Below are 144,179 nucleotides of genomic sequence, written 5' to 3' on the forward strand. Positions count from 1 at the left end.
GGCTAATGTGCTGGACTAGCTATCAAGGCCTCCTGTGGCATGTGAGGTGGGACCCAGGATGCATAGGCTTTTGTCTTTGTTATCCACAGCAGTGCAACAGATTACCCCAAGATTTACCTGCCACAAACAACAAGCACTTATTACTACATATAATTTTTGAGGGTCAGGAATCCAGGGACAACTGGGTGGTTCTGGCTCACAACCTGTCCTGAGGTTACAGTCAAGATGCTGGCTGAGGCTTGACTAGGGCTGACAAATCTGCTTCCAGGAGGGCTCATTCAATAGCTGTTGGCTAGAGGCCTAGGTTCTTTGCCACTTAGACCTCTATATCAGTGTGTTTGAGTGTCCTCACAACATGGCAGCTGAGTAAGTGATCAAGAAAGAGCACAGCAAGGGGCGCCTGGGTGGCTTGGGTCATGATCTGACAGTTCGTGAGATCTAGGCCCAGATCAGGCTCTGCACTGATACTGTGGAACCTGCTTGGGATTCTCTCTCTCCCTCTCTTCTCTACCCTGCTCTCTCTTGCTCGCTCTCTCTCTCTCTCAAAAGAAATAAAATAAACTATAAAAAAAAGAAAAGAGCAGAGCGGAAAAGTCATAATATCCTCTATGACCTAGTCTCAGAAGTCACACACATCATTTCCACAGTATCTTGTTGGTTCACACAGGTCTGCCCTATTCCATGTGGGAGGGAAATACACAAAAGCATGAATTTCAGGAGGTCAGTATCATCAGGGGCCCTTCTAGAACTCTGGCTCCTAGAGCTTTACAACTGCACTTCTGTCTGGTTCCTAGCACCCCACCAGTCTTTGCTGCTGGTTCCTTGGCTGGCATCTTAGTTCTTCTGCTTGGTAGACCCCAAACTAAACAGTGATCACTTGTGACTTTAGATGCTTTTATATTGTTTGAAACATTCACAGTAAGAATATATATAACTTAAAATGTTTTCAAAATGAGATACTGACTTGATCAAGTTGCCCAAATAATTTTCCGGATCTTTCCATTGTTTGTTTATTGTTATTATGCAACTTAAGACTATAATTTTCTGAATTTCTTACCAACTAAAAAAAAGATTTGTGATACATATTCCATTTTTCATACTCCTTAAATGTCTCCATTTTAATTGAGTGTGATTAATTAATCACTTGGTGATTACAACTACAGTTATCTTTGCATGAATGTACTTTAAGAATATGGTTACTATTTCTAAGTCTCACCAACTTATAAAGGGGTCATATTTTTTAAAATTTATTTATTTATTTTTGAGAGAGAGACAGAGAGTTAGAGGGGAAGGGGCAGAGAGAGAGGGAGAGAGAGAATACCAAGCACGCTCCACACTGTCAGCATGGAGCCAAATGTGTGGCTCACACTCACAAACCAAGAGATCACGACCTGAGCCAAAACCAAGAGTCAGATGCTTAACCTACTGAGCCACCCGGGCGCCCCTAAAGAGGTCATATTAAATACTTAAGAGTATTCTGTTGGCTACAAGCATTAGAAGACCCAATGAAAGTGGCTTAGGCAATAAGGTGATTTTATTTTCTCACAGCTCATGAAGTTCTACATCTGTTCTAGATCTGTGTGATTCAGCAGCTCTGTGATGCTGTCAAGGATTCAAGTTCTTTCCATATTCTGCTCTGTCACCCTTAGTAGGGTGACAACTCCCTCTCACAGTTGCAAAATGGGCTATGTCTACATCACATCCTCACAGCTACATCCAAAGCAGGGAAAGAATCTCTGCACCTTGTGCTTTGCATATTTAACAACAAGGAAAGCTTTCCCACAGGTGATCCAGAAACTTTCCTTTGTTCCTTGTTGGGCAAAACTGTATCCTATGCCCATTTTGTTTCATCAGCAAGAGGGGTGGAATTACTTTGATGGACTCAGACTAACCGAAATCCACCCCTCGCCCTGGGGCTGAGGAGGGACCGAGCCTCCCCTGAAGGTGGTCACACAATACCTGAGCCAATCATGGAAGGTGTTGGCTATAAGATAGACCATCAAAAGCTCTGAGTCGATGGTTTGAGTCCCCATCTGTATATTGCCAGACATCAGCCTCCTCCTTCCCAACCCCTTAGTGTCACTCACATATTTCTGAGAGATCCCCGGATGCTGCTCAGGAATGCTCAAAAAGAAGCAATGACAAGATCACCTTCCCACAAAAGAACTGTTCTTGGGCTTTCCTGCTCTCCACAGGGCTCACAACCAACCTCCACAGTGAAATGAAATAGCTGAGGAAGTTTCCTGTTCACCTTAGTCTAAAGTGTGCTTACTGAATCTTCTTTTCCTATCCCAGAATTGCCTTCTTCCCAGGTTGACTGAGAGAAAATCCACTTCCTTCTAGGGAAATCTCACCTGCACCCATCTACATGGCATGGAGTGAAGTCTGGGTCCTGTGGCCCTCATAACATAATCACATCAGGAAATAATCGTTTAATATTAGTAAAGTCAGGGTTATTCAGCCTGGAATAACATCACGTGCAGGACGTCAAAAGCACAGCCAGTATTGACGAGGGAGCACAAGGCAGGCTGAAGGCAAAGTATGCGCATGCTCACACACACACACCGCCCCAGGTGGGACATGTATGATATTCCTTGGACACTCCCAGCTACCCCAAAAAATGGGAAAGGACAAAAAAATGCTTAATCTGGTCAGAGTCTTCACCAGTTTACAAGAAAAAGGCAATCCCATCAATAGCCTAAAGTCCAGGAACCCCCTACTGTCTTAATGTCAATGCTTTGAAAGCAGTAAAAACAATAGCTTGACAATAGCTAGTCCTCCAGTAATCTGTGAGTCTTTAGCATATGATAAACCCTTTAGGAACTCCCTCTTGACTTTATCTCCCCAACTCTATAAACCAGTCACCTCCCACACTTACAGTGCAACTCTTCCTGCCTGAGGGTCCTGTCCCCTTGCTTTAATATAATCACCTTTTTGCACAAAAGACATCGTCAAGAATTCTTTCTTGGCCATTGGCTCCAAAGCCCCCCACCATCACCCCCAAACCCATCAGTATGACTTATGCCAAGCCAAACTCAGGTCATTTTCAAAGTCTGTTCACAAGCACAACATGACGTTCAGGCCTACACATCTTTCTGTCATTTTGTGACTCTAGTTTCAATGTGAGCAACTGTTTAAGTAAGAGCATACATATAAGAACAAGCATTAATAGAAGGTACATGATGGCAAACTTTTTCCAGTAAAAGGTTAGATGGTAAATATTTTAGTTTTTTTTTTTTTACATTTATTTACTTTTGAGAGACAGAGCACGAGTAGGGGAGGGGTAGAGAGAGAAGGAGGCTCTGAGAATCCAGGCTCCGAGCTGTCAGCACAGAGTCTGACATGGGGTTCAAACTCACAAACCATGAGATCATGACCTGAGCCGAAGTCAGAGGCTGAACTGACTGGGCCGCCCAGGCGCCCCTAAATATTTTAGTTTTGAGACCATACAGTCTCTGTCACAACTACCTATTCTTATAGTAGGAAGGCAGCTGTAGACAATATGCAAATTAAAGAGCATGACTCTGTTCCAATAAAACTTTATTTATAAGACAGGCAGCAGGCCAGATTTACACCATATGCCATAGTTGGCCAACCCCTGATATAAGGCATTAGGCAGTTTTGTTGTTTTTTTTTTTAAGATTTTATTTTTAAGTAATCTCTACTCCCAATGTGGGGCTCAAATTCATGACCCCGAGATCAAGAGTCACACACTCTACTAACTGAACCAGCCAGGTACACCAAGACATAGGGCAGTTTAAATCCAAGTAGAGACAATTTTTCCCAACAAAAAAGTAAAGAGGTCTAGACATCTTTACTTTGCTAAAATATACACATAATTTACATTAATAATATTTCAATATTTACTGTCAGGAAAATCTTGAGTTCACAGTTTACCCCCCAAAATGGGTAGATACTTAAGATTTTTTTACAGAAGTCCCAAATCCAGATTTAAGCTTTTGCCTCTTAGGAGACAGACACCGTTTTACATTTTAAGTGACAATCTTCCCAGCTTCTGAAAATAAATCATCAAGTTTGGGAAAAAGTTAGGTTTCATGTTTCAGCCAAGACACCACATTGCATCAGTACTGCTCACCATTGGAGAGCAAACTACACTCTAGAGTAATGGGCCCATTCAAAGTCCTATGCCAACCTCCACCCAACATCTGCTTCTACCATATACATTGTAGAATACAGAAGCGTGACAAGGCCCAAGAATGATGCAGGAAGAGATAAAGTTGCATCCCTTCCAATCTGCAGCCATTTGCTGTCCATAATCATCTTCTTCCACTTAGGATACTACAAACACGTATTTTATCAGAGAATTGAGTTCCAAACTGAAGAGATTTCTAAACTGCTTATTTTACTACATGAGTTTACTCCAAAGGCACAGATGTTCTTCTCACTACCTCCCTGGAGAAAACAGTAACTCATCCTCTGCCACCAGTGCAGTGCTAGCAGGAGGATTAAGTCCAGGAAATTTTAATCTCCTTTAAAATAATGCTCATTGATTGTACATAGTAAGCACTTACTGTCCTGATCCACTCTTGTGTGTACTTACTGAAATTTATTTACTCTCTCCCATCATCAATCATGGAATCCCTGCTCAGAAAGGCACTTAGGCAGTATCAGCAAGCTCACTGTTCAAAAGCTTGGAAAAGCCTTGACTTTACTTGGGGCCAGGACTTCGGCAGGTATGTTCTCCCAGATGTGGAGCAGGTGCCAAACATCCCAAAACATGTAGACAAGATAAAAACTAGCAATCAGTAGCAACTGATTGAGACTAAATGCCAAGAAGATGGGTGAGTGGGTGAATGGTTTTCCTTTTAATCATTGAACTATGTATATATATATATATATATATATATATATATATATATATATATTGAATTTAACAACTGCCTCATATTGTTGTAAGAATAAGGCAAGTAACAGCTTTCAGCCTCAATCTAGGTACAGACATACACCTTCTGAAACGTGCTGTTTCACTATTTTATCATAAGGGCATGTCAAGCAGCCACAGGGGAGATAAGGTAAGTTGTGACAAACAGAGACCTGGCTCACTTGATACCAAACTATCAGTGTGTGAATCTAGCCTTCTTCAGCTTTCAAGAACATTGACATCAGATTCTTTCCTATCTGTCTTGACCTGCAGCCTCTCTCATATGATTCTTTTTTTGTTCCAACTTCTTCAATACAGGCATCCTAAACAGTTTTTTCAATCCTCCATGGTCAGGTGTTGAACAAAGTGATTTCTCACACTTTCGCCTCTCCCATTTCTTACTCCCTGTTTCCTGTTTCCTGATATGGGTGGTAAGGAACCCACTAGTTGGGTGGCATGGCAACCCAAGATAGAAACACATCTTCCCGCCCCTCTTTTTCCTGAACACGTCTGATTTAAGTACATTCAACAATGGCCCAGGCAAAGACTTGAGCCTACCCGACTCCCTCTAATCATGACCCCAGGGCAGTGTTCTCAAATGTTAGTGTACACCAAAATCATCTGAAGCCTGTGTTAAAACTCAGATTGATGGGCCCCACCCCCAGAGTTTCTAATTTTGCATTTCTAACCAGTTCCCAGGTGATGCTGACACCACTGGTCTGGGCACCACATTTTGAGAACCTAGGGAATTTCGCTGGGGCATTAGACCATCCTATGGACTAATAGAATCACCTAGGAACTTTGTGAAGCAAATCCTGTGAAGACAACCCAGCACGTCTGCGTCTACCTCAGGCAGAGAAGCGGGATTCACCAGCTACCAGACCCAGGGTTTGGAAGCAGGGTAAGGTGAGTCAGATAAGGCCAGGCCTGGGAATGTAAGTAGATCCGAAAGCTCAAAAACTATGGGAGGTAATGAGGCTTGTGATCACAGCCCAAAGCTGGAACCAGATGACCTGTGTTTGAATTCCTGCCCAGCCCTCATAGTTTGACCATGGACAAGGCCCCTCATGTCATTAAAATACAGTTCCTTCCTCTAGTTGGTCATCCTAGCTAGAACCTCAGGGAGTTGAAGTAATCCATGCAAACCATGCAAAGTAGTGTCTGGAGGATTCCAAATAGGTTGGCTGTAAATGCCCAGTAAATTCCTAGCATGGGAATAAGGCCAAGACTTATGCCTGATCAGACTAAAAGGTGGATCTACAAAGATCTGGCTACAAAAGGTTCATCCACACCAAGAAAAAGAAGATGAAGTAAAAATAACATACAGAGGTAAAAGTAAGTCTGTGGTACAGATTTTCTGCCCAGATGTTGGGAAAATAAGTAAAGTTATGCACCATAAGATGGCCAACAGTACTAACATAAGCTCTAGTTCCTAGCTTAGAGAATAATCCCCCATGCTTGTGCTCAGGACTCAGATCTCTGGAGAAGGATCTCCTCTGAACCCACCAGTGTAAAATAAAACTTCGATCCACCAAGATCTCCAAGTGCCGCTTGGTTTTTCTGCCAGAGATCCAGCCTGGTTCCATGGCACAGCTAAGAACAAAGTAACTCTAAGTGGTGTGGACATTTACTAGGTGGTTGGCATTTAGGAGATCAAGCTTCCAAACAGTCGGGGGAGACTGGAGCTCAGGGCAAGGCATCCAGTTATTGGAAATCGAGGTAAAAGAATCCAGACAGTGCTTGGGTGGCTCAGTCTGTCAAGCATCTGACTCTTGATCTCAGCTCAGGTCTTGGTCTCAGGGTCATGAGTTCAAGCCCTGAGGTGGGCTCCACCATGGGCATGAAGCCTACTTTAAAAAAAAATTTTTTTTGAAAAAAAAAAAAAAAGAATCCAGTTGTGCTGCCAACATCAGAGGGTGAGCAGATGATTATGCAAAGTTAGGGAGCTGTTAAGGGAGGCGTGGGCCCAGGTTCTGGAGCAAGGCTAAGCATACAGCTAAAGATGAAGCATACAGATACAAGCAAAGGAATACAGCTATTGATAGGGAAAAATCTGTTATAAGATGGCCAACAGGACTGATAGGGGAATTCTAGTCCCTGCCTGAAGACTCCCCTTCTGGGTTCTTCTTCCCACCCTGCTTGCCCCTGGCACCAAATTACCACAAATGAGGAATGTGGAAGTAGCAGACTATAAATTGTCTCCTCTGTTGATGCTCTGGGCTCAGACCTCTGGAGAATGATCTCCTCTGAGCCTACAGGTGTAAAATAAACCTCCTGCCTTCCAAGATCTCCGAGTGCTACTTCGTTCTTCTGCCAGATGATCCAGACCAGTTTCCGTAACACTATAAGGGTTAAAGAGAGGAAGGATAGAGAGCAAACAGAGTAGGGGATCTCTAGCCTTCTACCCACTTTGGGCTCCAAACAACACCTATGCATAGCAAGCAATCTGAAATAGTCTACAAGGCCCAAATCCCCTCCCCTTAGGAGCAGAGTTGAGATCTGCCCTCTGGTACCTCTTTTCTTGTCTGACCAACCAGCCTTTGGATTCTACCTGCCCTACATCTCTAGTACCTGCCTTAGCTGATAACCCTGAAACTGACCTCTCACCTGTCTAGACCTGAAGCCTGCTCCTTCTTTGCTGGAATGACAGTCCCTTGCCATTTGACCTGGCCTGTCACCTTGCCATGCACACTGAAAAGATCAAACTATGCTGAAGCTTGTATCCCACACACCTTGCTATGACAGGCATTCATTGATAATTAGTCCAACTCTACACCACGTTTTTTCAAAATAAGCAATGCCCTAGTAATACTCAGAAACATGATTTTCCTCATAGTTTTCATGTTGCCCAAACAAGGATGTCTTTGCTTTGTTGGCCAATTCCAATTGTTTAGCAATGGCTGCCTGGGGTGTGTGCATATTTTTAATTATTTAGTTAATTTTCTTTTTATTGTTTTTTAAAATAATTTCTTAATCAGATAAACATGCATGTTTACAGTTAATTGTCAAATAATCCTACAAGGTTTATTTTCTTATCTCCCTCAGCCCCATATCCCCCTTTCATGAAGTAATTACTTTCACATCCTTTCACCAATTAAATCAAATTGGTCCCTAAGTCTTTAAATAACAGTTTTGCAATCCACTGCTTGGTTGGTTGTTTCGTGAAGGCTTACATGTTATGTATTCACCCCAAACTCTAAAATTTTAAGATTTTATTCTTTTCCTTTTCTCCCTCTCACTGTACTCATGCACTTTCTCATATTTCATCTTCCCAATGTAATTATAATTTTGTAATTTTAGATAGACCAATATTTGCAGTTTATAGAATTATTACTATATTAATACTATTCACATGTAATAGCTATAATTCTTTTTCCTCTTCTGTGCAGCTTTTTATTTTCCCTGTAATTAATAATTAGCTTATTGTCTTCATTTACTTCATTTTCTATATACTTATCACTAATTTAATACCTATCTTTGTCTAAATCCCTTCTCAAGACTTTCAACACACAGGAGAGTCTATTAATTTCATTTTCCTGAAGAAGTGTGTCTGGAGCTTTCTGATCTGTTCCATACCTCTATGCCTGGTACACTCACTGCCTTCCTGGTGTCTCCCTTCACTGTCCTTCTGGGAATTCCTTTTGCTCCCAGCTTCCTGTGTCTCCTATGTAGCTCTTTTTTAGCTTACACCTTTATTTTCATGGAACATATCTACCAGTCACTTCCTTTAAAAAGATCTGTGGGAAGGAAGTAGTTTTGAGAATTAGTATGTCTGGAGGTTCCCCCCGACACACACACACACACACACACACACACACACATCTGACTGATACTTTGAATAGGTATCAAATCCTAGGTTGGCAATAATTTGAAAGCATATTGCTATGTTTTCTACATCCTAATTTTGCTTTTGAGAAGTCTAAAGTCACTGATCCCAATACCTTACATGACCTACTTTTTATCTTTCTAAAAGCTTGTAGGATTTTCTTTGTCCTCAATATTCTGAAATCTCATAACAAGGAGACCTCAGTGTGAGTCCATTTTTATCCATTTTGAGGGTTCTTAATGAATGCTTTCAGTCTGGAAGATTATACTCTTCCCGAGCAATTTTTCTTGAATCATTTGGTTGATGAATTTCTCCTCTCTTTCTTCTCTGTTTCCTTCTTCAGGAACTTTTGTTATTCAGATGTTGGACTTCTCAAACTGTCCTTAAAAATTATTTTTATTAATATCTCATCCTCTATTTTTCATCTCCTTCTATTTTTGCTTTATTTCAGGGAGATTTACTCAACCTTTTCTTCAATCTTTCTAGTGAGTTTTTTATTTTTGCTATATTTTTAAATTCTAAGAGTCTATTTTTTTATCCACTAAATGTTCCTTTTTAAATAGTATTCTTTCAACCCATGGGGGAGGGGAAGGAAAAAAAAAAAGAGGTTAGAGTGGGAGAGAGCCAAAGCATAAGAGACTGTTAAAAACTGAGAACAAACTGAGGGTTGATGGGGGGTGGGAGGGAGGGGAGGGTGGGTGATGGGTACTGAGGAGGGCACCTTTTGGGATGAGCACTGGGTGTTGTATGGAAACCAATTTGACAATAAATTTCATGAAAAAAAAAATAAAAAATAAATAAAACTGAAAAAAAATAAATAAAAATAAAATAAAAAATAAAAAATAAATAAATAGTATTCTTTCTTATTTCATGGGTAAATAGTATTCTTTTCCTATTTCATGTGGGCCGTATCTTCTCTCATCTCCCCACATTAATAATAGGCCTTAATTTTTTTAATTTTCTTCTCCTGTTCAGTCTCTGTTTCTTCCAAGTTGCTTTGTTTCTGTTTGAACCTCTCTCTCATATGTTAGGGGCCTTCCTCAGATGTTTTGTCATCTTTGGTTTTCTGCTCATATCTAAGTGGGGACTGAAAAGCTGATAGTAATACAGGCTTACCCCCAAATATGATATGTTTATCCTTTTTCCTCCTGGGGTCACTTTTCACATTTTACTGGCCACAGGGGAGGAAATGTCCTCCATGTCTCCAGAGGTGCTCTCAATTCAGCCACTCCAACACTGGGCCCTGGAGGTCCTAGGGGTTAGCTGGCCATGTTGGACCTATTCCCATCATCTCAGAGGGGCGCTGGATAGTTGTAGGGCATAGCTTGGTTGATCATGGTGGCATATTTGGTGAAGGGGCTGACAGCGGGCAGAATTATAGCAAGGCCCCCAATGGTGAAGGGTGAGACCCACACCGGCTCCTTGGTCCAGGCATCCTTGAGGTACACGACAAGTCTCCTGGCCATCCTGGGTCATGGCAATGGCAGTGGCAAGGATATAATGTTGATCCTAAAGAAAGATCAGCATTATTTCTGTATCTCATTAATCACTTTCAATCATAATTACCAAGAAGGAGTCTGTTAGTGTCACACTGAACAGTGGGTTGGTTACCATTAAAGGCAGGAAAGAAGAAATAAATAAATGAGCAAAGTCCACAGCAGGTTAGATACAGAAAAACAATCATCAAAAGAGTTCTCCTCCAAGGTTTATGGAATTACTGAATTTCTTTCCACTGGAAAAAAAATTTTTTTTTAATTTTACAGAGACAGAGAGAAAGCACATAAGCAGAGGAGGGGGAGAGAAAGAATCTTAAGCCCCAGTGTAGAGTCAAAGGCAGGACTCCATCTCACCACTATGAGATCATGACTTGAGCCAAAATAAAGAGTCAGACGATCAACAGTCTGAGCCATCCAAGCAACTCTCTGTGGTAGGGTCCCTTCTCTAAGGGAAAACAAAAAACAAAAACTCAAGGCAATCTGGCTTGAGTGACAACACCCCTCATGACCTTGTAACATGAGACCACTTAATCAGACTGCATATTTGTGTGTTACCATATATGAGAGACAAAGAAATAGAAAATGTATAAAAAACTATGTCACGTGGTGTTCAGGGCTCAGTTCTTCGAGTACGAACCCAACTGAACAGTGCTGGAACAAATAAAGTTGCTTCCTGGAAAGAAAAGCCTCAGTGTCATGACTCTCTGTGAGAGAATCCTGCTACACCTCCACTGAAATTTTTAAAGAATGAAGCAGATAAGCTGCCTTTCCAAATGACTTAAGGATGTAATTAACCAACACTCTTACCTGGGGTTTGAATCAGATATTCTTCACAAGACTGACTCACTGTACTATGTAGAGATGCTTGCAATTGCCCCAACCACACACCTTTCTGGGAGGAAAGAAAGTTCACATCCCTGGAAAAGAGCAGTCCTGTGTGCCCCTATTCTCCAACACACGTGAATGGACCATAAATGGACCTAACTCAAACTGGGCCACTCTGAATTTCTCTTGCAGGACCCTGGAAATAGGACACTGAGAAACAGTTAAATGGTGAGGATTCCCTGAACTGAAAGGTTAAAGAGGGTCAATGCCAGAGTTTATACCATGGCCAAAGTGGGGGGAAAAAATCCATAAGACAGAAAGACAATGTCAATATGTAGAAAGCAGCAGAAGAAAACGGATTTAGACATAGTCCCACCAGACTGAAGAAATGGTTTTGGAAACTGATTTTCCAGATGATTTGGTATTTGTCCTTTACCTCCCCTGTGTCCTTTCAGTAAATTCACTTTGTACTTGAGCTAGTGTGTATGAGCTTCTGTTCTTTGCCATTGAGGGATTAAAAGTTTATCAAGTGTTATAGGTCTGGATCCATGAAGAAAAAGATGGCACATCAAACATGGTAACACAGGAAAGTCTAATAAATGGATTATTTACAAAGAGGGGCAGAATGTAAGGAAACCAGCCTTAGGTTTAGCAACAGCAGGGAGCTGTTACTTCCCTGTAGCTGAAAGGGCAAGAGGAGGAAGCATCCACCTTAGTCTGTAGAGAGGAAGAACTTTCTGACAGGAGCTGTGTCATAGGTAGATGGACACAGCCAATCCACAGCAACCTAGCAGGAAGGGAATCAAGAGAATAAATACCCTGACCTTATTCCTTTCCTGCCTTCCAGTATACCATAGATGTCTCCTACTGTCAAACCCACTAGAAGACAGAGGTCAAGGGAGCCACCAACATAATCAATGGGTGTAGAAGGATGGAGAGTAGACCTGGAGGAAAAATGGAAAATATCTAGCACACCAAGTAACTTCTGTCTACATTTTCTGGGACAAGCTAGCTCTCCTCTCTTGACCCCTGGGTAACTTGTTAGCCTCACTGCTAACCAAGGGTAAAGGAGCACAACAGAAATTTAGACATGTCCGAGTCAAATTCAGCTTCCTCACAGATGAGTACATTCAATTACAAAGTAGCACCAATCTTTCAGTCATAGACAAGACATGTTAGTCATGGATTTCCTTCAGAATTTAGAAATAGAAGTTCTAGGTTGTCCATTTATGAGCACACATGAATACAAATATATGGGTAGCCCATTTCATTTTCCTGCAGAATTTCCAAGGCAAAGATCTATGCCTTCTACTTCCCTTTTGGCTCCCCAGAGCATCTTATCATCTTATGCAGTAATTCTCAATCTATAGGGATAAAGCATAAAGTAATCAATGAATAAACACACACACACACACACACACACACACACACACACACACACACCCTCTTTAGATGTCAGAGACAACATAGATTAGAAGCTTTCTGTTGGACAAGCTTGAAAAAGTAAAACTCTAAAATTCTAACTTAAGGATATTATATTTCCTTCAAATTTACTATTACTCCTAATGAGAACACATCCAAATAATCTTAAGTTATGATAGAAACTTGGCACAAGAAGGTCAGAAGTTCTAGAACCACCCATGTGGCTCCAAAGTGCCCTCATCTCCACAGCAGACCCTGGCAGAACCCTCTCAGGACAGGCATTAGAGGTGCCAGTGAGCCTCGATTGCATATCACCCCTGCTGTCTGGTTTTTGATGAGCAGATAAGATTGGTGATGAGCCTTTCATCTTTAGGTCATAGAAGCCCTGCATCAGAGTCATAGTTATAAACTGCTCTTTCTGGAGATGGTGGGAAATGAGTGGGTGTACTCAGCCCACCTCTTCCTAGAAGAAAGCTGCCTAACAAAACCACCTCAATACATCTGGCACTAATTAATCTGTGCAGATTCCTGTGGTGAGCAGACAGGAGATAAGAAAAGAAGCTCTGAACTCAGATTCTGGGAGAGAGTTCAGCCCAATTATGGAAAAACACAAAACAGCCTGGAAATGTTACTTTGAAATTACTAACTCTAGTCACGAGATCTCCAAGTGTAAAAAAGGCCCTGCTTATGATATTGGCGGGCTGGGACCACATGAAGATTAATATCCTCCCTTCGTGAGTAAGAACCTTTCTGTGTCGGTATGATATTCCTATATAAGGTTATAATACTGAAGGTTTTCATCTCCTCAGTAGGATCCAATTCTCCCAAAACCCAAAGACTTTCAATTAGTTGCTTTTTCTACTAATGAGTACTGATGTGAATGGACACATCACAATATTAGGTTATAAACTCATGGCAGAATTGGTCTGCATGCCTTCTTAATGTTTGGTGCTAAATTACCATGCAGGTAACCACAAGCACGGGCCCAAAGAAACGGAGAACACAGATAAAGCTGAGAGGCAGGTAAAGGATAGAGCATGGCTAATGTCATTCTGTCTCACAGGGGAAGCCACTGGGCCATCAAGGGGATTGGTCTAAACAAAAACAACGGTTGCCCTTAGCTCCAGGTCAGCAAGACCCAATGGGCTAAAGCACACAACAGTCTGTGCCCTCCTGTGGATGAGTCCTGTGGAAGACAGGGGAAGGGTCAAACTGAGGAGATCAAGGGACTGCAAGGAGACTAGGAGTAGACACCATTTATTTACCCCACCTTCTATTAAGATAAATAAAAGCAGACTTCCTTGGTTGGCACATTATTTTTGCAAATGCCAGAAATGACATTGTATACACTCAGTGGCATTTCTCTCTCTCTTTCCTGGGGAGAGGAATACAAATCAGGTCATAGTAAAGTTTTAATCTGTGAGATGAGATTGTGTCATCCACTGTGTCCTACATTTGGGACTAAAAATGACCCCAGATCTGGCAGAAAATATCTACCAGCATCTTCTTTGAACTGACCTCTTGCTGAGTAGATTGCAAAAGGGTGTTTGCACTGTGATTTCATTTTAGGTAAAATTATAAATACAAATATATACATAGATGAATAGAAAGATGACTGGAACAGTGTTGTAAAAGTATGCAAAATAGTTATATCTGGATGGTAGGCGTTCAGGGAACCTCATAATTTTCAACATTGTTGATTTTCTACAATGAATATGTGTTATCATTGTAAACAAAAAAAGCAGTTAAGATAATTTTCCCTGAACTAATCATAAACCAGCATATTCAGAAATTTTATTATACAAGCAAGAGAGAGAACAAACATTTTTTTCAGGATATTTTTTAATGTTTATTTTATTTTGAGAGACAGAGACAGAGCATGAGCAGGGGAGGGGCAGAGAGAGAGGGAGATAGAATCTGAAGCAGGCTCCAGGCTCTGAGCTGTCAGCACAGAGCCCGACGCGGAGCTCAAACCCATGAGCTATGAGATCATGACGTGAGCCAAAGTCAGACCCTTAACCAACTGAACCACCAGGCACCCTGAGAACAACATTTATTAAATGCCTCCCTTGCACTCAGGACTACATGTGGCACAAACCCCGTGAATTATTATTTTTATTTTACAAATAAGAAACAAAAGCTCAGAGAGTTTGACTAACTTGATCAAGACTTCTGCAAGTCTTAATGTTTCAGCAAAGCAGAAATCCTAGAGCTGGCTACTTTTCCCCTTAGTGTGAGAAAGAATCCCAGGAAAAGAGAGTTTTTGGTGGAAACCAGCAGCCGGGGAACCAGATCTCAAAGTTCCCCGTGACCGTCCCTCACACAAATGGCAGAGCAAGGCTTTGTGGATCCCTCCATACAGAGCATGTTGCCCTCCTAGTGAGGTGCAGCCAAAACAAATGAGAGCAAGATGTTTTGTGATCACCGAATAGCAGGAGTAGCTGTGAGGGGTCACCTGCCACCATGACATATGTTCTGGGGAACATCCACAATGAAGGCAGCAGTCCATTATTTGAGGTCCAATTGACCTCATGTCAAAGCACAGTGCTAGGGATCAGGAAATCTAAGCTTTAGCTATTCTGATCGTCACTTAAAATAGCCAAGGTTCTCTGAGCTCGTTTCCTCAGTAGTAAGCAAAAGGGGTTGCTTAGAAAATCTCTAAAGTCCTTTCCAGTTCTAGGAATCTATAATCCATGATCTAATTCCAACTTTCCCTTGGATTGATTAAACAATTGCCCTAGCACGTTCAACTGGTCCGTTCAGACATTGCTCCGGGGCCTAAAATTACGTGTGCTAACGCAGAGATGTAAAATGTCTTTTGTAATCTGCGTAGGATTTTGCTGCCTACTTAGCTTTGTTTCATAACCCGCAATTATCTTTGAAAAACAGACAAGTCTATTTACTCCCTATCATCTATGTTCCAAATGGGGCCAATCTCTCCCTCCCCTTCTTAATAGAAAATCCCAAAATCTCAGGTGGGACTCAGGATAACTCAGGAGATTCGGCAGAACAAGCTTGGAATCTTTCCCATTGGGTCCCAAATGCTTTATTTCCTAAGAGCTGCTTTTGTGAGGCCAGCAAGAAAGGCTGAGTTAATAGTTAGAATTTATAAATAGTTTTTGCAAATTAAACAGAATTCTATATCCGAAAGGCAACCAGTAGAGTGATTCTGTCTCCTATATTATTTCCTCACAAGCAAAAATTTTAAATGCCAGTGAAAGCCCCTTGGTGCAGCAGGTAGGCACTTTCTTATCAAAACAGACCAGAAGAGTGAGTTGAACCACCCAGGAAATCATATATCCACCCCTTAATAATATTAACTAGGAAAATCTCAGAGACAATGATAGCATGAACAATTATAAACATGGGCTGCAGATGGCTGAACACAATAGTCAAACTCAATTGCTATTTGGAAAGAATAAGCCAGAAATGAATTTAAATAAGTGGTTCAGAGGTCAGCATCTAGTATTTTATCTGGGGCAATCCATAGCCTGCTTTCCAGGGTAGGTGGGCCAACGCACCAAGTTTTGGATAAGGGATCTGCCTTCTATGATTTGGAAATTCTGCATAAACAGCACCAAGCCACTATTCAGCTTCCTTGGTGCATTCTTTTGGTTTACTGTGGAGGCACCATGGCACGAAGATGCACTGACCTCTTCCTCGCTCCTCCTCCTTTGCCGGGTAACTTGTGGCTGAGGGGTAGGTCTGAAAGCTCACTCTTCATGGTCTCTGAATAGTCATTTGCAGTATTCACTCCAGGAACTCAATTTTCTGAAGCCTATTTCATAGACTTTAATAAGTTCTCTATTTAAAAATAACCTTTGAAACTCTCTATTCAAATATATCTCATGCATTCTTATCGACTCATTCCTTTGACCAAACCACGTGTTATCTGCTTGCTCTCTAAAATATTGTACATTTTAACTGGGTCAAGGAGATGTGTGCATTGTTTTTTTGGAGAATTTTTTTTTCATTGCTAGAGACATGTTATATCTAAGGATACATCATAATCCAAGCTAATAAAAGAGTCTATTTCCATTCTCTGCCTTGGCATGTTCCACCTTTTAAAGAGGCTAATGAGTGACTCATATTTCTGGCTGACTTTTTCTTGAATATCAGGTCTTCTCTGAGTAAGCCACCCATCTTCTACACACATACTGCATGATTGCCCGCCCACCCATCACAGCCCAAGTGCTGTTTGTCCTGCTTCCTCTGATAGGAAAAACTATTCAAATTCTGTCTTCCCACTCACTTCTTAAGCTCAGCGAATGGGTGGGGTTGAAGAATTTGATGGCACCAGCTCTGAGATTCATACTGATATCTCTACTTCTGAACATGTCGTGACTAAGGACCCGAAGACCCCAATGCCACTTATGATTTACTTTTTGCATCCATGGAGACTTTCAAACCTGATTCTAAACACCAAGATAATGCAAGGAACTTAACATACCCAGGTAGACAGGAAGGAAAGTCATTTAGAGAGTCAGTTTCACCACTAATGCTCATCTTCCCCTTCACCCAACCCATCTCCAATTCTCTCATCCTTATGGTGCTACCTGTTCCAAGAAGCTTCCCTTGGCCCCAACACTACCCACCTTGATTATCTATCACTCCTCTCTAGACGTTTAACAACTCTATCATTTCATTTAATTTCACTATGTTATAATTGTCTGTTAATAGGTCTATTTCCTCAATGAAAACAGTGAACTAAGTATTTTTTTTAATTTTTGTAAGTTTATTTATTTATTTTGAGAGAGACAGAGAGAACGAGCTGGGGAGGGGCAGCGAGAGGAGGACAAAGGATCTGAAGCAGGCTCTGTGCTCACAGCAGCGAGCCCCATGCAGGGCTCAAACTCACAAATCTTGAGATCATGACCTGAGCTGAAGTCAGACGCTTAACTGACTGAGCCACCTAGGCACCCCAGGAACTAAGTATTTTTGACTTTTGATTGCCTATGCTTGACCCAGTCTAGCACATGAAAGGCAGGAGAGAATTAATGGTCGTTAATGTTGTTCAACTGCTGTCTGAGTCATTTAAGAAAATAAGAATTTTAGACTCAAAGGTAAAACGTTATGCAATTAATAAAGAAAATATCTGAGAGCCCTCTGTAGAAACATAAAAAAAAAAATTATTACAAATGGCTGCTTGGGGAGCCTGGGTGACTTAGTCGGTTAAGCGTTCGACTCTTGATTTCAACTCAGGTCACGATCTCATGGTTTATGAGTTCAAGCCCGCATCGGGCTCTATGCGAATAGCACAAAGCCTGCTTGGGATTCTCAGTCTCCCTGTCTCTCTGTCTCTCTGTCTCTCTCTCTCTCTCATTCAGAAATAAATAAACTTTTTTAAAAAAGCATTTAAGACAACGGCTGCTTGTTGTCCCATGCGTCGGTGCATGTGTTTCACTCTGCCTTCTGTTAGGATTGGATATTTACATAACCCAGTCGGTTCTACCGCCTCCACCACCTCCACAAGCTCCTGCACCGCTCCTTCAGCCTCCTCCATCATATCCAATACAATATTCACTTCCATCGCCATTTCCACCAATGTCCTCACCTCCTCTACAAACTCCACTAAACGCTTCCTTCGCCTTCTTGGTTACTACCTCCACCGCCTCTGTTATCCCCCGCCATCTTCTCCACCAGCTCTCCTGCCACCACCCCACCTGCACCACCTTCGTTACCATCTCCATCTCCTCCAACACCTCAACCATAACCTTTACCACCTCTCATATCGTCGCTGCCTCCACCACCATCTCTACGGCCTCCAACCCCACTGTTTTTACCACTATCTATTCCATCCCCTCCATCTCCAACTTGACTACTTGTCCCACTTCCATAACCCCTTGTACCACTTCTTCCTCTTCCCCCACCACATCCTTCCCCTCCATCTCTTTCTCCACCACCCTATCCTCCACTTCCTCCACCATCACCTCTGTCTTCACCTTCACCACCTGCACCACAGCCTCCATCATCACTAGTGTTGCTCCTATTCAAGGATCATCCTCCTCAAATATATTTGGAGAATATAAAGGAGATGAGTTTCATAATCCTCTTTGCTTCTTCACTCTCTCTTGCTTTCTTACCTGCTTCAACCGCTTGTGTTTTCTTTTTCACACTTCTGTACCCTGCAGACATCTTTAGAACTATTATAAACCCACCAGAGATCCTGCTCTGGACACATGTTTAAAAATGAAATTGGTTTGCAAAGCTTTGTTGGAAGTTGTGGAAGCTTGGGGCAGAGATCAGAAAAGGCAGAGCATAATAAAAGCGTGCCCACCCTGTCCTTCAGCAGCAAACACCTCTGTTCTGTGATTCTCAGACCTGTTTCTTCTCCTGTCACTCTCAGACCATCACTAGAATGGGTCCCATCTGGTGGCCATAGAGTAGAAAGGTAGGATGATTCTTCCCTCTCTTATAGGCCTTGAAAGCAAAATTCCATGCAAGAAGGTACAGCACAAGCTTTTTCACCCACTGAAAACTACTTCAGCCAAGGCAAAACAGCCTAGAAACAAAGTACAACATAAACTGGGCATGCTGCCTGCTCCAAAGATAAAACTGGAGTCTGGACTGCAAATCTAAAAGGTCCATCCATTCCCAAATGGTTGCACTCTTTATTTCATAGATGCATGAATATCACAGCAGAAAAAGTATTTAGCCTTATGTTGCATGTGTTCAGGATGATTGAAAACAACACAGTAAGAACTCAAGGCATAATGAGATATAAACATACAAAGAGAATTTACCATAAAAATTTAACTCAGCAAGGCCTCTATCTCCTGTGGGAGATTTTGATGGAAAGGCATGGGGATTTTCGGATGTTAATGTGGCCACCAGAGGGAGGGAGGTAAGTTTGAAGGATGAACAAATCCTAGATCTATGTACCCCCCTGGAACAGACTATACACAGATAAAACAAGAACTTCCATAAAAGTCACTGGAATGACTAGTTCCAATGCCACCAATTTGGTTCCTTTTTGTTTCTGTAGTTTGGAATGGTAAGTTTAAAAAAAAAATGAGGGGCGCCTGGGTGGCGCAGTCGGTTAAGCGTCCGACTTCAGCCAGGTCACGATCTCGCGGTCTGTGAGTTCGAGCCCCGCGTCAGGCTCTGGGCTGATGGCTCGGAGCCTGGAGCCTGTTTCCAATTCTGTGTGTCTCCCTCTCTCTCTGCCCCTTCCCCGTTCATGCTCTGTCTCTCTCTGTCCCAAAAATAAAAAAAAATAAAAAAAATAATTTTAAAAAAAAAAAAAAAAATGAGGGACACGTGGGTGACTTACTTGGTTAAGCACCCAACTTTGGCTCAGGCCATGATCTTGCAGTTTGTGGGTTTGAGCCCCGTGTCAGGCTCTATGCCGACAGCTCAGAGCCTGGAGCCTACTTCAGATTCTGTGACTCCCTCTCTCCCTGTCTTATGCTCTGTCTCTATCTGTCTCTCTCAAAAATAAATAAAGATTTTTTAAAAATGAAGAAATAAAGACCTGTATCTTTTTTTTTTCAAACAAATACAAAAGCCTTAGGTATCGAATCTCCATACCCAAACATAGGAACATTGAGAATGATGAGTCATATTCAGCTTTACATTTTATTCTCTCACAAGGTAGAATAAGGAATGAATATAGAAAAGAGGAACTTTCTCAGATTGTAATGGTCATCAACATGTTCTAAGAAGTGGCCTGTGAATGTTAACCACCTAGCCATGGATGTGACTGACATATACACAGGGAAAATCTGGTTTCTGGGGAAATCCTAGGTATTCCTTCCCAAAGTTCACCTGGTGACAATGAGAAGAGAAACTTTTGTTTGTATTTCTCTTATCTCTTTCAGTTTAGTAATGTTGTTTTTAATCAAACTAAAGTTTCCATTATCACTAAATTTAAAGACTTAGTGTCAAGCATTTGCCATGCACTTTGCCCAGAGCCACATCCCTTGTGCTGTTCAGGTCCCAGCTCAAGTAAAACCCTTTCAGAAAGGTCTGGGGAGAGCACCCCGTCCAAAATAGCACACACCTACATTCATCTGTCACTGCCTGTCCCCTCATCCCACTTTATTTTCTGTTCTTTCTCTTATTTATTTTCTTCTTTTTGTATTTACTTATCTATCACTGTTTTGTTTTTCCTTCTTATCACCACCCAACAAAGTTGTATTTGTTGACCTACTCACTATCTCCTCTCCCAAGAACATAAGCTCCATAAGAGCTTTGGTGTCTATTTTTGTTCACTCACAACTGTATCTCCAGCACTTAGGGTGGTGCCTGGTACAAATATACTTGCTCAATAATTAATTAATTAATTGGTACATATTTTACAGAGGAAAAACCTACAGTCTAATTAAAGGAATAATTCTATCTCTAAATAATACCAAATGTTAATACAAGTATAAAATTGTCACTGAAAACTAAAGTATATTTTTGTACATTTCCTCAGCTTCAAGGTTTGAGGCCAAAGGAGGTCAAAATCACCAGCTCCCATGTCTGCTTTTTAAAATCTTTCATTCTACTCTGTTTCCATTGATGAAAATGAATTCCATTCTTCATGGTCTCACAGGCTGCTCTCCAGCCTGGCTCTTTCCTCCTTGAAGGAGAATAGGAAGAAAGAGAAGAGAGACTGGAAAAGAGAAAAGGGCTTGAGGGATCATTAAGAGTGAAGTATCAGGAAAAAAAAGTGGTCTGGTATGAGGTCCCCACCTTTAATTTCTGCCTTCTTTCTTTTTTTTTTTTTTTCATTAAAAATTTATCTTCCAAGATAATCAAGATGAGGCAGGGAAAACCTACACTTGAAAAAAGATCCCACCTTCTAATCTTATTATAAGACTTGGAAAGATGGAAATGATCTCATCTGTAGTTTAGGTATAGAAATAGTCCTTATAAGGATAGAAAATTGTGGGTGAAGATTAGTTAACTGGGAAATTATTTGTGTTAGAATATATTTAAGAAGTAAGAATATACGGTCACCTCTGTACACTTGCTTAGATGATGGGCAGAGAAGGCAGTGGCCAAAAACATTCTGACCCTGAACATCTGACTCTAAGTGGAAGGTTTGGGTATACAGGAGCTTTGTGTTGGATGTTAAAGTTACCTGTCAAGGTAGGAAACCCAGGCAACAGGGAAGGTGGCCCCACAGGGCACATAATAGCTAGTATTTTTCAAGTATTTATTATGTTCAAAATGATTTTACAGAGCTAATTCATTTAATTCTCAACAACACACCCTTGAGGTATTATTATCAACCCCATTTTATAGATAAGAAAACTAAGGACCAGAGAGGTTAAGCCCCTCGCCCAAAATCACACAGTCAGCAGGAGGTGATGCTGGTATTCGAACTGAGACAGTCTGGCCCCAGAACCCACCTGCTGAGTCCCTGCCTTCAGTGAACATGGGCTGCCCTGCTGGCATAGGCTTTAACTGCTGGGGTCTGTATCCACAGACTAGTGTACATCTTAGCTATACATAAGGTGTCATCAAGATAAAAGTATCATCAAGAAGGCAGCCCAAAAAGGATCAAAGACAAACAACTTCCATCATCTACTTGGAAGAGTGCCCTTACTGTCCTGTCCTTCTCCTGCTAACACCACACTTTTGGTCTTACTTATAGCCTTCCTCTGCCTTTCCCTCCCTTGAGTTCTCACAGTTTAAGGTGGGGCGAACAAGTAGGGAGACTGGGTAGAGGTATAAGATATTTCTTCTTACCTTGGAATCATCCTTGAGGTGAAAAACAAGTCCAAGAATATTCTTTGGAATTTTAAAATTCTTTTCAAAACTAACTCATAAGGTATGACAAAGAAACACACAGTACCTGAAACACTTATGAAACATTTCATGTTTTCCCTCTTGCATACAGGGGGAAAAAAAATTCCTACCCTTAGTGTCACATTCAGGTAAGAGAATCCTTGGAAAATAATACCAGAACTCCCTGTGTTATAGGTTTATAAAGCACAGTTCTTTCAATGCGTGTTCAAGGAGCCATTTCCCCTACAGTGTGCCCATAGTAAGAGCAAGTATTAGGTTGGGAAGGATTTTACTCTTGACTGCATACTAAACCCAGAATTTTCTTCCAACCCTTCACTTTTTTAAACAAACAAACAATTAATTTAAAGCCAAAATTACATCACTAAGGTGGTAGACACTGTAATGTGGCATTCATATTCTCCTTTAGGAATGAAGGATTTATTACTCAGTATGGGAATTGCCTTGCTGAAAAGAGCCACCTTACCCAAGCTGATGTACTCTTTCAGGCACAGACTCATCTGATAACTGTTTGAAAGCTGCAAATCTCAACTCAAGACAAATCAAAAAGGTTATCCCAGCTTCAAAACCTCCCATATCATATCTGCTCTGCTGAAGCTTCATTTCATTGCCTCTGCTCACACCTGCTTCCTTCTCTTCCTTCCCCTTCCCTTCTCCAATGATTGACCCCAAGAGCACTCTCAAATAAACCTCTTACATGCTAATCTCCATTCAGAGTTGGCTTTCCAGGAAACCCAGCCCACTATACTGATTATGCCAACAATTATAATTACCCCAGATTTCCTAGGTTAAAAAGTTTCAATTCAATAAATAACCCATGTTTACCCTGGCCACACCAGCCGATAGGCAAATACAGACCACACCAATGGTCCTTCACAAAGCAAAATACCTGGAATTCCAGCCCTACCCTATTTTGGGGGTTGTCTTAAAGGTTCTTTAGAATAAACCACACGTACCTATGAATTATGATCTTCCTCTTGACTCCTCGATGTTCTACATGGTTTCTGATGTGAATATTGTGGTCCTCAGAAAGCTTCCTTAAGAACACACTCCCAGGTAAGGATGCAGCTCCACTTTCTCTGTATTTCCAATCCTCATGCCAAAATTAAGAGAAATCACCTGTTAAGGAGCTGCTTTATATGCTCTATTTTTTCATATTTTCCAAAATTTTTCTAACTATGTGAGTTATGTCTAAATAGGAGAAAGTGTTTCCTTTTTTCCCAACCATTATTATTTAATTCATTATAGAGTCTTCCACCCCCTACACCAGAAAACAAATTCACCAGAGACTGGACAAAAAGTTACACTGGAGCATCTGGGTGGCTCAGTCAGTTTAGCGTCCGACTTCACCTCAGGTCATGATCTCCCAGTTCATGAGTTCAAGCCCTGGGCCAGGCTCTGTGCCAACGGCTTGGAGGCTGGAAACTGCTTCAGATTCTGTGTCTCCCTCTCCCTCTGTCCCTCCCCCACTCGTACTCTCTCTCTCTCTCTCTCAAATAAATAAACATTTAAAAAAATTATTTAAAAAAATTCACATTGGCACAGGTTTCATATAGAAAAAAAAGTTCTTCAATTTGCATATGTAAAATCTGTGGGCAAATTTTTATAGTAATTTTTAGTTCCTACCATTTAGATTAGTTAGTTAGTTAACTAGCTTTCCTTTTGTTATTAATTTCTAGTTCTATTGCATCACAGTCAAAAAATATAACCTGTATGAATTGAGCCTTCAAAATTTATTAAACTTTTTTTTAATTTACATCACACAGGCCTGAAAAGAATGTATTATATATGTTTGTTCTATATCTTTTCTTTTTCTTTTTTTTAATTTTTTAATTTATTTATTTATTTATTTTAAGAGTCAGAGAATGTGTGGGAGATGGGTAGAGATATAGGGAGAGAGAATCCCAAGCAGGCTCCACACAGCACAGAGGCTGACATGGGGCTCAAACCCAAAAAGGAAGAGATCATAACCTGACCCAAAGCTGGATGCTTAACCAACTGAGCCACCCAGGCACCCCTATATCTTTTCTTATTTATCTGTTTGCTCCATCAGTTTCCAAGAGGTGATTTACTGTTTGTTTTTTAAGTTCCAACCATCATTGTTGATCTATCTATGTCTTGACTTAGTTAAGTCAGTTGTTGCTTTTTATATTTTGCAATCTTATTGTTAGCAGCATATGTGTTCATGATTATTGTGTTATATTTCCTTTACCAACACAATGTCCCTTTTTATCCTATATTATGTTTTTCACCTTAAATCCCATTTGCCCTGATATTAAAAATGCTACTCCTAATTCCTTTGCTTCATATATGCCTGGGATATCTTTTTCCAATCCTTTATTTTAAATCTTTCTGATTCCTTTTGTACTTAGACTTTTATATCTTAGTTTTAAAAAATCTGACTTTCTGTATTTTGATTGGTCACATTAACTTATTTATTGTAATTATTGTTACACTGACACTTACTTTCCTGTTTTATTTGGTGCTGTTTGCCGTGTTTTCCTTTTATTTCTTATTTTTCTTCTTCCTTGGTTTCCTTTAAATAATTTACATATTATTCTGCTTGTTTAAAAGTCATAATCCCATAGTTATTATTTTGGTAGTTTCCCTAACTGAATAAAATTCATACCTATGCTGGTTTTTCCTAATAACAGCTAACATTTATAAATATCTATATCCTCCCCCTAAGCAAGAACTTAAGTATCTTCTCACCTTATGACCTCTCTGTATACCACTCCCCAAATGCCTAAGGAGTTTATTGTTCCCATGTGGCTTATAAAATTAGTCTTATTACTTAAAAGCCACTATTTTTACATATTTTAAGTTTTGATTCCACAAAATACCGCCTTAAATAAAGAAAATCAAGTACATTTAGTCATCTGCCTAGTCATTCCTCTCCTGCCTGGAAATATGTCCCTGATAAAGTCCCTGTATATAGTCAAATCAAGTTTTTAGTTTCCTGAAATCCTGCTTTAATCCAGACACCCCTCCAGCCCTTGAGTTCTCAAGGGAGATGTATACAAAGGAAAGCAAAATAATAACTTCTCAACACTGTGAGTTCCTTTCTCATAAGTTATTCAGACCTAATTACACTACACTGGGCCCAAAGGCATTTCTTTGCCCTTCTCTGACTATTTCCTATGCCCAGACTATGTCCTGAATCTAACAACAGAGGAGAAAAGAAGGAGACAAATAAGGGACCCATGCCAGCCCGAGTCATAGATGCCAGAGAAAGGCAGACAGCAGTAAGAGTCTGCCTCACACCAAGCAGGCATGGGCTGGGGACAGCTGTGCTAGGCCGTGGGCCTCAGAACAGAGAGGGTCAGCTCACTACTCCAAGCACCCGGAAAAACAAAGTAAAGCCAAGCCCACCCCAATATACTTGGGCATACAACCCAAACAGCACCCTGGATCTAACTTCTTATCTCAAAGCTAAAATATTTAAAGTTACGAAGGTGGGATGAACTGGGATGCTTCTGATGGACAGCTCCAAAACTGTGTATTGGACACCAGTTGTCAATGGAAAACACAGGTGAATGAGACATCATCACCCTCCCCAGAGTACTCATAGACAATTAGAGAAGACAGATGTATGCAAGACTGTGAGATGTGCATCATAATGAAAAATTTCTCAAAACTCAGAAATTTCCAAGAGCAGTCACTGGGACCTACCATCCTAGGAGTAGAGGAACCTTAGGGAATCGAGAGAGAAAAATACTTCCTCTTCCAGACCAATCCCTTAGCATACAAATCATTAGAATAGCTTCCCTTCCCCCAAATTGTCTCTTGCATTTTTTACTAATGCTCAAAATTTCTTTCAGAGGAGACAAAGGCTGTCTTTCTGCAATTAGAGAAAACAGGCTTAAAATAGAAGTGCTGTGGGATGGTTAGCATAAGTGGAAATTAGGTCGAACCCATGTGTGAATGACTAATGTCAGATCATTGCCAGTCTTGATAGCAGACAGAGGTTACTAATTCATAAACTCTGAGACCCTGGAGGGCCCATGAATCCTACTGGAAGAAAACTGGAACACCAAAAGAATATGTAGGCATGTACCAATCCCAATGTTGTTCAGAGTTTGCTCTGTTGGTTTCTATTTATGGAAAAACAAATAGAAACTGAAGAGATATTGCCTATCACCTCTCCTCAAGTCACCTCAGAAGGGACCCTGTCTTGAAATTCTAGTCCCTTCATCTCCTGGTATCTGGCCCTCTGAGTTCATATTCTGAAACCTACTAATCATAAATACCTCCAACCTAGCTATTCCCAGACCTCTGCTCAGATCTCTCCATGTTCTAGTACCTTCCTCAGTAAGCTAACTTGACCATGTTATCAACTGATTCCCAGGATGGCCCATAAATTTCCTCCAAGGTGTCTCCAGACCCTTTGAGGACAATGATCATCTCTCACATCCCCCCCATATCAGTGATTATCTGATAATTCCTCCATCATATTAACTTTATCCACAACTGCTCTTTATGATTCCTCTCATTTATCCCTTTCTCCAAACAATTAGATCTCCATGTGAGTAGACAGTTGGGATAGAGGATTTTCTAGGGGGAGAGGTGAATCTGATGCCTTTTATGTGCCTTCAGAGCTCCAGCCTGGTTTAATAATCCCCGAGCACCACTTTGCGTGCGGCAAGGTATAAATATATGCTAATAGGAGGTCTGGCTCCTTGTCACAACACATTGCAGGCTGCATTCGTGCAAGATAGAATAAAAAGATTAGATGCAATCTTGAAGTCAATCAGAAAGCAAGAGGAAACCAAAAAAACAGAGCTCAGATTGTCAACAAGGAGAGGCAGAAAAATGACTTGAATCGAATTGCAGTTTATCTCGTTAAGCGTTAAAGGAAACCAATTTCTTTCAGAAATTGGAAGGCAATTTAAACATTTCTACAGTTTTACTAAAGTTTGAAATTTTCCAGTGAAAGAATAAGGGTGTTTTTTTTTTTTTAATTTCTGCATATCTGACATTTTCCCTGTACTCTCAGGGACTAGAAGGCCCTAGATAAGAGGATATTTAAGGAAAAGAGAGCACAGTTATCAACAAGTAAGGAAAAGAATCTATTAAAGAAATACTCATTTGATTTCTTTAGCGCTTTCACGTTTCATGTCAAAAGACCTAAGGAAGCTAGAATCGGGTACAAAGCAGCCAGGCTACAAAATATGACTTGGGTCTGGATAAATCACCAGGCTGGATTAATTGACAAACACAAAAGTCACATTCATTCCATGAAGGTCAAATAAAATATACCAATCTCAAGGCCAAGCTACATTCCGTTGAAGTGGATGACATCATAAGCTAAAGACACTGTTCATAATGAACTCAAGTCTCTTTCCCCATTCCCAGAAGCATGAACATATTGACAGTGGCGTCTGTTTTGTAAACGGTGTAGTTTTTACCACTCCTTCCCATGCTGAAATGTATAATTCTCCCAACCATTGTATTCCACAGAAATCTCTAACTAAACCTCCATCTTTAGAGTTAAAGACCAAGCCTTCCCCAGGCCTGTGCTCCATCTGGAAGTGATTTGCTAGCCAACAAAAGCAGCCTTTTTTTCCCCCCTGTTATCATAAGCAATGAGTTCTCAATAAAACCAGGAACACCAGGGTTTAAGGATACGTATACTGTTAAGGACCATTACCTCAGGAAGAGGATGAACCAAACTGAACAAAAGGGGTGCCCGCATTTTACTCGGTACATTATATGTATCGTTCAAATCTGTTATAATGGAAAGTCGAGCCTTGCTTGTGTAAGTTTAAAAAATGCACTTGAAGATGTTCAGAGATGAATATACTAAGACTTATTTCAGATTAACACCCCTGAAAAACTGCCAACTCTGGCCTCTCGGGTAAGCTTAATGGGCAGTTCTTGTGTTAATGCTTGGTGGGAGCTGGACAAAGGTCAAATGTAACATGCTGTCACTGTGACTTTTGTCTTCAGACATTCCTTTTTTCACACACTCATTCAGTCTACATTTGCTGAACTCTTATTACCTCATGGACTGAAAACGACACATGACGTGAAGCTAAAGGTATTTCCTTTAAAGAAGAAATAAGATAATAAATGGCATCTGGGGTGGCCAGTTGTTCTCTACTACGAAAAACAAAATCTCACATGGATTTATCAGGGAGGATACTCAGGAACCAAAGGAGTGCCTTCCCTGGTTTCTCACTTCTCCTGACAACTTTTCTCTTTCAATAACTTGTTATGTGCCAGGAGCAAACAATATGAAATCCATTCCTAATGAGCAATAATTATAGCTTTAAGAAGCTGTACAATCAGTGTTCAGTGATTTCATTATTAGATAGCACCATAAATTATGCTAATGCTGATAACAGTTCTGGATGAGAGAGGTCCAGATCCGGGAGATTGCACTGAAATTATTTACATCCTCTATTTCTGAAACAATAGACCTGGCAATTTGAAAATCAGATGATCCGATTTATTCTGGCAGGACACACATGTAACAAGTTGCATCAACCATAAAATTAAATAGGCTTCCTTTTCTTTTTTTTTTTTCATTTTTCTCTTTTAAGTTTATCTCTTCAGTCTTACCTTGCATATTACCAATCTCCTTTGAGGAGAGACTTCTAATTATTGTAACTCTTGTTTCTAAAATTGCTCAGTGATGGTGGTTGATGATGTCATGTGACAGGATGGCTTTAGCACACCCATGTCTCGCACAAGCTGAGCCTGAGAATGCAATGCCTGCCAAGTCACAACTGCCTACCTAGGTGCAGAAAAGGGAACAGGCCTTTTGGCAATAGGGAATTATTGCCTCGAATAATCAAACCCCCAAACTTTCAAAGGTTGGCTATGAAAGGAGAAACGCCAGGGGCCCTTGGTTGGCTCGGTCAGTTAAGTGTCCAACTCTTGACTTCAGCTCAGGTCATGATCTCACAGTTGTGAGATCTAGCCCTGTGTTGGGCTCCACATTGAGCATGGAGCCTGCTTGGGATTCTCTCTCTCCCTCTCTCTGCCCCTCCCCTGCTTGTGCACTCCCATACACGTGCTCACTTACTCTGTCTCTCTCTCTCCAAATAAATAAATAAATAAATAAATAAATAAATAAATAAATATTAAAAAAAAAAAAAGAAAGAAAAGAGAAACTCCAAATGGATGTGGAGATTTGGTCCAGGTCTCTCACCTCTATCCTCCCTGTATTTAACCCTTACCCTTGGAATTTTCTCACTTCTGTTAATAGTAACACAAGCTACCATTTTTCTGAGTACAAATTACATGCCTGACCCTGTGCACTATCTCATTCTATCCTCATTAAAACCCTATGCAGTGCCTCTATAATTCTCATTCTGCAGATGAACAATAAAAGGTTCAGAAGGCAACACACACACACACACACACACACACACACCTTGCCTAAGAATACAGTTAGTAAATGGAGAAGCCAAAATTCAAACCCAAAGGAACCTGGGATTGCTGCCCTTGGCAGTGAATGCAAGGAATTCATTATAAATCTGACTCCAAATTCTGGGTCTTTCCTGAAGTCTCACAAATGGTAGCCAAGGGGGAAACTACCACATGATGCCCAGAAAGAATTCCTCAAAGTTCTCATCACATGTCACCAAAGATGCAGAGCAACTGGAGCACGTTAGACTATTTGGGGGACACCAATTGATGCAGTCACCTTGGAAAATGATTTGGCAGGACCAACTAAAGGCAAGCCTACACATGTACCTATGGCCAAGCAATCTCACTCCTGAGCATATGCCCAACAGAAATGACACACGCAACAATGTTCACAGCAGCATCATTCGAAATAGTCCCCAAATTAGAAGCAACCTGAGTGTCCACTAACAAGAGAATGGGCAAATTAATCGTGGCATAGTCAAAGAATGGAATACTACACGAGAATGAAAAAGAGTAAACTACTGAAACCTGCAAAAACATGTATAATTCCATCTCACAGACATAACGTTGAGCGTAAGGAGGTGGAAACTAAGAATAAATACTATGCGATTCTACATATATCAAGTTAAAAACATGTGAAACTACTCTATAGGGAGAAGAAGCAGAATAAGGATCACCCTTAGGTGACCAATGGGGAGGGGGTTTGAGAGACCCCTCTGGAATGATGGAAATTCCTATATCTTTATATGGGTGGCAGATACAAAGTATGTTCCTATGTAAAAATGTTTTTTTTTTTTTTTTTTTTTTTTTAAATTTTTTTTTTTTCAACGTTTTTTATTTATTTTTGGGACAGAGAGAGACAAAGCATGAACGGGGCAGGGGCAGAGAGAGAGGGAGACACAGAATCGGAAACAGGCTCCAGGCTCCGAGCCATCAGCCCAGAGCCTGACGCGGGGCTCGAACTCACGGACCGCGAGATCGTGACCCGGCTGAAGTCGGACGCTTAACCGACTGCGCCACCCAGGCGCCCCCTATGTAAAAATGTTTTGAGCTGTTCACTTAACATTTGCACTTCATATAAGTTATATCTCAATTTTTAAAAATAAATAAAAATTCTCATTGAACCTTTCTGACCCCCAGAATCCCAGATATCATGGCAGTTGGTCCCCCAAAGTCTTCCTCTTACTTCACCCCTTCAAACTTCACCCCTGCCCCTCAACCCCTCCTCTTAATTTCTAGATTTATTCTTTTCCGTCCCACTGGTAGCTTCATGTCCTTTCCTATATAAATCAATTTAGTTCCCTCTGGTCTCTTCCATTTCTCCTCTCTACTCATTACTATAATCAGCAGAACGAAAATCCCAGCAGTCAAACTGATCAAACAAACAATTCTCTTTAGAAGAGTGCACTTTTAAAGACGAATCTTCATTATTTGTTTCTGTCTCCTCTGGGAGATGGTGAAGTTCCCTGAGGGTAGGGGGTATATATGCCCAGATGTTCAGTAAGTGTGGAGTTGTATTAAATGAACACTCCTATTTAACACCTAAAAGTATGAAACCTGGGCTATTCACAAAGTTCTCATTATCCACTCCAGAGCCAGTGTGGATTAAAGTAATAAACGAGGATATGTGGAATTGGGATCATAAAACTATGTTTCAGAGGCATTTGCCTGAAAATTACAAGAAAAATACAAGATGGCTGAGTTTAATTATCTTGGGTCACTTTTATTATTTGTAGTCTTTTTGTATCTCTTCCTATCTTACTGCCTCTTACTGAACAGATATATCCAGGCAATTTCCTAGTCAAGAGGGAATAGAATAACAATAACTCCCTTAGAAATTGTGGAGGAGAAAACAAAGGTTTAAACATACTATTAAATCATCTAACCTCTGAAATGTAAGAACCAAGTCAGGAAACACACTGACACTCATTTCTTGCTTTTCAACACAGCAGAGCCTAGAAGGATGATTAGTTTATATTTTATTATGCAGGTGGAAGAGTCATTCTCCTAACTGCTTGGAAAGGTATTCAATGGTAGGTATCTCATAAGAATAAACTTATCCTTCAAATTTGGGGTACACCAGCCACCAAAGTTCAAAATCAGGAGTGGAATGGAAAACCTAAAGACAAAAAGATGAGTCTCACCTAATACTTAACCAAGGAAGAATGGCTTGCTCGCAAGTCCATTTTGAAAGGCTATGTCAGGCCAGGCCAGATTTAGAGGAGAAAGAATCTTTTGTCCACATCCTTCACCCAAATATAACTAAATGGAATAAAAGTCTGCGGTCATGTAGAAGGCCTCAATTGTTAGACTGTCGAAAGCCTGTTTGAAGTATAAGCTATTTTTCTGAGTATTGATATACTGCAGGTATTTATAGAGTATCATGCCACACAAAACATTTCCATGTTTAGAAATGGAATATGCCATTCCTTCCAAGTCCCCCAGGACCGCCACCTTAGCTGGATGACTATTGTATAAATACAGAAGTTAGCTGCTAGGAAATGTACCTTCACTTCTTAGAAAAGTATTCCTGTGTTTATCTTCTGGTGAACGTGGGCTCGCTAGACATAAACCATTTCTCACCAGCAACAAGGAGAGGTTTATTTTTGTCATTCATAAAATAAACCAGGGACCAGCCAAAGGAAATGACTCTTGGAGGCTGCCCCGTCAGAGAAGTGCCGTAGAAGTTACAAATGGCTCTGTGGCCCAGGCCATAAACAGTCTTTAGAAAGGCTGGTGCCGAGCTGTTGATATTAAAAATCACCTCATTAATTATGTTTGTAAACAATGCAGCTGTCTCTGCTTGCAAGCTGGCTTCCTCAGCATAATAATATTTGTAACAATAATAACCATCATTTCGAGCATAGCAATAAATAGTCAATCCAAGGACCTCAAGTGAAATCACATCTGGGAACTGCCACCTGGTCATTCAAATACTTCCTTAGAAGGTAGGAAAACTGTTGTCTGTTTTCCATGCAGAAGGCATTTTTTCAGGATCAACTACTGCACTAGAATTTTTCCCATCTCACCCTTTGAAAGGAGGAGGTAAATAGCTAGTGTGGGAAGAGTAACAAAACCTAGAGGGAGACAAGGAGCCAAAAGAAGTAAAAAAAAAGTTGGCTGGAAAAGGACAGTAGGGGGCACAGCCACCAGAGGGGATGATGGGAAAGAGGCACAGTCCTTCCTCTGGTAAAGAATCAGTGAGCTCAGGATCATGCTTCAGGGTATCAGTTAACCAGACATACCTCCTCAGTGCTCTTCAGTTATCCTTTTATTTGACAGATATTTATTGAACACCTACTAGGTGTCAGGTGTGTACCAGGCACCGGAGAAAATTCACAAGCAAATATTCACTTAAGATGCCTGTTGGTGATAAAATTGGAACGTACCTGGCAGACTAAGTAATTATATAATCCAGGTGGCCTGGTATTTATTTTTTTTAACGTCACATCTTTGGAGCACATATTTCTAGTTATCTCAGTAGTCAACAAGCCCTTAAAATGGTTAAGAACAAGAGGGAACTATGGTTTCTGAGCAACATAGATAAGCTAAAATTACTAGACCTCTTTCCACACGAGAGGACAACACCTTCATACCTCATTTATGCCTTCCCCACATGTAAATTTTGATTCTGAACTTCACTAGAGAGAGATAAATGTGGTATCCAATTCCAAAGCATTACCCATTTTCTCTGTCTCTGTCCCTCTCTTTCATCTCTCACTCTGTGTATATATTAATTTTATAGATCTTTTTATTGTCTGAACTACACTGGTTGCGTGAGAAGCAGAACAATAGGCCAAGAAGTTCCATTTCACACATGCCATCCTTATAATTCAAATAGGACAATAAAAAGAGAGAGAGAGAGAGATCTATAAACTGGTGATAAATCAGTGTCCTAAACCAAATTAACCATCGAAATAGATTATCATAAAAATAACGCCATGAAAAATATTCTTCACCTTCCTGGTTCAGCTGCCTGTAATGGAGAGAGAGGGTGTGTGTGTGTGTGTGTGTGTGTGTGTGTGTGTGCGCGCCTCTGTGTGTGTGTGTGCCTGTGTGAGTCTGCGTGTATGTGGGCATGCCACACCCACATTCAGAGACGCGCACATACACACACATGTGTGTGCAGAGGCCATACAGTTTGCACATGCTGCTTGCTCCTCCAGGAACAGGAGAGGGCTAAGACACCCCAGGATTGATCATTAGCATTTCCCAGTTTCTAAAGCTCAGCTTTTATTCAACATAGTAAATGATAATACCGTGTGCCAAGTATTGTGCTAAATACTGAGGATACAAAATGAGCTAAAAGAGACAATGTTTGTCTTCATAAAACTTCCAATCAGAGCAGTATAGATAGACATTAACCAAAGGGGTACACAGATAAAATTTTTGAAACTATAAATCCTGATCAGTGCCATTAAGAAAAGGCACAGGCTGCTCTGAAGCACATAACAGGGGAACCCAACCTAATGTGAGGTCAGGAACAAACAGATCTCCAAGTTGCAGGACCAGTAGGGACCAAAGAGGTACAAATGTCCCACCAGCAAGGGGTGTTCTGCATCAGTAGGAGGAGCGATATACACTTTCTTTCACTGGAGAAGGCTGGGAAGGAAAAGGTGAGTAAGCACGATTAGGCCTGCTGGCAAAGAAAGGGGGTGAGGGAGTTCCATCCAGAAGGAACCACATCTACGAAGACTCTGAGGATAGAGGAGAGATAGCAGATCCCAGAAGGTCACAAAAGGCAGAGAGCAAGGGCAAGGTGGTACCACATGGGACAGGGGAGGTGGCCAGAAGCCAAATCGTGCAGATTATTAACATGGGGGTGGGGAGGAACGGGGAGGATGTGGAAGAGGTTTCAGGCGTTCTTTTACAAAAGCTCATGTTGTTTCCAGGTGGAGAAGAGGTTGACTGGAGGGAAGCAAGATGCTGGGAAGACAGTTATCAGTCCCTTTACCAGTCCTCCACACTAGTCCAGGTGAGAGATTGGACCTGCGTCTAACACTAATTAGCTGTGTGACCTTAGATAATTTGCTTCACCCCTTTAAGCCTCAAATTCCCCACCTGTAAAATGGCAATAATAATGGTTTTAGTGGGGATTAAATGAGATCACGCCTGGGGCGCACACGGCCCACTGTAAGCCTTCAATAAAGGTTAGCTATTGGTGGTGCTGGAGATGGAGAGAAATAGATTAGAGAGATATAAATAGTCCCCCAGCAAGCAGCCTTCCTGCCTAATTCATCACAAGGAGGAGTAACACATTTTCTTTCCTGAGGTTGGGTAGGAATGAATGGGGAGAAAGCAATTGGTACCACTAGGAGAAGTTTCCCCAATTTGAAACAATTCTTGTTCCTTATTAGAAGCTCTGCCAGTAATATTTAAGCCATGAAGGATATCCAAGACCATTTAGAAAAGTAATTAAAGTACTAGAAAAATATGTATATATTTTGTATATAAAGTATTTGTATATAAAGTATGTATTTGTATATAAAGTATTTTTAGTAAATAAGAGTCCTAAAAAAGGTTGAAGTATATGTTAAACAAGCTTTGGGACAACAACAAAAAGATTATAGAAAAATAAGTAACTTACCCAAGGTCATAGGGCTGTTAATGGCTAAAAGCCAGGAGTTGAACCCAGGTTGAACTCTAAGTCTGTGCCCTTTCCAGGAGGGGGCACAGGCTCCTGAGAAGTCCAAACCCAGTTCTTTTCTTCCAGAAGCTTTCAGTCTAGTCGGGAAAACAAACAGCAAACCGTAAGAAACAAGGCACAATTGAAAGTCCAGTTCTTTAGTTTACATTGAAAATTATGGTGACACTATAAATTGTTTGGGTGTTTTGGTAGGCAGGGTCAAACTAATAGAGCTCTAAAATAGTTCTTGCCTTTGGATCTAATAATGTCACTTTGAGGGCTCTATCAAAAAACATACAGGAAGTTAAATAAAAGAAAGCAGGCTTATTTACCGATTGCCAAAGGCAATTGTTAGTTCCTTTTGAGACAAGTTGGATGATAGGCTATTTACATATCCAAAATTTCTAATGCAGTAAGGAAAAAAAATTATCTTTTGTATTAACCACAGCCTTGAGGACTGAGAGACTTCCTTAATTAAATCAAACAGAAGCTTTAGGTAGAACCTATTTGTGGGAAGCTTAAGGTAATTGATCCTGAAATGAAGCACTCATTCAAAATCCGGACACGGGACTTTGGGTACACCTCCTGTAAAAAAAAAAAAAAAAAAAAAAAAAAACCTCACTCACTAAAACCAGGACTGGTTTCCTCTAGCTGATCCTTGAGGGCGTCCCCTTTAAACTTGCCAGCCTCCTCCAGTAAAAGATAAAATCATGCAGGGGTATGGATTAGCTATCATGTCATTATAGCAGGCACAGCCGTCTGTTACAGGTAAATTGCTAGGCAATGTAATAACAATGCAGTTTATTTACTGTGCAGGGTGCTTATCTACAGAAATGTTCCGACAAACAAAGAAAGGCACAGCTAAACGCCTTTCCCTTAGAATTACAGACTGAATCTATGCCAGCACCTTCAGAGAATAAAAATGCTAAATAATCCCTGTATAAATAGAGTCCCTAAAAACCCAAAGCATCTCCTAACAGAAGAAGCAGAAAAAGGCAATTGGCAGATGGGGTGTCCACAAGGTCTTCCTCAGGCTCCCATCTTTATCAACCAAATCACATCCCAAGGGGAGGAGGTGAGGAGAATGTGAAGAGTAGCCAGGCTGAGGCTAGACTAGAGCACTCATTGTTAAATGATAGTGATGATAATAGCAATGATGACAATAATGAGGCTGAATACCATTTGTTGCGTGCTTATCATCTGCCATTGCAAAGAAGTCAACATTAGCCCTTAATTACCAAAACAACCCTATAAGGTCAGTCCTACTATTCCCCCACTTCACAGTTGAAGAGATTCATGGTTAGGAATTTGTCCACTAAGCTGTTAACTTGAGATTTGAAACCAGGGTTACCTCCCTCCAATACCAGAGCTCTTAACCCCTCTGTCCTCAAGAACCAGAGGGTCTCGCTTGAGGTTGGACTAGCATACAGTACTCCTGCCCTCCCCTGACGTGGAGGGCCTTTTAACCTCAAGCACATATCCCACCCACCAAAGCATCCACGGGGCTCACACTGTGAAGGGCTTACACAATGAATAATACCAAGGGCACCATTTTATTGGCAACCTAGTGGCTGCCTTTTAAACATACAGCCTTCCCTGACTAAAATAAGTGAACTAATGAGTGAGGGATTGAAGAAACCTAGTTAAGGCACCTAGGATAGAGTCTAGAGAGACATGACTGGAATGCAATTGCTCTAAAAGAAAGCTATAACCTAATCAATAGTATTAACATATCTGAAGAAAGAATGTGTCCACAGAAGGAAGGTGGTATGCCCAGAGTTCAGAAAAAATGGAGAATATTGAATTTGGAAGTGTTTACCCAATCATGCCCAAGGGAGAGGAGTGTATCTGATAGTCAATAGAAAGATGTACCAGGATTGCTTAGTTCGTTTCAATAGTCTTTGAGCGCCTACTATGTGCCATGGTATATAATGGACACTGGGATTAAACACACACACACAAATACACATAGTTCCTAACACAGAGGAACCTGCAAAGATAGTGGGTGAGACCAACATACAAACAGCTCTTGATGCTAAGTGCTACAGCAGATGTATATGCAGCACACCACAGAGCACAGAGGAGATAAACTTAGTCAAAGGAGTAGGAAGTGACCTGTGAGCTGTGTTTCAATAAATAAGCAGGCATCATCTAGGCCATAAAGGAAACAAAGAAATTCCATTCAGAAGAACCAGAAGTTGTCCACATCACAGTAAGTTAGGAATAGAAATGTAGAAGTAAGTTAGGGATAGGGACAGTAAGTAGGGTGCCTGGGTGGCTCAGTCAATTAAGTATCTGATTCTTGATCTCAGCTCAGGTCTTGAGCTGAGTCCAGCACGTTGGGCTCTGCACTGGGCATGAAGCCTACTTAAAATAAAAATTAATTAATTTTTAACAATTAAAAAGGAAGTATTAGTCCAGAGATTGAGGATGGTGTATGTTCAGTAGCCTAAGATTTATCCCAAGGGGAAATAGAAAAACCATTGAAGGATATTAGCTGGAGAATAACAAAGTCAACTTGCATTTAGAAAAATCATTCTGCCAGGAATATAAATAATCAGTGTAAATGGAGAAAAGCTAAGAAGGACCAGAAACCAGTTAAGAAGCTATTACCAAAGACCCTGGTGAGGACACTTCCTAGGTCGATGATAGCTGGGATAAAGAGGAGAGAAAAAACTAAATATTTAGGAAGTGATGCTACTGACTGGTTGGATAGGAAGGATGAAGAAGAGGTGAGAAATCTAGGATGACTCCAAGTTTCTGACTTAGGTGACTAAGTTGATGATATCATGAACTGAGATAGGAAATATGGGAATATAGGAGGAACAGCAAATTTGGATTCAGAAGATGAAAATAAGTTTGGTTTTGAACTTGTGGAGTTTGTAGTGCTTACTGGACATCCAAGTGAAGCTGCCCAAGCAGGCTATTAGACATAAAATCAAGAGTCATCAGGTCTGAAGGTAAATATTTGAATATCATAAGCAAATAGGTGATACTTAAAACCTATTTATGTTGTGAGAGTGAAAGAGATTAACCAAGAATGGATAGAAGGATGGATGGATGGATGGATGGATGGATGGATGGATGGATGGGTTGATGGATAGATGGATGGATCAGAAAATAAGCTAGTTAAAGCAAGATTATACTATATTAACTAGTTTTAATTTGGGGGAAGTTTCAAAACTTAGCTTTACCTGACCTTAATGGATAAAAAAAGAAGCTGAAGAGTGTAAAGGAAAATAAACTTCAGATAAATATTTCTTTGCCATAAATTGTATTATTTCTTAAAAGAGCCCTCTAAGTTAAGAAGGAAATTTTATTAAAAAGCATAAAGCAGTTAGAGATGTTTTAAAATATCAACTCCCTGCTAAAAAAGATGAGGAAATTAGTACTCTCACTCTTCGACAATATCCCCTAGTAAGGATTACCATTCCTCTTTTACTATGCCTACACCATTCCTGAGTCCTTTATTTTGACTTACCTCTTATATGGTTGAATCTTGTCATTGAACAACTATTTTTTCCAGGAAGTTTTCACACATTCTGTATTTCTTGAGGATGTGCAATAATGTCCACCTATTGTCTTTACATTTGACTAACACCTTGGCTGGGTATAATATCCTTGAGTCACTGTTTTCCTCAGAACTTTGTAGATACTACTTTGTTGGCTTCTGGCATTGAGTGAAAGTCCAAGGCCAGCCAGATTTTCCCTATTAGTAAGTGACTTGCAAAGCCTGTGTCATTAACCACATGGTAGGGAATGAAAGACTCAAAGAGTATCTCTCAATATACTTGATTCCTCTGGGGCGCCTGGGTGGCGCAGTCGGTTAAGCGTCCGACTTCAGCCAGGTCACGATCTCGCGGTCCGTGAGTTCGAGCCCCGCGTCAGGCTCTGGGCTGATGGCTCGGAGCCTGGAGCCTGTTTCCGATTCTGTGTCTCCCTCTCTCTCTGCCCCTGCCCCGTTCATGCTTTGTCTCTCTCTGTCCCAAAAATAAATAAAAAACGTTGAAAAAAAAATTAAAAAAAAAAATATATATACTCGATTCCTCTATTTTTTAGGTGGACAAAACTCTTCTCTGGCATTAATAAAAGGCAATGTTAAAAGTTACAAGCCCTCCTCTGCCCCATTAATCTTCTCATCTGTCAAGACTGTCCAAATGTCCTCCACCACCCTCTAAGACTTTCTCCTCCCTCCTTCTAGGCAGAATTACTACTATACTATATAGCAGTTATTACACTTATAGTTGTAGGTATGCCTGTTTGCCCGCTAAATTTGAACCACGTTTTTCTTGATTGTAATCCCAGCACTTATCACACTGCTAAAAGACAGTAAGGGCTCAGACGTTTACTGAATAATCTATCTATTCTCCCTTGCCAACACAACTCTTGCCAACACATACTCTTGGCACAACTCTTGCCAACACATACTCACTCAAAGGACTCTTTACAGCAGTTATACTCAAACATGAGCAAGCATCAGAGTCATCTGGAAGACTGGCTAAAACATAGATTGCTGGGGACCCTCCCCAGAGTTTCAGATTTAGGAGGTCCAGGGTGGGGCTCAGGAATTTGCATTTCTAACAAATTCCCAGGTGACACTGATGCCATGCTGTTGGTTCAGGAACTACACTTTAAGAACCACTGATTTAGAGCACCATTTAGAAACAGGAATAGATGGAATGTATCCCTGTAAATTAACGATGAATAAGCTTATGTGTACCTCCCAAACCATCAAAATCTGGTGGGCTAAATGCCTCCTTATATCATAAACCTACCATTAAACCCAAGGAGGCTAAATGCCTCCTTATATCATAAACCTACCATAAACCCAAGTATGTGGTCCACAAGAAGAGACATTTTATGATGTTTCATTGAGTTTTTCTTGCTTAATTCATTTTATCACTTATGATGATAAGTAGCTTTAATCAGTATTACTTACCATGATTCTCTATTATACTATAATTATTAACTATACTAACATTAATTCAATTCAATAGTGAAAGAATAAATCCAGAGAAACTTCATGTATTTCATACCACATTCTTCCTCAAAATAAAAGAGTAATAATACCTTTAAACAATCCATTCCTCTCTCATCCTTACTCTGTTGTCTCAGGATTTCTGTTCTCTCTCTGCCTTCTTATCTCCCAGGCACATGAGATAGTTGTGATTCTTACTTGTGTCGAGACTTTACAAGTCACCACTAGGTACGTATTCCCTTCTACACCATTCTTGCCATTTCGCCATTTATTCCCTGAAGAGAATGGTCTGTGGTCCCGAGGCTTTTACAGCAACCTCTAAATGGTGATTCTTTTACTCCCTTCCTTCCTTAAAGTGTTTAACTTTTCTGAGCACTAAATTTCCCCTGGTTTTCTGCACAGGAACACACAGTACGGTGCATTATAATGTTGCACTGCAGTGCCACCTAGAGCCTGCTGCCGGTAAAGACCCAGAGTTAACCAATTCTGAGCACTCCGCCCCAGTTGAGTTGAAGGAAAATATAGTTCTGGATTCAAAGGAACTCTGACTGTACCAGAAATTGTTCAGTATAAGGGCCAACTGGAACTTCTTCCTGGAACTATGGATTATTAAACCATCATTTGAAATGGTGTCATCAGCTTAAATTTTTGCTTTACATTAGGAATTTTAACCCTGAAGTTTTGTGTATAAAACATCCTCAAGGCCAGAAACCCTCAGTGGTGATGGTAGGGAAAAGAGAAAACAGCAGCTCCTGGGCCTTTCAGTCCTACTTCTCATGGTTCTGGCTGTAGTTGAGCTTTGTTGAGATCTGCAGGATGAAAATCAGCTTGGCCTGTCCAGGGAGCCAGGCTGAAATGGAGCTCTGCACATTAAGCAAGCAGCCGCCACATTAGAAGCCGAGGGTCCATTAGCTCTCATTTAATGTTTCTTCTCAAGCAGATAAGTACAGGCATCAAACACCCCAGCCCTTTTATGACACATAAATCACAGGTCAGTGCCTTCCATGGAGACTCCTGTTTGCCAAGCAAGTAGTTAAACCAGAGGCTGGGAAGCAACATTTCAGTTCACTTAGAGACCCAGGGGGATGAACCAATTGCACAGGGCAGGGCCAGGAATTTCTCCCCACAATTTAATGATTAAACCCTTTCTCCTGCTTGAGAACTAGCACATCATTCCAGACCTTCCACAGGCAGCAGCTTGCACCAAGAGCCACCTTGGTCCCAGCTCTGCCATTAACTTCTTCTCAAGGAGTTGGTTCCCACAAGTCCACCGGGGGCAGAGCAAGCTATGAGACTCCCTCTCTAGGCCCACCACTAATTGGACTGAGGTAGACCTTTTTCCAGATTCAATGCACAGAATCTCTCTCTTGATAATTTATGCCAAGAGGCACATAGACTGAAGGAGCTGGGAACTAAGCCTTGTTAATGATGGGGCCCTAAGCAAAAGTCTGTGAACTTGGAGTGCTGAGGTCCTCGGAACTGCCCTGGCTTCTGCCCTTCCTACACCTACCCACAGCAGCTCTTCTGTGGATTTCATGAGTTCTGTACCTAAAAACCAACTTGGGTGGATTCAGCCCCTTATTACTAAAATTGCTGTCTAAGAAACCCTGAGTCTTAGGAACAATGATTGGACCCAGGTAGGTACTTCTGCTCCCGCATGTACTCTATTGTGAGAGACCTTCACAGCTAGCACCCAGCCTGCCAGTGCTCCTGTGATCCAGCAGGAGTGGGCCACCCCCATGGGTAAGGGTCAGGGACAAGGAGAGATGGGGACCAGAGTATGGTCTACAGACTATGGCCAGTCCACAATCTGTTACTGGCCTGCAACAAGAAATGCACAGAAACTGAGAGTATTTAGAAACTTTTATAACAATTTTTCAGAACAATTTTATATCTATCAAATCTAATTTTAAAAAATCAGAGCTTAGGGGCGCCTGGGTGGCTCAGTCGGTTGAGCATCCGGCTTCGGCTCAGGTCATGATCTTGCAGTCTGTGAGTTCGAGCCCCACGTAGGGCTCTGCGCTGACAGCTCAGAGCCTGGAGCCTGCTTCAGATTCTGTGTCCCCCTCTCTCTCTGCCCCTCCCCCACTCAAGCTCTGTCTCTCTCTGTCTCAGAAATAAGTAAATATTTAAAAAAAATTTTTTTTTAAAAATCAGAGCTTGTATTGTGTACGTCTTTGCTCTTTTTCCATTCCATTTTCAAGTATTTTATTCCACTTTACTCCCTGCTCTGGTTCAGGCCCCTGGGCCATTTAGCTGGCAGAATCTTGCTTAAAGAAGACAGGAATACACTGTACCTTCTCTCCAAGGAAAAGCGAGGACTCGCCGGCAGAGGCAAAGCCTATTATTTCCATCTTTTTATAAGGAGGACCTTTCCTTGGATCAGACAGGTCAGAGGCAGGACCCCCGAACATCCTGGTATAGAAAACACACAAGACCTATAGCATCCCGATGGAGTTTAGACAAAGTTTCCAAGAGGAGGGCCAGAAGCAAACTCGGGAGCTGCATTCAGACACCACCAAGTGGCCCAATGGGCTTGGGGGACTTTAGTGCCTCCAGGCAGGGCATCTCTCTGCCATCTCCCCAAGGACTTCCTATACACACACACACACACACACACACACACACACACACACACACCTCCTTGGGCAGCAGCACCTTCTCTCACAGCCAGTAGCAAGAGTACAGATAGGGAGGGTGCACGGCTCTCACGTTGCCTCATTTCCTTGGGTAGACTCAGCCTGGGTCTCAGGAAGAGAGGAGGCCATTGGGGACAGGGCTGGGTCAGTTAGCTGCACCAAAACCCTCTAACTCTAAATTCCCTCTGTGTGGGTCCAAAAAAATGAAACACGGACATCGAAAAAAAATTTTTAAATAGTGTCCCTTTAACAAGTAAAACTAGAGAAATATAAGGAGAAGAGGAGTAAGAAACATATGGAGAATGAGATAGAAAATGAGGGAAAGGCAGGAAGGACTAACGGGCTAACGAATTCCATGAGGGCCGGGCGCTGGCCGTGCCCCTGCCTAGCACAGGGCAGGCACACGCTGACTCTCAACAAACGTCTGTTGAATGAAGAAAAGAAGGGAAAGTTGACACAGGAGCAAGGAGGGAGGAGGCACCAGCTGGCACGCCGCTGCCCAGGCTCCTCTGGTCCAGCAGCCCGCAGAGGCAGCAGGCAGGGGTGAGGGCTGCTGGGCAGGGTGACGGCTGCGCTCTCACGGCTCTGAAGGGAGAGTCCTTGCCGCTCTCCTTCTTTATTTTTTCTCCTTTAAAAAAAAAAATGTTTTAATGCAGGGAAGAGTCACTGATTTCATTTGAAACAATTCCCAAACAGGATATGGAGTCTCAAACAGCTCCTCGGCGTTTGGCAACTGCCATGCGCAGGTGTTTCTTGTGAGTGCCGGGCGGCACGTAGGGCGCCGAGACCCTGGAACCCTGGGAGGTGGTGCAAAGGACAGAGGGCGGTCCAGGGCGCAAGGGGTTTGGGCGCTGAGCCCTGGGGCATCCCCTGCATTCCAGAAATCAGACTCTTCCCAGTCGCCTCCCTAACACGTTTGCTAACCTCACCTCCAGCCCTGAGTCTTTAGTATTATAGGAGTTTTCAATTCCTATTTCTGTAATTTGTAAGACAAAAACAAACTACTGTCCCAACGTGCAGGGAACGAAATGGAAGAAAGGGAAAAATGAGGATTGTTTGATAACAACATACAAACAGTCTGGACTTTTACCTACCAGGGCTAAAACAAACATGTGAATGCTAATAGAGCTGAACAGAACACTCACCAACAAAAATCAGTGCACACACATATTTCTAAACCAAGTTTCTAAGTAAAATGGGAAAAGAGAGTACTGAAGTATGAAGGAATATCTCCAACCTGCCAAACTTTATAAGTAGCCCTGGACAAACAGTTAAACAAAGAGTTACCATATAATCCAGCAATTCCACTCCTGAGTATGGTACATACCCAAGAGAAACGAAAACCTATGTCCACATGAAAATTTTAATATGGATGCTTACGACAGCATTATTCACAATAACCAAAACATGGAAACAACCCAAATATCTGTCAAGTGGTGAATGAATAAATAAAATGCGGTATATCCACACGCTGGCCTAGTATTTGGCAATGAAAAGGAATGAAGGTATGGATATGTGCTACATCATGGATGAACCTTGAAAACATTATGCTAAGTGAGAGCCACTCACAAAGGATCATGTATTGTATGATTCCATTTATATTAAATGTCCAGAATAGAAATCTATAGAGACAGAAAGTAGATTAGGGTTGCCTAGAGCAGGGTGGGGCATGAGGATGGTGGGAATGGGGTGTGACAGTTTAAGGGTACAGGATTTCTTCGGGAAGGTAATAAAAATATTCTAAAATTGACTGTAGTGATGGCTTAGCTCTATAAATATACTAAAGAACTGTTGAATCATATACTTTAAACGGGTGAATTGTATAGAATGTGTCCACATAAAGAAAGCTATGAACAAAAACAAAAGAGGTCCTTTCTCGAGGAGAAATAAGAAAGGTGGAGCATGTCCAGTGGATTTCACTGACCCCCTCTGACAAGGAAAGGGTTTGGAGAGCGTGCTAAGTCTTTAAGTACCAGGAGTGATTTCTTTGCCTCCATGGTTCCTGCTCCATAGCTTCACACAGAGGGTCCTAGGAAGAAGCCCCTCCCCTTCTCCCTGTGTTTCATAATGGAAAGGACTGGTAAGTGCCTACAGAGTTACCCTAATAGAAATATTTAGGGGCGCCTGGGTGGCGCAGTCGGTTAAGCGTCCGACTTCAGCCAGGTCACGATCTCGCGGTCCGTGAGTTCGAGCCCCGCGTCAGGCTCTGGGCTGATGGCTCGGAGCCTGGAGCCTGTTTCCAATTCTGTGTCTCCCTCTCTCTCTGCCCCTCCCCCGTTCATGCTCTGTCTCTCTCTGTCCCAAAAATAAATAAAAAACGTTGAAAAAAAAAAATTTAAAAAAAAAAAAAAAAAAAGAAATATTTATATTTTGGGATTATAATCATAAACACTTAGGAGTATCTGAGCCTTAGGAACAATCTCTTTTACTGGATTTCTGTGTGTTCCCTGGACCACTTTCAGGAGCCAAAAGGAAGGAAGGACGGGACTACAAGAGGATCTCTGGGCATGCTGTACATTTCAGCAAACTTCTCACTTCATATGGTTAAACGTTTGGGGGTTTAAAAGATAAACTCTTGGCCATCCAGGAGGAAGAAAGCATCCAGAACTCAGCCCTGAAGTTTCTGGACAACTGACATCTCATGGTGCTCTTCCCAGACATTATAGGCACCATGAGGCCCACCTTCCCCTCCGGTGAGTTCCAGACAGTCATAGGCATTTGGAACATATGGCAGTTGCCTCCCTCCACCTGTGGACATTACCGCCAGACCCTTCTCAAGGCCCTGCCAGATCTGATGTCCCCTACAATACAATTCTGTCCAATGCACAGCCAAGTGACCCAGGACAACAAATGGCATATGCCAAACATGTAGCCCAGAACACGGATCACCAGGAAAGTCTGAACTGGGCCCCTGGATGAGCCTTTGTCCAGTGCATGATTGGGAATGACTTTGTTTATATAGATAGGCCAGGAAAGAGGCCAGCTTGTCCATTATTACACCAGCCATATTTTCTTGCCCACAAGAAAATAAGATACAGCAGAATCCCCCAACTTCCAACCAAAAAGCTGAAACTGTTACATGATGCTGGCTGCTCTGAACTGCACGAAATACTTCATAGAAAAATGTCTACTGGGTACTTGACTAAGCCCTAGAATGATAAATATGACCAAAGTAGCATCAAAAGCCCCAGAGAATCAATACTGGGAGGTCTGTAGTTTCTATTTAAATTTTTTATTTGAATTCTCTCTCACCCAGAGCCCCATTACTATCAAGCCCTTTCTCTTAGCCAGCCATACTAAAAGCTAGAACTGGCAATTCAGTGCCTTGCAAAGGTTTTAACAAACAACAGGCACTTGGTAAATGCTTCAAGAACTTGATGAGTTAGGAGGCGCCTGCATGGCTCAGTAGGTTAAGTGTCTGACTCTTGATTTCAGCTCAGGTCATGATCTCACAATTCATGGGATCAAGCCCTGTATCAGGCTGCACTTTGACAGCGTGGAGCCTGCTTGGAAGTCTCATCCTCTCCCTCTCTGCCCCTCCCCTGCTTGAGAGCATGCGCTCTCTCGCTCTCTCTCTCTCAAAATAAATAAATAAACTTAAAAAAAAAAAGAAATTGAGAAGTTAGCTAATGAGTGGATTAGTTAATGATTTCAGAAGTAAAATGGTTTTGAAATCAAGAAAAGTACAATGTAGTCATCCCTATTTTTGTCATTTCTCCATCACCTTATTCAGGACCTTCTTAAAGTGAACACAGGCCCAGCATCACAGTGCTTGGAAGGAACCATAGACACTACTCGTGTCTACTGCAATGTCCCAGAAGCCACCAAAGAAGACAAATAGGAGGCTGGGGGGGGGGGGGGGGGGCAGAAGGCATCTGAGATCTCCAGGCCCACTTCAGTTAGTACATTAGGAGAAGGCACAAACTCTCAGTAACATTGGCCATCTCTGCCAGTTAGGTTTGGATAGATTTTCTTTTTTTTTTTTTTAAGAAGAAATTTTTGGAGGGCTCAATCAGTTGAGTGTTCAACTTCAGCTCAGATCATGATCTCGCAGTCTGTGAGTTCAAGTCCCACGTCAGGCTCTGTGCTGACAGCTCAGAGCCTGGAGCCTGCTTCAGATTCTGTGTCTCCCTCTCTCTCTGCCCCTCCCCCACTCATGCTCTGTCTGTCTGTCTGTCTCTCTCTCTCTCTCTCTCTTTGTCAAAAATAAACATTCAAAAAAAGAAGAAGAAATTTTTTTTAAGTTTATTTATTTTGAGAGAGAGAGAGAGAGAGAGAGAGAGAGGGAGAGAACACAAGCAGGGGAGGGGCAGAGAGAGAGGAAGAGAGAAACCCAAGCAGGCTCCGTGCCATCAGCACAGAGCCCAATACAAGGCTCAAACTCACCAATAGCAAGATCATGACCTGAGCCAAAGTGGGATGCTTAACCAACTGAGCTACCCAGGCACCCCTTGGATAAATTTTCAATCCACTCAGCAGCTTTATTTTCACAAGAGGCTCAGGAGGGACGGAACCACAGTAGAAAGACCCTGGGGACTCGTCAGCATTATTGCTTCTTCCTCTTAGAACCATCCCTGGGACCTAGAGGCCTGGTAGGAAGAGGAAGACAAGAAATTGACAGCAGCTGCTTGGTGCTCCTGGGAATAAGAGGCAGAATGTCTAAAGAGTATTGACTCTTACAATGAGCTGCTGTTGACAGGGATGCCCTCATGGATCTTTGGAGTGAACCGGGGCTAAGGAAGCACGAAAGAACTGGTAAACAAGACGGATTTGCCTTCTGCCCTCACGGAGCTTAGGATTCTATTTTACTAGAAGTTGTACAATATGTGCTGGGTAGAAAAGAAATGGAGCCCTGGGCTGAAGAACAAGTGGTCTTACTCTGGATACTGTCTCAGTCTCCTGGTTTATACTTCAGCTTGGAACCTTCATTTTTAGGCCAAGCTCCTTCTGTCATCATCTTACAGATGTGCTTACATTCTTAGTTCCTATGTTTGTATTCCAACTAATACAGATGACTTCCCAGACTTTAATCCTCAAACACAACAATATGTAAACTGTATTTCTGCTGCATTCTCCACCGCCACGTAGGTAGCTTGAGGCCTCCCTCCACATTGGTCAGTGCAGTTCCACTTGTACCTGTTTTACCTACTGGGCTGTTTATCTCATTTGGATAAAAAGTTTACAAACTGTGAATCTAGGTTAATTCCTTTTCTTACACTTAAGACAGTGGGAATTCAGAGAGAAGAGGAGACGTGCCCAAGACTACACAGCTAGTGAATCACAGAGACAGGCCTAGACTTTAAGGTCCCGACCCTAGTGTTTTCCACTGGAAATGCTAGCAACCACAGTTTCTCAAACATGTGTTCCTCGTGGAAAATGCCAAGAAATTCTCTGCCCCCGAAGGTGACATCCATGAGAAAAGTTTGTTTTCAGTGTTCTCCAGAGGTGTCCATTTCCTCTTGAAGTAGGGCTTCTTTGATCACAAGTGACAGAAAGCCACTGAAAATGCTTAGGCCAAAATGAGGCACTTTATTATAAGGGGTTCAGGGAACTCAGGACAGGAATGCATCCGGGCCCCAGGTATAAGTTGGAACCAGCGATTCAAACAGCTTTAGAAATCTCTCTCCAGGGGCACCTGATGGCTCCGTCAGTTAAGCGTCCGGCTTTGGTTCAGGTCACGATCTCACAGTCTGTGAGTTCAAACCCCGCATCGGGCTCTGTGCTGACAGCTCAGAGCCTGGAGACTGCTCCGAATTCTGTGTCTCCCTCTCTCTCTGCCCCTCTCCCACTTGTGCTCTCTCTCTCTCTCTCAAAAATAAATAAACATTAAAAAAAAAAAAAAAAAAGAAATCTCTCTCCAGATCCTGCTTTGGCTTTTGTGCGAATTCACTTTATCTTCTACTCTCTACAGACCAGATTTTTCTACTTTGCTATCATGTGGCAGAAGACAGGGTCCTACCTGCTCCCACAGTTTATTCTCCTAAGCTGCTAGCCCCATGCGCATTCACTCTTTTTTGGTTAGTTTTTTTTTTTTAAGTTTATTTGTTTATTTTGAGAGAGAAAGAGAGAGAGTAAGTATGCACACAGGTGAGCGAGCAAGAGGTAAAGCAAGAGGGAGACAGAGAATCCCAAGCAGGCTCCACACCATCAGCACAGAGCCGACGCGGGGCTTAATCTCATGGTCATGAGATAGTGACCTGAGCAAAAACCAAGAGTCGGACACTTAACCGACTGACCCACCCAGGTGTCCCTTTTTTGGTTAGTTTTAATGAAGAAACAGTTACATATAGTAAAATTTATTCTTTGTTAATTGTATAGTTCACGAGTTTTTACAAATGTATACAGTAACACAACCACAATCACAATTAAAATATAGAACATATCCATCACTCCAAATAGTTCCTTTGTGCTATTTTCAGTTAATCCTCTCCTCTACTTTCATCCCTGGCAATCACTGACTGATCCTTCTATTCCTAACATTTTGACTTTTCTAGAATTTCATATAAAGTCATGCAATATGTAGTATGACATTTCTCACTCAGCAGAATGTCTTTGAGACATATCCATGCTGTTCTCATGAGTGTTGGTGGTTAGTTCCCTTTTGTTACTGAGCAATATTATATGGTATAAATATTCCACAATTTGTTTATCTACTGTTGATGGACATTTGGGTTGTTTCCGATTTGGAGCTAATAGGAATCAAGCTGCTATGACCATTAATGAACAGGTCTTTGTGTAGACATATGTTTATGGTTTTGTTTCTCTTGGGGAATATTTAAGAATGGGATTGCTGGGTCATACTTTAAATCATTTGTTTTGTTTTGTTTTGTTTTTTGAGAGAAACAGAGAGCTTGTGCGCATGTGGGGGAGGGGCAGAGAGAAAGGGAGAGAGAGAATCCTAAACAGGCCCCGCACCTCCAGTGCTGAACCTGACACTGGGCTCGATTCCACAAACCATGAGATCATGACCCAAGCCAAAACCAAGAGGCTGACATTTAACTGACTGAGCCACCCAGGCACCCCAATGATGGGTCATACTTTAAGTGTATGTTTAACTTTATAAGAAACTATTAAATAAATTGTTTTCAAAGTGGCTGTGCCATTCTGTGATTCCACTAGCAATATGTGAGTATTCCAGCTGCTTCACATCCTTTCAAACACTTAATATGGCCAGTCTTCTTAATTTTAGCCATTTTAATAGGTATGCAGTAGTATCTCATTTTGGTTTTAATTTTTATTTTTCTAATAAATAATGATGTTTAGCATCTTCCCACGTGTTTACATGCCATTCATATTTCTTCTTCGGTGAAGGATTTGTTTAATTCTTTTGTCAATTTTTGGAGGGTTGTTTCTCATCACTTCTCAGCCTTTTGGCTAAGATCAAGTAGAGGGCTGTTTCTCCTCTCATTGAGTTATAAGAGTTTTTATATACTCTATATATGAGTCCTTTATCAAATATGTGTTGTGCAAATATTTTCTCCCAGTCTGTGGGTCATCCTTTGATTTTCTTAACAGTACATTTCAAAGAGTAGCTTTTTTATATGTAAGGTCCAACCTACGAATTTTTTCTCTTACAGTTCCTACTTATTGTGTCCTATCAAAGAAATCTTTGCCTAATGCAGGGTCGTAAAGATTCTTCCTTATGTTTTCTTCCAGAAGTTTTATAGCTTCCTGCCAATGGTCCACTTTGATTTTTATCTATGGTGCATCTCTCGCTTGCTCTTATTCACACTCTTTCACTCTCTCCTTAAACCTAACTCTCTGAGGTAGGACTCTGGGAGCTTGGATCAGGTGTTTATTCCTCAACCAGGGAAATTCCCTGACCTCCCCAGCTTGATCACATGCCTGTTCTGGTCCAATCAACAGTGTTCAGAGCTATTGGAAAAATATGGCTGCTGAGAAGAAAAGCTGGTAAAAGCAAGATAAAAGGAGCCAGCCAGATGTCCGAGGCAAATACTCCCCTTGCATGCTTTTGGCTTCTGTAATCTTGCTTGCCTCCTGCATCCACCAACTGCCCACTTTGCACCACTGATAAGTGCCCCCCCCCTTTTCTTTTTTTTCTCTCGAGCCCCTACCATCCCAGACATAAAAGAAGGCCTACACCAAGGTTCAGAGCTCAGCCTTCGGAGGTGACTCTGCTATAACATTTTTGGTGCACTGGCTAGGAAGCCGACAGCTGGGCTGGCCCCTTGAGCCACCATTGTCAGAGGCCAGCAGAGAGGCCACTCTTCACAGGCTCCTGTGACAGAAAGAAAGGTATACCACTGGTGACGTCATTGGACTGTGACCCTTGTTGGGCCTGGCAACAGTCAGCCCCCACTACGCTCTAATGGACTCCAGGGGGAATCAGAAAATTCTGCCAGGACAGGACATCAGATCGTGTAAGTGTCCCTGGGGACCCAGGACTGAGTTCAGGCCAACCTAGAGGCAGATGGGGAGCTTGATCACCTCCCTGGTGACACAGTCACCACATAGGACAGGGAAGCTCCAGGTGGAAATCTGCAATCTGTCTGAATGTGTGGGGGCATGCCCGTGTTCCACAGTTTTGGCCTCGGAGCCTGAGCAGGTCCTACCCTGCAATTCCATGGTCGTGCATTCCACGACCTCATGTGGCTCAAGGCAGAATCAGGTCCACAAAGGTCTTATCTGAGTGAGGGATTTATACTGACCTGCCAATGCTAAGAGGCATCTAAATCCCCCAGAGGGGAGCGGCAAGGCAGAAAAATCGACCTCTTCCCTCATGTTTGTCCTGCGACACCATACATTGGGAGGGATCTATCTAGGATACCAGGATGGGGGGAAATTCCTCAAAACCAACTGTTTTGGAATGTATGCTTAAGAATTTTAAAAAGGGATTTTCAGGTGACAATGGGGTCAAATTGACCCCCAGAAGTCATACACCGTCTGTGAATTAGAATGGCCTATGTTTGGTATAGGCTGGCCCCCTGAGGACACCCTAGATATCCCCACAGCCCAAGCTGTTGATAAAGTAGTTTGTGGAGACCCTGGCCACCCAGATAAATTCTCATATATCGATCAGTGGCTGAAAACAGCCCAAGTCAAGCCTCCTTGGTTCCAGTTCTGCGTTAATAGTAAAGGACAATGTAGGGTCTTGGTGGCACAGGCCGAGAAGACCTCACAGCAGAAAAAACCACCCCCCATACTCCAAGAAAATTCAGAAGAAGTCTGAATTTCCATAACCATATGCGCCCAGCACCCCATCAATCAAGGGAGGGGAACCTCGCCTGCCCGATAGTCCACTCCCATTGGTCTTGCCTCTGCCAGCAGCCATTCTGCCCCAACCAGGGACACCTGGTTCAGGTAGGAAGATGTTTTAAGTCTGCAGCTCAAGGTCCAAGGCCCCCAATGGCAATGCAGATGCCACTGCAGGAGACTAGAGGTCCCCAGAGAATAGCCCCCAACGGGACCCTACAAGAGGAGTGGTTGGTTTTCTGCCACCAACCATTCTCTACTACAGACCTCCTCACCTGGAAACACCACACACACTCCCTACTCGGAAAAGCTGTAGGCTATGCTACATCTAGAATCCATTATCCAGACTCACTGTCCTGCTTTGGTTGACTGGAAGCAGCTTCTGCTCACCCTTTTCAACACAGAAGAGCACCAACGAGTTGTCACCAAAGCCAGAAAATGGCTCCAGACTCAGGCACCAGATGGGCATCTAGACATTGAGGCTTGGTTACGGGAGGCTATGCCCAAAGAGGAGCCCCTCTGGGACCCCAACACAGAGGCAACAAGGGCCAGATTAGAAAGATGCCAACTCACCTTCCTCCAGGGGGTAAAAGCAGGGGGTCAAAAAGCCCACCAACATGGCAAACGTATCTGAGGTCCTACAAAAGCCAGAAGAGAGTCTGGCTGATTTTTATGAAAGACTATGTGAAGCCTTCAGAGTTTATACTCCATTTGATCCAGAAGCCCCCAGAGATCTGTGCATGGTCAATGCTGCCTTTGTGGGACAGGCCTAAAGTGATATTAGACAGAAGCTCCAAAAATTGAAAGGATTCACTGGAAAAAACATCACCGAATTATTGGAAATCACCAACAAGGTTTTTGTAAATCAGGATCAAGCTGCCAGAAAGGAGGCAGATCAAAGAATAAAACAAAAGGCAGCTGTCCTGGCCATGGCCTTGGGGTGACCACCCTCTCCAGAAGGACCCCCACAGAAACCACAAGGGATGCAAAAACAAAAAAGAAGGGCACCACTGGCACAGGATCAATGTGCCTACTGCAAAGAATTTGGACACTGGAAAAATGAATGCCCCAACTACCAAAAAGGAAAACCAAAAACCTCCACTCCACCCAGCCGCTACCAACCAGAACCACCTGAGGCCGACCTGATCAGACTGGCAGGAGTGGACACTGATTAGGAAAGACCGGGCCCTATCCATGAACCCATAGTCAAAATGAAGGTGGGGGGCTAAACAATAGACTTCATGGTCGACACTGGGGCCAAACACTCTGTGGTGACACATAAGGTGGCACCTCTGTCGATCAAGAACTCACCATCGTAGGAGCCACTGGGGCACAAACCCACAGGCCATTTTGTGGTCCCTAACAATGCCAGCTGAGGGTGTCACCAAATAGCTCACAAATTCCTGTATCTACCCAATTGCTCTGTCTCTCTGTTAGGTAGAGACCTCCTAGCCAAGTTGGGCACAGAAATAGCCTTCACCTCAGAGGACAGATGCAATTGTGCCTAAACAAAATGGCCTGACCCATGATTTTGTCCATGACAATTACACAGGAACAGGAATGGAGATTATATACTTCCCCTCCCAGTAAGCCAACTGTGGCCCCCAAGCTAGAAGCTGAATTCCCTTCAGTTTGGGCAGAAGGAAACTCACGTGGTCTGGCAAAAAACCACCCCGCAATATTAATTGACCTAAAGCCTGGAGGCCAACCTGTCAAAATACACCAACATGCGCCTCCCACATGAGGCACACCTGGGAATCCAGACACACTTGGACAAGCTACTCAAGCTACTTCTAAAATGATGCCAGTCCCCATGGACTTCCCTGCTGCCCATGAAAAAGCCTGGGACAAATGATTACCACCCTGTGCAGGACCTAAGAATCATTAATAAAGCAGTCGTCATGCTGCATTCAGCATTGCCTAACCCATACACACAATGAGGACTCATACCCTCTGAAGCAGAATGGTTCACATGCCTAGATTTAAAGGATGCCTTCTTCTGTCTCCAGCTAGCGTCTAATAGCCAACCTCTATTTTGAATGGGAAAACCCTACCACAGGGGCAAAGGAACAATTCACTTGGACTAGACTGCTGCAAGGATTCAAAAATTCACCAACCTTATTCAGTGGGGCACTGGCATGTGATTTAGCCAGGTTTCTGGGATGGGATCTAGGATGTGCCCTCCTCTAATATGCAGATAATTTCCTGCTAGCCAGTCCCACATGGACCCAGTGCTGGGAGAGAACCAGGGCCCTACTCAGGCTACTAGCAGAGGCCAGAGACCAGGTGTCAAAGAAAAAGGCACAGATTTATCAACAGGAAGTTAAATATTTGGGCTTCAGAATTACCCAAGGCAAACAGATGCTGGAAGCTGAAAGGAAACAGGCTGTCTGTGCCATTCCTGTTCCCACTACCCACCGGCAGGTCAGAGAGTTCCTGGGAGCAGCAGGATTGTCGAATATGGATCCCAGGGTTCTTGGAATTGGCCAGACCACTATACAAGGCACCAAAGGGGGGAAGAGAGGGCACCCCTTTTCTGGGGCCCTAATCAAGAAAAGGCATAGGAAACTATAAAAACAAAACTCACGGAAGCACGAGCCTTGGGACTCCCAGATGTACCATGAGATTTCAACCTGTTCATACATGAAAAGAATGGGGTGGCCCTGGGGGTTCTCACCCAGGAATTTGGACCTTGGCAAAGACCAGTGGCATACATTTCAAAACAGATTGACTCCGCTGCGACAGGATGGCCAACCTGTCTGAGGGCCCCGGCAGCCACCACACTTTTAATCAAGGAAGCATATAAACTCACATTGGGGAAAAACCTAAACATTAAGGGTCCCCATTCTGTTATTAACATTGATGGATGCCAGAGAGCAACACTGGCTAACACATGCTCGGATGATACAATATCAGGGACTGCTATGTGAGGACCCATGAATAAGATTGGAAGTCACAAAAATTCGAAACCCTGCCACTTTCTTGCCCACAGCGGCAGGGTCCCCAGAGTATGATTGTCTAGAGGTACTTGATGAAGTCTATTCTAGCCGACCTGACCTATCAAACAGGCTTTTACAAAATCCTGACCTTGTCCTGTACACCAATGGCAACAATTTCATGAACAAAGGCAAAAGATATGCCGGATATGCAGTAGTCTCTGATTTTGAGGTCGTAGAAGCACAGGCCCTTCCAAAAGGAAGGTCAGCCCAAAGAGCAGAACTGTGGGCCCTAATAAGAGCACTAGAACTCAGTAAAGAGAAACGAGCCAACATATAGACTGACTTCACTATGCCTTTGCCACTCTACATGTACATGGGGCTCTATACAAGGAGACAGGACTTTTGACTGCAGGATGAAGAGAAATAAAAAATCAGGAAGAAATCCTAAAACTATTAAGGGCAGTCTTGGAACTGAGGAGGGTAGCAGTCATCTGTTGCAAGGGATATCAAAGAGGAAAGGACTCAGTGTCAGAAGGTAATCAACAAGCTGACGCTGCAGCTAAACAGCAGTGGGAAAAGAAACAACAACCTCAAAAATTATGCTGGCCCTGGAGCTGCCAACTTCCCCAAGGTACACAATCCAAGAAACAAAATGGGCACAACAGAAAAAAGGAGGCCAGACAAAAGAAGGATGGTGGGTACTTCCAGACGGCAGAGTCTATATACCGGAGCAGATAGCCCACCAGGTGGTTCTCCAAAAGCATGAGCTTACCCACCTAGGGAAAACTGCCCTTGAAACCTTATTAAGCTCTTACTACGTAATTGCTCGACTCCCATTCCTCTGCAGCTGGGTCTGTCAACACTGCCTTCTCTGCGCATAAAATAATGCCAAACAAGGCCCCACTGGGCCCATGGGAATCCAATGCTGTGGTCAGGTACCCTTCAAAGATTTAGAGGTAGACTTTACCAAAATAAGGCCCAGGAGAGGATACAAATATCTTTTGATATTCATCTGTACAGTTTCAGGTTGCGTTGAGGCCTATGCACCAAAAAGGCAAGAGAAGTTACCAAGGCCTTGCTAAAGGATATCATTCCTAGACATGGAATGCCTTTAACCATGGGCTCAGACAACAGCCTGGCTTTTGTGGCTGAGGTGGTGCAACAAGTAGCCAAAGCCCTAGGTATCCACTGGAACTTACATGCAGCCTATAGGCCCCAGAGTTCAGGGAAAGTGGGACGTATGAACCGGACCCTTAAATCCACCATGGCAAAACTATGTCAGGAAACTAACTTGCCCTGGCCAGATATACAACCCCTAGATCTTCGCTGAATATGCTGTACACCCCAGACAAAAATAGGATTCTCCCCATTCAAGATCCTATATGGAAGGCCCCCTCCACTAGTCAAAGGGGGACCTGACAGAGCTAGGGAATTTAGAAATATAAAAACAAGTGCAAGGATTAGGAAAAACTGTACTGGGGATACATAGATGGGTGACAAACAGGATACCTATTTCCCTAGGAATAATTGTACACCCCCACAAACCTGAGGATCAGGTTTGGATAAAAAATTGGAAAAAGGAACCACTGAAACCTACCTGGAAGGGACCTTATTTAGTTGTACTAACCACGCCCACAGCTCTCAAAGTTGGAGGACTAACCACCTGGATCCACCATTCTGAAGTAAAGGCAGCCCACCTGTCACCTGACAACCACTTGAAATGGAAAGTAACTATTAACCAGAATAATCCTCTACAGATCACCCTCAAGAAGACAGCAGACAATAAGCAGCCTGCAGCCAACACCTGAGAACTCTCTGTAACCAGAAGCTTGAGGAAAATCACCAAGCAACTTAAATGAAATATAATAAATCGTTCTCTCTTAAATTTCATTGTCATCCCCTACCTATTTCTCTTTCCATACTTGTTGCCATCCTCTTTGCTGTAGGGCTGACCCAAGTTACTCCCACAGACTGGCATCTCAGTCACACACTTATTAGCCTTCCTCTACATACTAGTGTCAGGATGCCTTATTCTCCTTAGATGTATATGATCTGAGTTATGATTGATGTCCTTCTCTGCGTGTTGTTCTCTGCCTTTATAACTGTCTCCTACCCAGGATGGGATCACCCTATCTCCTGTCCCTGTTGCACATATTACTGTTCCTAACCTGTTCAAGAGGGGTCTTCTCACTCCTGCCATGCAAATGTGTGACTTATCACTCACCCTTATCCCCCAAGGCACAAAGAGCCACTCTATGCTACCAACCGTTGAATCCCATCTACTGTCTCCATGAGGGACAAACTTATGTTACAGGAGCACGGGGTTGCACTACCTGCTACACCACTCAGCCTCCTAGAGAGGCCATTCCTCCCCATATGCCCTTCCCGACTCTTGCTCCAACTCCTCCCCCTGTGCCAATTCCCACTCCTCCGGTCTGCAGAGGTAAAATGACACTACCACCATGTCCCTGTGCCACTGTGTACCCCCGCATGCCGAATAGATGTTATGATATTAGGAGGGTCACACCCTGTACCAGAAACAGGAAAACTTATTGGATGGGAAAAATAAAACACTATTGGGGGCTGCCTGATCCAACCTGCCCTGATGTTCCCCATGCCTGTTGGGTCACTTCTGACCTAACCCTTCAACTTCCATCAGAACATAAATTAGACAGGCCATTTGTCTTGGATCCCTGTCTAAACCAAATGTTAAATGCAAACATTGCTTCCTCAATGATACCAATCCCAGCCTGGCCAGAGCCTGATGGCTCTGCTTGTCCACAGGACCCCTGCCCCCTCACCCCTGCCATTACACGGCTACTCTTCTAACACAGGTAACTGTAAATGTTACCCTGTTAACTATAGACCCAGTACATTGTGAGACCTGTACTAACTAGAGTTGAACTGTCCCAAACAGCTCCCAGGTGCCTGACAAACAAAATGGGAAAGGAGCCAGTTGGCAATCTGACCATTGGCAAATGCAACCAGACTCTTGATAGTCAGAAATTCACTCATCTTCCTATAACCCAACTCTGGTGTTGATTGAATGGGTATCTGCACCCTGGCCTTCCTCACTCCTCAGATAAACACTGTACCCAACAATCAGTCACTTACAGTACCCTTGGCAGCATATACCCGATCAAAAAGAGCCATTAAAGGCAAACCCCTGCTGATTGCCTTAAGAATAACAGCACTGGAATAGGAGGAATAGTCTTCTCAACCACTTAGTATCATGAATTATCCTAGGACCTAACAGATGACAGAAAACAGGTTACCAAATCTCTGATGATTTTACAAGACCAAGTAGACTCCCTAGCAGCAGTAGTCTTTACAGAACAGAAGAGGGCCAGACCTGCTAACTGCCATAAGGCGAGGACTATGTCTCTTCCTAAATGAAGAATGTTGCTTCTGTGTCAACCAATCAGGGATAGCCCGAGATAGGTCCAGCAGTTAAGGGAAGCGAATCAACAAACAAAGACAGGAATTAGCAGATGTATAGAACTCTTATAGCAACATATGGAATTAAGCATCCTGGCTCCTCCCTTTAGCTGGTCCACTACTAATGCTTTTTATACCCTCCTGTTTTGTCCTTGTATTCTTAATATGCTAACTAGGTTTGTTTCCTCTCATCTAGAAGCTATAAAACTCCAGATGGGGGGCACCTGGGTGGCTCAGTCGGTTAAGCTTCTGACTTCAGCTCAGGTCATGATCTCATGGTTAGTGAGTTTGAGTCCTGCATGGGACTCTGCACTGACAGCTCAGAGCCTGGAGCCTGCTTCGGCTTCTGTGTTTCTCTCTCTCTCTCTCTCTCTCTCTCTCTCTCTCTCTGCCCCTCCCCAACCCTCAAAAATAAATAAACATTAAAAAATAAAAAAACAAAAAAACTCCAGATGATACTCCAGTTGGACCATTCTAGCTGTCTCTACTCTCCTTTGGATGATGAAGAATCCTAGCTGCCTCACCCCTCCCTTTGATGCCCTTGTCCAGCAGGAAGAAGCCACAATGGTCTTTGCCCCTCCTCCCATGGCAGCAAAGGGTTCCCTGGTCCCCACAAACTGATTTTCTCTAAGTCTGCTACAGCAGCTTGAAAATCAAGAGGGGGGAATGAGAAGAAAAGCTGGTAAAAGCAAGATAAAAGGGGCCAGCCAGATGTTCGAGGCCAAATACTCCCCTTGCATGCTGTTGGCTTCTGTAATCTTGCTTGCCTCCTGCATCCACCAACTGCCCACTTAGCACCACTGATAAGTGCCCCCTCCCCTTTTCTTTTTTTTCTCTTGAGCCCCTACCATCCCAGCCATAAAAGAAGGCCGACACCAAGGTTCAGGGCTCAGCCTTTGGAGGGGACTACACACCAGTGTGCAATAAACAGTCTTTCTTGATTTTCTGAGTGTGTGTGGCTTGTCTCTTCCTGGGCGCTGAGTATTTGCTGTAACACTGTCACCGGGACCCATGTGGTTGAGAAAAGGTACAGATCGATAATCAGAGAATGAGGAGTTACTACAGACTAGAAAGATAACCTAACAAGTGTTCATTTACCCTGTATTCTGGCTCTACCTAACATATACTTTAAGCAATTAATGTGGAATATTACAAGTTTTCTTATTATTGAATGAACATATTTTACCAATATTCACACATAATTTTCTATATTATCCAACAGAGTTCTAGTCATCCTTCCATGCCTAACCTACTAAAATACCACCCCTGTTGTGAAGCCTTGGGTGACTACCCAGACCAAGTTAGCACTACTATGGCACCTAAAACATATTTGTCTTCTTCAACAAACTGTTAGCTCCTTGTGGGCAAGAACCTTATCTTGTTTGTCTCTGTCAAAAATGAAAGCCTAGTTTAATTCCTGGCCCAAAAAAAATTGTTGGTAAATATTAAGTGTTGGGTTTGTCCTATAACTATTTATCAAATATCAATCAGATAATAAAAGAATGACAACGTTGAAGACTTTCAAGTGGTGGAGTTACTTTGCAGAGTTTTACACAAGAAAGATCCTCACTTGAGATTGATGGCTGACTCACACTCAATGGAGAAAAAAAATAAAGGCTGAGAATCTCATATCAATCTCATTCTGACTTTTCACCCTTGCCAGGGGGAACATAATTCAAATGCTTCCTTGCAGTTAGGATGTACAATGTTGAGCTGAGACCCACTTGGTAAGAAATAGTTAGCATCATGACCAAAGAGCAATGAGATCAGTGGAATCTACTACATTTAATCTCACATCATTCTTAATAACAACACAATTGCTTCTTTGCTGGCATAGATACTCAAAGAATAGCAAATATTAGAAGGAAAGTGTATGGTCATGAATTACGATAAATGAAACATTCTGGAAATTTTGCAAATAAAAGTATGGCCTTCAAATAGAAGTTTCTAGATAGAATTTAGGGCATAAATTGCCAAGAAGCAAAGTAGGAACTAATCAGGCCAGCGTCACAATATGTTTAAATAAAAGCCGTTGTTAAATATGGGGATAAAGGCTATGAGTATCATATATCATTTGATTTAAAAATAAAACAATTTCTGAATGTTTAGAACAGATTTTTTTAATAAAAGAATATATAGGCATGGAGAGGAAATCTCTATCATAAAATCTTTACACAAATCTCAAGCAGTGGTGGAAAGTGCACGTCCTGCTTCCATTTCAAGTGCCAACAGAGGTTCTTTGAAGGGTGCAAATGTGTGAAGCAGAAAGACTCCCGGGTATGTGGAAAGAACAGAGAATCAACCTTTCCTGGGCTCTGAGGAGCCTCTGTGCGCTCCCATTATTATAGAATCTTTATGCCCCCAGCCTTGCTTCCCACTGAGCCTGCTTCATTGTGCTGCATATTTGGGTAATCCTGTGGAGGTGCTCCCTCCCGATATATGTGATATATGCATCATCGTGGATAGGTAAACAAGAGTGGCTTCTGGATCTCTGCAGCAAAAGACAAGTGACTCTGAATATAGACAAAAATAGATCAACAGGCAACTCAAGTATCTAGATAAGAGGCAGAGGACAAGTAGAGAAAAATTTTTTCAAAAAACATGTTTGGTTCCAGTTGAAATCAAGGACTGGATGACTCCAGACTTGACTCAATCTGAATTAGGGAGGAAGCTGGCAACAAGAGCCAAATCTTGTTTCTTGCTGGAATACCACCTGAGTGGTTCTGCCACTGTCTGGAAGGTCCTGGACTACATTTTGCACTTTATGCACCATCCTAAGCAGCAGTATGAATGAAGGGCTTAATTCTTTTTGCTCCTTTATGCACAGGTGATGTATTTGATTTCTGTTACTTATGGTCTCTCTTCCAGTTTAGAGGGAGGGATAAGTCCAAGCTCATCGAGTTCATTTAACAAACTCCAAGAAACAGAATATTTAAAATACTTGTTACTGGGGGCGCCTGGGTGGCGCAGTCGGTTAAGCGTCCGACTTCAGCCAGGTCATGATCTTGCGGTCTGTGAGTTCGAGCCCCGCGTCAGGCTCTGGGCTGATGGCTCAGAGCCTGGAGCCTGCTTCCGATTCTGTGTCTCCCTCTCTCTCTGCCCCTCCCCCGTTCATGCTCTATCTCTCTCTGTCCCAAAAATAAATAAAAAACGTTGAAAAAAAAATTTAAAATACTTGTTACTGCACTAACTTTGTCATCTTCCTTATAAAGTGCATTTCAAAAACAAATGTATACTCCTATTTAAACAATTGATATTTTAGAAGTTCCCAGCATTGGGACACCTCGGTAGCCCAGTTCATTAAGTATCAGACTCTTGGTATCATCTCAGGTCGTGATCTCACAGTAATGAGATCGAGTCCCACATCAAGCCCCATATCAGACTCCAATGCTCAACAAGGAGCCTGCTTAACATTCTCTCTCTCTCTCTTTCTCTCTCTCTCTCTCTTTCCTTCTGCCCCTCCCCCCTCACTCATGCTCTCTCTCTCTCTCTCAAAATAAACAAATAAACATTTTAAAAAAAGGAGTTCCCAGTGTTTACTAAACCTTGGTATGTTAGCATTGTTTATGAATGCTTTTGTTCCCTCTTATTTGTTGGTAAAATTGTTTACTGTTCAAATTTTATATTACAGATAATTTTTTTACAATAGCACCTCTCACATTGAATTTGGAAATTCTGAGACATTTCTCCAAATCAGGCCCACTGAACAACCAACAATTGTGTGATATGGGTGCCTCAGAGATACTTGTATGGGATGGTTGGCACTTCTGTTTCTAAATAAGAAACAGCTACCTATAGAGCTACCTCAAGTTTTCATTTTTCCAACTATCAAAATTCTTTTATTTCACACCAAATGTAAGCACTGTGGCTTGAAAAATTAAATTTGAAGGAGAGGTATATGACTGGCCAACAAGCTCTCTTGTTCACTTGTCCAAACTTTGCATCTATTCCATAAATGCAACTCCAAGTGACTTAATCAAAAGTTAAGTTGGTGGAAAGCAACTTGGTCAAAAGCAATTTCGCTAAAAGCAAATTAATCAGCATGAAAAAATTCAGTTGGTTTAAAAATTTGATTTGAAATTATTGACACTAGTTACTGGTATTTTTCTTTCAAATATGACTAACTTCGAAGCTATCCTCCATGAGTCTCTTCATGACAATTGTTGAAGGTGATTTTTTCTTTTTACTTAAAAAATTTTAAGCTCATTTTTAGTCAATCATTCCTTCTCTGTTCTGTTTATGATAGTGAAAATTTGGAAGAGCCTGACTGTCTAATGATAGAGATGAGGGAGCCTGAAGCAAGCTGAGGGCAAAGTACAAGCTAGCACAGCAACCCCCCCACCAGGTGGGATGTGCATGATATTCCTGGGACACTCCCAGCTACCCAAAAACAGGAAAGGAAAAAAAAATGGTTAAACTGATAAGAGTTTCCACCAGTTTACCAGAAAAAGGCAATCCCATGCCTAAAGTCCAGGAACTCCCTACTGTCTTAATGTTAATACTTTGCTAGAGGGAAAAACAACCTGAGCTTGACAATAGCTAGACCTCCAGTTAAGTTTTTAGCATGTGAAAATCTCTTTGGAAACCCCCTCTTGACTTTATCTCCCCCAACTCCATTAACCAGTCACCCCCCCCCCCACAGTTATAGTGCAGCTCTTTCTGCCGTGGGTCCTGTCCCTGTGCTTTAATAAAATCACCTTTTTGTACCAGACATCTTTAAGAATTCCTTGTTGGCCATCGGCTCCAGACCCTACAAACCCCACCATCACCCCAAAACCTCATTAATATGAGATGAGTACCACACCTGAGCTACTACTAAAATCCATGATCTCCCGTCCTTAGCTGGCAAACTTTCACCTCGTCCTCAACGCACCCCTATTCCACCTTCTGCTGTCACTCTCACCAGATGACTTTGCCTCCTTCTGCAGAGAGCAATTAGAAAACACCAGACATGAAGCCTCATGTTCCTCCCTGGCCATCTGTGACCTTACATGTATCTTCCTGTCTCAGAATAGAGGTATCCTACATTTACCCAAAGATGCTCCTTCAAGAACTTGTGCTCTATGCTCTAGAGATTCTCTCAGTGTCTCTCTCTGTCTCTCCTCCCCTTCTGTATCCCTCTCCCTCTCACCCTCTTTCTCTCTCCCTCAATCACCTGTATGTACAATACCTTCAACCTCTCTTTAATTCAGTCAGCATGTAAACAGTCACAAGTCTCTTCATCCTAAAAAACAATAAAGACTCAACTTGACCTTCCCCTCCAGCTAGCAACTTGGTTCCTCCCCCCTCCCAGTCAAACTCTGCATGGAGTCATCAGCTCTTTCTGTTTCTACCTGCTCTCTTCCCATTTTCTCCTAAACCCTCCCCAATCTGGCTTTGGCTAAGATCACCCATGTCAATGGCCATCATATTGTTGAGTTCAATGGACATGTTTCTGTGCTTATCTTATCTTATCTCTGTGCATTACTGGCAGCCAATGATTCCCTCCTTATCGAAATTCCATTTCCTTGGCTGCAATGACAACTCTCCTTTCTGACTTTTCTCTTCTATGACCACTCCTCATTCTCCTCCTCTGGGGACTCTTCTTTTCCCACTCACCTTTTAACGACTACCATTTCCCAAACCCCTTGGTTTAGACTTCTGCTTCTCTCCCTCTCACATGCTCTCGCTGGGCCAACCCAGCCCACTTTTATCCCGAGGATTTTCAATAGAGCATAATGGTTATAGAGCATAATGGTTAAAGATAATGGGCTCCGAGTTTGAATCCCCAGTTCCATCACTCACTAGTTGTTTTCCCTCCAGCAAGCCACTCCCTAAGCCTCACTTCCTCATTGTAAAATGGAACTAACAATTATTCTGTCAAAGGTTACTGTGATAATGCAAATGTGCTAATAATACATCTGAACAATAAACATGTGCTTGGAGAGACACTAATAATTAGCTCAATGAGGGTTATCTATTATTACTATCTTGCCTTAAGCTCCAAAACATCTAAAGCTCCTTACCAGAAACAATGCAGCCTTACTACTAACTGATCACCTCAAAAGGCCAGGGATGGTACAAAGCATCACTTATCTCTTCAGGGCACCTTCCAGTCCATACACAGTCCACCTTGGATATTCTTCTTTGGACACATGCATGCTCTTCTTTGCCCAATCTTTATCTAGTCCTCTTCCCTTTTCTACACTTCTGTCTTCTGTCAAGGGCCCAGCTCCATCCTGCCAGCATTGCCCCACACAGCCTGGACCACTGCTGGCTCTATTGTATGCAGGTACCTCCTACAGCCCTTTACAGAAGCAGGCCCAGGTTTTCAATCTTCTAAAGGGATCCCACAAACCTATATCTAGCCAACAGTGACTGCCTCTCAGAGCATCAGATGCTGGGGTGAGGATTAGAAGGGGAAAAGCGGGTGAAGGACAGAGTGGCTTATTCTGACACCATATTATTATTATTATCTTATAATAATTAGTAAGTATTATATGTCCAGACATATGCATGTAGACAAGACATTCATCTGTACTAGACTGTATTTAAACTAAAATATAGGGGCACTCGGTTGCTCAGTCAGCTAAGTGGCCAAGTCTTGATTTTGGCTCAGGTCATGATCTCAGGGTTCATGAGATCGAGCCCCATGTTAGGCTCCATGCTGAGAGTGCAGAGGCTTCTTGGGATCCTCTCTTTTTCCCTCTCTTTCTCTGGCCTCTCTCTCTCTCCCTCTCAAAATAAATAAATCAGTAACAATTTAAAAAAAATAAACTAGAATATAAAATGGCCAACTCAACAGGCATTAAAATGCCTTATTAGGGCGCCTGGGTGGCGCAGTCGGTTGAGCGTCCGACTTCAGCTCAGGTCACGATCTCGCGGTCCGTGAGTTCGAGACCCGCGTCGGGCTCTGGGCTGATGGCTCGGAGCCTGGAGCCTGCTTCCGATTCTGTGTCTCCCTCTCTCTCTGCCCCTCCCCCGTTCATGCTCTGTCTCTCTCTGTCTCAAAAATAAATAAAACGTTTAAAAAAATAAAAAATAAAAAAATAAAATAAAATGCCTTATTATACATTAAACTCAACATATCTAATATTAAATATTTTTTCGATATTCCTTCTATGGTATTCATCACCTACTCTGATGTACAAAACAGGAAGCTAGGAACTATCCTAGTCTCCTTATCTCTTCTCCCCTTCATCCATTTCTGCCTGCTAAATATCACCTACTCTTCATCCCTCCTGCAACTACTCATAACCCAGATCCTACCTCGAGTCATGGCCTGCAATTTTGTTCTGAATTAGATGACCCAGCTCCAAGTCACTGTAGTGATCTGTACTTCTCTCTGTTCTGGTGCCATCGTACTGTGGGGTAAGTGCGGGCCTCCGCACAACCATCTTTATGCTCTCAGCGAGGAGAAGGCCTGGCATCAAGTGTGCAATAAATATATGATAAAGTAAGGGAAAGAAGGAAGGAATAATGAAAGGAAGAGAGGATCGGAAGGAGAGAGGGAGAAAGGAAAGAGAAATAGAAGTCATTTGTTAATCTTACAACCCTTTCTTTTGAAGACTATTTATGAACTTCTATTTTGGGTATCAACCACTCAGGCCCCTACATTCTCTCTCTCTTCTGTCAGGCTCAGCTTGCTCTGAGGGTTAGGGTGGTGTGAAATCACATAAATAGTCGTTTATAAATTAGGGAGAGAAGGTAATAGTTGTCCCGTATGTAATGATTCTCCCTTTATCCTAAGTATTTCCTACTCTAACTTCTCCTTTAAGGCAGAGAACTTTCGAAGAAGACATTAGGGCAGGCACATAACCTGAGTACTTAACAGGCAGAAGTGTCCCCTGGACTCAAATTCTGTCTCTGCAATCCAACTGCTCCTCACCTCCCAGGACATCTTCTTGCCTTTGTTGCTAAGATAATATTCTACATTGAATCACTTAAATTTTCTCCGTAACCTGCCCAGTAGAATTCTAACTGCTTTCAAACTATTTATTAAAGAGGCTTGACCTTTTTCTTTTGAGCATTTTAATAACATTTAAACAAATCAGAACTTTTCTTTAAAAAAAAAAAAAAGGATATAATGTTCATCCAGTGAGGTACATGAAATGCCAGTTCCCACTTATCAGAAATTCGGAAGGTGGGTTTAGGTGCAATTGGTATATATTGTGATGCTTTTAACAGATAACTTGTAGAATGGTGATATTCTTTCAAAACTGAAACTTATGACATAAAGAGAGACTTTGTCATGTATAACAGTCACCTGTCTAAGGAAGATAAACACTTTGCTTCCAGATATGCCAGCCTAAGTAATATTACCATTTCAATGCACACATTTTTCTGCTTTGGACATTATCTAAGTATTTCCTCTGAGTTCCCATGGATTCCCTGTTGCTCCTGTGATTACAGAATGGTGATGGTGATCTGGTTTGGATCTGTCCTTATTCTTACACACACACACACACACACACACACACACACACACACACGATGCTTGTACTGCTCAAAGAAATTGAGATATTTTCTTGCTAGAGGTTTGCTATCAACAGGATCTTGGGCACAGACAACTTTTCAATGGTTTAGGCTATTCTTGCAAATATAAAATTGCCTAAACATATGCTGCATGGGATATCAAACCCCAGGGGTGACCAGTTACTACATAACAGCCTCTTCTTCATCCTCACCTTATTCAACCTTTACAAGCATGTGACACAGCTGACAATTACCTCTTTCTTGAAGACCCCTTGACTCTTGGCTTAGGCAACACCATTCAGAGAGTCCTAATCTTACACAGGGCAGAAGCCAAGAGAATATGGGTGGCACTGGGTTTGGAGGGTCTTAAACTTGCAAATTGCCCATGTGGCAACAAGAAACATGTATCTTTTTGTCCAGATTATATCCCTGAGCCTGTGCCAGAAAGCAGATTATTCTGGAGTTACATCTTTCCCCTAGAAGAGGGAGTCAGAAGGAGAGAGAAGGGTTAATAGTTCCATCCTCAGCAAAGAAAGCAAGGAAATTCAAGTTACTGTCTCAGCAAGGGAGTCAGGAACACAGACAAGGAATCAAAACCACATGAATTTTTTAAGATTCTCTAAATCTTATGAGTTTGTGGATTTTATTATTCCCACTATATTAGGCAGCAGTGATTAGAAGTAAAATTTATTTCAGAAATAAACATACAAGTAAATAAGAAGACCTCGTTGCTTGTCTTCAGGGATCCAGAGGAATTAGAAGGAGCAAGGGACACCAGCTCCCAAGGGGACAGAACCACAAAGGGAGTCATTGTTGGTAACACCAGCATGCAGGAGGAGCAGAGGCAGGTCGCGTGCCTAAGACCTGTTGCCAGGAGCAGAGAAGAGAATGACAGACCTGTCTGGTCTGACAAGGTGCATGGGGCTTTTCAGCCTCCTTTGCTTGTCCTTTTCCTTTACTTTCCCCTAAAATGTGGAGATTCTTATGCCTATATTCCCAGCCATGCCCTCTTTCCTGATTCCAGACCCACATTCCCAATGATACTGTAAACACAGCCACCTGGAACTCACCATATGTGAAATGAACTCACCATCTTACCATCTCCACCCTGTATCAGTCCCTTCTCCAGTATTCCTGATCCCAGCAAAAGACACTGCCAAGCTCCCCAGCACCAAGGCCAGACACACAGCACCATCTCAAGCTGTTCTTCTCCCTTCTATAAGCTGTTAGCCATCAAAGCCTGTCAGTTAGACATTCTGTGCCCCATGCTTTTGCTTCTCACAGTCCCCCTCCTATCTCAAGCCCTACATTCTCTGGTAATACTATTACAATCACCCCCTTGCTGCAACAGTTTGTCTCCAACCTATGGCAGGTATGATTTTTACAGTGATTCCTCATGACCAGAGTAAATTTATTTCCATAATGAATAGTATATAGCGCTTGCACCTTTATTTACATTGATGGCAGGAAGGGCTGAACTTGTCAGTTGAAATTAATGTCATCATCTCTGGCTTAAAGTTCTTCTTAACCCCCCATTTCTAACCCCTAGGATCACTTCCCAAAATAAAGTCCTTGTCTCAGGCTCTGCATTCCGGGGGAACTCAGACTAAGACCTCTTCCTGTCCTATGATCTGAAAAACGACATCTCCCCCTCCCTCATGCCTAGTGTCCTACATGTGACCCAAGTTCTACCTAGCATCACATATACTTTAAAGACCTAACTGAGCCATGTACATAGTGGTAACAATAGGAGACAGGCCAGTGTGGCTGCCCAGCTCTGTTTTGTGGCAGCTGTGGCTCATGTTCCAATCTCCAATCCCTGGCTTATAGGTGCCAACCAGTAGGCAAGGGCTCCCAGGGGGGGTGGGGGGTTTCCACAAGATCCACCACCCAAAATGGTTGCAGTTTCTCCAGGCTATGCTGCTCTGGCTGATCCCTTCTAACCTTGGTTCTCTGGTTTTCCTGGAAATTGCAGAAGCTACTAACACCTGTAACAAGTTTCTTTCTATTAAAATTAGCCTCTAGTTCAGGTTCTGTTCTAAAATTAGCCTCTATTTCAGGTTCTGTTTCCTGAAATCAAGAATCGTGATTCCATATAGTTATTTACAGCCTTATTCCATAATAGAGATTTGTTTTTGTTTATTATTTATGGTTTATTTTAGAGAGAGAGAAAGAGAGAGCACAAGCCGGGGAGAGACAGCCTCCACGCCCAGCAGAGAGCCTGACACAGGGCTTGATCTCATGACCATGAGATCATGACCTGAGCCAAAATCAAGAGTCAGACGCTGAACCAACTGAGTCACTCAGGTGCCCCTGTTTTTGTTTTTTATAGAAAGGAGAAGACATCACTTTATATTTACTGTTGAGCAGAAATATCATATATTGAAAGAAATTTTTACACTAGGAGGTTTTGCTTATAGTTTTTATATTTCTATCTATGAGAATTCACTTAGATAGCATTAATCAATGTCTTGGTATTAAACATGAAAGCAAGAGTTTCACAAACCTTGGGTTATAAGGTCCTATTAACATGTAGTGTATTTTAATAATAAGAGCTATGTTTTCAGTGCCTATTATGTGTCAGTTACTAACATTTCTCAGTATCTAACATCTGATTAATACTCATAACCACAGAAACTGAAGTTCAAATCACATAAATTGTAAATGATAGATTCAGTGTGTTAACCCAAGTCTTTCTGACCATAAGCCCATGCCCTCTCCCCTATGCCATGTTCGTCCCTCACCAAAGCCCTCACTAATATCTGAGGCACACACTTCGGGTCAGGTTTCTGGCCTCCAGTTCACGCTACACTACCAGCCAAGCTCCCAGAGGAAGTGCTCGCTTCAGGGAGGATACTCGCAAAGTTCAGGCACCCTCCTCAGAGACAGACTTGTGGTCTGCCTAGTTGTAGTAAATCAGCAAAATATTTCCCTTAATTCACACTGGCTGTATTAGTAATAATTAGGTTCTGTTGTGAGTAATGGAATAATCCAAAACAACTATAGCTTAAACAAATCAGTTTATCTCTGTGACTTTCAGAAAGTAGAGAGGTTGGTTAGTCCAGAGGTGGAATAGGCTCCACGCTCTTGGGGACCCAGGCTTCTACTATCTTGGTGTTCTGCTGTGGGTGGTTTCTTCCATTCCCATGGTTACTTCATGGTCCATAATGGCTCCTGGAGTTAAGCCATCACATCTACACTCCTGCCAATGAGAAGAAGAAATGCATATAGTCTCTTTCCTTTAAGGACTGCAAGTTTCATTCACCACTTCCACTAGTGTCCATTAGCCAGAACTTAGCTAATATGAGTTCCGTAGCTGGAAGGAAAGCTGAGAAGAAACATAGGCTTTATTCTGGCCATCCACGTGCCAAGCCAAAAATCTAGGTTCCTGCTATTGTGGAAGAAGGGAAGGACAGGTATCAAGGGACAGCTGCCAACTCTGAGACCAGTTTCTGATATAAATGGTCCATTTGAGTCCCTTAAATAATTTTTGCATTTGTTTTGTGGAATCAACAAGAAATGCCAATTTGTCATATGGGGGGAAAAGGTCAAAGTTTGGAGAAATGATGATGATGAAAATTCTCTTTTAATATTAGGTCAGAAGACAGAAATTCAGCAGCTTCCTACCACCAACTCAACATTCCCAACTAACTACCTACTCATATTTTCAGCTTTTCAGGAACTCTTCTCTTTTGAGATGACTCCAACCTCTCTGCAGGACTTGTACTGAAGATTCCTGCCGAATCTTGGACTCAGCAGGAATCTTCAATGCATGGAGGCAAACAGGGTGGTCAACTCTGTGACAGAAGCCAAACGCAGGGCAGAGGTGACAAACATCTCATAGTGTCTTAAAGCCATCATTTTATCTCCATGAAAGGATTTCACCTGGTCTTTCTCTTTCCTTTCTCTCCATTCTTTGTATGACAGAGTTGTAATCATTCCACATGAGCCAACTCATTCATCATTCAGTCAATAAACATGAGGCAGTTTCTAGGGACTTCCCTAGGGAAGGTTCACCACCTACTGGATGGAACTAACCCTTGAACAAATAACTGTGCTTGTCCCTATGCATTGAAGATTCCTGCCAAGTGTTAGATTCAGTGGGAATCTTCCATGCAAGTCTTACAGAGAGGCTGGAGTCACCTTTAAAAAGAGGATTTCCTGAACAAAGTGTGACATAATGTGGTAAGTGCTATAGAGGAACAAAAATGCCCTGTGGGAACCTAGAGAACCTCTAGAAGATGTTCTGTAAGAGGTGGCATTTGAAGTGGTTCTTGATTCATCTTTGAAGCCTCCCTACCCTTGTTCCTAGCACAGTGCCAAAAGCACGGTAATATCTCCTGGATACAAAATGTAATTATCCCTGGACACTTGGGAGAAACATGATGAGAACTGAAAGTATTCTATTGTTCTGCAGAAAAGCAAATGGAGTGACCCTTTCCATGGACGTTCCGGACAGGTGAACAATAAGTTATCTCCTCCCTGCAAACATATACCCCCAAATATTTCTTTATCCATTCTACTGAAAGATTTCGCAAAAGCACCTACAATTGTGTTTGATCATGTTTATAGTAAGAATATCCAACTAAAAGAAGTAGGACTTCTCTCCTACTGTAACTCTAACCATTACTGATTTTAAAACCTACTACAACACAGGGGCCCCTGGGTGGCTCAGTCAATTAAGTGTCTGACTTCAGCTCAGGTCATAATCTCATGGCTCTTGAGCCCAAGCGCCACATCGGGCTCTGTGCTGACAGCTCAGACCCTGGAGCCTGCTTTAGATTCTGTGTCTCCTTCTCTCGCTGCCCCTCCCTGGCTTGTGCACGCGCGTGCACTGTCTCTCTCTCTCAAAAATAAATAAACATTAAAAAAAATGTTTTTTTAACTACTAAAATACAACAACAAGAAGTATCATAAAGATTTGTTTGTGGGGGCGCCTGGGTGGTTCAGTCGGTTAAGCGGCCGACTTCGGCTCAGGTCATAATCTCACAGTCCGTGAGTTTGAGCCCCGCGGCGGGCTCTGTGCTGACAGCTCAGAGCCTGGAGCCTGTTTCAGATTCTGTGTCTCCCTCTCTCTCTGCCTCTCCCCTGTGCATGCTCTGTCTCTCTCTGTCTCAAAAATAAATAAACGTTAAAAAAAAAAATTAAAAAAAAAAAGTTTTGTTTGTGGGTACTTAACCTATGTTACTGTCTTTCCATTCTTCAGTTAAGATCACAATCTGGTCAAAAAAATAATTTGGTGAGAATTGAATAAAATTTTCTAGAAAGGATTTATGCCCATTTTTCAGAATCTTTTGGGGAAGGGCAGGGTGTTTCTACTTTGATTTTAATTCATTTTACCTGTGTTTACTCTAGTTTTCTTATAATAGTGATAAATTAGAAAAAGTAGATATCTAACAGGTGAAAGTTGATTAAAGAAATTACAGTAAGTCAAAAAATAGTATGAATACATATACACAAAAGTTACAACTATCTGGGGCGCCTGGGTGGCGCAGTCGGTTAAGCGTGCGACTTCAGCCAGGTCATGATCTCGCGGTCCGTGAGTTCGAGCCCCGCGTCAGGCTCTGGGCTGATGGCTCGGAGCCTGGAGCCTGTTTCCGATTCTGTGACTCCCTCTCTCTCTGCCCCTCCCCCGTTCATGGTCTGTCTCTCTCTGTCCCAAAAATAAATAAAAAACGTTGAAAAAAAAATTAAAAAAAAAAAGTTACAACTATCTAAAGTGATTGTTATAAGTTTAATTTTGTAATATTTAGCAAAAAATTTTATTTTATAAAAATAAAACAGGTATAATTATCTAAAAATAAATTTTAGGGGTGCCTGGGTGGTTCAGTCCATTGAGTGTCCAACTCTTGATTTTGGCTCAGGTCATGACGCTCAGGAGATTGAGCCCTGCGTCAGGCTTCACTCTGAGTGTGGAGCCTGCCTGAGTCTGTCTCTCTCTCCCTCTGCCCCTTTCCCCTACTCATGTGCTCTCTCTTTCTAAAATTAAAATAAAGTAAAATAAAAAATTAGAGATTTCTTTAAAACCCTTTCTTTTGTTTTACTATTTTAGAGGGTGTTTTCCCATTTAATACAAAAACAATTCATACTCATTTGTATAATTTATAAGGAGATAAAAAAACATAAAGATAACCTATAATTACATATATCAGACATAGCCACTGTTAACAAAATGACATATGTTTTTTCACGTATATATGTCCAAAAATGAAATAATTTCAAATATACTGTTTTATAAACCTCCAAAAATTACTTAGCTACTCCTCCCCTCCCAAAAAAGACACTAGCCTGGTAACATAATTAATGCAATAGTGTATCCTCAGAAAGAACTTTAAGAAAGCTAGACAGACGTAGTGAACTCTTGGACTCTTGTGACAGATCAAGGATTCTTCCTGCAATCTGAGTTCTGAGAATAGTTCTGCATCGAACATGCTAGAAACAAAGGCTCTATCCTTCTGAGCCTCCCATTTCTTTGCCCACAACATGAGAATAATGATGCTTGTGTCTCACAAATGCTATAACAAATGAGGTCAACTTTTTAATGAGCTTTGAGTTTTGGAAAAATGGCATCATAGTATTTTATTATGTTATTGTCTGCTCATTATTGGTATTATTGTATTACCTGGCTTTGAATTTTAAGCTCTCCTTTTTAGAATATCTTTGCTGATTAGCCCCGTGATGCTCTAATCACTCATGGACTCCATTGTTGTTTAAAAGTTTATCAATTCTAACTTACTTGCATAAACATTCAAACTCTTTTCCATGGACTTTTTTTTTTTTTAACTCCCCATATGGACAGCATGGTAAATGAGGGCAGGGCCTGGGTTTTACATTGTTCTGGTATTTCCCGCACCATCTCTCTGCTACCCTCGAGGCCCACACCACAGTGACAATTGCAATGCCCAAGTCCATAGTGGCTTCTCCCTGTGAGGGAAACACTGTGGTCCCACAGAAGCTTCACTCTGTGGAAGAACAGGAGGTGCAAGTTGTCAGGACTCTGTGGGAAGTTGTCCTTGTGGGAATTGCCAATGCTGGGAAGTGAAATATGCCGCCACGGGGTGCCTGGGTGGCTCAGTCAGTTGAGCTTCCGACTTCAGCTCGGGTCATGATCTCACAGTTCATGGGTTCGAGCCCTGCATCAGGCTATGTGTTGACAGCTCAGAGCCTGGAGCCTGCTTCTGATTCTGTGACTCCCCCTCTCTCTGCCCCTCCCCTGATCACGCTCTGTCTCTCTCTGTTTCTCAAAAATAAATAAATGTGAAAAAAAATTAAAAGAAATATGCTGCCAGGAAAGATTACTGTAGCCAGTAACCTCTTGCTGAAGGCCACCTGAGGTCATTTCATCAGGAACCCCATGCCCCATCCCCACCACATAGAGCTGAGAAAGGCTCAAGATTACCAGCACACCACCCTACCCTTTGTCTTTATAGTTGAGTCCTCAGGTTCCACAAGTATGGGAACCTGTATTAAAAACATGGCTATTCTCTTATTCATTTAAGCCTCATTCTCTTTACCAAATACCAAGAAATCTACTTTGAACACAACCAAGATAATCTAAAATATGGGTGCTAGTCTTCTAAGCACACATTGGATTTTTCTAAACTTAGATTTTTCTTTTTCCTCCTCAAACTCTGTTTCTTTTCCTTCTAATTTGCTTTTACTTCTTAAAAATCTTCCTTTTCTTATTTTCCATGAATTCCTTTTTCACGAAATGAACAGAAGTCACCTTTTACAGGGCACCTGGGTAGTTCAGTTGGCTAAGTGTCTGATTCTTGATTTTAGCTCAGGTCATGATCTCACAGTTCATGGGATGGAGCCCCACATTGGGCTCTGCACTGAAAGCACAGATCCTGCTTGGGATTCTCTTTCTCCCTCTCTCTCTGCCCTACCCCTACCTGTGGACTTGCTCTCTCTCTCTCTCTCTCTCTCTCTCTCAAAATAAATAAACAAAACAAAACAAAAAGAAGTCACCTTTTACTAAGAAAAAAATATATGAACCATGCCCAGCCTCACATGGGAATTCATAGGCAGGCACTGAGGTGATGGGGGTCCTTCACAGATATTTCATGATTTCTATCCCACAGGACTGACAGGCCTGACCCTCTGGCCCCTGTCGCCTCACTCACAACCATTCAGAACCAACTGGGGATCCAAGTTTTGAAAATAACAGGCGAGAAAACAGGTGTCTTCCTGAGAGCCCAGTGCTTCCCAGATGGGAGAAGTGATTAAGGAGAACAGGAAGTGTGTCGGGTCCTCGGCAAAGCCAGGGACAGATTGAGAATTGTGCTGTTCTGATGATAGTGCCAAGGTCATTATTAAATGGTTTGGAAACTATTGTTCATAAAAGGTACTTGTACAAATGTGAAACTCTCTTAATAGCTCTGTTTAAATTTATCTTAAAACAAAGGCTTGTCACTGAAGAATTAGATTGCTTCCCCACCACCATTTTAACCACACACAAACACCACGTAAATCTCTCAGCTCTTATTCTGGGTGCTCCTCGAGTGGCAGCCACCTCCTCCCTGCCCTTACCTTGCTGTACCCTGTGCCCCTTGAGACCCCATTTCAAAATACACAAAAGCTAAAAAGCATCCCCACCCTGGAAACTAGCCCCTAATTCTCCACTATAGAAACAATGATAAAAACAAAATTACTGAATATATTTTCCTGTAGGGTTCTGTGAGTGTCTAACCCATTTTAAAACATTTTCTGGTCACCTTTGCACCTTTTCCTCATTTCAAAATACCCCATTTCAAAATACACAAAAGCTAAAAAGCATCCCCACCCTGGAAACTAGCCCCTAATTCTCCACTTTAGAAACAATGATAAAAACAAAATTACTGAATATATTTTCCTGTAGGGTTCTGTGAGTGTCTAACCCATTTTAAAACATTTTCTGGTCACCTTTGCACCTTTTCCTCTTCCAGGATGGATCCTTCAGCACACTGACCTCTCTCACTGGCAGGAAAGCAGCCTGGATTCTCTGGGGCATGGTAGTGGCCGGGAAGGAAACTCTGCAAGGTCTTGCCTGTGTAAAACCTGACCTGGTCTGGATTACTCACACTCCCACTCAAATAAGTGGAATGTTAAAGACCCTGGTCCCAAGCTTGGGTCCCACGGTGCCTCCCACCCCCAACACTTGGGTCCCGTGGAAGGCCTCCAGGTGCAGGAAGCAGAGAGAGGCTAGGGTTTGTGCTTTAAAAAGATCAAAGAGACAATGAGGGCCCAAAGATGGCAAAGTGGTTCTAATGCCAAAATTTATGACTGTGTGTGTCACCTGACATTTATAGTTTCCACAGACTGGGAAGATTTAAGTAGGCTCCCACTTACAGACTGGAGTTGTGCTGGCTCTGAGGCTCCCAGACACAGCTACCCAACAGGATCACTAGGATGATCTCTTTGAAACATGAATTCCTAGGCCCTCCGAATGACTGAATCAGAACTTCCAAGAGTGAGGCCTGGAAACTGAATTTTTCAAAGCTCCCTGGAGGGGCCTGATTGCAGAGCCAGGTTTAAGAATGGCTGCACAAGATGGTCTTTTGTGCACCCTTCCCCAAGTCTACAGACCTGTACGAGTTACTGAGTTTCCCCTGGAATGCATGGCTTGCCCACATGCTCTCTCTCTTGCTCGCACTCTCTGTCTCTCTCTGTCTCTCTCTCTGTCTCTGTCTCTCTCTCTCTCCCTCTCTCACGCACACACACACACACACACACACACACACACAAATGCACTTCCTTAGAAATAAACAAGAGAATAAATAATGATTAAAAAAAAACAGAAACACAAATTCATTCCTAATACGAGTAAAAACATTGCAACCCTGTCCTCCACTTCTGCTCACGATGACTCTTCCCTACCTCACAGGGAACACTGAGGAGAGAGAGAGAAAGGCAGTTAGTTGCAAGGCGGATGCTTGAAGCTTGAAGCAGGTCCCACTCTGCACAACTATGAGTCTCAGAAGTGCACCCCTTTCACGTGAACCATTGTCTGCATGGTATCCTGTGTAATTCTTGAGCTACTTAACTCTTATGAAGGCCACAATAAACAGCACTGCCCTCTCAACCTCCTGCAATCCAGGAATCAGAGGATCTGCACACTCATTCCTATACACACATGCTGGGCTCAGTACAAGGAGCTGACCTCAGGAGAACAAACTCTCCCAATGGGACAGCCTCTGACTTTAACCCAGACCCATGTAGTTCTCCTGCCACAGCACCCTGCCCACAACCCCAATTCAGCATCATTTGGGATACAAAGGGCAGCCTCAATTTATGCGTTGGACAGATCCATATGGTTTACGACCAAAGAAGAACAGAAATGATATCATTTTAAAACTGAACTGGATCCCTTATTCTAGCTAAAGTTCATTTCTCAGCCCCTTCTCTGAAAAGACCACAAAAAACAAATGCTCAAAATATGAAAGGTACTAGAAGATACAGACCATTCCCCTTACCTCCAGGAGCATACCCTGACCCAACACACACATACCTAAGGTAAATGTACAAAAGATGTAGGACCAAAATTACTTTCATGCTCCATCCCTTAAAGAAGAAACAGAAGGTGTGACAACGGAAACATTTACATTATCCAACTTGAACAATACAAATTGATATCCATCTACAAGGCCGATTTTAACATTTAACCAAAGAAAAACAGTAATAACAGTAATTGCCTGACCTTGGATGGTTCTATTGTTTTGTTCTGTGATAGCAACTAGAAAAACAATTTTATAGGCACCTGGCTCATTATGCATTACAAATTAAATCTTCATTTATCTATATGCTCCAAACAGTACCTATCCATCGCCATCACTTAAAAACACATTGCCCTTCTTTCTAGCCTTGTTAATTTCCAGATGCTAATTAAATTTAAACTCATAAAAGTATCTGTTTAGCATGCATGACAAGATCATCCTTCAATATCCATTACCCACTGTACATCCCGGCATGTTTACCTACTGTTTTCTGTTTGCTTTCTCATCTATATGCCTCCGTTTCAAGGGACAGAACAGGGATTTAACCTGGAATTCAATCTCTTTCCCATTTCGATTCTACCCAAGTTGTCCCCTCTGCTTGATGCCTTTGTAAGCAACTTTCTTTCAAATTATTGCCAAGAAGAATGACTTCCAGATAATAGCACTTAAATATGGAACAGCAGGATGATAAAGGAATTCTGAAGGAAAGCTATATTTTAGCCCCTTTTCACCAGGCCATTACACAAAAAGAGAAGACTTTCGATCTCTAGAGATCCACAGTCACTTATTTATTGCTATAAGAAGGCTGACAGACAGTCTGAAAGCCACGCAGATAATGAATGGCGTTGCTCACCACCAGCACCTAACATAAAACATGCTACTATCCCACAGGGGTGTCCCAAAGGCCTGGGAGAGAATTCAAAGTAGCACCCAGCAGGATATGATAGTCACATTCTCTTTTCTCACTAATGCAAATCCTCACAGCAGCCAAATAGCAGAAAAGAGAGGAGTCCTAATTCAAGATGTCTGTGTTTGGCTAGGCCCTTTGCCTCTGCACAGAGCATCTCTGCTCTGGCCTACTTTCTCAGCTGGAGAGATATCCCTCCCTCAAGAACTTACACTGGGCCTTCAGGTGTGTCTGTCCCACGTGAGGACAGCCATGCTTCCATGACCATTTCAAGAGAGAAGGGAGTGTGATGGCACAGGCCCAAGCTATTACTCTCTGTACCAGTGTATAAGTGAAGGATCCACAAAGATAAGAACAGGCTATAGTATCACCTCACCTCCTTTCAGCCCAAGAAAAGGAAAAATTAATACTTTAAGTCACAGTTCTACATGACAGATGCATCCTTACTCCCTCTAGTCTTTAATACAAAGCTTGACAAACTTTCCTATAAAAAGCCACTTAGTGAATATTTTAGGCTTTGTGAGCCACATGAAATCTGTTTCCCCCTCTCCCTCCTTATCCTCCTCTTCCTCCATTGTTCTCCTCCTCCTCCTGGTGGTTCAATCGGTTAAGCATCTGACCTCAGCTCAGGTCCTGATTCTCACAGTTCATGAGTTCAAGCCCTGCATGGGGCTTTCTGCTGTCAGCACAGAGCCCACTTCAGATCCTCTGTCTTCTCTCTCTACCCCTCCCCACCTTTCAAAAATAAACAAACAGAAAGAAAGAAAGAAAGAAAGAAAGAAAGAAAGAAAGAAAGAAAGAAAGAAAGAAAGAAAGAAAGAAAGAAAGAAAGAAAGAAAGAAAGAAAGAAAAAAGGAAAGAAAGGAAGAAGGAAGGAAGGAAGGAAGGAAGGAAGGAAGGAAGGAAGGAAGGAAGGAAGGAGGAAGGGAGGAAGGAAGGAAAAAACGAAGGTGTGGCAAAGCAACAATTGGAATTATCAACCACCATGTTTCTTTCTTCTCCCCATCTTGCCCACCCCTGCCACTTCATCCTTCCAATTGTTGAATCGACTGTTTATATGCAACTATCTTTTATTAGTTGGCCTGCTGAGGTCAGTAGTTGGCATGTTGAGGTCAGAGGACCAATGCACTCAACTGTCAGCTCCTAAGTTCAAAAAGCCAACACTAATGATGACTGGAAGTCAAAGAGTTCTAGCTGAGGCAAGTTTTTCCACTTTCTGTATCAGCCCCTCATTCTAAACTGGAAACAAAACAAAACAAACAATAACCACCTTTGTGTTATGATAAGGGGGAAAAGTTTGGAAAGGGAGATAAAAGGGCTTAGAAAATTAAACATGAGCATTAGAAGGAATGATGGGATCAAACCTAAAGTTTGAAGATTCCAGGATAAGTGACTTGTGCTTTGATTCCTGTCCAGAATTATGAAAGGCAACTGTTTCATAGATGTGCCCTGTCCATAAGTGCATGGGGTAGGGGCAATAGAAGTAGATCTAGACACAACAGGGATATTGGAATAAGCCAACAAGGACTTGCAAACAACTACTACAAATATATTCAAGGATTTGAAGGTAAAGATAGACATACAAGTCAACCAATGGGTGATCTCAGCAGATAAAGAGAAACTATTAAATAAAATGAGAAGTTCAGAACTGGAAAATCAAATATTTGAAATGAAAAATTTACTGCATGAGTTTTTCAGCATACTGGTCACTATGTAAGAAAATATCAATGAACTTGAAAATGGGCAACAGAAACTAGAAATTGAAGCACAAAGAAAAAGAAAGCTAAAAAACTCAACAGAGCCTCCATGGCCCATGGGACACTATCAAGTAATCCAACATACTTTTTATTCAAGTCATAAAAAGAAAGGAAGGAGAATGAGATAACATAATGAAATATACATAAGTAATAGAAGGAAGATATAATAACATAAAATTTTCCAAATTTGATTTTAACAAACAGTATCTCAACCTACAGATCCAATAAGCTCTACAAACTCCAAGCAGAATAAACACAAAGAAAACTACAGATATTCACATCATAGCAAACTACTGAAAACCAAAGAGAAAGAGAAAAATTTTTAAGCAACCAGGGGGAAAAACGATGTATGATCTGTAAGAGAACAACAATAAAGATTACTACTGACATCATCAAAAACAATGCAATCCAGAAGACAATGGAATGATATCTTGAAAGTGTTCAAAGGAAAAAAAAAAATAACAAACCTGTCAACCTGGAATTCTTTATCCAGCAAAATATTCTTCCAAAATGAAGGAAAAATCCAGATATTGTCAAATTTGAGACAATTGGTCCTTAGCAGACCTGGAATGCCTTTATAAATGTCAAAAGGGCATTTTTCAGGATGTGACAACATAAAAATTCAATTATATGTAAACAAATGAAAAGTTCTAGAAATAAAAAATTGATGGGCAAGTATATAAGGAGCATTTTTTTGTTTCTTCATTTCCTTAAAAGATAATTAGTCCATCAATAGATGAATTGATAAGTAAAATGTATTATATACATACAACTGAATATTATTTACCTTAAAAGGAAATGATGTTCTCAAACATGCTACATCATGGATGAACCTTAAAAACATTATGCTAAGTAAGATAAGCCAGACACAAAACAACAACGATTATATGATTTCAAATATAATATACGTAGAACAGGCAAATTCATAGAGACAGAAATTAGATTAAAGATACCAAGGGCTGAAGGAAGGAGGGTATAGGGAGTAATTGCTTAATAGTTACAGAGTTTCTATTTGTGGTGATGAAAAAGTTTTAGAAATAGAAAGTGGTGATAGTTGTGCAACATTGTGAATGTAATTAACGCCAATGAAATATACACTTAGAAATAGTTAAAATGGCAAATTTTGTTATACATATTTTACCACAATTGTTTAATTAATAATGTAATATATGCCAAACTATTAAATTGTACACTTTATATGGTTGAACTTTATGATATAAATTTACATCCCAAGAAACCTGTTTTTAAGAAAAGGCAATTGAGGAGCATCTGGGTGGCTCAGTCAATTAAGCATCAGATTTGGGTTCAGGTCCTGATGTTGCAGTTTGTGGGTTTGAGCCCCACAACAGGCTCTGTGCCAACAGCTCAGAGCCTGTAGCCTGCTTTGGATTCTGTGTCTCCCTCTCTCTCCACCCCTCCCCTGTTCATGCTCTGTCTCTCTCTCTCTGAAAAATAAATTAAAAAATTTTTTTTAAAATCTTTTAAGCCAATTGAGGGGCACCTGGGTGGTTCAGCTGGTTAAGCCTCCACCTTCAGCTCAGGTCATGATCTCATGGTTGATGAGTTCGAGCTCTGCATCAGGCCCGCTACTCTCAGCGCAGAGCCTGCTTCGGATCTTCTGTCCCCCTTTCTCTCTGCCCCTCTCCCGCTTGCACTTTATCTCATTCTCTGTCAAAACAAAAGAAAGAAAGAAAGAAAGAAAGAAAGAAAGAAAGAAAGAAAGAAAGAAAGAAAGAAAGAAAGAAAGAAAGAAAGAAAGAAAGAAAGAATTAAATAAGTAAATATTTTAAAAGACAATTGATTGTGTAATACCAAATAACAATGTACTGTAGTGTTTATGAGAGATATAGAAGTAAAATGTCATTAAAAATATAACACAAAGATAAACCATCATGCTGTATGACTTAATCTTATACAGTGATGTATGCTAATTATATTTTCAATAAAACTGGGGGAAAAGTATGTTGTAAAGCAAAAAAAAAAAAAAAAAAAAAAAAAAGACACAGAGGATGGGAGTGAGGGAGGTGGAAGCTTACAACTGTAAGACTCTGACATTGACCTGAGGTGGAATAATATTCATTGGAGGCAGACTGTGACAAGTGAAGGAGGTTTTCTGTAATACCTGGAGCGATCACTAGTGTACCTACATACACACAACAACAACAAAAGTAAACAAAAGTAACGGAAATATCTGTTTCCAAAGCAATCCAGTTCATGGGAGTTAAACTTTGCTCTGGAAGGTGCTTTTCTCCTGAATCACCTCCTTTAATTGTTCAGGAAACACTGCAGTCATATCTGTCAAGGCAGAGCTTCCCAGCCAGAGCTCATTGGTATGCCACAAATGGGTTATAGACGTTCTGAAAGATATTGATCCCTGCAGCCTTGGAGATAACAAGAGGGTATGTGGGGTGACCAGAGCTCACAACTAGGTCACTCGTGGCCTCAAACAGTCTCATCTGGCAATCCTCAAAAAGCGGCCCCCAAACTGAGTAGAATCCAATGGGCTGCCACATTGTCCTTGTAGGAAGCAATCTCAGTGAGCACCATCGAGACCTCACCACCTGGCAAGATGCACTAGTACAGCCAAAGGAGGTGCCCTATTCCTGGCCATCTACAGAGCACATACTCTCTGTAAAGCAGACCTCTGTCACCGGGAACAAGGGGCTCTGTAGCTACTGGAAAAAGAATTTCATGTTCCAGGTGTCCAAGGAATACACACAAGCATGCAGCCCAGGATGCTGTTGAGCAGTGAGGATCAACTGTTGGGGCTGGGGTTCCTCAGAGACACACTCCAGGCAGTGGTCCCAAATCTCTGTCTTTGTATGCATGAGCTATTTCTCCCTGCTGGTGGCTTATGTGCCGTTTAAGTAGTGTCCAAGTTACCTGCAAGTGATTGTTCAAACCATGTATGCATTTGATATGCAAAAGTTCTATTGGATCAAAAATCCATTACTATTATAAGAAATTTTAATAATGCACTTGTCAATAAAAAATAAAGGAAGAGGGGTACTTGAGTGGTTCAGTCAGTTGGGCATCCAACTTCAGCTCAAGTCATGATCTCACAGCTTGGCTCATGAGTTCGAGCCCTGCATCAGGCTCAGTGCTGACAGCTCAGAGCCTGGAGCCTGCTTCGGATTCTGTGTCTTCCTCTCTCTCTGCCCCTCCCCTACTCTCTCTCTCTCTCTCTCTTTCTCTCTCTCTCTCTCCTCTGAAAATAAATGAACATTAAAAAATTTAATAGAAAATTTAAAAATAAAGGAAGGAAGGAAGGAAGGAAGGAAGGAAGGAAGGAAGGAAGGAAGGAAGGAAGGAAGGAACTGCCAAATTTGTAAGTATAATTTAAGCTGTGCTGAAATGGTTGTTTAAGAAAAGTTTTTAAATGTTTTATCACTTAATTGCATAAACAAATTTTTTTGTTTAGTGACTATCATAACTTTAGAGATCATGATTTTAAAGCCTTGATTAGGAGTTGCATGTAACCATTTCAAATAAAATATGAAATTAAAATGTGATGTTTATGCAAGCAAGATCAAGCTTCACATTTAAAATTTTGGAAAGATTTATGCAAATTTTATATTTAATATCTCCCCTAATATTTTTAATTTCTTTTTAATAATTATAAAAGCTATATATCATAATTAGAAACTATATAATAGATTTTTTTCACCAAGCCCTATGGAGATACTCACAAATCCCCCTAGTTTCTCTCAGTATGCTGTACAAATGACATCTTCTCGGTTTGTCAAGATGTGATTAAAGTTGGGAGCCAGCATAGAATGAGGCTCTCAGGCCTGACACTACTACAGCCAGTCTGTTTTCAGTAGGGGTGCTCTAGAGAAGAGATAAAGAATAAAGCTCACACACAGGAAGGCAGGACAGGAGGTGGAGAAAACCAAGATCATGTGAATTTTTTTTAGTCACACTGCAGCTATCTTGGACATGACTAAAGGGGCATTTTGAACTGGGTTTTCTGTCCCTGATGACCAAAAGGGTTCTAAATGATCCATCCCTGGGGGGAAGAGAATCTTACATCCCAGAGAGTAAATGCACTTGAAAGCTATACTCTTCAGAGGAGCAGGTACTCTTAGAGAAATGTAAGTAATGTAATGTAAATGCTTAAACCAGGGGTCATCAAAATTTATATAAAAAGGGACAGATTGTAAATATCTTAGACTTTGTAAGCCACATGGTTCTTGTTGCAAATATTCAACTCTGCCCTTATAGCATGAAGGCAGCCATACACAGTACATAAAAGAACAAGCATAACTTTGTTCCAGTAAAACTATGAACACCAAAATTTCAATTATCTTTAATTTCCACCTATCACTTAATACTATTCTTCTTTTGGCTGTTTTGAACAATTTAAAAATATAAAACCCAGGCCAGATTGGGTGCATCCTGGGTATGAAAAGAGCCTAAATATCCATCAACCGATGAATTGATAAAGAAGATGTGGTTTATATATACAATGGAATACTACTTGGCAATGAGAAAGAATGTAATCATGCCATTTGCAGCAACGTGGATGGAACTGGAAGGTATTATGCCAAGTGAAATAAGTCAGTCAGAGAAAGACAGATATCATATGTTTTCACTCATATGTGGATCTTGAAAAACTTAACAGAAGACCATGGGGGAAGGGAATGGGAAAAAAAAATAGTTACAAACAGAGAGGGAGGGAGGCAAACCATAAGAGACTCTTAAATACAGAGAAGAAACTGAGGGTTGATGGGGGGGTGGGGGAGAGGGGAGAATGGGTGATGGGCATTGAAGAGGACACTTGTTGGGATGAGCACTGGGTGTTGCGTGTAAGTGATGAACCACGGGAATCTACCCCAAAAACCAAGAGCACACTTTACACACTGTATGTTGGCATATTTGACAATAAATTACATTTTAAAATAAATAAATTATAAATATAAAACCCATTCTTAGCTCATGAGCTGTACAGAAACAGGCAATGAGGATTTGCCTCACAAACTATAATTTACCAACTCATGGCTTAGAGGAGATGATGATCCTCTATTGCCCTCCTGGGGCAGGAGAGGTAACAGGTCTTCCTGATTTCAACTGCAAGGAGAGCAAAGTGGAAGGGACCTTCTAGATTTTCTACAAGGCTAACTACGATTGGAAAGGAGAATAGCCCAATGGGAACAAAACAAACATTTTGCCCATCTTCTGAACTCCAGGTGTGTTTGTGATTGTAAGATTGTGCTCTTTCTGATACCAGATTCTTCCCGCCATGCCTCTCCAGATTCTATAAGGTTTAGACTTGAGTATAGTTCTTTCTTAGTCTTGAATATTCTTGTACAGTGATGTCCATCACAATCTCTCCATTGGCGTGAAAGAACTTCTGGGCTAACACTAGAAACTCTCTGAAATGGTGGAATAGTCTTCAAGCATAAGGGGGAAAAAGTCTTGGGGTAGGTGGAAATGAAAGCAGTACATTTCTTCCGTCCTTAGAATTAGACTATGGGTCCTGAAGAATGAAACCTTACACAGGCCAACCTGAAGCAGTCCAGGGTCTTTGGGGGAATGCAGAACTTTGACTTGATCAAAATTAAAAAAGGAATTGGGAGGAGGAACAAGGGCAAGTATATTTCATAAACATAGGGTTCTTAGATTTGGAAACTAAAAAATACACCCAGTTAAATTATAATTTCAGATAAATAACAAATGACTTTTTAGTGTAAGTATGCCCTAAATACTGCATCCTGTATGCTACTTCGCAGTCTCCAGGCTGTGGTGAGGGAAAGAGTTCCCCAGCACTGTCTGCAAAGAGGGAATTGGGACTTCTGGCAGGGCCCAAATGGCTGCCGGGAGCTTCTGTGGACTCATTAATCATCCATTTTTAGTTCTGATCTCTTACCCTACCAGGCAATTTTCTAACTTTCGTTTGGAATGAACATCTGTCATTTTTTAAAGGCAGCATGTTACTGTGAGGCTTTCATACCATATGTGCAAAAGCTTGTGGCCCCCAATACCTTACAATATCATGGAAGACAAGACTGTGGCCTTAAACTCCACCTATTTCCTCTGTTCTTTCTGTCTCTCCGTCCTCCTCCCCTTCCTTCCCCTCTTCCTTCCCACATGCAAGTGTGTGAGTGTGTATGCGTGTGTGTGTGTCTGTCTGTCTGTATTCTGGGTTCAGTCTTAACTAGTTCCTACTTAAATCTCTTCTCAGATAAAGATTTGAGGAACCTCAGAATGGACTACTTAATTCCCCCCTGGTTTCCAAAGAACATTGATATTTTTTCATTGACTTAAACAAGGATCTCCCTTCTGCCAGCTCTGAACTGGAGCTATTCCCAAACTATAAATGTTCAATTACTTCCCAGACAGCAAATGCACATTTTCCTTCCTCCATGCTATATATTTTCTGTGGTTTGCATTATCGTTAGCTAAATATACTTGGACACTCTATTTACCTTCAGAGACATCTCTCAGAACTTTGTGTGACTTCTCACCCTCTAGGAGCAGCCCAGATATATCACTGCTTAGCCATTTAGCACAAGAAGAGAAGGTTCCAATTTTCCAAATAGGGCCATTTGTTTAATTTATTTGGCTGCTAGCAAACTGTGGAAATGGTACTGATGTAGACTGGGAAAGAACACCACGAGCCTTCAGGTTTTGTCTCTGATGGGACAGTCCAAATGTTCTCACCAGTTGCTGTTTTAAAAAGGCATGAAAGTGTTTTAAAAATGTTTTCTATTCCTTCAACTGGGTGGCAGGTTAACGAGTGAGTTCACTGGATTTTTATTCTGTATATCTTACATATACATTATAAATATTCTTGACATTTATTCATTTTTAATAAAAAATTATAATGAAAAATCCACCCCCTCCCATACACAAAAAGAAATAAAATGCCCTAACCTTTATACCGAATGGAAAAGCTATCACTTTGCAGAAAGCATGTCAGAGTGTGAGACTCTTCACAGGTGGTTAAATTTATCATATATCCAAGAGACAGATCATTGCACCAGGAAATTGGAAACCTGGGTTCTAATCCCAGCTCTGCCTATGGTAAATTCCTCAAAACCAGGAATTGTGTTCTGTCCTATTTTCTTCTAGTTAATTTTTAACAAATAAATTATATATGATCTATTTGCCTAAAATACATAATATTATAAATATAGATGAAGTCCCCTGGGACCTCTTCAGTCTTTTCCCCATCAAAAACCAAGAGATAACCACTATTATTATCTGATATGTAACTTTACCAGGCTATTTACCTACACTATAGAAATTGTGTAGTATTGACTCGTGTATGTGTGTGGTTTCCTTTTTTCTTTCCCCCACGTAAATGATCATAGAGTACATATAACCCTACAACTTGCTCTTTTCACTCTACAATATATTTTTGAAACCATTCCATGTTGGTGTGGCTAGCTCTAACATGTTCCTTTGAATTTCTATCTGATATTTCACCATATGAACATACCATGCCCTAACTATCCACTCCAGGGATGCTTAGGTTGTTTCCAATTGTTTTTGTTGCAAACAGTTTTCATAGATACTGTCAACTTGCCCTCCAAAATCAGAGATCATCTTGCCATTCCCACCAAAAGTATAGGAAAGCACCCCTGTCCCACAACTCAATAATACACGGTATTAATAAACTTCATTGTTGTCTCACTAGCAAGCAAAAATAAAGTAGTATCTTGTGGTGATTTTAATTTGCATTTCCCCCCTAGATTCATGAGGGTGAACATCTTATCTAATGTTCTTTAGTCTTTTATGTTTTCCATTTTTGTGAATCTCATGTCTGTATCATTTACTCATTTGTCTGTTGGTTATTTGTTCTTTTTCCATTGATTTGCAGGGTTCTTTATAAATTTGGGATACTATTTGTTATACATGTTGCTTTTTTTCACTTTTTGAGACTTCCAAGGTAGCAGAGTGTCTGGCTTTTAGTAAGAGGTAGTAATTATATGTTGACTACATGACTAAATGTTGCATAAACGCCACACAGTGGACAATCCCCTGTAGCTCACAATAGGGTTATGGTATTTTCATGACAGCTGGCCTCGAACAGCAAAGGTTTGAAATGCACAGATCCACCTATACACAGATTTTTTTTCAAAAGTACAGCACAGTACTGTAAATGCATCCTCCCTTCCTTACAATTTTCTTAACATTTTTTTTCTCCCGCTTACTTTATTGTAAGAATACAGTATATAATACATATAACATACAAAATATGTGTTAATCAAATATTTATGTTGTCAGTAAGGCATCCAGTCAACAATGGGCTATTTGTAGTTAAGTTTTGGGGGAATCAAAAGTTATACACGGATTTTCTACTGGGTGGGAATTGGCACCCATCCTCCCCACATTTTCAAAGGTCAGTTGTATTTAGCTATGAAGACTGCACAAGTAGGTACATTAAATTTGATCCAGGAGCACCTCGGTGGCTCAGTCAGTTGAGCATCCAATTTCAGCTCAGGTCATGATCTCACGGTTTGGGAGCCCCACATCAGTCTCTTTGCTGTCAGCCTTTCAGCACAGACCCTGCTTTGGATCCTCTGTCCCCCTCTCTCTGTCCCTCCCCTGCTTGTACTCTCCCAAAAATCAATATTAAATAAATATATATATATATATATATATATATATATATATATATATATATATATATATATATATGTGTGTGTGTGTGATCCAGTAAATGGTATGCCCTACTCATTTCTGAATCCCCAATTCTTAGGGCAGGACCTTCTATAGAAGAGCCATTCAATAAACGTTGAATGAATTAAAGACCTGAATGGAAGAAATCAAAAGAATATTCTCCCTCTCATGTGCCTGAGAAACCAAATTTTCCATCTCATAATAAACTAAGTGGTTTTTTTTTTATTATTATTATTGTAATAAAGTCTGGCATGCAGCCAGTACAGAAGAATGCATTCCATCTATGCTCGGCTCAAAATCTCTTAATCTCCACAGCAAAAATGGAAAATTAGAGCCAGAGTGGATACCTCACAAGAAAAGCAAATAAAAACAAAATGAACACTCAAAGCCACTTGACTCACCATAGGGAATTCAAGTTAAAATCTGATCATTACATCCACTGCTTCTTCCACTGGGGACCAGGGAAAGGACTGAGGGGCCAGGCAGCTCCTCCCCTTGCCTATCTCTTCCTCCCTCTCCTCCCTCCTCCTCCCACATCCCCATCTCTCCTCCTCAAGGTGTTCCCTTTTTTTTTTTTTTTCATCTCCAGATTATCATTCTTTTCTATACGGCATTGATCCCTGGATTTTCCTGGGTTGTCATGATTTCTGTTGAAAGACTCTCACAGCAGAAACACCACCCACATCTATACACATATAAATATGTTTCTTTTCTTCTGCTTTCTTACTCCATCAGGGTGCTGTGGAGCTATTTGGCTTAATTATTTCTGGCACTTTGCCCATCAAAATGTGCAGTTCTTCAAAGGGATAGAAATGACAGTGAATCTGCCTCCTCCCGAGCAATTGAGGTTTTCATTTGAATCCTGTTGTCTTGGAAACAAGTGAGTTTCATTGAACATATACCTACCATAACAGTTAAAACATCAGCTAGAGGCATGACTCCCACACAATCCATCCTCCATCTTGCCCAACTCACAAGCTAGTTGGCTACTGGAGTGGAAACAGACTGTGAGTCAAGACATATGGATACTAGCCTTATCCCTGAACCTATCCACATGTCTCTAGGCAAATCATAAAACCTTTTTGAGGCTTTATTCCCTTATGAAAAAAAATGGGAATATTACTACTTCTTCTATGTATCTCAGACACATTGCAAAGATTGAAAGAGAAGATAAATTTGAAAAAGCACTTTGGAAACCAGCAAGGCAACCCCCAGTTCAGCCACACTAGGGTTAAAAGTAACAGGTCAATCATCAGGGAAATGTAAATCAAAACTACAAAGAGATATCACCTCACACCTGTCAGAATGGCTAAAATCAACAACACAAGAGATAATAGGTGTTGGTGAGAATGTGGAAAAAGGGAAACACTCTTGCATAGTTAGTGAGGATGCAAACTGATGCAGCCACTCTGGAAAACAGCATGGAGGCTTCTCAAAAAGCTAAAAATAGGAATGCCTGATTGACTCAGCTGGTAGAGCATGCAACTCTCGATCTCAGGGTCGGGAGCTCAAGCCCTACGTTGGGTGCAGGGCTTACTTTAAAAAAATAAAAGTTAAAAATAGAACTACACTATGATCCAGCAATTGCACTACTAGGTATTTACCCAAAGAATACAAAAATACTTATCCAAAAGGATTCATGCACCCCGATGTTTCTAGCAGCATTATCTACAATAGCCAAGTGTCTATTGACTAATGAATGGGTGAAGAAGATATGAGATAGACAGATAGATAGACAGACAGAATGGAATATTACTCATCCATAAAAAATAATTTATTGCCTTTTGCAATGAATGGATGGAGCTAGAGAATATTATGCTAAGCAAAATAAGTCAGAGAAAGACAAATACCATATGATTTCATTCCTATGTGGAATTTAAAAGACAGAACAAACAAGCATAGGGAAAAAAAGAGAGAGAGAAGCAAACCAAAAAGCAGACTCTTAACTATACAGAAAAAACTGATGGTTACCAGAGGGGAGGGGGGGAGGGGGGGTAAATAGATGATGGGGATTAAGGAGAGCATTTGTTGTGATCATCACTGAGTGATGTATGGAAGTGTTGAATCACTGTATCACACACCTGAAACTAATCATACACTTATATTGACTGAACCTTAAATAGGAACTTTAAAAAATTAAGTAACAGGTCAATAAAGCAGAGACTACTGAGACTTTAACCACTTCCAGACCTTACTATCGGAGCTTGGAGCTTTCCAGGAGCCAAAGGAGCACCTACAGATCAGATTCAGATTCCTAGGAAACTACAGTTTGGATTTCTCACATCTGAAAGGGGGATGCAGAACTCTCCACATCTGAGCACTTTCTAGGAGCACCTTGAATACAGAAATCAACCTAGTACCGTGAAAAATGTTATATCAAAGACCACATTTATGTTTTGCTGCACACATTTAACATGTGTGTGATACTGGGTTAATTACATAACCTCTCTGGCTCTCACCTTCCTCATCTGAACAATAGGTGATCTGTACCTCTATATTTACTTTCCCACAACTGTTGAGGTTATTAAACAATATCTGAAACATGCTTTTTCAGTTGTGAAGCAGTATATTAACATCAATTATTAAATCAGAAAGGCAATGTGTGTGACACTTGAGCGAGTTAACTTAAAATATTCTTTGCCTCCATTTCATCTTCCAGAAAGTCTGGTTTGGTATACCAGATTTTAAGCATATATCACAAATAAACAATTAAATGCAAAATGCCAAACCACCTACCAAGAGGAAATGCACATTGTAGCCACCACAGGATAAACTTATAAGGGTGATTTTTCATTTAAAATATTAAGCCAGGGGTGCCTGAGTGGCTCAGCCAGTTAAGTGTCTGACTCTTGATTTCAGCACAGGTCATGATCTCATGGTCATGAGATTGAGCTCTGTGTCAGGCTCCATGCTGGGTATAGAGCCTGCTTAGGACTCTCTCTCTCCCTCTCCCTCTGCTCCTCTCCCCGACTTGTGCGTCCTCAATCTCTCTCAAAAAATATATATATATTTTTAATATTAAGCCAAACATACTCTGGATTCTGTGTCTCCCTCTCTCTCTTTGCACCTCCCCAGCTCAGGCTCGCACTCTGTCTCTGTCAAAAATAAATAAACTTAAAAAAAAAAATTGGGGGGGGGGGGGCGGGGGGGGGGGCGCCTGGGTGGCTCAGTTGGTTAAGCGTCCGACTTCAGCCCAGGTCATGATCTCACAGTTAGTGAGTTTGAGCCCCGCATCAGGCTTTGTGCTGACAGCTTGGAGCCTGGAGCCTGCTTCAGATTCTGTGTCTCCCTCTCTCTCTCTGCACCTCCCCAGCTCATGCTCACACTCTGTCTCTGTCAAAAATAAATAAACTTAAAAAAATTTTTAAATATTAAGCCAAATATGAGATGGGATAGAGTAACATATAATCTCCCATAGGGTAACCTAAAGAGGCCTCTGTAACCACACTTTTGGATTTATATCCTGACCCTACCTTTGATCAATTGTGCATTCTAGTGCAAAATACCTAACTTCTGGCCCGTATTTCCTCATCTATAAAAGGAAAGTAACAGGGCACCTTGGTGGTCCAGTCAGTTGAGCATCTGACACTTGATTTCAGCTCAGGTCATGATCTCAGGGTCATGGAATCAAGCCCTGTGTTGGGCTCCACACTGAGCTTAGAGCCTGATCAAGATTTTCTTTCCCTCTCTCTCTCTCTCTCTCTCTCTCTTTCCTCTCCTTCTACCCCTCTCTTCCACTCACATGCTCTTTCTCTTTGTCTCTCTCTAAACATACATACATACATACATACATACATACATACATACATACATAAAGTGATGATGTCACCTACTCATAGGGTTATTATAAGAATTAAATGATTCAATACACTGAAAACAGTATGAGAAAAAACAGCATTAGTAAATGTTAGCCATTATTATTCATCTTGGCCTTTTCATGTCTGCTATGTATCTATTATGGTCACCCTACAAAAGCAGAAAGGATCCCCACCCAAAGTTTGTTTCCAGTGTCAAAACTGATGACACCACAAACACACATCCAAGCATATAAAAAGGTTTATTACTCACATACTTGAGGTCTCTGAGGAAGGCAAGGCAGGGCTCTCAAGCAGGTCCAAATTTGCTTGAAAGAACAAGGAAAGGAGACTATTCTGGGTTTTTTGTGGTTGGAGTAGTGAGGAGTCTGGTATATATGCTCTCACATAGGACAGGTTGCTGTCTCCTGCCAGAGCCCATAGGAGAGCTCACTTTCTTTTATCAGCTTGCCCAATTGTATGACACGAAGGGAAGAGAGAAGGGTAAGACTTAAAAGTCGTTAGAAGTTAAATATCAAACAATAGCCTCTTCATTGTATCATATGGGTGCTACACATTTCTTGTTAAGCTTGTAACTACAAGCATAAGGAAAACATCTTGTTAGTGGCCACCTTTATAAAGTTTTTTAGCTAATACTCTTGGGTTTTTAGAGTAGAGAATGTCAATAAATAATGGAAATTTTCTATTTCCCTTTCTAATAATTATACCTCCTATTTATTTTTCTTGTCTTAATGCAGTGGCTAGAATATACAAAATTAAATAATAATAATGACACTGGATATTCTTACCTTGTTCCTGGATTTAATGGGCATGCCTTTAGTATTTTATGTTAAGAACAGTATTTTCCATAAATGAATGGGCTATTTCTTCATTCAAGTGATTATTATTGGATACAAAATATCAGAAACTTAGACTTTAATTTTAATTTTAGGTATATTTTATTCCTCAGATCCAAAATTTAAGACCCCAGTGTAATATTCACAAGGACTAAAATTAAGGATAATTTTTTTTCTATGTACCATATTTCAGGTGAGGAGAAAGCTAAAAGGACAATAAACATGTACCTTAGACCCTTATATAATCTATTATGGGATTCAAATGAAAGTTTCCAATTTTTCATTTCTAATTATTCCAGGGCTGACCTGAAAGATGTTCATTTAGATTTTTATAGCCTACATAAAAGACTTCTGAAAATCTTGCTCCTTCTCACTCCTCAGGTATTTTATATACTATCAGCAATTTGCATTATCTTTGTTTAACACAGAAGAGACCACTCTACACAACATAAATGCCATGAATGCAAACTGAGAACTGATACCACTTCCTGAAGGCCAGTGGAAGTCCTTCGTATATGGCAGGTTCTTAATCAGAAAGAGTTTGCTAAAAAGCAAAATTCCCCAAAATCCTCAGCCTGGCTCTTAGGAGGGCAGAGATATAGTGAGGGCTGATAAGAGACTCCAATTTCCAGCAATGTGGGACACAGAGAATGAAAATGAGACTCAGAGAAATTGAGTAACTTGCCCAAGGTCACAGAGCTAGTAAATGGTGGCACCAGAGTTAGATCACAGAACCTGTTGACTCTAAAATCATATGGGCTTCATGCCAGGCTGAGATTAGAGGACTCAGGGAACACCTACCAAATGCTAATTGTCAAGGACTATTCAACTGTTTCTTAAAGCACAACACCTAGTGTCTTGTTTAGGGTGTTTTTAGCTAAAAATAGGAAGAAAACCCAGGTACCAAGGCTTAAGCACAGAAGTCTAAGGTAAGGCGGCTACAGCATTGGTTCACTGCTGTAGTGAACCAATCATCATGGGTCTATCTGGGCTCCACTTCTCGGTGCTTCTCATGGCTTTCCTCCTTACGGTCAGAAAAAATAGTACCAAGCACCAAATCCTCACCTGTAACATCTGAAGCAGGAAAGAAATCTTCTCCCAGTTGTGACCCTTATTAAGTAACAAAAACTTTCAAAGTCCCCCCACAGGCATCCCCTTATATTGCATTGGCCGGTGTTGGGTTTGATGCCTACTCCTAACCACTCACTGGCAAATGGGAATTACTACAATTTACTCGGACTAATCCTTGTTTTCTCCTTGGAGCTGGGAAGGGCCCCACCATTCCTGGGGCATATGGCTACCCAGTACCTTGGCAAAATGGGGCCACTGGCAGGAAAGGCATGGAGTATCTGATAGTGTGCAACTGACAGTGCTGCCGCATTCACATTACTATTGTCATCCACAGACGTCCCAAAGGTTTGCCTCAGTTTCCCTGGATTTTGTATACCGTTGATGTCTGAGATGTGAGTTCTCAGAGAGAACATAAAATATGTCCAATCCATTTCTCACAACCAATGGCAATGAGCCAACTATGTAATAAAGCAACAATGAAACCAAATGAAAAGGACAGGAAAATAACCGTAAGCAAAGATGACTTCTTAAAAGAAGTTAAACAAGCAGAACACAAGCTACTAGGGGGCCAAGAGGCTATAAATCCAATAAAGAGCTGAATTTCTCACATAAATCTGCCCAAACTCTATATACTTGCAGGGCAAGTTTGGCAGGAAAACTTCTCAAGGTCTATATAGTCTAGGTAGGCATTATGGCCAAGACACAAAAAGTGAACATAAGAAAAGCAAGAAAATAATAATAGTATTTCATCCATATTATAATTATATTCAATGAAATTTAACAGGCACTAAGCATCCACTATCCCCTTCAATACCCCCAAGCAATGTGCTGAGTTGTGCAGGATACCAGGCATGAATCAGATAAGGTTTCTGCCTTCAAGGAGCTTACAGTGAATAAATCACACACTTGTAGGAAAATTTGCTTTAAGCAAATTGGTTTCCTCACTTGACTTTCAGTGAATTTAATTTGGCTAAATGCCTTTGGGGAATCGATCTTTAGCAAATCAATCTGCTGCCCATGTGAGCAACTAACTTTAGAATGTCATCAGTAATAAACATGGATACAAATAAGCTGCTATGGGAGCTGAGCGATGGGAGGAAAGAATTTCTCGAGGGATATTTAAATGGGTCTTGAGGAACGAGTAGGAGTGTAACACACATAGAGGGGAAGGGAATAGTGTGACACAGAAGTGGAGAAGTGCCAGGCCTGTATTGTGACAGCAAATTCCAGCCCTTGAGCAGATAATCTAACCATGTTCCCTCAAATGAACAAAAAAAAAGTATTTTAGGTCCTGCTCTCTTTTCAAAAATGACTGTTCTAGTTGGCCAGAAACCAGCGCAATTACAAAGCCGGCCAAATTAAACCAACCATCTTTTTTTCAGTGGTTCCCACAGACCTCTGTTTGCCTGCCTGTTTCCCATCCCAGGCTTTTCCTATCTGTCACCACTGCCCGCTAAGTCAGAAGAACATAGTGGCAATTACAGGCACTCAAGAATATTCTGCAGACTATTAATCCCTCTACCCAAACCTGTACAAACGCAGTAAATGGTAAGGCCTTATTATTCCTTCCTTTTCCCAGTTTGAGGAAAGCAGTTCAGGATCCAGGTCTGGGATTCCTCTTCCCAGGTTCTTGTGATAGTCATTAAACAACTCTCTCTCTCTCTCTCTTTTTTTTTTTAATTTTTTTTTTAATGTTTATTTATTTTTGACAGGGGGAAGGGGCAGAGAGAGAGAGAGAGAGAGAGAGAGAGGAAGACACAGAATCCGAAGCAGGCTCCAACCTCCAGATTCGGAGGTGTCAGCACAGAACCCACCGCGGGGCTCAAACTCATAGACCAGAAGATCATGACCTGAGCCAAAGTCAGCCTTTTAACCGACTGAGCCACCCAGGTGCCCCTAAACAACTCTCTCTTAATGGGAACATGTCCTTTCTAGAGAAAAACGATCTACTCTTGAAGTTATTCAAATAAAGTTTGCCTTCCCAGGCCTTTTATCAGAGGAGGATATGCAGCAACCAAATTCGATAGCCAGATAGCTAAGGTTTCTGAACATCCAACAGTTTATGGTGTCACTCAAGTGTATCATTTTTTTCTAAATACTTTTTTTTCTCTTCCTCTGTTTCTCTCTGCATTGGAGCCTCCACCCATGAAATTGAAAGATTTCTAGTAGAAATTCCTTTGTTGCATCAGCTTTGGAAATATGGATTACAGTATTCTGTGAAAAACATTTATTACCCTGAACTGTGACTCAGACATTGTTGCATTTCTGGGGTTATAGATTTTCTTTCAGCTAAACTAAGGCTCTAAGTCACGGTGACAGTTGTAATGTGTGTAATACCACAGTACCAGATTCTATTACACACATATTTTTGCTAGAGGTTTACGATGTTAAAAATATTTCTTCTTTTTTCCAATACCTTTCTGTACCTGTTGTGTAAATATATTAGAACCTATAACACCAAAGTCAATTTCCAGATGAAATGTGCATAACAGCAGTAGTTTGTCCCTTAAAGAAAAAAAAAAGGCGGCAGGGGGGAAGGGGGTGCTGCATACAAGCTAATGATATTCAAGCACAATATTGAATTGTAATAAAAGATGAATGAGAGAAAGTGTGTGTCATTGTGAGGGATGGAGAAGGTTGCAGGAAGCTGGGGCCAAGAAAGGATTTATCATGGATGTTGCTGCAGGCATTGTGTTGAGAAATCTGCAGACTTATTTGCAAGTGTATTTTATGGGAAAATAGAGCAGTCTACTGAGGAAAGAATTTCTAAAGATTATCTTTTATACAAGATTAAGATAAAACTGAAGAAATATGTGAGAGAAATCTCAACCGATTCTCAAGGGGGGTGGAACCTCTAATTCATCAGTGGGTCCTGTCAATTCCATAAATGCAGGAAGAGGTCTTTGTTAAAGTGCCATTGGTACTGTAATTTTTCAGGGTAGGTGAGAAAAGGCACACATGGAAAAATGAAGTGGACTTAATTAGCACACCCTCTTGCAAAGCCTTAATCCATTAGAGTCATGCCAACAAATCCTTCTGCTTTTCTTTAGAATCCAGATTTTATTTAACACTCACAACAGTTCTCCTGGGTATTTAACCATATTTCTGTCTTTCTCCCATAAGAATCCAGTGTGACTAATGCTTTTATAGGGGAAAAAAATCTCATAGTAGTTGACAAAATCATCCAATACGGAGAGCGAAAAGATAACAAGACCAGAGATATTTAGAAATTCCTTCTAGTGACTATGTTTTAACTTCTTATACTTTTTTTCATCTTCTGGCTCATCAATAATAAAAAGGAAAATTAACCGAGTTGCACTCCATCTTCGCTTCCATATCTCCTATGTTCATGTGGAAATAGTAAGTGATAAAATGATCTAATCTAGACAGAATGAGAACAGGGCCAGACTGACCCAGTCAGCTCCGTATTCCTCAGTGAACAATAATGTTCACCTCGGAGTTTGTTCTCCTCCACAAAAGAAAGAATAATTATGATTTTGTCCAATTTCAGTTCACTGAATAATTACGGAAGGAACCTTGAGAATGTATGGGTTTCAGTTTGTGGTGTTTGTTTTTGGTTTTGTTTGTAGGGAAATCTAGTATCTCACTATCCTGTTTGAATTGTCAATCTAGAATTCAACAAAAAGAAAAATATTAAAATTCCTATAAATAATAGGAATCTAGTACCATAAAAATATTTTTGCCCTTTGATCTAGTAATTCTACTTAGGTGAAACGTGCTACAGAAAATTATCTAAAATACCAAAATATTTTAATGCAAGGCTATTTCCAATACAGAAGGAGGAAATACTCGTTTAGTTACCTAATCAATAGCCACCTTCCTCCTCTTCCTCCCTTGATAATTCCCCTAATAATTCATTTGAGTGGAAGTGGTACATCCCAGAGGTAAATCATGTCAATGATTAGTCCAAGAACAGGCATGAGACCCAGTTTCTGGTGAAGGAGATGTAAGAGAAAGCATCCTGGGAGAGATTCCCAAAATAGAATTACTAAATCAAAAGGTATAAATATTTATAGCGCTCTTTATTTTTAAGTTTATTTATTTATTTTTGCGAGAGAGAGAGAGAGAGAGAGAGAGAGAGCAAGCAGGGGAGGGGTAGAGAGAGAGGGAGAGAGAATCCCAAGCAGCCTCCATGCTGCCAGCACAGAGCCTGACACAGAGCTTGAACCCACGAACCGTGAGATTATGATCTGAGCCAAAATCAAGAGTTGGACACTGAACCAACTGAGCCACCCAGGTACCCCTACATGGCTCTTAATACTTGCCAAAGTTTTCCTCTCTTCCTCCTCCTCCAAAGAGAGTACACTTAAAAAAAAAAAATTTCCTTTTCTACCTGCCCCCTTGCTTTCTGCTTAAGGATTCAACTGTGTAGAAACATGAAGTTTGTAATTGTTATAGCGATCATGAAACTATAATGGAAGGTCCAGTGAATCACAGATATTGACCTATTACCCTGATCAATTATGGAACCATCTACTTTCAGACTACACTTCAAAAGTATTCTAAATGGGGCGCCTGCGTGGCTCAGTCGGTTAAGAATCCAACTTTTGGTTTTGGCTCGGGTTTGTGGGTTCGAGCCCCACATCCAGTTCTGCACTGACAGGGTGGAGCCTGCTTGGGATTCTCTGTCTCCCTTTCTCTCTGCCCCTTTCCCACTCGTTCTCTCTCTCTCTCTCTCTCTCTCTCTCTCTCTCTCAAAATAAATAAATAAACATTTAAAAAAGTATTCAGGGGGGTCCCTGGGTGACTCAGTTGGTTAAGCGTCCGACTTCGGCTCAGGTCATGATCTCGCAGTCTGTGAGTTTGAGCCCCGCATCAGGCTCTGTGCTGACAGCTCAGAGCCTGGAGCCTGTTTCAGATTCTGTGTCTCCCTCTCTCTCTGACCCTCCCCCGTTCATGCTCTGTCTCTCTCTGTCTCAAAAATAAATAAACGTTAAAAAAATAATAAATAAAAATTAAAAAGTATTCAGGGCACCTGGATGTCTCAGTTAGTTAAGTGTCTGACTCTTGGCTTCAGCTCAGGTCATGATCTCACCATTTCATCAGTTCAAGCCCCATATCAGGCTCCATGCTGGCAGCACACAGCCTGCTTGGAATTTCTCTCTCTCTCTCTCTCTCTCTCTCTCTCTCTCTCTCTCTGCCCCTACCCCACTCATGCTGTCTCTTTCTCAAAATAAATAAACTTTAAAAAAAAAAAAAGGTATTCTAGGGGCGCCTGGGTGGCTCAGTCAGTTGAGCGGCCGACTTCGGCTCAGGTCATGATCTTGCAGTCCGTGAGTTCGAGCCCCGCTTCGGGCTCTGTGCTGACAGCTGGGAGCCAGGAGCCTGTTTCACATTCTGTGTCTCCCTCTCTCTGACCCTCCCCTGTTCATGCTCTGTCTCTCCCTGTCTCAAAAATAAATAAAACGTTAAAAAAAAATTTTTTTAAAAAGGTATTCTAACTTAACTACATCTATGTAATAAAATATTACAGTTTTTCAAAATGATGCTTATGAAGTTTTTTACATGTTGAAAAAGTTTGTGATATAACATTAAGTCAAAGAATGGCAGGTTACAAATTTGAATTTAGAATGTAATATCAGCTATGTGCAAATATGCATAGAAGAAAACTAGAAATGGACATACCAAAATGGCATGAATATTTGCTTCTAGATGATGGGATCATAAGCCATTTATCCCTTTGCATCTTTGTGTTTTTCTATATTTTCCAAATTTTATACAATCAGTTTATATTGCTTTTATTATCAGAAGGAAAAAAGACAAACAATAAAGACTCCTATGAGATCAGAGAATTAAACTAAGAAATTATATATCAATTCAAAAATAGTACCCAGGGTAGGGCTGCCTGGGTGGCTCAGTCTATTAAGCTTCTGACTTCAGCTCAGGTCATGATCTCATGGTCCGTGAGTTTGAGCCCCGCGTCGGGCTCTGTGCTGACAGCTCAGAGCCTGGAGCCTGCTTCAGATTCTGTGTCTCCCTCTCTCTCTGCTCCTCCACACTCATGCTCTATATCTCTCTGTCTCTCAAAAATAAATAAATGTCAAAAAAAAAAATATAGTACCCAGGGTAAATATGGCCAAGTATCATTTTCTAGTCTAACAGCCATGAATTCAACCCATCTCCAAAGCCCTCATTTATCTTTGTAGCCAGGGAGGGGGGGATTGTAGAATTAAGTACAATCTCTAATAACTAGACCATCTAATCTCACCAGTAACAAAGCAATCACAACTTTTTCTGTTAGAGTAATAAAATTGATTTTATTATTTTTACAAAAGCAACTCTTGTTCTTTGTGGGGAAGGAAAAAAATTCAAGCAAAACAGAATATATTCTAGAAATAAAAACTCCCCACCACACCAGTTCTTGGAAGTAAACACTATCAATGGATCAGTGTGCATTTTCTCATTCTGCCAGGGCATAAACAAACTTTTTTTTAAAAAACATAAGCTTTAACTATGTAAGCTCTCACAAAAGTTGCCTCCCCACCCCCCTTGGCGTTATATTGTAGACATTTTTCTATGTCTATATCTAAGATTACCTCATTCCTTGTAATGGCAGCATGGTGTTCTATTGACTAGGAGTACCACAATTTATTTAATGGACAGTATGGTTGCTTAGAATTTCTATTACTGAGTTTGAAGGGACTATCAATAATACTCTTCATTTTCCTATTGGATTTCAGAGTAATTAAAAGATAAAGACACACGATTCAGATATAGAAATCAACTATCAGTTTCATTACTGATTTAAGCAGATTCTAGAGAACATGGCTTAAGTGTGGGAGACAAATGAGTTCGCTAGTAAGATCCCCACCACCACCACCAGAATTTAACTTAAACCCTAAAACTGCAGGTTATCCCAAAGGGCCAGAGGTCACTGCATAATCAAGAGCTGTTAAGAGTACACCTTCACTGAAGGCAGGGGAATCCAATCAAGGAGAGGGGGAGAGAGGGGCCAAACAGAAAGTGCTCAGCTCTTTGTCCCAACCATACAAACAAGAGCAGCTTCTCCTCCCCAGGGTTAAGGGGTGAAGAGATGGGGCAAAAGGACACAAATGTTAGACACAAATGTTCCACAAATGGAAATATGAAGCCTGGAAAAAGGATGCCTCTGCCCTCTGTGTCCCAAACCATTACAAATATAGTCAATATCCTTGTACAAATAAACTTTGTGCTACTTTTTGAGCACTACTATAGGGCAAATTCCAAGATTCTCAGATCAAGAAAGAAGTCGATTTAAAATCTCAAAAGGTATTCCAAAATTCCCCTCAACTCCCACCAACAGAGTATAAGAGGCTTATTTTTCCCCTCCTAGCCAACTACTCTCAATATTTTTCATCTTCATCAATCCATTATACAACAGATTGTTGTAATTCACATGCCTTTGACTACCAGTGAAATTGAGCATGTTTTCCGTAAATTTACTGGGCACTCATATTTCTTCTTCCATGGCTACCTACTCAGAAACATGCACGTATTTTTCCAGCAGTGATATCCCGTTGGTCTCCACCTTCCACCCTCTCTTGCCAAGTCCTCTTGCAAACAACTGTACAGATTTATGAGATGTCCAGATGGGGTGAGAGGTGGCACCTCCGGGAATGAATTCAGGTTTTCCTGGAAATATAAGCCAAGCAAACATGTTCCTTTGGCTTCTATAAAACCACATTCCAGTGAAATTATTTAACCAGTCTGTACACAACTACAATATTAAATGCCAAAGTATCAGTGGGAGTCAAGAGGTCAAACTTGAGGTCTAGCTCTGCCATTTAATAAACTGGGTTAGCTAGGGCAATCCACTAAATCTCTCTAAATTCTGGTGGCTTCTTCTTTCCCCCAACAGTTGAGTGAGATGAACTAGATCAGTACTTTTCAAGATTTCTTTTTAGCAGCAGAACTCAAATATAAAAGAGAAAAAGTCAGGGACACCTGGGTGGCTCAGCAGTTAAGCATTCGACTCTTGATCTCAGCTCAGGTCTTGATCTCAGGGTCTTGAGTTCAAGCTCCAAGTTGGGCTCTGTGCTGGGCGTGAAGCCTACCTAAAAAAAGAGAGAGAGAGAGAGAGAGAGAGAAAGTCAGAGTGACTCTGAAGCCAAAATGGGAGAACCTAAGCCTTAGCTATATGGCATCCACCTTGTCCCCACAGTGGCCCCATATGTATTCCTCATAGAATTCTTAGAACCCCACCAGGCCCAGCTTGAAAACCACTGGGCTTAGAACTATCAAGTACCTCCCAGCACTATTCTAGACAGTCAGGATTTAAATGAATGAAAATTCTGAATCACTCTAGTAATACAATCAAGGGCTTCTACATTTCCTAAGGGCCTTCTTACATTTCCTAAGTTTAATTTTCAGGTGTTTCTAACCTTGAAGATAACTTAGTAAAAAACTGACACAAATAGCATTAGCATCTGCAACAGCATGACTGTAGATTAGAATGGACTCTAGGAACACTTGAACACTTAAAATAACTAGGTTTAGAAATATCTAATACTAATGTTTTATAAGATATCTTATGGGGACCATAGGGCCAAGCCTTGCCCTCTAGGTACAGGTGAGGGTTCCCCTTGATGGGACTCATCATTTATATTGTTGATTGGCTTGAGAAGACATCAACACAACAGCAGAAAACAAGAACTTTGGGAAGAAGCCTCAAAAAGGGTGAGGAAAGGGGCGCCTGGGTGGCTCAGTCAGTTGAGCATCTGACTTCAGCTCAGGTCATGATCTCGCTGTCTGTGAGTTCAAACCCTGTGTCGGGCTCTGTACTGACAGCTGGGAGCCTGGAGCCTGTTTCGAATTCTGTACCTCCCTCTCTCTCTGCCCCTCCCCCACTCATGCTCTGTCTTTCTCTCTCTGTCTCTCTCTCTGTCAAAAATAAACATTAAAAAAAATTTTTTTTAATTTAAAAAGGTGAGGAAAGAGTATCCCCAGACTGACTATATCATTTGTATAGCTCAGAGCCAAAGTGAAAATGTGGAGCCCCTTGTTCAGTAATTATTAAGAACTTCAAGATGGCACAGGGTACCTGGGTGTCTCAGTTGTTAAACATCCAACTCTTGATTTCACCCCAGGTCATGATTTTGGCTCAGGTCATGAGATAAGAGCCCCACATCGGGCTCTGTGTTGACAGTGAGGAGCCTGCTTGGGATTCTCTGTCTCCCTCTCTTTCTGTCCCTCCCCTGCTCGTATTTGCCCGCCCTCCCAATCTCTCTCTCTCTCTCTCTCTCTCTCTCTCTCTCTCTCAAAATAATAAACATTTAAATAAGCATTAAAAAAAAAACAAAAAAGAACTTCAAGATGGCAACAGCAGAGCATTAAACTACCTGTACAATGATTCTAAGGGTGAGACCTTGTGCAACTGTACAGATGGCTCATCTGCTGGTAAAGCTGGGCTACCACCACCCATAGGTCTAATAGTGAGTTTGGCCCAGACTCTGAGGAATAGTGAGGCCTGAGGCATGTCCGGTGTGAGCATGAATAAGAGGAAGTTTAGTTGACCCTAGCCTCAGAAGGGCCTGGGAGCAAGGCAGTGGACTGTAGGAAATCTGGGTCCTGACCTGCTAAGGAGTTAAGTAAATTATTTTCTGCATGTCACGGTCTTTGCATTATCCAGGAGCCTACCGGGCATCTCCTTAAAATGGACTCCACTTGTGCTGCGGACTTTTGGAAAAGAACTTCACAGAATAGCCACAGGAAGAGCCCAGCTTCCTCTCCATGGGACACATGGTGGGTTACAGAAGGGGACAGCTGTGCCTAGCAGGGGAGGGTGACCATGGGCAAATAAACATGAAACAATGTGATAAGGGCTACAAGAGATGTGCACTAAGCACCAGGGAAATGCTGATAAGAGAATGATGATTTTCTCTTGGGAGAGATTCAGAGAAAACTCCACAGCAGTGAGGAGATAACATCAGGGTGACCCTGGAAGAAAGCATGGCTGTTAGCTAATGGGCAACATCATGAGAAGAGAGACAAAGTAAGTTGTCATAGACAAACATGCTCTGTCGTGGCCTTGGCTCTCAGGTGTTTCAAAACTACCCACAAAAGGTTGCCCTGTCCTTACTCTGATGTGGGATGTTCTTTGTTCTGATTTGGGGGAAATGACTCATTGACAAACTGAGGGTGAATTAATGAAACGGTGTGCTTTTAGACTTCTTTGTAAAGATGTTTTTCAGAATTTATGTCAGGTCAGAACTAGGCCTGAAGAATGACCCACTCAGGCTATTTATGGCAAGCAACTTCATCCTCAGTGGGTCTGAAACAACTCAGTTGACACTACTTTTGCTGAGTTTCCAAAATTTCACAAAAGATTTAAAAAAATAAATATGTGTGTGTGCGCACACGCACGCATTCAGCGAATGAACACTGTCAGCAATGAAAGCAGATGAAGCATTCACAGCAGAGCAATGCCTGCATTTCTAATGTCACCTACACCTTTGCCTTTTGTTCTGGAGTCTGTCTCAGTGGTATCCGTCTTCACCGGTACAAACCTGGACATCTGTTTGAGTTGCCCCAGAAAGAATACACACACGCTAAAACTAAGTGAGCAGCACAGACTCGGCTAACACTTTGCAGGAGAAGATGGAAAAGGAAGGTGGCATCACTCACCCCAGAACAAACAACACAACACTTTCACTTCTCAAGATCTTTCTTCTGCTTTGGAAGCTCTGGGAGTTTCTCTTGCTCCCTTTCCACACAGGTCCCAGTTTCCTGGCTCCTCTTGTCCCAGCACCACCCCCAGCTCTCAATTCCTTGCCCTTTTATTGTACCGAGCAACTCCAGTTCTGTCTCATCTCTTACTCCAAATTAATTTGTCTAGACTTGGAACAGGATCCACACTTCTTAGAAGTTAGATTGATGATCGCTTTTGTCCTTGGGGGTCTCCTTCCTTATCCCAAATGTCTTATCAATGTATTTATCCCAAACAAGCAAACATTGTGCATTCCCAAGAGGAATTCTGATGAATTCAAGTATCTCCTTAACAGAAGAACAGAAGCGCTTCTTTATAGAGGTTGGAATTATGCATACTCCCTTGAGTTTATACAGGAGTGTTCCTTCTATATTTACAGAGAGACAGCAGAACTGTTACCAAGCAAAGTTTTACCCACAACTACTGCCTCAAGAAAATCCAGCCAGGCCTATAAGATATTAGGGTCACTGCATTTGCAAGATTAGGCTGTATCTTTGCTTTGAGGTCTCAGTAACTGACAGGAGGAAGGTGGTATATGCAAAATGAGCTTTCTGGAGTCTATGCCCATTTGTCATGTATGGGGTGGGGTTGGGGGAGTCTTTTTGCAGAAAAGCCTATCATTTTAAAAGCATTTTCTTTTTTTTTATTTTTTTAACATTTATTTATTTTTGAGAGACAAAGAGAGGTAGAGCATGAGCAGGGGAGGGGGAAAGAGAGAGAGAGAGAGAGAGAGAGAGAGAGAGAGAGAGAGAGAGAGAGAGACAGAATCTGAAGCAGGCTCCAGGCTCTGAGCTGTTTGTTAGGACAGAGCCTGACACAGGGCTCCAACTCACAAACTGCAAGACCATGACCTGAGCCGAGGTCAGACTCTCAACCGACTGAGCCACCCAGGCGCCCCTTGAAAGCATTTTCTATTCCTGAGGCACATGGGTGGTTGGTTAAGCGTCTGACTCTTGGTTTTGACTCAGGTCATGATCTCATGGTTCATGAGTTCAAACCCCAGAGTCCTGTGCTGACAGCATGAAGCTTACTTGGGATTCTCTCTCTCCCTCTTTCTCTGTCCTTCCCCTACTCATGCATGTGTGCTCTCTCTCTCTCTCTCTCTCTCTCTCAAAATAAATATTTTTTTTAAAAGCATTTTCTGTTCCTAGAACATTTCCTTCAACAAGTACCTCTTGCCTAACCATTGTCATTGGCTTCCCATTAGCTTGCAGTACAAAGACCAGAATTCAGGCCCTCCGATATTTGACCCAACTTTATCTCTGACCATTCCCCAAAAGGACTCTCTGCTTCTTCCCATCTAACCAAGGGCCACTTCAGCGGGTTCGCCTCCCTGTCTTGCTCCTCTGCCTAAAATGCTTTCTTGTCTTCTCTGCCTACCAAAGTTCCATCTATCTGCTAAGTACATGCATTTTTTTCTTTTTCTTTTTTTAACATTTATTTATTTTGAGAGAGAGAGAGAGAGAGAGAACGAAGAGAAGAGGGACAGAGAGAGAGAGAAAGAATCCCAAGCAGACTCTGTGCTGCCAGCACAGACCCGACACAGGGCTCAAACCCATGAACTGTGAGATCATGACCTGAGCCGAAATCGAGAGTCAGATGCCCAGCCGACTAAGCCACACAGGTGCCCCGCGTGTATTTTTTATTATTTTACTTTATCTATTTTTTTATCCTTATTTGTGTGCAATGAATATGTGTTGCTAATGGTACCCTTAAAGTTGTTTTAATTTTTTAAAAACACTTAGCTCAATTTCCAAAAAACAGTTTAAATTTTCCTTCCAGCATAATTATCCCAATTGGGAGAAACATTAATAATAATAATAACTAACATTTATGAATACCTATAATGAGCCCACCTCTGTGCCAAGTGTTTGTTTATAAATACATTAGCTCATTGACTCTCCACAGCTACCCTATGAGATGTTCCCAATCTACAGGTTAGAAAACTGAGGCTTTACGAGGTAATGTAGCTTACACAGGTCTCCCTGCTGGCACTTGTCAGAGGGGGGATATGAATCCAGCTAATCTCCCAGTTTCTGCCCTTAACAACCACTTGCCTTTAGCTGATCTAAAAGGCAAGAGCCAGGGGCTGCCTTTGTATTGTAGATAATTGCATATTTGTCATTACTCTTTCTATACTGTAACTTCAAAGCATTTTGGGCAATATTCAGAGCACAAAATTCTACACATAATAAATGCATTTGATTTTCCAAATGAGAAAAGAGACACCCAGAGAGATCAAGCAACTTGCCAAAGTCCCACAGCCATTCTGAGAGAGCTGGGATTAGAAACCAGTAAGTCCTGATTCAGCCCTGGTAACTTTCCATTACAAGCACTGTTAGTGTCTCATATATATTTATTGAGTGGATTTATTTCTGGGGTTCATGTTATCTGATCCCCTTCTGGCCATATGATTTGGTCATATTCACAAATTAGTTTGAATATTGATAATTACTAGAAATCTAAATTATTATTTGATAACTCAGTTTTTTTATAGGTTAAGTTGGCTTGATAAGATTTAATGCCTAATACAACAGAATTCTCTGCCAATGTTCATTTTATTAATGGAAAATAATTTTAAAGCATTGCAAAAAATAGTGTCTGCACCAGTAGTGGTAAAAGGTGCTGCATGAAAGATTTGCTTAATTAAACTTAATATCAGATGTTTATTAAAAGACACATGTTTACAGTTAATCAACAATACCTAAACTGAAAATATGTTATATATGTATATATTCTATGACTGATATTATTGAAAAGTTATCTTTTTTAAGTTATCCACACACACACACACACACCCCAAAAAAATACTGAATAGAATAATTGTTTGCCACAGAAACTTTCAGGGCTTAACCGCTTTACCGCAGACAGCTGGAAACCCTGACTCTGGCCTGTGTCCCATTCAAGGAACATACATAAAACCAAGGTTACCAGAATTATACAGACGATCACTTTGAGGGCATACATTGCAAGTGAATAAAGAGAAAACTTTTTGATCTTTAAAAAAATTACACAAGTAATACATGTTCATTATTTTGAAAATTAGTGAAGAAAAATAAAATCATCCACAATCCCGTTACCATGTGATAATCATCATAAACATGTATGTTTATGTATCTCCTTCCAGATTTTTTTCTATGTACATAAATGCATTTTCTTCACACAAAAAAAATGGGATTATACTTTACACACAGTTTTATTAACTGCCTTTTTTCCTTAACATATGGTTAATCTCTTTTTCCAACACAAAGTTTGCATACACATTGCTGCTTAATGTCCACATCGTATAGCATTGTATATTTGCTCCACAATGTGAAATAGATGTAGACACATGACCACAGGACACAGGAGTAAGATGACCTGTCTGGAGACTTTGGGCTGAGGTACTAGGATGAGATATTGTAGCAAATGCTCTTATTGCCCCACTTTCTTTGGGTCCCCTTCTCTGTTCTCCTACAGCTGCAGGGTCCAGCTCTTCTATGTAATACCTCAGAGGGTCCCCACTGGGATTGAACAGTTAACCATAGCTGATGATAGGTTTAGCCTATTAACAGAATATATTCCTGTTACTAATCTCTCTCCCACATGGAGAACAGATGGTACCACAAATTACCACCCCATCAAGTTACCTGTATATTTATTCAGCATCCATCCACCTTGGATGGCAAGGGATCCATCTCTCTCTGGTCTCCACCCCTCTTGTCTTCCCAGTTGGATGCCCTCAGGCTTTCCCACCTCTCAGTTCTGCCCTCGAGGGCCCCAGCTCCAACTTAATGAAAACTAAAGCTGTGAGTGGAGCTCCTGACTCTATCCAGGCAAGGAGCATCAGGTCGTGAGGAAGTTTTAGATCTTTTTTGTTGTTGTTGGTTATTTATTTGTTTGTTTGTTTGTTTGTTTATGAGAGAGAGAGTGCACATGTGCACACACACACACACACACACACACACACAGGAATGCACACAGGAGTGGGGCAGAGAGAGAAAGAGGGAGGGACAGAATCCCAAGCAGGTTCCCTGATGTCATCACAGAAGCGGGCTCGAACTCACCAACTGTGAGATCATGACCTGAGCTGAAATCAAGGGTCGGATGCTTAACGGACTAAGCCACCCAGGTGCCTTAGATCTTTTATAGTAATTATTAGATATTCTTCAGAATAAAATACCTACAGGGGCACCTGGGTGGCTCAGTTGGATGAGCTTCCGACTCTTGATTTCAGCTCAGGTCATGATCCCGGGTTGTGGGATCAAGCTCGGCAGAGTATAGAGCTTGCTTAAGATTTTCTCTCTACCTCTGCCCCTCTCCCCGACTCATGCCCATGAGTGTGTGCTCTCTTAAAAAAAAGAAAAAGAAAAAGAAAGAAAGAATACAACATCTACAAAGTAAACAGGCCTTTCTCTTGCTAATATTGGCCACATCCAATAGCACCACATTTCACATACTTCAATTCTGATCCTTGCTCTACCGATTTCCTGAGTGTTCTATTAGTATTTCTCACTTTTTAAAACTTTATGAAGCTGCATATGCAATAATACCTACAAAATTGTGGGTTTTGTTACACTGGTTATATTTTTTACTAATTATAACCAACACATCACTACTAAAATAAAAAATGCTCATCCAGCTGAGAGGCTAAGAGAAAAATTACCAGGTGTACTCACAACTGCAAAGAAAAGATCCACACCCCCCCCCACCCCCGCCGTTCCCAAAACCAGCCAAGGGACATAAAGGCGGGAACCAATCAAGTTCTGCTGAATGGTTTAAAATAAAGGTGGGAACCAATCGAGTTCTGCTGAGCGATCAAATTTAAATGTTAACCAACAACAGCTCTGTAACCTCTAAAAAAGGGTCCCTAACTTGTTTGCGCGGGGCTATAAAAGAAGCTGTAAGATCCTTACTAGGGGCCTCTTAGCATCACCGGCAAGGAGTGCACAGAGGACCGGGTTCCAACCTGCAATAAACGACCCTTGCCGCTTGGCTTTGACTCTGGACTCTGGTGGTTTGTTTCCGGGGGGTCTTTCGAATCGGGGCATATCACAGGTACCACCTGAAATCATCCCACTGGTACAAATACCACAATTTGGAAAACACTATTTTGAGTAAATAAAAACCACAGACTCAACATTTTAAGTAAGGCTCTGCTGCTTAGGAAAATCTGTAGGCAAGAAAAAAGAATACACACACAGCAGTGTTTCCACTCCCCAGTCTTCCTGGTAGCTTCAAACAAAATGCTATTACGCATCTTTATGTGAAACAAATATGCAGAACCAGCTTACTGGCTTGAATAAGCCATATAAAGCGTCTTTTCCAAGAACAGTTTTTCTCTCCAGTCAAGGGTCTCTTGGACTCAGGGGACCTGTGGAGGCCTCTCAGGCCAAGGGGAACAAGTACTTCCAGCATGAGGGGGGATGTAAAATTTCCCTCGGCTCACAAACTTACTTGTCACAGCACTATTCCAACAAAATCTCTGTAGTCTCCCTTCCTTTGTCTTGCCAAAGGTCTCCTCCCTACCATGAGAAGGCAAGGAGCGGGGGACAAGAAAGAAGAAGGGAGGGATGAGAGAATCCCATCTTGCCCCTTATGAGCTGCATGGTCTCAGTCAGTCCCCAGGACTTGTTGCATCTTGGTTTCCAGAACAGAAAATGCTGCCAACACACAGCACCCTGGCCATGCTGTGATATCAAGGCAGAGTTCAGACAAAACCCAGTGGCAGTCTTTGGAGGAGGGGGCCCAACTCTTCTCTGATAACTGACATCAGTCATCAGTAGGTATCGAGGTAGAAATGACCTCGCGGGACGCCCTGCCAAATTAGTAGAGCAGCCTGCTGCAGTCCAGAACGTGTGCCTACAGCTTCCAAATGCACCATCTCCTCCATCTCCCCCACATCTAGCGATCACGTTTCTCCTGCACATCAAAAGAATTAGCCAGCTGGAAAATGAAGTGAATTTTTTACCTATCAAGTATGTAAAGGCACCTCAAATTTTGGGGGGCGTTTTTATTATTATAAATGTAGCAGATGCTTAATGTAGAAATTTAATCCTTTTAAATTTTAAGTTTTTTTAATCCGCTAGGTGTATAAAAGAAAAAGGAAAAAATATCCCAAATTAAATCATTTTTGCTATTCTAGTATTCTCTCCAGTTTTTTTTTTCTGTGCATTTCACATCCTCAAAAATGGAACCATATGTTCAATTTTTATATAAACATTTTTAGTAGAAATATTTATTATTCTTATAGCTAAAGTATGATGTGTTTATGAGAGAGAACATCACAAAAATAAAGATAAAAATAAAAATAACCACTCATGATTCCACCACCCCAAGACAACAAGAATTAGTATATTTATTATTTTAGGTATAGTCTTTTTTTTTTTACCCTGATTCGTGTACTTAATTTTCTCCACAAGTGTTAAAATTTTTTGCAAGCATCATTTGGTTGTGGAGAGGTCATAATTAACTTCTTTAAAATGTAGGCTTATTGAAATATACTTTCTGTATAATAAAATTCACCATTTTTAGGTATACAGTACCATGAGTTTTGACAAATATAAATAGTTGTGTAACCACCACCAAAATTGACATGTTTGAGCGAAGTGGGGGGCAGAGGGAGAAGGAGAGAGAAAATCTTAAGCAGGTCCCATGCCCAGCCCAGAGCCAGACGTGTGCTCAATCTCATAACCCTGAGATAGTGACCTGAGCTGAAACCAAGAGCTGGATGCTTAACTGACTGAGCCACCCAGGCTCCCCAAATAACTTATACTCTTATGTCTACAAAAACCTGCGCATAGGGGTGGCTGGCTTGCTCAGTCAGTAAAGCATGTGAATCTTGATCTCGTTACAAACTTGAGCCCCATGTTGGGTGTAGATATTACTTAAAAAATAAAATCCTTAAAAAAAAAAAACCTGCACATAAATGTTATATCAGCTTTATTCATAATTCCCCAATATTGGAAGTAACCAAGATGTCCTTCAATGGGTAAATGGATAAACAAACTGTGGTACATCTATTCAATGGGATAGTATTTCGGGGATAAAAAGATAGGAGTCCTCAAGCCACAAAATAACATACAGAAAGCTTAAATGCATATTCCTCAGTGAAAGAAGTCAGCTTGAAAATCATGATTCCAATAGACAGCATTCCTTTATAGATTGATAGATTTTATATATGAGATATATATATATATGACTTATTGCCAGGGGTTGAGAGGAGGACAGGAGGGGTAAATAGGTAGATAACAGGTGATTTTTCAGGGCATTGAAACTATTCTGTATGATACTGTAATGCTAGATACATAACATCAAGAGTTTAGCAAAGGGGCACCTGGGTGGCTCAGTTGGTTAAGCCTCAGGTCATTATCTCACAGCTCGTGAGTTTAAGCCCCTCATAGGGCTCTATGCTGACAGCTCAGAGCCTGGAGCTTACTTCAGATTCTGTGTCCCTCTCTCTGCCCCTCCCTCTCTCTCTCTCTGTCTCTCCAAAATAAACAAACATTAAAAAAATTTTTTTCTTAAGAATTTGGCAAAACCTATAGAACAACACAATACGAAGAGTGAACTGTAATGTAAATTACGGACTTCGGCCAATAATATATTAACATTGGTTCATCAGTTAAAACAAATGAACTACACCAATGTAAGATGCTAACAATATGAGAAACTGCTGGTGTTAAAGGGGAATACATGGAAACTCTCTGCACTTTTGTTCAATTCTCTTAAACCTAAAACTGCTCTAAGACATAAAGTACATTCATTTTATTTATAGATATCCATATATGCAAATCAATTAAATATAAGTGAACAAGTGAACCTTTCCCTACAAAAAGGAATCACTCTCTGAAAGACTTTCTATCAGCTTGAAATAGTCCTCTGTATGGGGTAAGAGCGCAATAATAAACAAATAAGAGAGACTAAGAAAGCAAGAGAAAGAAAAAGAGAGGCAGGCATAATGAGGTATTTTATTTTATTAAATTAAAAAACACAAAGCCAGTAGAAACCAGGAGGAAAGAGGGGGGAAATATAGAAAAGGATTGGGCAAAGATCAGATAATAAGAGAAGCAGGTAAAGGAGGGAGAATGTCAAGAGCCCCAAAGTCAAGGCAGGAAAGAGATCTCTCAGGACTAGACATCTCTTCATTTGATGACAGTGTTCTGGTACAAGGCTGGAGCCCAGAGGAGGGAAGGACTCAGGAGATGACAGCCCAGGGACAAGGGCCATGGTAGTGTATGGGCAGCAGTGTGTGGGCAGTGATAGACTTCCTGCAGACCTCAAGGATGATCTTGAAGCCTCAAGCAAGTGCACAAGCTAGGTCTCTCTAACAGGTTCCCAGTGTCATCAGCCAGACCCCAAGACTTGACCTTTACTGCCCACCTACTCGTACTCACTAACCTCCATCTTACATTTTTCCTTAAGCTCTTCTTACTGGCTAGCCTCTTAACTCAGCCAGATGGAACCCACAAACCACCCCTCATGTGGCTACTGCCCTGATAAGACCTGCAGCCAGCCCAGACCACCCAGACCCATTTGAGCTAAATACCTGGCTCGCAGCTGTGCAGACGGAGTGCGAAGTGACCCCAGGAACGACCTGCAATTGCCCTTACCTCATTATAATACTAAAATCTCCACCCAAGGAGGAACCTCAGCCTCATTTACATAATCATACAAGTGAGTATAAGCATGTTTCTTTAAGGCGCCTGCATGATCTTACACCCACCTCTACATTCCATAACATGGCTTCCCTATCTAAATATTTATGCTAGGGGCACCTGGGTGGCTCAGTGGGTTGAGTGTCCCATTCTAGATTTCCACTCAGGTCAGGATCCCATGCTGGGATGGAGCCCTGCATTGGCTCTGTGCTGAATGTGATTTGAGATTCATTTTCTCTCTCTGCTCCCTCCCCCTGCCTCTCTCTCTCAAGTAAAAAAATAAATAAATTTTCATCCTAACCCTAAACAAAAGGTACCCATTCACCCTCTATCAGGAAGCCATGGCTTTGGAAGCCATTCCCCATGGTCTCCTGATTTGCTGCCAATTGTTTTCTTTGCGGGAAAACTCACCTGGTGTAGTTTCTGTGACTCACCAAAAAGCAAACTCACGCTGGTTCCGTTACACCAGTACAGGGCTGGGCAATGGGTCCTTCAGAACAGGGGCGGGACTTTGGAGGGCTACCCTTAGGAACCCATTCTTCAAATGTCATACCATCACTAAAGGTGATGAAATTACATGAGCAGTGAGAAGCGTGGAAGACAGACTCAGTCCCAGCACAGGGGTCAAGGTTGAAACAGTGGAAGCAGGAAGAAGTACTTATCCAATGACATTCTCTGCCTTGGGGCCCCAGCTCCCCAACCAGGGGCACTGTCACCGAATGACAAGTGGTTATGTGCCCTGGGAACTCCTGCTTCCGGCAAACCTGCTTCTTTCTGGCAGCCTCAAGCTACTTAGGCTGTTAGCAGAAAGAGTTAGGAGTCCCCAGAAAAAGAAAGGTGAGACATAGCTTTTGTGACGCAGGAGAAGTCATTTTAGGCCTCCAGCTATTTCCCCCAGTGATCTGTGCCCTCCTTGCCCAAACACATTTCCTACAGAACTTTCTGGGAGGTGTCAGAGTTACAAAGAAATGCAAAAACCACAGTAGTTAAGGATTTTCAGGGAACAAAGGGAATGCAAAAACTAACAGTCTCCACCAGGCCAGGAAATAGAGTATCAGAGACAATAAATCAGTGGTGCTATTTCAACAGTAAGCAAGACCCTGCATTCCTTACCCGAGATAAGAAACCCAAGACCCCATCCAGTTTATACTGGCTTTCAGAGCATGCCCACAGCCCCTTCTCTTTGTCCCAGAATTACCTGTTTCATTATAAAGTCTCCACCCTAGAAAGAGTATAAGCTTCATTAACATAAGGTTGCATTTACAGGCATGTTTTCTAAGTACGCCTGTGCAATGTTACACCAGCCTTTATCACAGTGAAAAATCTCCCTTTTCTGAATAGTCACCCTAAACCCTAAATTTAAAAAGCTGCTCACCCCTGCTTAAGGAGTCATGGCTTTGGAAGTTAGTCCCCATGATCTCCTTATTTGTTGCAAATAAGGTTTCCTTTGTGTGACAACTCCCGCTGTTGTGGTCTCTGCCTGTAACTCTCCAAGGAGCTTGTGGGGTTTCAGAGTGATGGGGGGTCCAGAGCCAATGGCCATTGTCAAGCTATCGTTATTTTTCCCCCTAGCAAAGCATTAACATTAAGATAGTAGGGAGTTCCTGGAGAAAGTTTTACTCTGCCTGCCTCAAGTATTTGTCAGTGGGCTGCAGGTTATAAGGAAATTTACTTTTACCTGCCATTTCCTTCTTGCCTTTGTTCCACATATCACTATGGAGGGGAGGAGGGTGGTGTTGGGGCTTTAGGTTTCTGGAGATTAGGCTATTGATAAGATTGCCTTTTTCTTGTAGTTTACTAAGATATTTGGAAACTGATGGAGACTCAGGCTTGCATGACTATGATCTCTATCAGTCAACCATTTGTTTCACCTTTCCTTTGTTCATGGGCAGCCAGGAGTGCCTGAGGAATGTCACAGTATCCCACCTGGGGCAGGGGGACAGAGGGGTAGAAGGTAGGTTTGTAGGGTATCAACTTGCCATTTGCTCCCTCATCAAAGCAACTCACCAACTCACTTTAGTTGGGCTACAGTATGTCATCTTATGATGAAGATAAATTGGGCCCCTCTGTGATCTTGGTCTCACTGAGCAGTTCTTCCTGGGTCAGTGGCCACTCACACTGGGGCTCTTCCACTCCCTGACTCTCCTGGACCCAAGGGTATGTTGGTGTGTGTGCTCAGTCAGAGACTGACACATGGACTGCAAACTGTCAGAGCCCTCATCCTGCGGTCCCAGCCATAGCAGTGCCTTCAGAGAACTGCCAACAGTGCTGACCTTTGGAGTTCTCAAGCTCTTGGGAGGCCCCTCATAGGTTTAGTGACTCAGTGCTTCCTCCTTGGCTCTCTGGCTTCTGCACGCTGATGTCAAAGCCAAGGCACACCTCTTCCACTGTGTCGGATTGTTCTCTTGATACTCATCACCTCCAGATTCTTCTGTGAAACCCCCAGATGCCATCTGGTAGAACTCCTCTTCCTCCTCTGCCTCCACAAGCCCAGAAAGCTGGTTCTTTGAGGTCATATTGTTACAGCAAATACTCGGCCCCCAGGAAGAGACAAGCGACGCGCACTTGGGGAATCAGAAAAGAATATTTCTTTCACACCAGTACTGGCCCAGCAGAGTCACCTCCAAAGGCTGAGCACCTGCTGGGTTTTACTGATCCTTTATATATGTGTGCTTCCAGGTTGGGCAGGACTAGTACAGTCAAGCTTCTGGTTCCTGGCTGCCGGCTGATATAAGGGGCAAGCCAGATTACAGAAGCCAAAAGCATGCAAAGGGAGTATCGGCCTCGGACATCTGGCTGGCCCTTTTTTTTATCTGCTCTTACTGGCTTTCCTTCTCAGGATCGCCTTCCAAGTCTGCAGACCACCCGTGCCCCCTCAAGCCAGCGTAGTTGGACAGAGGAACAAGGGCAAAGTTGCACAGTGGGTCAGCACATTATGTCAAAGGACACAGGGCTGAAGTAAAGCAATGGAGGAAAGGAAGTTGAAGGAGGTGAGATAAGAGAGACACCCAGGGCCAAATCACTTAGGCATGGGTAGGGACTTTGGATTCTAAGAATGATGGGAAGCCATTGAAGTGTTTTGAGCAAAAGCGAGTTGTGATTGATTTACATTTTAACTGGATCACTCTGGTAAATGTTTAGCCAATAGGAGAATATGATAGACAGCCTCTAAAATGGTTCTCAGCAATTCCTGCCTCCTCATGTGAGTGCAGAGACATTGTGATTTATATGTAATTTAATAAGAAATATACTTTTGGTCTTCTTGGTGTTCCTGAACAGAGTTCCTAATACCCTTGGAATCTCCTAAGTGATAAGAGTGATTAAGGTGTCTTTTGTTATTCATAACAACCCCTTCCAACCACACCTCAGTTTATGTTAACAAGGTGATTAAGAGAAAACCCCTGAGTAACCTAAGGATGGGGACTGGTTGCCAGGGGAACCAAATATGATTACAGGGTTGGAACTTTCAGCCCCACTCCAGCTCCAGAAAGAGAGGCTCGAGATGGAATTCAATCATCAACAGCCAATGATTTAATCAACCATGCCTATGTGATGAAGTCTCCATGAAAACTCAAAAGGATGAAATTCAGAAAACTTCTGGGTGTGGGAACATGTGTAGGTCCTGGGAGATTGGCACCGTGGAGAGGGCACGGAAGCTCTGCACTCCTTCCTATGTACCTTGGCCTCTGCCTCTCTTCCATCTAGCAGTTCTTGAGTTATATCCTTTTGTAACAAACCAGTAGTTTAGTAAATAAATGCTTTCCTGAGTTCTGTGAGCCTCTCTAGCAAATTATTTGACCCAGAGGAGGGAGTGGTGGGAACTTCCGATTTATAGTCAGTTGTTCAGAAGCACAGGTGACAACCAGGTTTTGTGATAGGCTCCTGACAGCATGGTTGTTTTGTCTTGTGAAACTGAGCCCTCAACCTGTGGGATCTGAAGCTATCTCCAGGTACAGGCATACCTTGGAGATATTGTGGCTTTGGTTTCAAACCACAGCAGTAAAGCAAATATTGCAATAGAGTGAGTCAAATGGATTTTTTGGTTTCCCAGTGTATATAAAGTTATGTTTACACTACACCGTAGTCTATTAAGTGTGCAATAGTATTATGTCCTTTAAATTTTTTTTTACATTCCTTAACTTAAAAATATGGGGCACATGAGTGGCACACTCAGTTGAGCTCCTGACTTCGGCTTAGGTTGTGATCTCACAGTTCGTGAGTTCGAGCCCCACATCAGGCTTGGTGCTATCAGCCTGTCAGCGCAAAGCCTGCTTTGGATCCTCTGTCCCCCTTTCTCTCTGTCCCTGCCCCACTTATGCTCTCCCTCTCAAAAATAAATAAATAAATAAATAAATAAATAAATAAATAAATAAATAAAAACAAAAAATAATTATATATATTTTGTTTGTTTGTTTGTTTGTTTGTTTCTGGGACACCTGGGTGACTCAGTTGGTTAAGTGTCCAACTCTTGATTTGTGTTCAGGTCATGATCTCACAGTTTATGGGATCCAACCATGTTGAGCTCTGTGCTAATAGCATGGAGTCTGCTTGAGATTCTCTCTCTCTCTCTCTCTCTCTCTCTCTCTCTCTCTCTCTGCCCCTCCCCCACTTGTGTGCACAGTCGCTCTCTCAAAATAAACAAATAAACTGTAAAAAAATAAAAATAAAAAAATATTGCAAAAAAATGCTAACTGTCATCTGAGCTTCTAGTGAGTCATAATCACTGATCACAGGTCACCATAAAAATATAATAATGAAAAGTTTGAAATATTGCAATACCAAAATGTGCCACCAAGACACAAAGTGAGTGACTGCTGTTGGAAAAATGGTGCTAATAGACTTGGCTAACACAGGGTTGCCACCACGTTTCAATTTGTAAGAACCATAAAACAAAAAAACAAAAAAAAAAAAAAAGCAAGCAGTATCTGCAAAGTGCAATAAAGCAAAAGACAGTAAAATGAGGTATGCCTGTAGATAGCGTCAGAACTGAGTTACTCTGTAGGACACCCAGCTGGCATCACAGAATTGCCTGATATGTGGAAAGCCCACACATCTGTTGTCAGAAGAGTGTGGGTGTAACAATTTTGTGAGAGTAAAGGAGAGACAGACACAAAAGAGGAAATGAGCTTTTCCATTCCCCTTGAATGTGGGCTGGGCCTAGTTATTGCTTCTGACAAGTAGAATAACGTAAAAGTAATTCTAGCCCACTTCCATTAGGTTTCAAAAGACCTAGACTTTCTTCTTACTCTGCGTCTCTCATTTTCTCTCCCTCTCAGAGCCCTCGCCTAGGGGAAGCCAGCTGCCTTGTTGAGAGAAGGCCTATGGAGAGGTCCATGTGACAAGGACTGACATCTACAGCCAATAGCCAGTGAGGACCTGAGGCCTTCTCACAGCCAGGTGAGCAAACTTGGAAGCAGATTCGCCCCCAGTGGTTTTGAAATGACTGCAGCTCAGCCAACCCCTTGACTGCAACCTCTTGAGAGACCCTGAGTCAGAGGGCTCTGCTAAGCCATGACTGGGTTCCTGACCCTCGAAACCTTCCTGAGATAATAACTATTTGTTGTTTTAAGCAGCTAAGTTTTGGGGCACCTTGTCAGGCAGCAATAGAGAACCAATACAGAGGACAAGCTTGAAAGCAGGAAGACCAGGTTTTATAGGACATTAAAATGGTCCATCCCCCGTGGTGATAATGGTAGCTGTGGACTAAGCATGTAGCAGTGGCCACAGTTAGAACTGGTTGAACTGAAGATGACTTTTGCAAAGTACTGGGCACTTAGTAATGACTGAACGAATGTTTATACTATTTCTACTCCTTCATAAGAATTAACCTAAGCAACTGACAGGATGGGATAAGATATTTGCAAATGACATATAAGATAAAGGGTTTGTATCCAAAATCTATAAAGAATTTACCAAACTCAACATATGAAAAACAAATAATCCAGTGAAGAAATGGGCAGAAGACATGAATAGACATTTTTCCAAAGAAGACATCCAGATGGCCAACAGACACATGAAAAGATACTCAACATCACTCATCATCAGGGAAATACAAATCAAAACCACACTGAGATACCACCTCATACCAGTGAGAGTAGCTAAAATTAACAACTCAAGCAACAACAGATGTTGGCAAGGATGCGGAGAAAGAGGATCTCTTTTGCATTGTTGGTGGGAATGCAAGCTGGTGCAGCCACTCTGGAAAACAGTATGGAGGTTCCTCAAAAAATTAAAAATAGAACCACCCTATGACCCAACAATAACACTTCTAGGAATTTATCCAAAGGATACAGAAGTGCTGATTCATAGGGGCACGTGTGCCCCAATGTTTATAGCAGCGCTTTCAAAATAGCCAAATTATGGAAAGAGCCAAATGTCCACCAACTGATGAATGGATAAGGAAGATGTGGTTTATATATGCAATGGAATACTACTTGGCAATGAGAAAGAATGAAATCCTGCCATTTGCAGCAATGTAGATGGAACTGGAGGGTATAATGCTAAGTGAAATAAGTCAGTCAGAGAAAGACAGATACCATATGTTTTCACTCATATGTGGAACTTGAGAAACTTAACAGAAGATCATGGGGTAAGGGAAGGGGAAAAATAGTTACAAACAGAGAGGGAGGGAGGCAAACCATTAGAGACTCTTAAATACAGAGAACAAACTGAGAGTTGATGGGGGAGAGGAAAATGGGTGATGGGCATCGAGGAGGGCACTGGTTGGGATGAGCACTGGGTGTTGTATGTAAGTGATGAATCGCAGGAATCTACCCTCCAAAACCAAGAGCACACTGTATACACTATATGTTCATGTTAGCCAACTTGACAATAAACTATATTTAATTAATTAATTAGTTAAATTAAAAAAAAAAGGAATTAGCCTAAGCTAGGACTAGAATTTCTAGAAAGACTTAATAGATTGACCCAGTTTAGGAGATGCCATGATACAGTAAAAGGTTGTGTAGCAGAATTCAAATGACTCAAAAATCTACATACCTATTATGGGTTGGATTGTGTCCCCCCCCCCACCCCCTAAAAGAAGTTGTGTGGAAGCTGTAATCCCCCATATCTCATAGTGTAGCCTTATTTGGAAATAGAGTCCTTGTGGATGTAACGGAGAGAATAAATTGCTGTTATTTAAAGGCATTCAGTTTTTGGTACTTTGTCATGGTGACCCTAAGAAACTAGTACAATACCTATAGATGATCGCTCTTCTCTATCCCCTGCCTTTCTAGGTTGTAAGATTCTGAAGTCAACCATCAAATCTCAACCTTTAGCTCCGATACAGCCACACATTCATAAAGATGGTTGGGGAATGCTTCGCAGCAATGATGATGATGATTTACTTTTCTTTTGTTGTTTCCAATACACAAAAGATGAATCTGTGCTGAACACATCAGAAATCTTTCCAATTATTGCTAATGGGTGACCAGCCTCTGGTTCATTCCACGGCAAATGAGGCCACTAAGAAGTTATCAGTAAGGGATTTATGTTTTAGTAGCATGTTTAATTATGATACAACCACGACTGTCTCTTACACAGGAATTTAGCATGCAAGATTTACAGCTCTTAGCACAATTTTGGCCTTTGTTGTCTCAAAGAGCCTGGTTTCTGTTTTATTGGACTATCAACCTCTGTTAGATTGTGTCAGACTGCCCCCTACTGTTTCGGCCTCATAATCTCATCCTGGCTGCTACTGTTTTGAGTTGGTTTTCAGAATGCGTTTTTTATCAGGGTGGTGAAACCTGCCCACCCTCATGCCCCAAAGAACACTGAGAACATTAGAACCGTGTGGGGGAAGGTGAGGGCTCTTATTTTTTTTCTTTTAATAAAACCTGAACAACCACAAAATATATATGTTGGGGGGGAGGGTGTTTCAAAACACATCATCTGACTGGCTTAAGCTTGCAAGAGAACTTAAGTTTCTGGAATAAGAGATCAGATTCTTTTCTTATTTCTTGAGGGTGGCAAACACCTTCAAAAGATATGCTGTCTTTTCATGATATGACAACAGGGAAATTTTTTTTAAGAAAAGCTGATGAAATTTTAACTAATCCAACCAGCCAGAGGAAAGCAATATTACAAAAGGCACCTCAAAGGAAGGGTGGGATTTCTTTTCTGCTTCAAAGATGCTTCTGTGTGATGCTGTGAAAAGGTGGCCCTCCGGGGGGTGGGGTTGGGTCAGAGCTCAGCAAATACCCATGTGGCCTCCCCCAGCTTCCTCTCTGCTGTCCCTCCTATGCTCACCCACCACTGGGCATGTGGATGGGGGCAGCCAGGAAGAAAGTAACAGAGGTCAGAGAAAGGGTGTAGGAATGTATCAGTAAGGAAGAACTAAGGAAACTGGAAATGCGTATTTGGGCTTTATAACACAAATCTGTTCTCAAGGTATCTGGGGGGGGCCCCAAAAGCAAAAGCTAATCACTCAGAACAAACCGCAACCTGCATCATTTCACTTGTATCCAACCCATGTTGCTCTCCCTCCAGGCCCTCCCGTGGATGCCTGGCTGCACTGATCTCAGAACCACACTTCTGTGTGACCACATGCAGCCTCCTTCCATGGATATGTGGCTTTTTGACATACATAGCAGTCTTGCTATAACCAGCTCTCAGGAGAATCTCATTTCCTGTGAGCCCTGTCACTACTGAGGCCCTGTTCAGAGTCCTGAGCCACGTGCACATACCTTTATTTTCTCTGCAACTGCCTTGTGTCCTTTCCTGCCTGGGCGGGAAGCCTCGGGAGAGGGCAAGCAGAGGAGCATTCTTTTTCTCTGCCTGCACTGTTAGGGGCTCCTTGGGCTGTGCTGGGGCAGCACTGTCTCCCAGGGCTTATAAAGGGGAGCAGGGATGGAGGTGGGGGTGGGAAATGTCACTGGAGAGCATTTATCCTTATTGCAGTACGCCAGACAAACACAAAACCTATTCCATAAAAGATTGTTTTTATCTTGCCTGGTCCGAGAGAATAGTCCAGCTGCTATCTTTGGCTCTCCTCCATTCTTCACTCCCATTCATAAAATCTTTAGACAAGGCCATGTGCTGCTTTCTCACAGAGTGGATCAAGTTGTGTTCCAATCCAGAATGAAGTTGGATTTAGATGCAGGTGGGTAGAAGGGCCCTGAGCAGTCTGTCTGTCCTCTCTACTCTAACTCTCCCTATCCGTCCATCCACACCATGAATCAATAAATCATATGCTGAGTCTCTCTAAAGGTCCATCAGCATGTCCAAAGCATGCCAAAAGTACACAAAAGTGTACTATCCTAAGCTTGTGGTACTCGTGGATTTAGCCCTCACAGCAATCCAAGAGACTCACGACCTATAGCAATTTGTCTTTTGCTGAGGCCAGATTTCAATGGTAAATAGCATGACACCAGTGTTTGGGAGACAGTCACTTGGTAACTCAGCCTAGTTAGTCTAGTTAACTAACGATCCCCAAAACACAATGTCATTATTATTTTAATTTACTGTGTGCTAGTACTGTACCAATTATTTCCTATATATTATCTCATTTAACCATGATTATAACCACTTTATCCCCACTTGATAGACAAAAAAAAAATAAAATAAAATAACCTGAGATTCAAAGAGATTTAGAAATGTACTCAAGTGCTTGGGTGACTCAGTTGGTTGCGTGTCCGACTTCAGGTCAGGTCATATCTCATGTCCTGTGAGTTTGAGCCCTGCGTTGGGCTCTGCTGACAGCTCGGAGCCTGGAGCCTGCTTCAGATTCTGTGTCTCCTTCTCTCTCTGCCCCTCCCCCACTCACACTGTCTTTCTCTGTCTCTGAAAAATGAATAAACCTTTTTAAAAAATTAAAGAAATGTACTCAAGATCATGTAACTAGTCAGTGTGATGGAGCAAGACCACAAGCTAGTTAGTGTGATTAGGAAGGTCACATGGCAGGCACCTGGGTGGCTCAGTTGGTTGAATGTCCGACTTCGGGTCATGATCTCGCAGTTCCTGGTTTCCAGCCCCGCGTCAGGTTCTGTGCCGACAGCTCAGAGCCTGGAGGCTGCTTCACATTCTGTGTCTCCTTCTCTCTCTGCCCCTCCCCCACTCACACTCTGTCTCACTCTGTCTCTCAAAAATAAATATAAACGCAATTTAAAAAAAAGGTCACATGGCTAGTTAGTATGATTTGAGCAAGATCACAGAGTTAGTGTTATTAAGAGAGATCAGAGAGCCAGCTGATCCCAGATTCACCCCAGGTGTGCCTTACTCTGAAGTTCAAGCAGTTAACCATCTCAACTCCACATCCTAGGTTATTCTCACTCCAGATATACAGCAATGATTATGAAGCCATCAGAATTTTGTTATGTGAACAATAGCTCTAGGTGCTAGAGATACCTTTATGAACACTGAAAAGACTGTTTGTGGTGTGAGAATACACAGAGATTCCACTTGTCTCCAGAAAGAATAACAAACCTGGAAAAGGCCAGGAGCCTGAATTAAAGGAATTCTACTTTTATGAATTAGAGAATTTTGAAAGATCAGGGGTGCTAGGTGTTTTAGACACAGAAACCGAGGTCTACAAACAGCGATACATGTATATAAATATGAATATAGATAAGACTAAGATATATTTCCTGCTCTCCAGAATAGAATACCATTAGCATATCATGAAAAAACACAATTAGAAACTAAAGTATACAGTGGTGACTGTGTACTAAAGGTGTTCAAGAATAAAAGCACATGGAAGCATTCGGAGAATATACCTGAAGAGGAAGTAAAACTTGAGTCAGGCCTTAAATGATGAACACAAGTTAGATGGCTGGAAGGGAAAAGGAGAACTTTCAGGCAGATGAAAGAAACTCAGAGACAGGCTCATAAATGATCATAAACAACACCAGGAATTTTAATCCAGATCATAAACCCAGTGGGGGCAGGAACTGGGTCTTAGCTTGTTGTACGGTTAAATCTCCAAAGACTAGCCCAAGGTAGGCATTCAGAAAATACTTGGTGTTGAAAGAAAGGAAACAGGGAAAGAAGTGGTAGAGGGAGGCAAGAGAGAGAACTCGAATGAAGAAAGACAGAACAGAAGAAATGTCTGAGTACAGAAATAGTGCATGGTAGATGTGAAGGGAAATAAACTTGGTAAGACTAGGTGGAACAGGGGTAGGAGGCCTTGACCAAACAAAGTCAGGGCATAGAGTCTGATCATAGGCAAGATAGAGCCAGATGGAAAACCCATGGGTTCTTGAGCATTCAGACAAGCATGTTAAAAGCCATGGAGTATCAATGACTTCATATTGAATTGGCTAGGCTGCAGAGGACACGGGCTGGAGGCTGGCAGAGCCCTGAGGGAACCATCATGGCAGTCTAGACACAAGGAAAGGTGAGAGTCTGACCTATGGGAACAACAGAAAAAAGTGGGAGAAGGAATGAAAAACTGCAGGACCTGTTGAAGGGACAAAATCTACACAATGTTGGTAACAGTTGGCACAATGGAAATAAATGAGGAGAAATAGATCAAAATTTCAAGCAGGGAAATTTCAAGCCAGAGAGAATGGGAGTAGCATGCTTAGTAAAAGGATGTTAACCTGGTTTAAGATGAAGAGAGCTAGACACTAAGCTCAGTATGTGATATACAACTTTAGAAAGCTCAAATATAGATATAAAACTATAGATAACATTCTTGGTACAATAGACAGTTCAAGCATTTGTTCATGATTTCATACATGGGTACGTTTGTAGGGTCAGCAAATGTGATATAGCCACTAAGCAATTTTAATTGAACTACAGAATCTCAGAATTAGAAGATTATCTAACACTTGCACAATATACAGTGTACATGTTCCAAATGCTTACACCGTGTATACAGTGTTTGTCTGCCAGTGTCTGTTTGAATAACCTCTCGTGAAAACAGCTCACTTCTCTTTCCGGGTGGCTCTGTTTATTAAAAGTTTTTCATAATAGTGGTATATTTTGGCAAAACAAAGCTCACCTTAAGCATAAATTTAACAATCTTACAAAATGGGTGAGGAAGACATTGCTACTTTTCCAATATCCCCTTTCCCCTTCTTCCTCGGGAAAAAAAAAATTTAGTGGGATACATCACTACCCAGAATAAAGACCACTTCCCCAGATTTCCTTCTAGCTGATCAGCCATGTGACCTAGTTCTGCTCAGTAGGATGGGAGCAGAAGTGAGGGGGAGAATTTCAGGTCATGCCCTTAAATAGAAAGAACGTGCCTTACACTTGCTTCTTTTTCTTCTTCCTCACTGACCAGAATGTGAGTGGGATGCTAGCAACTGGATGCACCATCTTGAATCAAATGAAGCTCCATAGTGAAGATGGCAAAGTAACAACAGAGAAGGAGCCTAAGACTGTAATAATTGTGTAAACGCATACGCATACTTTCTTAGTCCCAAACCTGCATGAGAGAGGAAGAAACTTCTATTTTGTTTAAGCTATTTTATTTGGGTTTCTGTTAGAGCAGCCAAATTACATACTAACTAGTACTTTGGTTCTAATCCCTGCATCTGTCACTCACTAACAAGCTGCTGAACTTCTCTGAGTTTCACCTTCCACATCTGTAAAACTTAGCCTACTCCACAGGGTTGCAGAAGAAATTAAATGAGATAATGTATGTAAATCTACTTAGCACACTGAGTACTCAATAAATAGTAGCTACTATATATAGTCACTACTACTATTAATTGATAGGAAGATTTGCAACCTCAAAAATAAATCCAAACAGCTACAATTTCTTTGTAGTGGTAAAAGAAAAATTACTGCATTTTAATATAGTGATTGAGGACTAGTTTATTAGTCTGAACAACTTTGACATAGAATAGGTACCTTCATTTCATAGTTAAGAGACCCAGAAATGTATCAAAACTACAAACTCAGAGAAAAACAATAAGTAGCAAAACTTGAATTAATTTTATATCCTTCATTCCCTTGAGGCTCAGACATTTGAGCAAGAAATGGGACAGAGGTGTGTGCAAGTGTGTGTGTGTCAAATACTATCCAAGAATCTCCCTGTGTCTTTTCAACTTCAAACAACCTGTGCCACTAAAGCACCCAAAGGTCAGCACCGTGGGGAAGAGCAGCTATTTTTTTTTAAGGTATATAATGTTTATTGTAAATTTTTTTCATGTTTTATTTATTTCAGAGAAAGAGCATGAGCAGAGAAGGGGCAGAGAGGAGACACAGAATCCAAAGCAGGCTCCAGGCTCTGAGCCGTCAGCACATAGCCAGATGCAGGGCTCAAACCCACGAACCGTGAGATCATGACCTGAGCTGAAGTCAGACGCTTAACCGACTGAGCCACCCAGGCACCCCTACTTCTTCTTTTTTTTTTTTTTTAATGTTTTATTAAGAGCAACTCTTTATGCAGAGGTTTTTCCATCACTATTCCTCCAGATGTCCTTCCGGCACTTTGCAAGCCTCTCATTAATTGAGAAGCACTAGTGGTTTCTCTTCCTTCTGTGTGAGGGAATATCTAGGCACACAGAACCTCAGCTACCCTGAATCATTGTCCTAGCATCCTCTGCAAAATTACTCCATCTTCTCAAAGTTTCACGTTTCTGAAGTCCCATCAGAGGGACAGCAACCTCACGAATGTTGCTGATCTCTTTTTTTTCCTGAAGAGTTACTTTTACTTAGGCTGTAAGAAGCAGTAAGAGATACTAAGCACTAAATATCTGAGGATGGATGAAAGGTTAGAGGGGAAAAGGAAAGAAACTAACTTGATCCAATAAGAAAAGCTCCTTAAAGTTAACCACATCTTCTGACAAAATCAGGAAAATTCTCTGTTATGGGGAGAAAGGCATGAAAAGAAACAATGGTGTTGTTAAAAGAAAGCTGGGTTTCAAAAGGAAATTTTTCTTTTATAAAACAAAGGCATTCTTGATGCAAAATATACCCTATTTCCCCAAAAGAATAAAGTAAGAAATAAAATCTCCTTCACTTTTGACATCCCAGCTCAATCCCTAAGAAGTAAATAGCCTCATATTTTCTTACGTATCCTTCTAAAAATTGTCCTGCATATACAAGACTACAGTGTGTGTGTGTGTGTGTGTGTGTGTGTGTGTGTGTGTGTGTGTGATAATTATATACATCTTCCTCTTGTATTGTTTCTAAAACTATCAATGAAAAAATTATTTTTAAACTCCTGATCCTTAAAGCCAAACACCCTGCTAACAAGAGGTAAAAGCTTCACATACAACAATCTCAGGCCTTCACAGGAGCCAGCAAAAGTCCAGGTAATCTGTGAAACAGAAATAATCAAATGCTTCAAAATATTTAATTTCCCGTTCCAGGAATGTGAAACAGGTGTAATTAAAATAACACTTTTTTAATTAAGTGACCTCTCTTGACCAACCATCTGTGAATAATTCAGATTTCCCCCTTATTATTACTGTAAAATTAAAACGAGGTCATATAAACAGGAAGATCCTCTTTAACTATCTTTAAGCACCAGCAATATATATTTTCCACCAGTTAAAATCCTTAATGATACAAAAAATCTGTCAAGCATAACTTCCCCAATTCATTTGCCTGAAACCATCAATATTTTATCATGCACTTGCAGTTGGCTTTAATTTAACAGTCCAGGTTACTAATCAAACAAAACACCCAAGTCATTAAAAGTTAGCGTGCCATTTAGAAAGTGCATTTCACATTTATTAAAATATCTTTCATGCAGCCATTAGAAACCTAAAGTTTTAATTACAATCAGATATTTAGTTCTACTCCCGTTATGCATTTGGCACCCTCTTGCAACTGCCCTGATTAATCTTCCAGACCAAGTTCATCCATTACCTTCTGAAATTATTTTCCTCTCAATTTCTTCAGAATTCATCTTTCTACCCCAACCCCCCACAAATAAGTAAAATGCACTTTAAAAGTGCACAAAATAACTACCCAAAAGATAATCCATTTAAAAGATTTCATTTCAAATATAATTTATCCTTCATAAAAGACCAAAGAGGCATCATTCAGAAAGACAAATTAAAGTCGAAAATTAGCTCTTGGTGTCTTCATTGTCAATTTTCATTATTTATTTGTTTCTAATGATGGAGAAAGTTCAACAGGCATTTTCTCGAAATTTTCTAACCGTGTGATTTAACTAAATGTAACTTTTCTGCAGCTGTCCTGGCTTCCCTACTCCTATTCCTGCCCTGGCTTGTTCCAAAGTTCCATGAATGAGATTACTGACATGTCCAACATCAGATTTTATGATAATTCTAGCCCTTCAAAATTCCAGCATTTAGATGTCCCATCAGTCATATTTACTGTGCACCAAAAAACACTGTAGTGAGATTCAGAGTTGATACAGGTATAGGATCACTTGATCTCACTTCTACAAGTCACACCATTGAAAACTGTGGTACCCTCTGTTGAGATGCAGAACTTCAGTTATCCAAGTGGGAATGGAATTGAGAGTCCATTTGATAAAAAATGGGCTATTATTTAATGATTTAAAAAAATCCCGCATCCAACAAGCTATCTCAAATAGAAATCCATAAAAGCCACAGTTCTAAATAATATAAAATTATGGTAAGTATGCTTAATCATACATTTTAACAGGAAAAGAAGAAAGATCTTTACCAAAATTCAGGTTCCATTTACACAATAGCTCATATTTGCCAAGTCAAGAGATACTATATCCTAAGAAAAGCTGGTACCTGAGTGTCCCATGATGCAACAGAGCATGATGTCAAAGTGTTATTTCCTTTTATATGTTGGAAAAGTATGATGTCAGGAATGGGTCCTCTATACATATATATGTATGTGTGTGTGTGTGTGTGTGTGTGTGTGTGTGTGTGTAGTGGGGAATGGGTGAAATAGGCACGAAGACCATTAAAAGTACGCGTATCTTGATGAGGACTGAGTAATGTATAGAATTGTTGAATCACTATGTTGTACATCTGAAACTAATGTAACATTTTATGTTACCTATAGTGGGATTAAAATTTAGAAATTTAAGTTTAAAATTTAAAAAGATATGGAAGCAACCCAAGTGTCCATCAATAGATGAATGGATAAAGAAAATGTGGATAAAGAAAAAATGGATAAAGAGTATGTGGATATGTGTGTATATACACAATGGAATGTTATTCAGCCATTAAAAAAAAAAAATGAAATCTTGCCATTTACAACAGTACTTATGAACCTAGAGTGTACTATGCTAGGTGAAATAAGGCAGACAGAGAAAGACAAATGCCATGTGACTCCAATTATATGTGGAATCTAAAAACAAAACATGAACAAACAAAAACAGAAGCAGACTCATAGAGAACAAACTGGTGGTTGCCAGGTGGGTGGGGAGATGGGCAAAATAGGTGAAGGGGATTAAGAGGTACAAACTTCCAATTATAGAATAAATAAGTCATGGAGATGAAAAGTACAGCACAAGGAATATAGTCAAAAACACCATAATAACCTAATATGGTGACTATACTTACTATCATGAGCACTGAGTAATGTATAAAATTGTTGAATCACTATGTTGTACACCTGAAACTAATATAACATTGTGTGTCAGCTATACTTCCGTAACAAAAAGCTTAAACTTTTTTAAATGTCCATCCCTTCTCACCCAATTACAAAATAACAAATCCCTGGTACACTGCTGGATAGAAAAAGGTGAGGAAAAGATAGTGAAGGTGTCGTCTAACCTACTTTAACAGCATCTAAGCTCCAAGTGGGCCAGGCAAAACTACATTTACTACAAATTTACAAAAGAACTGAAAAACAAGTTTCTACCATCCTCAAGAAGCCTCAGTTCTAAGGAGACAACATAGAGAATACATGAAAAGAAGAGCATAGTCAAGGTCAGATCTCTGGTCTCCATGGTCTTCTTTAAGGATTCATCTCTAGATCAATCAGGAATTTCACAAAAGATATGATATTTTTTTCCTCTTAGATTCACACAGATTGCTCCAGAGTTCCTGGAACTTGTGTTGAAAATTCCAAATTGTTCAATTTAACAGGCACTTGGATGTACCAAAGGCCCTGTGAGGAAAAACAAAGGCCTGTGATTTCAAGATCCCACTCCTTAAGATGTTGACACTTTTATGGGGAAGACAGGCTACACGTACCTGAAAAAACTGTAAGTCACCTTTGAAGCAAGGCATCCACCAATATAGATTAATATAGTCCAAACTGAGTGCACAGATTGCTGAGAGGGCTACCCTGGAAGACCAGCCAAACCAGGTAGGGTGACTGGCAAACAGCTTCCTCAAGACTGTGCAGTCTGAGCTCAATCTTCAAGGACCTGTTCCATCAAACAGCTATATGACAGCAACTAGCTCAAAGTATGTACAGATTAGGCATTCAATAAATCCTTGTTGAAAGATGAATGCTGGACATGGTACTTGGTGTAAAAGATGTGGTTTCAGAGGAAGAATGAGAAGGTATTAAGCCAGCATGTATTAAGTACTATGCTCTAGGCACTGTCTTTAGTGCTTTATAGTCTCATTTCATCCTCACAACTCTGTTCCAGTTATCTTTGTCAAATAACAAACCACCTCAATATTTAACATCTCTAAACAGCAATCATTTTATTTTATCTCATGATGTCATGGGTCAGGAATTCAGCCAGGGCTCAGCCAGTTGATTCTTCTTCTCTATATGGCATGGACTAAAGTTAATCTGTGGTATGCAGGTATGATATGGGCTCATCTGCAAGGTCCAAGAGGGGATCACTCACATATCTGGCACCATGGCAGGGATAGCTGAAAAGTTTGACTTAGCCGGCACTGTGACAAGAATGCCTATACATGGTCTCTCCAGCAAGATGGTTTCAGGGTATTTGGACTTCTTACATATGAGAGCTCAGGACTCCTAAAAAGACTGATCCAAAAACTGGTAGCTGCTGGTCTTTTAAAGCCTGAGTCTGGAAATTGACACAATCTCAGTTCAGCCATACTCTGTTTGTTAGACAGTCACAGAGTCCATCATATTCATGGAGCAGGGACATAGATTTTACCTCATGATGGGAGGAGTATCAAAGAATTTGTTGCCATATTTAATGCTCCACAAATTGCCCTCTGGTCACAAATTATTTACATTCTTCCCAGGTGCAAAATACACTCACTCCTCTCCAAAGTCCCCCAAAGACTCAGGCAGCTCAAAGTCTGGGATCTCATCATCTAACTCAGGTCTAGATATGGAGAAGTCCCTTTAGGTACAGTTCTTCTCAATATGAAGATCTGTAAGACAAGTTGTCACACACACACACACACACACACACACACACAAGCACGCACGCACACAATATACAATACTGAAAAAAGCATAGAATAACAGCAATAGACATTCCCATTCAAAAAGGAAAAGAACAAGAGGCATATAGCATTCACCAGCCCATGATAATTCTGAAATGCACTTGGTCAAATGCCATCAGTTCCTGGATTAGAGTCCACTCATGTTCCGTTTGATCCCATTCTCTGAATCACCTTTCCTTTTTCACAAGAAATGGCTTGTGGTTGTTGCTTAGTAGCTTTCTTAAACTTTTTGCCCATTGAAATCTGAGAGCCTCAAGGGCTCTTTTTATTTTGAGTTACTTTATCCTTTTCAGTTAAAGTTGATGGTGCTTCGAACAATTCAATTATTTTAAAAACTTTGTGGGATTTCTATGGATCTTATTGGGTTAACTCCATTAAATGAAAACCATACCCACAAATCTCTTTGAGACGGGTCCTCTTCTGCCTTGGGCTGAATCAGAATGCTATGGGATACTACAAGCCTTTTTCTAGACACACCCTTAAATCTCTCTGGAATATTAACAAAAGGTCTTATAGTCATAACTTTGACATGACCTTACCTTGAGGTCAGTCTTTACTTCAAAACCCTTTATGCCATTAGAGCAACTGATAAAGTTTTATTTTTAAGCCCATTAAATCCTGGGTTGCTTGTATTTCCTTTAAACAATGAACACAGAATTTCCTCTCTTCTATTTATTTTTTTTTATTTTTGTATCTCTACACATACCTTATCATAAGCAACTCAAAAAAACTAATTGGCACCTTCAACATTCTGCCAGGAAATATCTTTGGCCAAATCCACCAGTGTGTTAGAATTATGTTCTATTTTCCACATTACTGCAGACAACAGCATTGTCAAGCTTTCCTCCACTACACAAGAGTCATGTTTTTTCCAACCCACAAAACCAATTTTCTCCCTGTCTTTCCAGGCTTCACCAGGAGTGGTGTTCTCCCTGTCCTTAAAGCTTTTACCAATAGTCCCCAGCTTCTGCCTACTTCCCAGTCTCAAAGCCACATATTTTAGGATTTTACTAGAGGAGTAGTCCACTTCCACGTATCAAATTCTGTTGCAGTTTTCTCTTGGTGCATACTGAATAGCTTAAAACAATCATTATATCTCACGATTCTGTGGGTCAAGAACTCTATCAAGGCTCAGTTGGACAATTCCTTTGCCCCCACATGATATCAACTGCAGTTACTGAGTCACTTGGTGGGATTCAGCTCATACATGAGCTGGTTGAAGGGTCCAAGATGGCTTCACTCATATGTCTGTCACATCAGTGGGTATGGCTAAAAGGTTAGGCTCAGCTAAGATTATCCCATACTGAGACTCCAGTATGGTGGTCTGAGTGTATTTGGACTTCTTACATGATAGCTCATGGTAGCAACCTAAAGAAAGTTTCCCTAGAAAAGGGAAGTCGAAGATGCCACGCTTTTATGCCAGAATCAGGCACTTTGTCACTTCTGCCATATTCTATTGGCCATGCAGTCAAAGAGCACAGATTTAAGGAGCAGAGACATAATATATCTCTTTATGGGAGGAGTATCCAAAACATTTGCAGCCATTTTTCATCTATGACAAATTCTATGAGCTAGGTATTTTTACTCTTATTTTCCAAATGAAGAAATCAAAACTTATATTTTTGAGACACAGAGAGAGAGAGGGGTCGCAAGTGAGCAAGGGGTAGAGAGAGACAGAATCTCAGGAGGGGCAGAGGGAGAGAGAGAAATGGGGGAGAGGGAGGGAAGGAGAGACAGAGAGAGAGAGAAGTTGGGCTCATGTTCACTCAAAGCGGGGCTCGAGATCAACCTGATGTGGGACTCAAACTTATGAACCATGAGACCACGACCTGAGCTGAAGTCAGATGCTTAATGACTGAGCCACCCAGGTGCCCAAGAAACCAAAATTTAGAAAGATTAAATAATTTGCCTATAATCATAGTTACGGTAGAGCCAGAATTCTAGCCTAATCATCTATCTGTATGAGAAAGTAAGTAAATTAGCTGTGTACTCCCAAAAAGTGATGCTTAAAACAGCATCATATTCTGGAGAAATAAGATATATGCCTATGTGGCCCTGTTTTCCATCGACTCAGGATACAAGCTTCCTCCTTTCCTCCCTGCTCTCAGGTGGATTTCTGCAAGTTGTACTTCATGAATGTTTATAAAAGAACAAATGATCACATACTACAAAGGTCCTATAAAGGCAATGTCCTGGTCCATTTATGAAAGTGCACCTGACAAATTCAGCCTGACAGTATGATCTCTCAGAGGTGGAAGAAATTTTGAGGGAAACTACTCTTCTGGACCAACATGGGAGAATTGCTCAGTGAGGAGGAAGTGACAGGAACCTTGGGGAAAAAAGGGACTTAGTCATCCTGGAGTGATTACTGTTAGAGAAGGGACTGCTGGTGGAGTCAGAGGCAAGCCCTCTTGCTGCATGGCAGGAAAAAAACATAGCAACAGGGCCACCGTCCGTGGTTCTATAGGGAAGATGACACAGGAAGGATGGAGCTTTCAAAAACACAATTCTAACCTAACTTCTAGAACTTATTCCTGGGAAGAAGAAAAGAAAGCAAGGACCGAGGTGGCTACACACAGTGTCCCAGTGAGCTCAGATTTAGGATACACGTACCACAGATGGGGTCAAGGGACCCATAACCAAGATCAAATGCAAAAGTTAGCACAAATCAATGGGAAATGTGTCAGGAAAGCTAAAACCCAGAACACACAAGTGGTCCTAAGGACAATGAGGAAAAAGAGTTTTTGAGATTTCCTTCAGAGTAGAAACAAGGAGAATTTAAGTCTGTTATTAACAGATCACAAGCAAAGCAAAAGCACTCAACATTCCTTTTCCTTCTTTTTTTTTTTCTTTAAAGAAAATGGGAATTTCACTGGAAAGAATAGCATGAATATTTAAGAAACTGAAGCCTAGGTTGGGGAGATGATGGTGATCAAAAGCCCCTTTTGATCAAAAGCCCCTTTTTTTTATCATTTCTTCCTAAGAATCCAGTATAATAGATGAGATGTTGAAATTCTGTAACCCAAGATTCTCCCCTGTACAGTTTAGGATGCAAAAAATATGTGCCAGACAGCTCTCATACAGCAGGGCTCACATCTCTACACATAGGTAATGGCAGAAGTCAGAGATCAAATGGGGCTGGGGATACAAGGGAATGCAGAATGACTGTTAAGTGATATGGAGTTTCTTTAAGGGTAATGAAAATGTTCTGGAATTACATAGTGGTGATGTTTTCACAACCTTACAAATATACTAAAAACCACTGAATTACATATTTTAAAAGAACTAACTTTGTGGTATATGCCTTATATCTTAATTTTCTTAAAAGAATACATTATCATATTTTACCCACATTCTCAATATTTTCTTTTCTACGTCCACCTATCTAAAATAAAATTAGTGACCAGTGTGCATCTCCACCAGTTAAAGGACAAAGCCAAATAAATTCTGTTCTGAAAGTTCTTCTTTGTAACTGATGACAAAACACACAAACAAACCAATTTGCTTTTAGTCTTATGGAAAAAAAATGAGGGGATATAACCAAACCTAAAACATTAAAAAATAAGTTAATAAAAGCAAATACTGGTTCATGTGATTTAAAAAGAAGAGGAAAAATGAGAAGAAAAAAAAAGATGGAATCACAATATTACACTAAATTTCCCATCATGACAAAGCGACATGGGATAATAAATTAGTGAAAGTAGTGAGTCCAGTTTCTCAATAACTCTCTAGGAACTAACTGCATGTACAATTGATGAAAAAGATATAACAAAGAGCTAGAACGGAAAAGTTATTGACTTTACTGGCCACAAGCTTTATAAGAAGCAGCAGAGGGATGGACTGCTGAGCTATGACTGTATCTGAGCTATGAAATCTAGTGTCCAGTTGGGTAAGAGGGGAGTTCCCACTCTAGTCTATGTGGATCAGAATATCTAGAGTTACTAGGACACCTGGCTGGTTCAGTTGGTAGAACATGTGACTCTTGATCTCAGGGTTATGAGTTTGAGCCCCACACTGGGTATAGAGATTACTTAAAAATAAAATTAAAAAAAAAAAAAAGACTATCTAGAGTATTGCATGTCATTCTGAGTGCCACAGCCTAAGAGGATTACAGGCAAACGGGAACCCCACCGAACACTGAAGGTATGACATCATGACATAATTGGAACCCTTAAAGAGAGGATACTACGTAGCTTAGAAAAGAGAAGGCATGGGGTGCCTGGGTGGCTCAGTTGGTTGAGTGCCTGGCTTCAGCTCAGGTCATGATCTCAGGGTTCATGGGTTTGAGCCCCGTGTCAGGCTCTGTGCTGACAGCTCAGATCCTGGAGCCTGCTTTGGATTCTGTGTATCCCTCTCTCTCTGCCCCTCCCTGGTCCGTGCTCTGTCTCTGTCTCTCAAAAATGAATAAACATGAAAAAACAAAAACAAAACAAAACAAAGGCAAACAAGAACTCTGAAAATTAGCTTTAAAAAAATTATCAGAAGGATTCCATTTATTTTTGCACTACAAAGAAAAGAAACTAATCTTCATGAGACCTCAAAAAGGAAGAACCTAAGTTTGCCAAACATTTGAGAATTGAGTTGGATAAACTCAGGCAAAATAGGTACATGAGCCAGAAGTCACAATTAGCTGATGTCACAAATAAATGTGAGGGAGTAAGAAGGAGGGTCTTCATTTTCAAGTAGAAACAAAACCTGGCTATCATGGAGAAGGAAAAAAGGGAAAAACAGTTAAAAGAGACATATGCTTGGTGAATTCCTGAGATGTGTTCCAGGGATCTGTATTATTAAAATGTCCTCAAGCAATTCTTAGGCAACCAGACTAAGATCAGCTTACCACCTGGCATTAGAAACCACTCTTCTAGAGAATGCTTTGATCATGCCACACATGTCCTTAAAAACCCTCAATCATTCCCTGTGCCAAAATAAAATTCAAAGTTTTAAACTTGGTTTCAGAACTCTATCTAGTATGACCCTTTCTGCTTTTAAAAATTTATCTCCCAGGTCACCTGGGTGACTCAGTCAGTTGAGTATCTGACTCTTGATTTCAGCTCAGGTCATAATCCCAGGGTCGTGGGATCAAGCCCAGTGTCAGTCTTTGTGCTGAGCGTGAGGCCTGCTTAGGATTCTTGCTCTCCCTCTTCCTCTCCCTCTGCCCCTCTCCCCCGCGCTCTCTCTCTAAGAGAAAAGGAAAGGAAAGGAAAGGAAAGAAAAGGAAAGAAAAGGAAAGAAAAGAAAAGAAAAGAAAAGAAAAGAAAAAAGAAAAGAAAAGAAAAGAAAAAAGAAAAGAAAAAAGAAAAGAAAAAAGAAAAGAAAAAAGAAAAGAAAAAAGAAAAGAAAAAAGAAAAGAAAAAAGAAAAGAAAAAAGAAAAGAAAAAAGAAAAGAAAAAAGAAAAGAAAAGAAAAGAAAAGAAAAGAAAAGAAAAGAAAAGAAAAGAAAAGAAAAGAGAAAAATTTATCTCCCATTCTTCCCCATCATCTGCTTTAACCCTTTGGCCAAACTCATGTATCTATTACTCCCCAAGCATACATCTCTATTTACTTGCTGCATGCACCTGTTCATCCCATCCCTCCCACCTAGAACACCTGTCTTCTTTACATCTACCACTCACCCACCACCAAATCTGCTATTCATCCAACCCACCTTGAAGCAAAGGAACAAAAGCCTATTAATAAATTCTTTCTTGATTATTCCTTGCAGAGGTTATTCTATCGTTCACACCCTTTTCAACTCTTGACCACTTAGTTACTTCAACTTAGGTCTCGTTTTCTTCATCCGTAAAACTATCATAATAATACTACCAACTCCATAGGGTTTTGTGAAGATTAGGTGAGTTGACAAGTATGAAACACCTGGAGAAGTGCCAAAAATACATGAGTTCTATAAATTATTCTTATTAGTTTTATCTTATTAATATGACCCTCTTTACAGAAGAAAGTTAATAGGATGAGCCATAGTCTCTACTGCTGCAGTTGGTCCCAAAGCTGTAAGTGATATCACCCACTCCAGATTCTCTATCACCAATTCTAGATCCCTCTGCCTTTGTTTAACACTACTGCTGGTCTAGGTTGCATGCCATGGTGACCTAGACCTTCAGTCCTGAAGGGTCTGATCCCATGGCTACTTTGCCCCTGTTAGATCACAGTAGCTATAATTCCTTTTTTTACATGAGAGCACCAAGAGACATTCCAGTGATCTCCTGAGTTCCAAATTTACAATTTCCTATTCTCATTATGGATTGGCAAACATGCCTCCTCAAGATGATCAGGTCAATTACCTCTGCCAGTATGAGTCCACTCTTTTTTAAATTTTTTTAATGTTTATTTATTTTTGAGAGACACAGCATGAGCAGGAAAGGGGAAGAAAGAGAGGGAGACACAGAATCCAAACCAGGCTCCAGACTCTAAGCTGTCAGCCCAGAGCCTGACATGGGGCTCAAACCCACAAACCATAAAATCATGACCTGAGCTGAAGTTGGATGCTTAACCAACCGAGCCACCCAGGTGCCCCAGCAGGACTCCATTCTTAGCCTGCTAATTTAAAATCATGAGAAGTATAAAATGTTAAGATACAAACATAGTTTTAGGTTTAGAAGGACCCTGACTGAGACCCCTGATGGAAATATCCCCATCTGGGAATCAGAAACCTCTAGAACTCCAGAACCTAAAATTGTTAGATACAAGAAGCATATATTCCCCAGACCAGTCACTGAGATTGATAGTGAGCAGAACTGCTCTTTTTTCTATCCCTCGGAATCTAGACTCATTCTCTACAGAAAACCACATGACAGCAATTGACTCAAAAGAAATACTGCACATTGAAAAACAGTGTTCCAATGTCACTACCATCTCCATGATGACACTTTAGCCACACCTTCAAAAAGACATTCTAATGCTTTTCAACCCTTCATTACTATGCAATACATGGTAAAATTGGTGACTCCATGATCATATGTCCATTGCTGAACCTCCTTAACATAAAATGATTATACGTTGGTTAGGGTGATAGTGGGATCCCAGTTGGTACACCAGACACTCAGTGAGCCCTCAGATAGTGGTTAATCAGACACTCTGAGAGATCTTAGAGGTACTGGCTAAGGAACTAAAGAAAGGAAAAGCAAATCCACACCTCGAATACATTTTGATTCCAGTTAAGACAAATAATTGCCCTTTCCAAGGTTAAAGTGTCTGATATAATCAACTGGTGACCAAGTGTCTGCTTGGTATCCTCAAAATATTTACTATACTGAGGACCTAGACCCAGTCTCTGCTGCTGACAGAACAAATATTAAGCAGTGGCAGTAGCTAAATCAGCCTTAGTGAAAGGGGACCCAACACATGTATAACCTCCATCTCTGGCACCATGATTATTCCATTTGTAGACCCCCCTTGAACAAATGCTGTGTAACCAAGGACAAAGGTTGGCTGACATCTACTGGATGAGCCTGAAAACCTGGTTACCCAGTGTCTCTTCTTCAGCACATGCTCTCTAAAGGGCATTTATATGCAATAAAAAAAAATTCTGACACTTTTTGCCCCCTCTAATAGGTGCATCCTCATGCCTCCTCTCAAGCACAGGGAGAGGAGTTCTAGGCAGAGCACCTTGTCATCCATTTTATGTGAAAAGTAAGTTGCCCAAGGAAAAGACATACATGGATTCCTAGATAGTGGAGAATTGTTTGCCTGTCAGGGGCCTGGAAACATGATGGTGTATTGTTGGCCTTTCCAGGTCAAAGCAAACTGCTTCTGGTGGTCTCTACAAATTGGTACAAAGGGAAAAGCAATAACTAGGTCTACAACCGCATACCAAGTGTCAAGGGGCTGTGTTGATTTTCTCTAGTAAATGTTATATATTTGAGGAGGCAAAAATTGTAGTCAGAGTCACTACCTGATTAAGATTACAATGTTTGTTTGTTTGTTTGTTTGTTTGTTTGTTTGTTTTGAGAGAGTGCACATGGGTTGGGGGGAGGTGAGGGAATAAGGGCAGAGAGAGAGGGACAGAGAGAATCCTAAACAGGGCTCACACAAATCATGAAATCAGGACCTAAGCTGAAATCAAGAGTTGGACACTTAAATGACTGAGCCACCCAGGCACCCCTACAATATTCTTATTCATTTCGTAAGATCTATTCAAATGCTGCACAAGTGAAACAGATGCGTTAAATGAGAATGTGCTAGGTATCACCAACCCTACATCTTTTAAAGTTTTCATGGAGGCAATAATATCTATAATTCATCCACAGATGCAGTATTGCTTCTAGTTTACTAGGGAGGGAAAGTTCCAGAAAGTTCTATTTAGTCCTGCCTGTTATTATGGCCATTACCCCATGGGTCATAGAGCCAGTATAGGTATTCTGCCAGTTACGAACTGTGTATATTCCAATATTGCACTCAGGAACTGGGCAGATAACTGCAGGAAGAGTCCATGGATTAATAGGGGTCCTTACAAGTTAGAAGAGTGAATTTTCAATTCATCACTTGACCACTGTAAGTTCCTGCTTTGATTCCTAGGCCCTGGTAGTATTTTACTTTCCCAGAAATTAGCATCAATACAAAGACAGTATCTGGTAATATCCAAAAGGTCTGGATATTGATCTTTCCTCAGTACACAGTCACTCTAGTGAAGGGCCACCAGTCCCATTAAGGAAGGCTTGGGGTAAGATTTGCAGTGTATGCTTGTGGCAACATTGCAAAATCCCTCACCAGAGGGCTTAGCTGCCCTTCAATCCAGGGAATCTGAGTTTGTGTCTGCAAAATGGGTAAATAGCCATGACTCACCATTGTGGCAACTCAACTCAGGTTGTTGGCCATCAGATCTGGTGTTCATTTTGTTACTGTTATTGTTGTTGTTCTCTGCTGTATGTAAAATTCTAGTAGAATGCCCATCCTTTTCCTTCAAAATTACACCATGATCACCTGGCCTCTGTGGGAGAACCCTTTTAGACCAAGCCATTTTGATTACCAGTCACCCTCCCACCCTTAACAGTGAAGTTTACTGAGTGAACTGGAGCTGGTCCACAGCAAGCAGCCTGCTGGATTACCACAGCAACTTGTGGGGGAATGAGCACCAATGGGCCTCTTCCCACTCTTAGCAGCCACACCATCAGAGGAAAGAGAAAATGAAAAAAAGCACATCATAACCAGGAAGAGAAGCTCCTTCCTCCCCTATGCTGTACAGAATCCTTCCTTCACCCTCTATTGCAAAAGCCTAATATTGTACCAGATGGCACAGGAGAGATGATTACATAGTCCATCTCCAAAACTGCAAAGCAGGGGAAAGAAATTAAGTTTGGAGCTAAGAGATAATAAGTTGATAACTAGCACATACGCTCACTGCTCTAAGACCTCAGATTCCTTGCTTGACACTATGCCAAGGCAGTTCTGGCCTTTCCACCTCCTTCAATGTGGGCCATCATTTTTTCCAAGCTTCCAGGAGCCATCCAGCAGCATATTGAGACTGAGCTCCAGGAGCTCTTGCTAGAACATTAGATTCTCAGGGGCAGCTGGGTGGCTCAGCCTGTTAAGCATCCAACTCTTAGTCTTGTCTCAGGTCATGATCTCAGTTTGTGAGTTTGAGCCCAACATCAGGTTCTGTACTGACAGCACAAACCTGCTTAAGATTCTTTCTCTTCCTCTCTCTCTCTGCCCCTCCTCTGCTTGTGTGCATCCTCTCTCTCTCTCTCTCTCTCTCTCTCTCAAAATAAATAAATATTAAAAAAAAAAAGAACATTAGATTCTGAATCCCAGGAGAGTATGTTCATAGTAACAAACTCTCTCCTTATCTAACTCTATAATCTCACTCCCAGGCCATCAATCTCAGGCTAATGAACGATCCCCAGGCTAATGTGCTGGTATATATTAGGCAGTTTCAGCAGCTCAGTTCCTTTCTTCTTCAGCAGGGCCACCATTTCCCTAGTTGGTACATGATAGTATTTGGCTCAAATCATTAGTCTAATGCCAGGAATGGAGGTGAGGGCAGATGAGGACAGCATGTACTATTTTACACAGCTTCTGCTTCAGTTGCAACCTCTGTATAATCTTCAGACAAGGAGCAGATGACGCTATCCTGTAGCAAGAGGAAATGGTCTATTTCTAAAGGCCTAGATCGTTTGGGGGAATCTGGTGATCCAAAGGTCTCTAGTGCATCCAACTGTCCTTATTCCAAGTCTCAGGGTCTCACACCTTCCCTATCACAATCTCAACCTTCACAGGAGAAAATCTGCTAATATACTATTCTCTCAAGTTATGCTGCTCTTACACTCTGATCCTGAGCTGTATCTTAAACATCGTCTGCTTTCTGGTTGCTGAATTGAAGGCCTTCAAACTTTCACACCATAATTTGTCTGGGTAATGAACTTGTCATTCTCCCCCTTCACTGCATTGGTAAGCACCCAAAATCAACCAACTCTTCCATGGTCCTTTTAATTACTATTTCTCTCATATCTCTCATATACTAGAGATAGTATGTAAACAAGAACATCCCCGTCAATGTATATCCCCATCTCAATTCATCCCAGTTCAAAGTGTTAGTATTTTAAGGGCATCCTCCATTGATATTCCATACTATAGCATTCCACCTATTTCAGTAATGGTCCTTGTTGCCATGTGGCTGGTGAGTTATCTAACTTTAGAATCCCATCCTGTCTTATGCAAGGTTCATGTACAAGTGATGTATTAAGAAAGAGTTCCCTGGAGGGGTCCTTGGGTGGCTCAGTTGGTTAAGCATCTGACTCTTGATTTTGGCTTGGGTCATGATCCTATGGCTCATGAGATTGAGCCCCATGTCAGGCTCTGTGCTGACAGCTTGGAGCCTGCTTGGGATTCTCTCCCTCCCTCTCTCTCTGCCCCTCTCCTGCTCATGCTCTCTCTGTCTCTCTCAAAATAAATCAACAAACATTAAAAAGGAAAAAAAGTAAAGAAAGAGTTCCCTAGAAAAACTGGTGAAAGAATTGGGAGAGAGAGAGACAGGGAAGGGAGGAAGCCAAGCAAAACACTGTATTAGCTCTCTATTGCTACATAACAAATTACCCCAACACTTGGCATCAAAAAAACAATGTACATTCATTATCTCATAGTTTCCATGAGTCAGGAATCCAGGTGCAGCTTAGCTGAGTCCTCTGCTTCATGGTCCATCACAAAGTTGTAATCAAGGTGTTGGTCCAGGGTCTGTAGTCTCATCTGAGAGGTCAACCTGAGAAGGCTATATCCCCACACTCACTCAATGTATGTTGGCAGCACATAGTTCCAAATGGGTTCTTGGACTGAGGGCCTCTGTTATATGCTGGCTGTTGGCCAGAGGCAGTCCTCAGCTCCTTGCCATGTGTGCCTCTCCAACAAGGCAGCTTGCCTCATCGAATCATGCAAGCTGGGAAAGCAATAGAGAGCAGGCTAGCAAAACAGAAGTCACAACTTCTGAAACCTAATCATCAAAATGACCAAAGGGAGCCAGAGCTTTATACTCCCTTCACCATCAGTCATTGGTGGGGGATCACCCCAAGCAGGGCACAAATGTTCAAGCACTTCCAGCTCTTCATGCACATATGTTTAAGGTGGGTCCTAATGGTCTGAGAACAGTCATCCAAAAAAAAAAAAAAAAAAGTCATGGGAACTGGCTCTTGGAAATGAAGCACAATGAATCAGGTTAAAAGGAATCCAAGGGGATCTGAGCACATCAGCATTGTACACCACAGTGAATGAGAGAATGTAAAAGGTCACTCTCCATGTGCAATTATTAACAGCAAGTAATTATTATGCACCTGTTGTTTTGTGTGGCTATTCTGGTCAGAGGTTTTGATCTCATGTAATGAAACCCCCACTTTTTGAGTTATTGAAAGGCTGTTGAGCAACTGCTCATAGAACCTATGACAGACAGGTTCCAGGAGAAGCACAGGAAACTTAGAGACAGCAGGAGTGGCCCCTATCACTCTCAGAGGTCAAGAGTCTTTCTTTTTTGGAGGGGGCCAAGATGGTGTAACAGCATGGAAGTTTTTTTGTGTCTCTCATCCCTGAAATGCAGCCAGATCAACACCAAACCATCTTGCACACCTATAAAACGGATTTAAGCATTAACACAACTATCTGCACAACTTGAACCACGGAACTCAGCAGATACGTGGTGTGGAGAGGTGAACTGGGGGAGAGAGAAGCTGCGGAGGGCAGGGAGATGTTTTTGCTTGTGGAGAGAGGATGGAGATGGGGGAGAATACGGAATAAGTATTCCCCCCCCCACTAGAAAGCAGCTGGAGAGAAAGATGAAG

The 144,179-nt window shown here is 41.4% G+C and overlaps 1 long non-coding RNA gene across 1 annotated transcript; it reads right to left on the minus strand.

The window, feature by feature from the left end:
• Nucleotides 1-35,698: 35,698 nt before the first annotated feature.
• Nucleotides 35,699-116,503, minus strand: LOC131517085 (uncharacterized). The gene is made up of 3 exons (XR_009264378.1): nt 116,103-116,503; nt 102,287-102,396; nt 35,699-35,777 (listed from the first exon to the last, which is right to left on the minus strand). It is a non-coding gene; the product is annotated as an uncharacterized LOC131517085 (long non-coding RNA).
• Nucleotides 116,504-144,179: the final 27,676 nt, after the last annotated feature.

The sequence above is a fragment of the Neofelis nebulosa genome, chromosome 7 (genome assembly GCF_028018385.1).
Source record: "Neofelis nebulosa isolate mNeoNeb1 chromosome 7, mNeoNeb1.pri, whole genome shotgun sequence".
Lineage (NCBI taxonomy): Eukaryota > Metazoa > Chordata > Mammalia > Carnivora > Felidae > Neofelis > Neofelis nebulosa.